The sequence below is a fragment of the Streptopelia decaocto genome (genome assembly GCF_964273445.1).
Source record: "Streptopelia decaocto genome assembly, chromosome: 1".
NCBI classification, from domain to species: Eukaryota; Metazoa; Chordata; class Aves; order Columbiformes; family Columbidae; genus Streptopelia; species Streptopelia decaocto.
The window spans coordinates 195,501,462-195,635,489 of NC_138663.1; the positions used below are offsets into that span (position 1 = coordinate 195,501,462).

General features: G+C 39.3%; 3 protein-coding genes across 11 annotated transcripts; 2 read left to right on the forward strand and 1 right to left on the reverse strand.

The window, feature by feature from the left end:
- Window positions 1-50,016: 50,016 nt before the first annotated feature.
- On the reverse strand, window positions 50,017-83,688 carry AASDHPPT (aminoadipate-semialdehyde dehydrogenase-phosphopantetheinyl transferase). Of its 2 annotated transcripts, XR_014185386.1 has the most exons (7): window positions 83,457-83,688; window positions 82,167-82,392; window positions 63,482-63,603; window positions 62,804-62,962; window positions 56,472-56,549; window positions 50,371-54,407; window positions 50,017-50,250 (listed from the first exon to the last, which is right to left on the reverse strand). XR_014185386.1 is itself a non-coding variant. In XM_082065265.1 (6 exons), the coding sequence occupies exons 1-6, from the start codon at window positions 83,619-83,621 to the stop codon at window positions 54,249-54,251; spliced, it is 909 nt and encodes a 302-aa protein (XP_081921391.1). In that variant the 5' UTR covers window positions 83,622-83,688; the 3' UTR covers window positions 50,017-54,248. The 2 variants fall into 2 exon arrangements, 1 of the variants encoding a protein (XP_081921391.1); XM_082065265.1 differs by having other exon boundaries at window positions 50,017-54,407.
- A 190-nt stretch (window positions 83,689-83,878) lies between these two features.
- Window positions 83,879-101,940, forward strand: KBTBD3 (kelch repeat and BTB domain containing 3). 7 transcript variants are annotated; one of them, XM_082056963.1, is made up of 5 exons: window positions 83,879-84,042; window positions 91,413-91,758; window positions 92,923-93,170; window positions 96,008-97,082; window positions 98,945-101,940. In XM_082056963.1, the coding sequence occupies exons 3-5, from the start codon at window positions 92,947-92,949 to the stop codon at window positions 99,020-99,022; spliced, it is 1,377 nt and encodes a 458-aa protein (XP_081913089.1). In that variant the 5' UTR covers window positions 83,879-84,042; window positions 91,413-91,758; window positions 92,923-92,946; the 3' UTR covers window positions 99,023-101,940. The 7 variants fall into 7 exon arrangements, with proteins under 7 accessions (XP_081913089.1, XP_081913083.1, XP_081913085.1 ...); XM_082056957.1 differs by having other exon boundaries at window positions 96,008-101,940; XM_082056958.1 differs by lacking the exon at window positions 83,879-84,042 and adding an exon at window positions 84,332-84,748 and having other exon boundaries at window positions 96,008-101,940.
- A 2,205-nt stretch (window positions 101,941-104,145) lies between these two features.
- On the forward strand, window positions 104,146-113,975 carry MSANTD4 (Myb/SANT DNA binding domain containing 4 with coiled-coils). Of its 2 annotated transcripts, XM_082070217.1 has the most exons (4): window positions 104,146-104,322; window positions 104,953-105,017; window positions 110,941-111,570; window positions 113,164-113,975. In XM_082070217.1, exons 3-4 carry the CDS (start codon window positions 111,109-111,111, stop codon window positions 113,737-113,739), a joined length of 1,038 nt encoding a protein of 345 aa, XP_081926343.1. In that variant the 5' UTR covers window positions 104,146-104,322; window positions 104,953-105,017; window positions 110,941-111,108; the 3' UTR covers window positions 113,740-113,975. The 2 variants fall into 2 exon arrangements, with proteins under 2 accessions (XP_081926343.1, XP_081926342.1); XM_082070216.1 differs by lacking the exon at window positions 104,953-105,017.
- The last annotated feature ends 20,053 nt before the right edge of the window (window positions 113,976-134,028 follow it).

Consider the following 134,028-nt stretch of genomic DNA (forward strand, 5'->3'; position numbering starts at 1 on the left):
CATTCAGGCAGGTAAGGAGCCTAAAACAGTCTTTACCCTCATGTAAAAGAAGTCAAAGAGCTGTCTCAAACATACACAGGAAGATTATTTGCCTATAATTCTGGAGTTCAAATAATCTAGTCAAAATATGAGAGACACAGAAATCAAATATGCCAGTCATAGATCTTCCCAATAAATTCATGACTAAATATGGTATTTGGGAGTGAAAAGATTCTGTACTCCTTCTTACCGGGTTTGGGTAGGTTTGACTTTGGATTAATAGCTATTTCTATAAATATGAACTAGTAATCTAGCTAGTAAAAAACCACTTCTGGGTGCAGGGTCAGTCTGAAGCCATCCCATCCCGAGTGCAAGCCATGTCCTGAGGATAAGAATTAGCCTTTTCTGTTTGCTGGTATAAACAGCCCCTGAGCCCAGGACATCCACGTGATGAAAATGGTTTAGTTTATCTCAGACTAGTTGCCTTCTGTTGAATGTAAATCATTGTCATCAATTACTTCAAGAATAAGGAGCTACATAAGGATTATTTGTTATTTTTGGTGGGTCTTTGAAGCCAAGTGAAAGGCTACAATTTTTTAGAGTCAACTAAGAAGGCTTATCCTCTGCTTGAAGGTAGCTGGTGAAAATGTATAAAAATCTACATTCCAAGAGAAATCCTTTGGCAAAATTATGAGATTCCTAACACAAGCTCCATTTATTTTTTTCATGGACTTCAAGTTTTATAGGCAGAGTTTTTCTGAGTGCTGAGATTTTCCATTTGGGAATAGGAGTGAAATGCAAGATGTTCACAGTCACAATTACCATTGTATATTCATAAGAAGGGCTCAGAGTAGTTACAGCATTTGCATACATAAATTCAAGGTATCTGTATTTTCCATAAGTACATAATTGCTTAGGTGTCCCTGTTCTGCATTTAAAATCTTGGCTGACCATTTCTACCACAAATTATTCCCTATACGATTTGCTATTTCTGATCAAATTTTGAAAACAAAATTATTGGCTCTGTGCTGTGTAATATCAACAGATATGAAGCAGTTCAGACGCAATCAAACATTTAAATTAAAATTAAAAGGAAAACAAGCAAAAAATCTGACACAAAATCTGCATAGTATGTCACAGAAGTGAGACATATTTAAGAGCATGGGAAGCGTAATGGTCTAAGAAGGCAGTGGATTAAAGATATTATATGTCTTTTCGGGGTAGGAATTGTTCTTTTTAACTGGTATTCCATGGTCTTTTACAACAGCCTCAGTTCTTTTCTTTCCCATCAATGAGGGATGGGATAGATAATGTATTAGCTCCCTAGATGAGATTTCTCAACAATAACTACCTGACACTGCTCCTACATGTTCTGAAGCCTAGATGACCACTGGCATTGTGAAAGGACATATAACATTGAAAAAGCAAGAACAACTCAGGTCATCTCCTGTTCACAAGTCAATATATGTCCCACAAGCCGCTACCTGCCTGGAACCTTTCTTAAACTCATCCCAGAATGATTAAATTCCTGGTGTGAGTACTGCAGTGTTGTAAAGGACCATGAAGCACCACATAAATGCCAGTACAAATCCCTTCTTGTCTTTTAAATTCATCCACCATCTACCATCCACCAGCTTCCCACAGCATGTGACTGTTCAGCCACACCATAGTGCTAGTCCTAACGCATGTCCAGAAACCTAGAGGATCATTCCCCATTGTAGAAGACAATAAAATGCAAAAAGACCATCTTTCTATCCACAAGGGACAATTAATATCCAGTATGATACTACCAATGGAGATTGCCACATTCTTCAGCCCTAACCCTCACTGTAACCAAAGCCTGGAACCAGCACAGCAAATTTCTCCTATAGTTAGGAAGGAGGATTGCATTTACTTCTTTACAAGGTTTTCCAGAGCCTTTTATGGCAGGGTTACATTGTCTTGATTCTGGAAATTTACTATAGGATGAGGTTAGGGTTAGCTATCCAGGTGGCTAGTGGATTCTGTGATATTCAATAACACCCAACAATGTTAGATGTTATTCTAAGTTTCACCTTTATTCCTTTGCAAGCTATGTGACAAGACTGTCAAGGGGTTAAAGCCAAATAAATGAATAATCAACTTAAATGAAAATCCAACAATTATTCCAATAAGACTGTCAGAATATAAAGCAGCAACATTATTGAAAGGACTCTAATATTAGTTTGCTTCATATCAAAGAATTAATGCAGTTAAAAATCAAGAATTTTTGATGATCTGATCCAAACTTCCTGTGTCAACAGTACACATACTTTATATTTTATGTCTCAGAGCTGTAAAGCTAATTTAGATGTTTCAGGCTACAGACTGATGCTATATTATGTTATGTATGTTATGTTATGTTGTTATGTATGTTATGTTATGTTATGTTATGTTATGTTATGTTATGTTATGTTATGTTATGTTATGTTATATGTTACGTTTGTAAACATTCTGCTTATGTTCAGTAAAATGCATTATTTTATAAATCTGCAAATTCATCAAGGGTGAGATCCATCCAGCAATATCTTATATATATATATATATATATATATACACCCTATCAGTTAATCTTCTTTATATCTGGCATCTACTTGTTATCAAAGTAATAAAGTAATTGATCATGAAGTTCCATTTGTTTGGGGAAACAAATATTTTTATGTAAGTCTGTCACTGAAACTGATGAAATAGTCTATTGGAATGGATACAATTTTGCAAACATAGATGAAACACTGAATTAGAAGCAATTACAATACAGATAATCTGAATAGACAGCACATCTACACAACAAATTCAGAGTAAATAACTTCTGTTCAGCTTGTGACTAATGCTTCCTTTTTCACTGTCAATCTAGAATGCTAAGGCAAACTTTCAAAAAATTAGAATTAGAGGAGATTGTTTGAATAATCCAAATTAATCCTGAAAAACAGCCAGTGGCAGTTTGGCAAGGGAAGTGTCACTACAGTCTTGGATTATTTCAAGGCTGTGTTTACACATGGCCGCATCCATACTGTTTCTAAACCTTGACATTTGGGGGTATCCAGGGTGGACACCCAGGTACCAGATGTGAGTCAGCTCTGGAGAAGATGCAGGGTTCCTTGGTTTGCTCATGACCAGGACCACACTAAACACTAACTCAAGTCTGAAAGCAAGTTAGCTGCAAGATTACACTTTCCCATATGAACTGATAAACTTAGGGCTCTATTCATTTATTACTCTCCAAACCACACTCCATTCCACACTTGCAGGCATACCCTAGGTGCAAAAATGCATACTTCCGTAGGAAACTGCTCTCTCTTGTATATCAATCTCCAAAAGTAAAATTGACATGGTATGTATCTGTTTCCAATTAGAAGCATGTCACTTACAAAGAGCTATTCTTAACAGAAAATAATTAACTCTTTTCACCCTCCTTTCCAGCTGTGAAAAGTCACTGTAGTGCAGCAAACAGCTCTCTGTACAGGCATCAAAGAAATTTATTTTATGTTCTACAAACCTGGTGAGTGACTAAGGAAAGCCATTCTATCTGCATGTGCCTCAGTTTATTCCTCCACAAATGGTAATAGAATCATAGAATGTCCTGAGTTGGAAGGGATCCACAAGGATCATCAAGTCCAACTCCTGTCCCTGCACATGACAACCCCACAGTTCACACCATGTGTCTGAGGGTGTTGTCCAGTCTCTTCTTGAACACTGTCAGGCTTGGGGCCGTGACACCTCCCTGGGGAGCCTGTTCCCATGCTCCGTCACATGCTCCACGTTCGCTGTTCCACATGCTCCACATGTCTGAAGCTCAGAAAATCAACCAGTTTCCATTTAAAGTGAAGAGATTAATAAATACATGCTTTAAGATCTATTCGCTCATGGATTTTAAGTCTTTGAGAATTGCAGTCCAATGAATTTTCTCCACAACCTTCTGGAAATTATGAAATATTAATAAATGTCAAAAAAAAAAAAGGGAGAGAGAGATATAAAGGCAGTGGAGATGCTAGAGAATAGCATCACTGTCAAAGCTAAAGCTTTATCTCTTTTATTTCATGTTAAAACACTGAGTGATGACAGAACTGTTTGAGAACATTATTAATTCTTAGTTTTCTCTAGGTCTTTCTGTGGATAATAAAGTTTTCAAACAATCCTCTACATATTTCTGGGAGTTCTTAAAATCTCCACTAATCTCATTTTGATTAGTTTATGGCCTGCTACCTTTCAAAACACCTTAGTCCAGCTACTAGATTTTTCCATATAAATAATCCTGTTTTCAGTTCTATTCTGAAGTAAATCTACTGTGTTGAGCTCTAAGTCTACTTGTCTACTAGTGAGTCTGACATGTTGACACTCTCTCTGAAAATTCCACCCACATTCAGGGCTTCATGCAATTTTCATACATGCCTCAACCTGTTAAACCTTTTCAGAATGCTGGAAGCATGAATGTATCTGAGCTGGGTAAGGAAGGAAGCCTTACTAAATTCCCTTTAATTGTCTGTCTCAACTTAGGTGATTGTCAAGAAAAGAAATCCTCCAGAATAATAAAAACATGTTGAGAAATGAGATAAAATTGTGGGTTCTCTACAAATATAAGAAAAAAATAACCTGATAGGTGGGTTAATAGGCACACATTTGTACAGACAGGCATACAGGGATGGGTAAGCCTGGCAGCCTCCCTATATTTTTGAAGAGGTCTCTCATTAGAGATTATTATCATTACCTACTTGTGCTACATAGCACTAGGAGCCTCCTGCTGACACTTTAACGCCATGATGGTAAACAGGAGCACAGGGCAAGAGTGCTGCTGGCCTCAGCACATTTCCAGCCTCAATGGTCAGAGGAGAGCAAATAATTGCATTTATCCTCATGTGGGTAGGGAGCAAAGGTACCCAAAGATGAAATAACTTGCTCTGCAATTTGGCAAGGGGGCAAGGGGTATCTGTGGTGTAGCCCAGCTTGGAGTCACTGCTCAGGAGGTGCTGATCTGCCAGGAGGACAGTCCCCCTTTCAAACTGTATCATGACCCCAAACTTCTAACTTTTTTTTTTCTTTTCTTCAGGTTATTCAATCCTGCACAGGGCTACATGTGTGTTAGCCCTCTGAGAGTTAAACCTGGGTATCGGAGGAAGGACAAATGCCGTAAGCAGAGTGTGATGCTTCAGGGAGGAGTCGTGCTAAGGCAGCTGTACAGCTACTGATAGCCAAGCCAGTCTGGGTCTTTTTTCATAATGTTGTAATTGTGCTCTGTTGTAGTTGTGCTGTGGTTATCTTGTTGGATTCTCAAAGACTTTCCAATAAGAGAGATAATTTCCATGACTTTTTAAATTCTGAGCGGAATATCAGAGGTATGTGGTGTATGCAGCAACTGTGTCTGGAACAGATATCTCAAAGTTTCAGTTCATGGAAAAATCTAATTATCTTTCTTACTGGCATTTCACATATATTTGTTTCTCCTTTTAGCCTGCTATTAGAGACTTCTGGAGAGAAGGAATGCTTCCCAAAGAAAGACAAATGAGGTAAGTTACCAAATTTGTTCATTTCAGATGCTTTTGTTCAAATGACAGCTCAAAAGGACAGCAGGCTAAATGACTCAGAAACATGAGAAGAATTTCAGTACAATTTGTTATCTTGACACCCATTATATAATCTTTTTTTTTTGGTGCTGTACTTCAGAAACTGCCTCATTAAATAAATTTCCAAACACTTCATTATTTTTTAACTTAAATCTATTTTTAGCTATTTCTTTTTTAACTTATGAAGATTCATTTTTTTAACAGACATCTGAGGCAAGTTCACAGGACTTTTATACACATCTTCATCATATGCTGCATACAGAGGAGAGGCACCTGTTTCAGAACCACTGCTTGAACAGTTTGTGTCAATTTTTGGCCCCTAAGTTTTTTAGATTAAAGCTCTGCTGACATGTTTGAATGCATTGGTTTCTCTCACATCTTTGTCTTTTAATTGGGGCTGTCTCAGGTCTGGTGACTGGCATAATTTTTAGTTTCCCTTTTCTCTCCCTGTCAAGGTCAGATTTTGGGAGCCAGACTGGCAGAGCTGAGCAGCAACATGTTATTTTCCTGTGCCTCTGCAGCTTGTAGGGGCTGCAGGCAGACAAAAAAAAAAGTCAGAGCTGCCTATGAGTGACAGACCCAGATCTGAAACTCTTGGCTTGTTTTATCTGTGCTGTTGGAACTGAACCAGGTTGGACATCAACTTTATCCACAATTAAACAAGAAGCTGAGATCAATAAGAGCACAAATGGAAACTGCAGTGATGGCCTAACATAGAAGATGTAAAGGAAGCCATTACAAGTCTTGAGAGTAGGCACAGAGATCAAAAAGCTAAATATCATAATGGTTTATTCCTTTAACCAGATAAAAGCCTATTCTGTGTTTTGTAAAAATATTTCCTTTTCAGTCTAATTTATTTCACCATTATTAAAAAGTTAATGGGAAAGAAATGTTGAGCGTATGCAATGATACGACTGGCACTGTACCATCAATCAGATAAGCATGTTTTTGCTTATCTTACATAAGAATGACTACAGTGGGTCAAACCATCTGCTTTCCAGTAGTCGTCAAAAGCCTGCAGCACTGGATGAGAGCGGGACAAACATGTATGGTATTTTTCTGATGGTTCTCAAAGATTACTTATATTTGCAGCTCGGGCACTTGCTGACCTGGTAGTAGTTTCTATAAAATTAGGAACTCTTGAGGTATTTCTCTTCCGTGAACTTTTCCAGCCTCTCCTTGATGCCATGTAAGCTTTTACATAACTCATGGTTTTGCCTCTCAACTGCAACACCATCTGCAAGAAAACTCTTCTGTTTGTTTTGAGCCTAATTGTTGGCAGTCCCCTTCAATGTACCTACTGCCATAATCAGGTGTCTTAGGGAGCTACAGTGGGAAAAACTCTGGAACGCAGCACTCTGAGACTTTGAAAGGAGTCTGTGTTTTGTAAACTCAGGTCCCAAGTGAGCAAGTGAGAGCTCTATCCATTCACAAAAATGTCTGAAGAACATTAAAGTGTTTATGTGTTAGTGAGAGGAAGGAGGTTTGCTCCTGTGATCAGAATCGATATAGTTAAATATAACTATAACACCTCTTCTGCTCTTTCTTCTGGGTTCAGTGTGCCTCTGGTGTCATAGATTGGGAAACCAGATATTGCAAGGATTGTTACATTAAATAAACATTTTAATTGCAATAATGCTACAGCTATGTTATAACCAGAAAAAAAAAAAATCAACAATGTAATAGTAAAGTTCACATTGTTGCCCCTGCAAGGAATATTACATGTGGACTTACCTAGGGAAAAGAACAGGGAAAGGGGCCAAAGACAGTAGGTCTGTACCTGTCTCACTGCTGCTCCATAGGTAACCTCTCTCTCTAAGCCCCTCTGCAGCCTCCCTCCACTGAGGAAATCAACCAGCTGAATCGCCTGGTTATCAGTCTCATAGGTTTTTTGGTCAACAGGAGATGGCAAAGCAGCACCACGGAGGACCAAGCCCAGGAGCTGCAGGGGCCAGCCCTTCCGCTCCTGCCCCACCAGGCAAGGCTCTGGGGTGCCTTATGGAGTGGTGAGTGTCACCAGGCTCCTTAAATTCCATGTATCTTTTGTATTTGTTAGCCAACAAATAATTGTTTCATACTTTTTGGTGTGCATATCCTTCTTGCACATTCTCTTTATGCAGAGGTAAAGATGTCCACGTGACTCAGATGAAGGTGATACTTGTTACGTATCAGATAGTTTCACCTCAAGCTTCTTATATTTTATCAAAACTTGAGGAATACACATCGCTTCATAACTTGTAAACATTATTAAAAGACCACTGTACTCTGATCCAATGAGAGAAATCAGAAAGTGAGATGAAGGTGTAGGTTACCCGGTTTTCCTCCTTGACCACTAAGGAGAATATTATTACAATTTTTAGTATGTTCACATTCTTCTTGCCTTTATTTTTCTCACAATGTACCTTCCACTGATAAATCTAAGCTTTCTCAGAAGTAAGAATGGATGCTGCTGCTGTGCTTAGATCTTAGATCTTTCCCTCCCATGCAAAAACTTTTTCTGTAGACCTGAGCTTCTGTTTTGACTTTCAAAATCCACAAGACAGCCTCTAATCCATTTTAGCTGTAGCTCAGAGGCTCACCACAGAACCAAAAAAAAAAAAAAGTATTTATTCTTTATTACACCTTTTGGTTTTAGTCTGGAAATCTCAAGTATTATTTTTAATGACTTTTTATCCTTATATTCTTCTGTATGCACAATTTAAAAATGAAAAAAAAAATATTGATGACCTAAAATAGGGGAAGCTTTGTCATACCCTAGTTTTTCATTACAACCATATTTTTTAATAGAACTACAGATTTTTGCAAGGGAGTTTAGCTCCTGGAAGACTGAGTAGCAGGGCAGTCTGTTCTGGGTTATATCCCACCCTCTGCATTGCAGAACCACAGTGGTGTGAACATGCCATCGTGAGGTTCAGCATGTGTAGTCTGCAATGTGCAGTGGCATCTTGCACTGCATGTAAGATGGTTGCTGTTGTTTCAACAGGCAGAATGAAAGATTTAATGCTTTGATGGACAAAAAAAAAGCCATAGAAGCATTAGGTATCAGACTTTGACAAGACATTTATATCAGCAAAATGTAACAGCAAATATCAAATTCAGTTCTCCAAACATCTACCTAAAAAAAATATCTGCTCAGACTCTTGAGTCTCTTCTTTTTTATTAATTTTATGCAGTGCCTCTGACAAACTCAGTTTTTAACAGTCATTTCAATGCATGGCAATGCATAAGGCACTGATGAAAACTCCAGGAGTCCTGCTTACTTACTGTGTCAGTAAGAAAGTGGTTTCTCTTTCTTCCTGGCTTTTAAACTTCACAGTTCCTATTGCATGGAGATTACCAACATGAATGAAAACTTAATGGTGGGCAATCAGACGTAAGGAATTCAGCTTTTAATGTACTACATCAGAGACAGAGAGCAAGCATACAGATCCCTTTGGGGCTCCTTGGTAGCCAAATCATTAGTCTAGTCCTGCAGGCTTACATGTTTTGCTATACATAATTGCAGATAACTAGATTTTTCTAAAGGTTAAGAATACTACTAGTATGCTAACAACACACTGAAACAGCTTGTTTGTTATTTGCCACAGCTAAATTGCAGTGGTGTTTCACTTCCCTTATTACTGTAGTAAGTAACACATTTGCTGGAAGAGTTCTTTAAAGGTATTGATTAAAGAGAAGAAAAGGAAAGTCAAAAGGTAAAGTGAAAATTTCTCTAGTAATTTAGTTTTGTAACCAGATAGTGGCATTGAAGGACAAAGCTCTTCCTAGTCCTGCACACTTACGGACTGTGTGGGACTTAAAAATAAATACTGATAAATTAAAATACGATTAAGAACTTCGGACAGTTAATTTTCTAAAAAAAATACTGGGATTTATATGGAGGGAGATTCAAAATCTTCCACCACAGTTTATCCTCCAGGTGGCTCCTCAGATGGTTTGTGATCGGAAACAGAAGGAAATTGTAAAGAGATCTGAAGGAGACATTACTAATAATGTCTTGTGGAGATGCTGGAAAAGAGTAGTTAAAGTTCTAGCTACTAAAAGGACAGATTGCTTAGTACGACACTCTGTAGAAGAGAGACCTGCTCTGAGTTCACTAGTGTGAAGCACAGCTTCCCAACAGATCGTTGTATCAGTGGTGGAGACTCCACCAGCACCCTCTGGGAGCTGCCCATGGTTTGGTTACCCTCTCTCTGGAACACAGTACCTTATTTATAGTCTGAATTTATACAATTCCAGTTTTCAGCCACCAGCTGTTCACATACTTCATTCACTAGATTCAGCAGCTCTTGTCACAAGCCAAGGAAAAATGGAAACGACAATCTCCTCCTTCCAAAGCTTTCTGAAGTCACTCAGTACAAGTGCTGCTCCTCCAGTCCTGACCCCTCTGGGACGGATCCTGCTGTCCTTGTCCCCATCCCAGGCATTTACAGTTCCTCCTGTCCATTACTGTGGTCCCTGCAGTAGCTGTGGTATAGGTCCTGAGCCTCTGCTCTCACAGAACTTTCTAACCAGACACCTAAGGCAAAGGACTGATATTTAGGGCAAAAGCTTTTGACACAAAATGTAAAAATTTCTGTTCTGATAATCCTCAGTTTCAGGGCTATTTCCCCTCCCCTAATGCAGGCTCGTTCCTCACTCACTGCCATCATCAGGGGTTTAAAAGGAAATTTTCATCATCCCATCTGGACTAGCCAAGGCAAACTTGGGATTGCCATTCCTCATTGTTTGGGCAAAAGCACAGTCTAGACAAGATGGGCCAACCCCCGTCCAGCTTTATCTTAAAAGTGTCCAATGTTGGGGAATCCACCACCTCCCTTGGGAAATTATTCCAGCGGCTGATTGTTTTCATAGTGAATTATTCCCCTCTTGTGTCCAATTAGAATCTCCCCAGGAGTAACTAGTACCCATTTAACTCCTCCATGGAGACAGGATCCAATTTGTCCATGGAGACACATGTACCCTTATTTGGCCTATAGAACAGTTTCTGAGTTACATTTAATGTCTACTTGATATTATGGAACTGATTATTCCCTGGGTTTCTACCATTTGACATGGACATTATCAAAGTTTTACCCATGTGTTTCAATTCCCATTCTCTTTAACTCCTTCTCCTTGGTATGAAATGAATCAGGAAAGGATGTGCTCCATCTCAGAGAAGAGTATTCCATGCAGGTTAACAGGACAATAAGAACTACCATTGCCCCAGAAGGAAGGCGTAGATGAATCAAAACTCATACTGGAGATGAGGTAGAGGACACAATAACTGGCCTGGTCAATAATGCAGACATACTGAACAGTACACTCTGGGCAAACACCAGATCCAAAGTGTAAGTTTGCACCTCTCTAGAAAAGTCCAAAAGCATTGCTATTTAAAGAGATTAAATCACACCCAGCCCGCAAAGACAATCCTGCTTTATGGCACCAGTTACCTCCCCAGGAGCATGAATAACTCCCTGATTTAGCCCTGGTGTCTGAGTTGCCCATGAAGTTAATGCATGTTTGCTTAAAAGCATAAAGACCTAAGGTGAAAAAAATCCCCCCTTATATTAATTCCATGTGACTCCCGGGGGAGGACAGAGAATTTAGACAAATTAACTTCATAGCACTGTACTGATTTCAACACAAAACATTGACATACTACCTCCCTTTTTCATAATAACCTAATGTGGAATGCCCTGGGCTCCTCCTCTACTGCTGCAAGGTGACAGCACAGCACAGAGGAGACAGCCTGGCTGTACCCATAGCAAGCTCACCCACCTAGGAAGGAGCAAACCTGAAGGATTTTATTCCCAGAATTGTGACGTTGTTGTTCCTAGTCATGCACAAACATTTCCTAGAAAACAAGGTCTCAGATCTTAGACCATCTTCATCTTGGGCAAGTACCTTCATTTGGGGATGACATGTGCCACTGACTTTGCTTTGGAGGGCTTCCCCTTGACTCTGTAGCAGCAGTGAGAAGCCTGACTCTCCCACACAGGTAACAGAGACAGGCAGCTGCTTAGTAAATTGGTCTAAATTGCCTTCTGAAGGCTTTTAGGGATGTTTGCAATGGTTATATGTGACACTTAGGCTTTCCTCAGGCTCTCACATTTAGATATTGCAATTCTTAATTCCATGGTTCTGACTTAGTCTGGATCTGACTCTTTCTGCAACACAACTGAAAAATAATAAACAAAAAAAGTTTTACTATCAAACACAAAGCCAATTCAGAAGCTAATGCCTGAACTTTCATGGGGAAAAAAAAATAATTTCTTTATTAATCTAAGTACAAACTCAGTCTGATGTCTTCTCAGGACATGCTCCACTTTGGGGTCCCACCAGTGACATTGTGCTGCTGTCTGATAAACTCAGCCTCTCTTGTCTTAGTTGTCCTGCCCTGGAGGGATCTGTGGAGAGAACCTCAGAGATGACTCAGTTCCACTCTGCAATCAGGAGCAGAGTACTGAGGCACAAGAGAATGCATTTATGAAAGTTTCATTATGAGAGTTAGTTATCTCTTGTTCTGTTGCCATTGAGTTTACTGGTCCAGAAGTGGAATTTCAGCATGCTGTTCTCTTTGTCTAGGACAGTCCTAATTCAGGATAGCATCCAGCTGTGTTTGAGCATTCGACTGAACAATTTTTAATGTAAAAGCATGACTAAGCTGACTCCTGAATTTGGACCTTTTTGACATTAAGTTAAATTGAAAATCTGCACAATGGAGCTTTAATTTTCATCAAAAATAGAAAAGTGTGTTTTCCTTTTGTACTTTTCTTCTTCAAAGTGCTTTCAAAATATTAATTAGTTAATCCCACAGTGATTCTGGCATTCATTTTTTTCCTACAATAATGGTAAAAACTTTCTGTAAATGTTAATGTACCACTGAACTTTGAAAATGTAGAGACTGTACTGGAAAATGGGGTATATTCTGTCCAAAATAAAGCTCTGTCTGAAGCATAAAGTATAAAGAACGAGAGATTATGCATAATAATGTTGTTCAAAGATACTTAAAGGTCAGACATAAATTTTAAAACTTTCCCCTTCTGAGGAGAAAAGTGTTTGTCCTTTGAAGTGTTGTTATCAAGTCCTTCTTAGGCCTTCCTACGATCCAGCCCTTCAATTTTTTTTCATTGTGTTGAATACCATCCAACTCCAATAATGAGTGTTCATTATATTGACTCAGTGTTAGTGAAAACCTCCTGTAGCAAGAAAAAAAACCAAAACAAAACAAATTAACCACTTCTTCATGTTCAGATCAAGTTTCATATAATCAAAATTCTAATATACTCAGAGTAAACTACTGGAAGTTGTCTTATTCTTTATTCTTCGAAGGGGTGTGGTCTGGAGAAGCACAGAGCCCAGCTGGAGCCATTGCAGGTACTCAGACAGACCCTGGTTTGCTCTCATGGGACTGATCTGTCAGTGACTCCAGAAGGAGCATAATACCAATGGGCATTTGTCAGTTGCTCAGCATTTAGGGCCAGAAAGGAATTTAGCACAACCCAGATGGTGATGAGCAGATGCCACCAGCTTTTGTTTTCACATGGAAGTATTGGTACTGGGCAGAACCTCACTCAGTACCATAGACACCTTCTCTTCAGCAACAAAACTCAGACACGATGACTGAAAAAAATATCAATGTGGTAACAGAAGACTTGAAACTACCAAAGCAACCAACCAAAAATAAAACCAATGTATATGTAAAACAAGGACTCTTCTCCAAACAGGCTGGGCACTCTGGGAAAACAGGAGGGATTTCAGAATTTCATTAAGGGCTTTGTTTATGGAAGATACTTAACACTCTGTACCCTGGGCCTATGTCAGTCCATGCAAACAATTATTTCAGAGCATTAATTAGTATTTAAAAAAAAAAATACAATGAAAGGCAGAGCCTTACAGTAAGCAGTAAGCAGAGCAAGATCTTGCTCTGACATCCTCTGGTGTAAATCAGGAGTACTCCCACTTAGCTCTTGAGTTCATCCTGTAATATTCCCAGTGGAATTACAAACAGAGTGATATTATAAACAGTGTAAAACCAGAGGGAGATCCTGAATCACACCTTGTCTTTGTACGATGGGTGCTGACTCCTTGATCCTTGAGCTTTTGTTCCTTCTTAAATCGCCAAACTGAATATAGGTAAAACCAGCCAAAAATCCCTGCCATGCACATCTGCAGAAACAGAAGCTGAGCACTAGACACTCCTAATGATCCCACTCCTTCAGGGAAGAATTGGACACTTGAAAACTCTCAATGTGTTCTTGCATCTCCCCCCCGACATCTGGCCAGCGTTTTCCCAGCAGCAATATGTGTCTGCACCTAATTTCTTTTGCAGGACTGTATGTGTCCTGAGGCAACATCCTTCCCCTGTGACAAGGATTATTTGGACTCACAGCTGAATGAGAACTATGAAACCAATGACTTGGCCTTGGTGTAAAGCACCTAGCATTGGTGAGCTCCTGTTTTCTCTTGCCATAAATCTTTCATAGTAAATAAAATAAATATTTTAAAACCATGATGTCTGAGATCACTCTGATTTACAGCTTTTCAGGGAGAATTTTGTAGTGAAGGGTGCTGTCTGAGGAATACTTCCCAGCTGCTGTCTTCTCCTTCCCTGGCAAACATGGCCAGCTGGCTGCATGAGAGTTTGCAGTTCTCTTCAGGACTCAGTCCTGCCTGAAAGGCTTCTCCTTACATATTCACTTTTTGTTCAGTATACTTAATGACCATTGCAATTATTTAAAACTTACATACTAAATTACAAACGACCTTATGCCACCTTGAGATCATTAGTTTTAATGAATGCAGAAACAGGTAGTAAGGTCAGAGAGTCAGTTCTATATTGAAGCTTTTAAGTTCTGCAAAGAGATTTGGGGTCTGAACTTACCTTTGCCATCCTGTATAGGAGCATCTGCTGTTCAGGAACATTTTTGTGGTCTCCAAAGATGGCTTGCTGCTTTTGAGGCTATTCAGTGTTGAGAAGAAGAGGATCAGGGGCAGCAATTGCTGATGATTCTGCCCTAGTGGGTCCACACTCCCGCAGTGGTTCAGGAGGAGTCAGAGCACAACTGAGAAATGTTAACTCTTATAAGTTAACTCTTATAAGTTGTTCCAGAAACAAAACTGTCCCCACAGTCCCAGATACAGGAAGGAAAGCCCATTTTCCCATTTGGCCTGATTAACAGAAGTCTCAATCTCATCACCTGGACAAACTGGATTGTCAGCAGGCAGGTTCACCCTATGGAAGGCTCTGAGAGTTTTACAGCCACCTTAGGAGAAGAGAATGAACAGCTGGTGTATGGTCTCAGTTCCTTAAGGGTGACTACATTGCTTTCACAAAAAAAAAGGGAAGTCAAGCAGCCTTCAGTATTAAGGTAATTTAAGAGGAAAAAATTACTTTCTCTGCCACAAGTTAAGATACATGTCCAGGGTACAGAAGTACATTTTGTACATAGATAAGAAATAAACTCCTTCTGCTGTTGGCCTAGCTTACTGAGGAAATATTTGTAGTTGGTGAGCAATGGAAGATATTTTCTTAGGGATAAAAAAGGATCTTCTCTTAGCAATCTTACACAAATTCTGCTGTGGCAAATTCCTAGAGACATGGGGACAGCTGACTCTAGAAGACAGACTGGCTGAGACTTGACAGAAGACAGCACATGAGTTAGACCCAAGAGCAGAGCAGATGGTTCAGTGGTCTCCCCTCACAGAGCTGTATGAATTATTTGTTATGATTCCTCTTGTTGAATTAAGATGTTTTTTCTCTTTGCTGAATGGCTTTCAGCAGATGGTATCATCAACTTTTTTTCAGGTTTGTTTTTTTCCTATTTATCCAATGAATGTGCCGAATTGATGGGAGCTCTGAAGTACTGCTACAAGTTTGAAATATGTGCCATGTGGTCACTCATCCAGATCATGTGGACTTGTTATTTTGCCCTAAAAAACAGTAACTCAGACAATGAAAACTCATGCTACAGGAAAAAAAAAATAAAGAAAAAAGAAGAAAAACTATATTTATATTATATTTGGAGAACTAGTAGGTAATTCCAATACAAAAAAAAAAAGTGCAGACTAGATATGAGTCCTAGAGGAGAGGAGTCATTCTACAGATGACATTCTTTACAGTATTTTTCCTTGTGAGAAAAAGGCAAGGACACAACTATGACAGCCAGAGGTGAGGAAAAGGGCCCGATTAAGGTGTATAGGACAGGAGACGGGCTGTTGAGGTTCATCCAGCCCTTGGAGTATACATAATCTGTACTGCTCCTCTAAATGGGCACCAACAATATGGCTAGGAAGAGCTGGAATGTGTCTAAAGTGACTACATGGCTCTGGAGGCAATGGTCAAGACCATAGCATCCCAGGTGGTTTCCTCCTTGGTCCTGCCAATGAGAGGGAAGGGCCTGGGGGATAGACCCTGGAGGTCCACAGCCAGTTCCACAGCTGTCATTGTCAATAGGGGTTGTTTTGTTGGGAGGGCTTTTAAAACCACAGGACACCCTTTGAGGATTTAGGATAAGTGGGGAGAGATGGGACCCACTTAACCTGATGGTTAATAAATGACTGGGTTTCTGGATGAAAGAAGAACAGTGTCTCCTGTAATATCTTTGTATCCATGTGAGGGCATTATGGCCTGGAAGCGTGGACAAGCAGATGGGTAAAAACTTGTTTTGACAGTTGAAGAGCAGTGGTTAAGGGGTTGTGCTTCAGCTGGAGCCCAAGAACAAGGGGAATAACACATAGATCTGTCCTGGCAACTGCCCTGTTTAACATGTCTATCAGTGACCTAAAGAAGGAGACAGAATGCCCCTCTCAGCACCTTGGCAAGTAGTACCAAACTTGGGGTGCAGCTGGGATCTAGTACAATGTGACAGGGAAGGCTTTCCCTACTCAGACTCTACTGATCAACTATTCCCTTGCACATTGTGGTGTGTTGCATGTTTGCATCTGTGTAGTTATAGCCCGAGGATGTTTCTGAAAGACTTTTCTTGCCTTCTTTGTTTGAATTTTCAGGAACAAAGAGACATCAAGATGATTTAAGTATTAAAACCTTTATTTGTGTTAGCTAACTTTCCTCCTTCTCCTCCTCCTAGTGGCTTTAAGGATTGCTCATAGGTAGACAAAAATGACAACTCTTTCCACAAGGTAGACAAAAATGACAACTCTTTCCACATCTGGAAACTGAAGAGAAAGATGACAAAGTGTCATTTCCAAAAAGCTTTTGCTTTTGTTCTTGATGCCCTGAAGGAAGAACTGCTCCCTCTGAAACCAGCAGAACAACTTTTGCTAGGTTTCCCATATAGCCCTTCAACTCCCTGGGATTCACTTGGGCTTTTTTTGCCCTGAGGTATTTTTTTTGTTCTTCGAGGTTGAGGGGAGTCAGTTTTGGGGTCTTTTTGCTTGCTTGCTCCCTCCTCTCTTTTTTTTTTTTGCTTTCTTTCTTCCCTTTTCATTGCCCGTTTTGATGATTTATGCATGCTGAGATGCAAGATGCTTCTGGGAATGCCTGTTGCTATTCAGATGCCTAGAGGAAAAACCTTTTGTAGGGAGTTGCTGAAGTTACTGCTAAAATAATTTTAATATTATGTTCTTCTGCTTTCCGGCTTCAGTCATCTCTGTTCCACTTGGAGGCATTACCCTATCAAGAAGGCTTTTCTGTTGTTTTGCCTCATTTCAGGTGAATATGCACTGTATTTTTTTTTTCTTTTTGGAGATTTGAGGACCAGAGAGATGTGGGAAGAGCAATTGATAGTGAAAACTGATGCAAAAAAAGTTGTTGAGAACCTCAGCCTTCTCCATGTCAGTTGTTACTAGATCCTATCTTATTTATCAGGAGGGGTACAATTTATTTTATCTGTCTTTTCTGACTAATGTACCTGAAAAAAAAGCCCTTATTATTTTTCACTACTCTTGCCAAATTTACTTCCAGCTGTGCCTTAGGTTTCTGGATCACTCCTCTTTCTTTTTTACAACCTTTGCCAAGAAAGCCACTGTGACAGCCTTTGCACATTTCTCAAAGGAATGTCCTGTTTGCACAGGGACACCAGGCAGTTCCAGAGACACAGGGGGAGGAGGAAACAAAGGAAGCTTCTCTGTGCAAAGATGGCCAAGAAGCTGTGCTGTAAATCAGCTACTTCAGGAGGGAGTTTGCAACAATGACACAGCCTGTGGGACCCACCAGGGGCTCTCTTGACCAAGGCACGCAGCTGACCATGGCAGGACAAAGCAGCCTCTGAAGCTCTGCCAGCATATTAAAGCAGACATAATCCAAATTTACCTCAGGAGGCCACATTTACAATCTGGCACCCTGTGCTGAGATTTTGCTAATGGGGATTCTGGCTTTGGTGACTGCTTGGACTTAATTAGCTGTTAAAACTGTGATTTTAGCATGTAGACTTCCAAAAAAGTAACTCAGGACTGTGGTTCTTTACATTCTTGTATAATATACAGTATAATATACAGTAATATACAATCCTGAAATGTTTGGTGTTTTTACAATTGCATGGATGTGGGACCGTGATTATCCCATGTGTCTTTGCCTGGCTTGATCCATAACCACTCTTAGGTGGGTACAAGTGCCACAGGGTTCCCTTTGCCCTTCACTGTCAAGGGACTGTGTGTATTTGTACTTCAGCCTCTTACTGTCTGGCTTGGAGCAGAGTGAGTCAGAGATGTTTGAGGTTTTCTCTGGCTGTGTCAGCTCTCCTTGTTGGGTCACCAGAGATGGAGGAAGTATTCACTCCTGTGTAATACAAGGCAGTGCACATTAACACACCCAAGAGGAGGGAAATGGGCGCAAATAAAAATTCGTTCAATTATCTGACCAAACTTCTGAAACTACCCAGAGGCTGAGTTGATTGTGCTGGGTTTTTTCCCTATAATTTGATTTTTGTGAGCATGCTTGGTGGAGTCCAAAGGTAACAGTCCCACTCATGAGAACTGACAATGTTATGTGCCATGCTGGTATTAAGCTATTGCAAGAGTAAGAAGCAAGTTTTTAATGTAAAGATTGACTCTTGTGCTACAAGTCTTCACAGGCTCTCCCTGAAGCATGATTTGTAGGGAATTACGTTTTCTGTGTAAGAAAAATCCCTGCAGCCTAGAGGGTGTTTTGTTCTCCAAAAGGAAACATATTGCTTCTTCCTGCAAAATTTAGTCATAACACTTCTGATCTTCAGTTGTTCTAAATAAGACATCATTCCATATCTTGAAAAAGCCTGATCACATTTAATTCTAAGAGCTGAAAATCAACAGTAGTTAAAACTGCACTGTCTAGGTCAGTCAAGGCAATATATGTTTAAATGATAAACAAATGCTTGAATTAAGCAGCTGTATCTATCTAATCCTCTTTGATCTCCAAATTGGTTCTCTTGCTGCTTTTCTAGTACAGTACAGAAATACATTAGTGGACTCTTTAATTTGGCAGTTAAAAGCATAACAACATAAAATGACTTGAAGTAAATAAAATTTATGCTGGATTTCAGTGAACATTTTTAATAGTGAATGTTGTACCTTTTGATCAGATTATCACTCATAAAACTATACAAAAATATTAAATTATAGAGAGAAAATGTTTCAATTTAATTTTTAAAATGTAAATTCTCTGCCAGCCTTTCCTATTCAGAATAGATCTTTTTGCTGAAAAATGTTTTAAATGTGTTAAATCACATGAGAAAACAGTAGATTGGTCACTGCTAGGAAGAAATGAGCTTATTGTTCATGTACTACTCAGCACATCTGTACAGACATGGCACTGCTACTGAGTTGCCCCTAAAATGAAGCTGCCGTTGCCAGAAGATTCCACCACATCTAGTCTTTTCTGTCATCTTCCCTGAGTGGGCCTTGGAGGAAAAAAGGGATCTACACATGTGGAACCAGAGGGTCTGTCCATGCTGTGTCCCCACCTTGGCGAGCTGGCAACAGGATCCCTCCATGCAGGTCCACAGCCACAGTGGCACAAGGCAGACCAGGAAAAACCAATAGACAACTGCACTGAGTCAAATGTGAAGAGAGGAGAAGGAGAAGGAGAGGGAGAGGGAGAGGGAGAGGGAGAGGGAGAGGGAGAGGGAGAGGGAGAGGGAGAGGGAGAGGGAGAGGGAGAGGGAGAGGAGAGGAGAGGAGAGGAGAGGAGAGGAGAGGAGAGGAGAGGAGAGGAGAGGAGAGGAGAGGAGAGGAGAGGAGAGGAGAGGAGGGGAGAGGAGGGGAGAGGGAGGGGAGGGGAGGGGAGGGGAGGGGAGGGGAGGGGAGGGGAGGGGAGGGGAGGGGAGAGAGAGGAGAGGAGAGGAGAGGAGAGGAGAGGAGAGGAGAGGAGAGGAGAGGAGAGGAGAGGAGAGGAGAGGAGAGGAGAGGAGAGGAGAGGAGAGGAGAGGAGAGGAGAGGAGAGGAGAGGAGAGGAGAGGAGAGGAGAGGAGAGGAGAGGAGAGGAGAGGAGAGGAGAGGAGAGAGAAGAGAAGAGAAGAGAAGAGAAGAGAAGAGAAGAGAAGAGAAGAGAAGAGAAGAGAAGAGAAGAGAAGAGAAGAGAAGAGAAGAGAAGAGAAGAGAAGAGAAGAGAAGAAGAGATTTCAGATGGAAGGGATATATAATTATCTAGTTCAACTACCTGACCAGTTTGGGGCTGTCCAAATACCTCTTAAACACTGACAGGTCTGGGACACCAACCACCTCTCTAGGAAGACTGTTCCAGTCTTTGACCACCCTCTCAGTAAAGAAATGCTTCCTGATGTCTGGTCTAAACCTCCACTAGCACAGCCTTGGACCATTGCCACGTGTCCTGTCACTGAATACCAGGGAGAAGAGCTCAGCACCTCCCTCTCCGCTTCCCCTCCGCAGAAAGCTGTAGAGAGCAATGAGGTTGCCCCTCAGCCTCCTTTTCTCCAAACTAGCCAAACCCAAAGTTACCTCAAATGTGTGAACTTCAAAAACTGTTCAGACTTCACGAGTTTGGAACTTTTTTGCCTTCTGTGATGACTAGAAATGTTTACCAAGAAGGATTCCTTATGAGTGGGCGTACAGTTAAGGCCTGATGTCATTTGGATTCATCCGAGGTGATGGTCACACAAGTAAAGATGCACGCAGAATTGCCCATCATTGTGTCTTCTTTAGAAGTTTTGCAAGAATGAACAGTTACAGATAAAGAATTGCAAAATTTTGTCTTCTAGGGAGTTCAGCCATATTGCAAATGCACTCCCCTTTTCAAGCCCATCAGCAGCTCCTTGTGCGCTTATTCATGCTGAGGAACTGCCATCACTCCTAGCAGTAGTTTGCTTTCTGTCTTCTTTATTCACAGCTCTTTACCCATTTCTGCAAGAGACAGTGACCACACCTGTCAAGACAGGTTGCAAGCTGATTGCTAACTGGTCAGTTTATAATCTGTCCAACTGATGCTGCTGAATGGTTTTCATATTGGACTGTAGTACAGTTGAGTCTTCTTGCTCCTGATGAGGAACATATTTCTTACCAACCTGACTCCAGGCTATCTGTGCTCAGTCTCTTACACCATAGGGATTATTTCAAAGACCATGAAACTACAAACATATCGGAAAGATTTGTATGAAATTGCAGATGAACAATAGCCTGGATCTTCCCTAGCAGTGAATGAGTTGCATTACTGTGATGAATGCACATGCTTAATGCCAGCAACTGTTAAGACAGAAATATCATCATGTGGTAAACAGAGTGAAATATAACCACACACCAATCAGCTCTCTATGACAAATGACGAGATGAACAGAGTTCTGCAGCTGAGTTACAGACTGGAGAAGTATGTGAGGATGTGCAACCCAGGCCAAGCAGTTAGTCAATACAGAAATGTATTACAAGCTTTAATTTTGGTATGTGTTCCTAAAATGTCAACATTTAAGATAACTTCACACCAAAGAAGACTGGATGCAGCTCACACTTTGCAATGACAACAAGTAGAAAATTGACAGCCATTCTGTTGGACTCATTAAAAGACACTATTTTCAGAAGTACTGAACCATCCTTGTCATATTAGAATTCAAACAGAGACAAGTCAGAGATTGACTGTGCTAGCAGACTAAGGCATCTGCTGTTTGTATTGATGATCTTCTATGATTAAAAAGGTAGTGGCTAATCAAAGTGCAGGAGATTAATGTGGTTGGCAGCATGGAGTGCACTAAGATGCCGTGGACTTTACCATCTTTTTACAGCTATTTATTGTGTCTTATCAAAATAGCTTCTTAAGAATAGACACCTCCACTGTGCTGTTTTTGTAAAATCCTAGATACTTTAACTAAAAGACCAGTGAGACAAATCAGATCTGTGAATGCTGTAAAGTTGAGATGTACAGCCTTTGCTAAATGGTATATATAATCAACAGGTTTATAGTTACCATTTCTTTACTGAAACCTAGCTAGACTTGTTATTGAAATTACCTCCCTCCATCATATCTGCTGGAGGATGACTTGCTCAAACCTGCCACCAGAGGTGTTATCAGAAAATAATTTCACTCATTGCATATGCTTGATAGTGTAGTGAGGACAGACTGGCAAGGATTTTTGAACGTTTCCAGGTCTCTGAAAGTTTGCAATCACTGTTAATTCAGGTCTTCAACTGCATTATCAAAAGGTGAGTTGCGTCAGGGCCCTGACTGCACTGGGAGGCTCTACAACTCCTTCCCTCCTCCTGTGGGTTTGGCTGCCTGAGTTCAAGTCTTGCCCTCATACAGTGTGCCTGTGCCACCTTGGATCAGACTTGCAGAAACGCTGTGAGACTCTGTGGCCTTGCCTCTTCCCTCGGGACCTGCATTAATGAATTTGCTTCTTGTCTGAGCTTCATTACATGGATGCCTGCACCCAACATTGTACCATGCTTCTCCTCACCCCACCTTGATGACTTGACTTTCTCCTCCTCGTCACTGCAGACTTGTCTGGCAATCACTGGGCTGTTGCTAACCCTGGTTATGGACATGAGACCTGCTTAGCTCTGCTCTTCTTGTTTGGGAACTATGGGACACTTGCCAGTGAGGTGACTGCCCTGCTGCCCTGGCAGTCCCCCTCATCTCCTGACTCATGCTCTTCCATAGAGCAGCCCACTTCTGCTGCTCTCTGACAAGCAGATGGTACAAACAATTTCGGAGTCTGCAGAAGATGTTTTATTTGAAGTACATAAGACATTCAGACATTATCACTTCTATTTTCCTTGCATTTTCTGTTCTAAAACTGAAAAAATAGCATTACTGCGTGTGGTGCAGGTAGCATATTTGACTTCCAAAACTGTTTATCAGTTTGATGAAAAGATTTGCATTGAATTCAGTTTTATCTGAATTGGCTTTAATAGGCAGACACACATTTTCCTCATCACTGTCCTATATAGCAGAACTGGTGAAGCTTGAAATCAATATTGTGTTATTGCACAGTTGTGACAATATGGCTGGGAGCTTGTTTCCTAGCTTGCTTACCTGTTGGCTGCACATGAAGCCTTTTTTAAGCTAACATGTCTCTGTTGGAATTTAAGCTTGTCATTTTGGGACCTGGCAATTTGAGACATACCCAAATCATACGGTCCAAAGGTTTCCTGCCACTTAAGTGGCATCATGACACCCAAGGCTGCTAGTGTGTGGGAGTGTGTTCCTCAGAAGAATGGCAATTCTGAGTAATTTTGACAAACAGGATCTAATAATTGAAATCAGCTGCTGAAGAGCACAATTCATCATCAGGAGGTCAAACTTATTTAGCATTTTCGACTTACTCTTTGTTAGACATTTCAATAGGTTTTTTTTGTGGTACTCTTCTGAATTGGAGATGGTGTAAATATCTACTGACACTTTGTGGATGTGTTTGATCCCTATTTGGGAAGTCTTGGATGGAACAGGTTAGTAGAACTCTTGATTTAAAAATTATAAACAAGCCAAATCTTTTTGTCTCATTACCAGTTTTACATGCACATAGGAAGAGGGTATCTCTAAGGCAAACACCAACTACACACTTTTTGGATCAGAGGTAGGAAATAGCTATTGGCCCAGACATAATTGTTTCTGCGTAACGTGATTTCGGAAGTACGGTTTAAATATTTAATGAGTCAAAACGAATAATAAACATTTATGTCAAAGTACAGAATGTATATCTTCATGTAAAGTTTTTTAAAAAAAATGAACTGCTAGAGCAGAAAGAATATACATTGCTTTTCCAAGCTAACAGCAAAAAGAAATTTCTAAGCAGAAAGAAATATCATATTTGACTGATGGAACATGATAAACAACAAGGTTACCTAACTGCTTGCAGCATATAAGCGTACATCTTAGAGGCTCACAGGGATCATAACAAAACCCAACACTACTGAAGATTTTTAATCCATAACCTCAAAGTAGATATCAAATATCTGCTGGAGATAATATGCAGACAGAGAATAGTGAAGCTGGATGAAATCACAAAGAAATGAAAAAATGAGGTGTGAACAACAATGGTGATTAAGAAAACATCTGGGAAGGTGGTGGTTGATGTCCTCAGCTGAAGATTACATTTACCTTCAAAAGAAGAGTTTGGTGTCTTTCAGGGAAATATGCTATAGACGAATAAATCATGCTTTACTCAAATATAAGTTACCTTGCTCAAGATGAATGTAAGGGGATAAAATTAAAGGAAACACTCTGAGATTAATAGGAAGTTAAATTTCGTCTGCACTTTAACTTTATTGAAAACTGTCAGAATGAGTTGAAAACTCAAGTTTAATATGCTAGTGATACTTCCTTTTTTTTTTTTTTTTTTTTTTTTTTTTTTCTGATACAAGTAGCTTAAAACATCAAGCCTGGCACTTTCTAACCCAGATTTTCAAGTGGCATTTAGCTGCTTCAGCCCTTCATACATTAATAGAAAATCTAGATAGAGGGGAGAAGAGGGTCTTCTAAAAGGTCAATTTCGAACCTATATTCTTCAAGGATAACTGCTTCAGATTGCCTTTTTGAATAAACTTCATAATCCACTTACTTAATTTTAATGCTCCAAGTATGTTTGTATTTGGTTATATCATGAAAATAAGTGTGCTTTTCCTGGGATTTTGATACAAACCCAACAAAAACAGACACTCAAATAATATTTTAATTGGAAAATGGATGGTTATCTGTGAGACTGCTTTGAAAAAGCCCTTTCTAAATATGCCTTACTGGTGTTGTCATATTGTGTTTGGTTTTGTGTTTTTGGTTCTGTGGTTTTTGATTTTGTTTTGTTTTGTTTTTCCTGTAAGGAAAAGAGATTGCTTGCTTATTCAGCAGAAATTACTGTACCAATGCACTCAGAACATCAATGCTGGTATAACCTAGTCAGCTGCACTGTATTGTCTAAATTTTCATTTATGCATAAACTAATTAAGTGGACTACTGGCTGTAGTTTGAGACTATCTGCTGGCCTTATGTCTACTTATTATGTTATAGAGGCTGCCCCTTTAATTTCCATATGTGTTTTTCTGAAGTTTGTAGTGTTCTGTTGAATTTGTAGGTAATATTCTAAAAGTACAGTTTGCATTAGCTGAGCAGAAGGGTCTTGCTTTGCGCCCATGCGCAGCTGACATTTTCAATGAAAAATACACTTCTGCACATCCAGGCAGCTCTTTCCCAGAGTACTCAGCCCTGTCACTGCTGATGGGTAAAGGTGTTTTACTGAAAGAGGGTTCTTATTTCAAGCACTGCAGTTAAAGCAGGAATTTACAGAAGAAAGTCCAAACCCCAGCATTCTGGAATTGGGCTCTAGATTCATTGGGCTCTAGATTATTACCATAGGTGCTTCTTAAAAGTAGTGGTAAATTTCTGAAAATTCCTGTTAAATGGTATTGATTGCGTTTCATATCTGATTTTTTTATCACACAACCCTGTGACAACAAATTAGAAGCTAGAAAACACCAAGAGAAAAAAATCCCTTTCATATTGTTAAAATAAAGCATCATTGCTAAAGTGATTTATTTGCAACTTACAAAACAAGAAGCATTTTTTCAAAGCAAAGCCAAAATTTGTTTCAGAGCTGAATTATGTCAAAATTGCCTAAACATTTGAGTCTCACTGGAGTGGCACATCCCAACAGAGAACTGTTTAACCAGAAAACCCTTGACATCCTCTGGCCCTGATGCAGATTTGGAGCCAGCAGAGCGGTGCCAGTCCCGTCTGGTCAGGACATGGGGATGCTCATGGCTGGGGTACGTCGGGGAGGGAACCCACCTTCAGTCCACACCACAGCAAGTTTGCAGAGGCTCTGTGAGCTTAGTGTGAGCTGTACCTTTAAGGAAACACTCTCTCCCTTATTTTTGTGGTCTGGTTCCACTAACTTGCTTCTCCCGCAGTCCCTTAACGTATAATTGTGCTCAGGGAACTGAGAAAACCAGCTTTTTCAGAGGCTATTTTCCATGATAAATGAAATAACAACATGTAAATACGGCTAATAAACGGCACCTACCTCAGGAGGGAAAGTATTACCTCAGTATCGTCCCACTTTCTGCTTATTCAAAGAGTGAGAATCTCAAGGTCAAAAATATCGGGGCCTCCCTTGAGGCAATGCTAATGCCAGACTGGCCGTCCATGCCAAGTGGCTGGCCCAAAGGTTACGTGTTACAGGCTGTGACTGTCAATATTCTTACATTGCTGTTTTTCCTTTCTATTTACCATTTTCCTGCACTGCATCACTTTCATATCAGGCTTTTAAAAAGCTCCTGTTACCTGAAATTTTCAAAATACTGGCTACTGTTTGTAGGTGAAGAAGCAGGCTATATATAAATACTTATATATGGTATGCACAAAAAATCTGCGTTGAAGGCACTATCTCAGGAGGCTAAAGAACTAGGAAGAGTGGGATTATATGTGTAGTTTTAACTTATCCTCCTGCCATCCTTATATAAAACTGAAGTACTGAAGTGAGTGAAGATATGGTATCTCATGCAACTTGCAATTTCTTCTCCTTTTTCTTGTTTTAAGCTCTGACTGAACCACAGCTTTGATAACCTGTCGCAGACAAATACTCCATGCTGCAGTGTTCTTCACCAACAAGGGGCATGATGATACACTGCTACAGAAACTGGTAAGCAAGAAAAATAAATGTTACTAAGAAATCAAAACAAGATGCTTATTATGACAAATTTGAAAAGCAAAGCTTCAAAAGAAACGTGGTCCTAAAAGAAATCTGTCATTCAGGCTGCTATGCAACACTGACAAACCAAATTCAGGTTGGCAGTTCCATTCCAAACTTCACTTTTAATTTTTAATCTATTACACTCAAAAGGACCTGTGAACGCATTTGCATTAGGATAGGCAAATTCAGAGGTTTTAAAGATAGGTCTGTTCACAGGAAAGAAGACTGGGGACTGAGATTTTCTTTCTCCTCCATCTCCCATCATGTAAGAGCAGCACCAGGTTTTTAAGGGCAGAGCAGGGAGATGTGTCTGCATCCTCCAGCTGCTGGCTGTGCCACAAAAGGGAGGCAGCTGGGAGAGGAGGACAAGGAGGATTCCCTTAAGTACCTCAAGATCAGCACCAGAATCCTGCTGTTATTGGAATAAGAAAGTGCAGTAATTTTGCAGTGTTCCCATAAGGCTCCCTTACAGGGCTGCGCCACTGGAGATGGGCCTGAGGGTGAACACCTTGTCTAGGGTACCCACACAATGAAGGTGAGAATTCAGGCCAAATACATGAATTGCCCCCCACACACCTTACTGCAGACCAGAATGATCTCTATCTCAGTTCAAAACAAAAATTTGCATTTCAGATAAAATGTTGGTAGGAGAAGGGACTGCATGAGCATCCTGCATTTGTGAGAGAAAACTAAAATGCTTTGCATCCCACTGTAGGACTGAAACACCACTAAACGGATAACAGTTGTTAGATTTTACTCCTGCAGCTGATACAAGCACTTTGTATGCTATGCTATAGATGGAACTGTAAGCTAGAAAATCCCTTACCCACCTACCATCTTTGAATAAATATTCACATTTCTGCAGAGTACAACTCAGTTTCAGTTATACTTTTTTATCCTCCCTCCATTCAAACAGTGTATAATCTATTTATGAGATCACATCACATTACAAATCATGACTTTCAGTCAATGCCCAGTTTACTCAGAGAATTTCAGATCCAAATTCTGAACAGATGATTTTGCTCTAATTCTGACCAAAAGTTGCATACCACAAATGTCTGTGTGTCAGAGGTGTTTACAATGCTGTACATGGAGAGAACCTGCACCAACAGGGAAGTGACAAATGCTTTCAAGGAGTAGAAAGATCTATTCTCTAGTCACCTTGAAAATCCACAGCAAAATCTGCCCAAGTTCTTCTGTTCTGAAAACTGAAAGCTAAACGTTGTGAAAGATTTAAGGAAAATGTTAAGATATATACAGAACATTAACAATATCTCATTATGATTTCCTAAAGTGAATGTTGAGATGTTTAAATTAGATTGGCTAAAGCAGATTACTTAGAATTCAGGAGTTTGCCCCTTCTGCTAATTTTGCATGAACATCATCTGTTTCTATAAACATATTTTGTAGTAGACACTTCAAATGGTGTGTAATTAATGCTCACAGCAGCCTTGAGAGTAAAGGGATGATATAATAAAACAAAAGGAATAAATAAAAAAAATAGGATATAATAAAACAATATATTTTTAAATCTTTAATACATCCTAATACATCCAATCTTCAAAAAACAGTAATTAAGACCGAGGTGATGGGACAGTACATCACATGTTGTCCAATAAAGTGGACTGAAAAGCCAATTCTGTGAATACCGATCTCCTCAGGGCTCAAGTAGACAATTAAATGCTGTCTTTCACAAAGGATATCTAGATTTGGAAGGTTTACCATGCAGCTGGATGACTGTTCCCATTGTGACCTTAGTACAAACTGGAGGCATTCCAAAGAGAAGGCACTCCATGCATGATCCACACATCTGCAAATGATTTGAAAACTTTGATCTGCAAACAGATGTGAGAAAGAATTGTTCATTTGAATACGGTTTCCGGAAGGTTTAATTCTTACTTTAGCCAAATGGATTTCCTTGAAAATGTTAGTTATAAGAGGAACCCATAAGGGGATTTATATAGAGCTGGACTACAGGCAATTCACAAAATAACAATAATAACTCATACAGATTATGGTTTGTAATCTCCACATCATGTTTGGATATTTACTATTGTTCCAAGGTATTCAATTATTTCCTCAGAACCTTAAGAAAAAATAAGGTTTAGACGATTTCCCAATGGCAGCAGTGCCAGAAAAGATCCTCTAGCTGAATGTCTCAGCCACAGCACATTTGATAAAGGGCTGTATTTTTCAGTAGAACATGGGAAAAAAACAGCAAATGTTAACCCTTGGTCCAGGCTTACAGCCTTTGGGATTTGCTGCAGATGCCACCAATTAGAAAATATATATTCTGCTGTTAAAAAAAGTAGAATCAAAAGAAAAAGGTTATGAAGGTTTTAGTTTGCTCCCTCTGTGACAAAAGCCTCCCAGGTAAATGATAACTTTATTCTCTATTTTTTCAACAATTGATCAGTTTTTCTCATTGTTGGATATCAAGAGGGATACTTTGAAATGATCAAGTCCTCTGAAAAGAAAGAATTGAGAAACCTCACCTCCGATGACGATGCTTGCCTGTGTATTAACACCATCCTACCCTCCCACTCATCTACTCACAGCTCATGAGAGAAAGGAGAATTACCTGGAGCAAATGGTGTCACGGTGCCACCTGTCCAGTGCTCACAAGGTCATGCTGCTGTTACTCACCACCTCAGTGGCAGCCTGTGTTGAGACAGTCAGTTGTAACAGAATAAGGCAAAGCTTGTCTGAACTACTGAGCATCGTTTCACCTGTTCATGGTGGAGCTTGTTCACCAGATTCCCACTGTTAGTGGAGACAAGCAGGCACTTTAAGAAAACAATTCATCTCAGTGTGTTAAATATCTTTATTAGGCTGAAAATAATCATGCCCTGGAAGAGCCTGTGTTCCTCCAGATTAAAGAGATGCAGAAAACTCAGTCTGTTGCAGACATCGGCACCTGCAGATATGCATCCCTTGTCACTTGTCCCTTCAGTCAAGAGTGAAAATCAGTCAAAAAAGGCAAAAGATGCACACACCTTCAAAAGAGGCCAAAAAGTTGATGTGAGGAACTAGAGGTCACTCATCCTTACTTGAAAACGTCCTCCCTGGGGACATTGTAGAGTGAGGTCTCTTGTAGAGAATTCGTAAGCACAAGAAGCAGCTGACTAGTAACAGTTGGCAGATTCACTGAGCATAAACCCTGTTTAACCAGCCTGATTGCCTTCTGTAATAAACTGACCAGATTTTTCAAGAGGAGAGCAGTACAGAGTAGTATAATCAAGTACCTCAGCTTTAGCAAGGCTTTTGACACCATCTTTCATAGTATTTTTCCATTCGAGATCTGGCTTGGAAAAAAACAGATGGGTAAAAGGCTGTCAGGCTGGTATGTAAGGGACCACCACAGTGGTGTCTGCTGGGATCTATCTGCTTTATATCTTTATCATAGAATCATAGCATGTCCTGAGTTAGAAGGGACCCACAAGGATCATGAAGTCCAACTCCTGTCCCTGCATATGACAACCCCACAGTTCACACCATGTGTCTGAGAGCGTTGTCCAGTCTCTTCTTGAACACTGTCAGGCTTGGGGCCGTGACACTTCCCTGGAGAGCCTGTTGCAGTGCTCCACCACCCTTCGGAGGAAGAACCTTTTCCTAATGTCCAACCTAAACCTCCCCTGGCACATCTTCCTGCCATTCCCTCAGGTTCAAGAAGGAAATTCCCTTGAGATTCAAGAAGGAAAAATGCTGAGTCCTGCCCCTAGGAGCCTCTCCAACAACTCAGGCTGGGGAATGACTGCCAGGGAGCTGCTCTGTGGCAAAGGCCCTGAGAGTCCCATTAGGCAGCAAGCACAACATGGGTCAGCAACAAGTCCTGGCTGGAAAGATGGACAACAGCAACCTGGGCTGTAGGAACAAAGGTACAGTTGAATATGCATCATTACTAGAAGAAAGGTGAAAGGAAATGTGGGCCACCTGCTGAGAATATGGAAAAGACTGAGATACTCAATGACATCTTCACTTCAGTCTTTACAGGTACAATATGCCTTCAGGAATCCTAGGCTCCTGAGAGCCATGGGAAAGTCTGAAGCAAGGACAACTTATCCTCAGTAGAGGAGAATCCAGTTAGGGAACAGTTAAATGAACTAAACATACACAAGTTTATGGAACCTGATGGGATGCAGCCATCAATGTCCTTCAAGGCCACTTTGATTATCTCAAAGGGGTTGTGGTGATTTGGAGTGGTTTCTGAGGAGTGGAGGAAAGCAAATGTCACTCTTACCTTCAAGAAGGACAAGATGGAGGATTTGAGGAACTACAGACTTCCCAACCTCCTCTTAATATCTGGGGAGGTGATGGAGTACATCCTTCTTAAAAACACCTCCAGACACATGAAGGACAAGATAAGGAGTAGTCAGCATGGATTTACAAAGGGAAAATCCTGACATCCCGATAGCCTTCTGCAATGAAAAGACAGGCTCAGTGGATGACGGGTGAGCAGTGGATGTTTATCTGGATTTCGGGAAGGCTTTCAACAATTTGTCACATAATATCCCCACTGACTATCTAGTTGTACTAGAGAAATGGACTGTGAGGTGGATTGTGAAAACTGGCTGACAGAGTTGTGTTCAGGAGCACAAAGTCCAGCTGGAGGTCTGCCACAGGGGTTGATACTGGGGCAAACACTGTTTATCGCCTTCATTAACAACTGGGTGATTGGACACTATACTCTTATCAAGTTCACAGAAAATACAAAACCAGTAAAAGTGGCTGATAGACCAGATGGGTGTGCTGCCATTAAGAGGGATGTGGACAGGCTGGAGAAGTTGGACAACAAGAACCTCATGAAGTTCAACAAAGGGAAATGTCAAGTAGAACACCGAGTTGGCCAACTTAAACTGCTTTGTACATCCCTACTTCTGGCAGGCCCTTGTACATCCATGTTTCTGGCTAGATCAGATGGCCAAACAGTATAGATCCAGGATTGCTTATGCAGGTATTCCGGATTTCACACATATCTGATTTATACACAAAAAAATTGAGTTTCACACTCATTCATGACCAGGCAGTAATGCCTATGTACTAGAGAGATTTTTTTCAAACTCTGACAAAAAGAGTATTTAACTGTTATATCATCCTGTGGGTGATTATGTGATAGCAATAAAAATATGTGCCACTATTTCACTCAGATGAGCAGAATTAATCTCCTTAATACCAAAGATCATCTTATTGTGTGCTATTAGTCCTTGTGAGCACCTCCCAAGTTGAATATGTCAGCATGTTTCAGTGAATGAGCAGACGCTTGGCTGCTGCTGTGGTAATAAACTGAGATGTCAGTTTTTGTTCTTTCAGCATTATAAACCTGAAACTGTTGGATTATTATCTTTCAATAGACTCTTTCAGATTTTATGGTAAATTGTAAATGTTTTACTAAACAGAATGCAATATAGTCATTGCATGAAACAATGTAAAATAAGATTTCTGGTATTCCTCTAAAAATATATGGATTTATATATAAGAAATATTAAAAAGGCAGCAAATGTTACTAAGTGAATGGTGTTGTATTCACTTATTTTAACAGCAGAGTCCTGCTGGCCTCCTTTTGAGATTCATTTTATTCTATCTTTCACAAATCCATTCATGTTTCACAAAAAGAGAAGTATGCAATCACGTACAATTTGCTGCCAAGTGTCAATTCACAGGACTGCTGCAAGAGCAGCTCTTTGGCATCCCAAGGAACACAGGTATCCAACATCCCATGTATCCCATGAAAGCAAAGGGAAATTTTGCTGTCGTAATGTGAAAAAGCTCGTGTGCATTCACATTGTGTTAGCAGTGCCGGGGGCTGGGAGAGCCAGCAGTTTGGCTGACAATGCTGTGAGCGGCACCACCGAGGATGCTGGAGCTCAGCATCCTGCCTGCATGGAGGGCACAGCTCACATTGTTTGCCTCTTGGTCATCTTTCCTCTGTGAACATCCTGAGAGAGCAGGCAAAGGGACAGCCAAAAAAAAAAAAAAAAGGAGGGAAAAGTCCCTGTTAAGACAGTGAATGTTTGAAGGAAACCCTCTCCCCATTCTCACCTCTCTGTAACTGCATCAGGATACTCTGGAGACAGGAAATGGTGAAAATTAGAATTGTCTCAGGATTAAAAGGCAGACAGAGTAAAATGGAGTTTAATCAAATTAAAAAAGAAAAATCACAGTCTGGGTCTGTGAGCATGGTGTTGCCATCGAAATAATCTGCTTGTGATGCTGCTTTAAAGAACTAGGAGAAGCATTTTGGTCATGCTTGACTGCAACACTATCCTGCCTAAGCAGGCAGCTCCACAGGAAAATTCCAAGCCCTTGTCCTTTGTTTCTCATACAGTGACACACAGTTTATTCAACTTCTTATACTTACTATTTCACTTCTGCAATTCTTTTCCCAGCCAGCATCTGGGGCTCCTCTCAGCAGACAAGGGATGTTCTGCTTAGGGCCACAGAGCAGGAGCCCGGGCACTATCACAGCATTTAAAGCTGTCAACACACAAAGGGTTCAACTTTCCTTATTTTTCCATTTGGTAAATTCATAGTGAGCCCATGCATTTTCTGTGCTGGCATTCCTATCAGTCACTGCTAATGCATCGGAAAAAAAACATCATGTCCATCTCTCTGCCCTTTTCCAATTTCTGTCTTTGGCATGATGCTTGGATTGTGTTTCTGCAGAGAGGTGGTATTTTTCTTCTCTATGTGTACATCATTTAATTATTTGATATTAATTAGTAAAAGCTCCTCTTCCACAAAAAAAAAAAAAAAAAAAAAAAAAAAAATTGGAAAAACCTTGTAATGTGGCTGCTGCACCTGGGTCATTAGTTCATTTCCAGAATGTTACTGAACTCAAGCAGCAGGAAGACTGCATCCTCTGGCTTGTCTTTTAGTCACCATCTCCCTGCTGACAACCATCCTTCTCCAGATGGCAAAAATTCACACCCAAGTGCACAGCTTTTGATACCAAGGGTTTATTTTGGATATGTCACTGCATTTCTTTTCTACAGTTTCAAAAAGACACACAGAGCTAACTAGCAGCCTGCCCAATTTCAGATCTGGCAGAAAGTGCTGCAGAATTTCTGTGCTGATTCAAGAGTCACAGCCCTTCATTTGTCATACTGGAAATTGGAGAATTTGTTTATAACTCAGCAAATTCAGTTCGTTTCCATCTGAGATACTATTTTTCATAATATTTCACACCTGATTTACTTTTTTTAACTTCATTTATTGTAATATATCATGCCTTTTAAAGTGATTTTTGCTTGTTCTGTAGAGGAAAAGCAAATATTTCTGAGCAACATGTAAAAATCTGGACTGTCTTGATCCTTCTTTTTGTCTTCTATTGATGGCACTCCCAAATGTTAATTTTTTTTTATCACTTGTTAGAACTTGTCAATAATGTTCAAGAAATGGAAAATTAAGACTGCATACAGTAACTGCTACATTTTTGATAGTGCAGATTGTAGCTAACAGCTTCCTAATAAGCATAGAGAAAACATCTTTTACAAGCTCTATTTTAACAGCCCTTATTAACCTCTGCAATTTCATCTAAAATGCTGAATTGTGGTGGTTTATTTAAAAATTCCTTTGACCAGAAAGAAATAACCACCCCTAACTTTGTAGTTTAACAGATACTTTTTGTTCCATTAGGTTTGGCTCCATAAGGATTGAACTGTGAAAAGCTATAAGCTTCCAGGCTCTCTCTGTAGATTTGGTCTGGGAAATTGAAGTAATTACATACGATGGTCTAAAACTGAATGGAAAGCAGTTAAGTAAGATTTTTATGAAGTAGTATTTCCATAGCAACACTTGGTCATTGGGTCTAATAGTGACTTACAGCAGTTTTAGCTATTTGGACAAGCATTTTTCCACACAATGTTAGTAATGATTAGTCTTCCTATTCCATGATCCTGACAAATGCTAGTCTAAAATAAATCAAGTTACTATTCTGCTTTGCTCCCATTTTTAGACAGACTTCTGAAATACTCTTAGCTTACAGAAATAAAGAAGAAAAATACTATAATTTCTTTGCAGAAGACGGAAGACTCCTCAGTTGCAGACACCTCAAAACAGCAGTGCAGGAGCTATTCCTGCCTCCTGCAGGGTGTCCGTGCTGGGGGACAGGCTGCAAAATGAACACCTGCACCAGTGGTGCATCCATTCTTAGCTGGACGTAATCTGGCATTGCACACTTTCAGTGTCACACTTTCCAAAGCAATTGACATTGACATCAATGGAATTACATTCTTGAAGTGATTATTTGACCTGTCACCAATGCAGCATTGTGCAAAGCAAAAGCAATATATCACCTCTTAAAATACCAATGACAATATGATAACCTTACGACCATTGCTCAAACTGTTTCTGAGGGTTTTTGATAATGCATAATACAAAGTGATAGATTTTAATGTACTGCAAGCCACTTAAATGTTTTCATTTAAAATTAATTTTGAAATAACTGCTTTCCCAATTTGTTGTTGATGTTAAGGCTTTTACATATCCAAAATGCTGTGCAAGCTCTTAATCATTAGTTGCTCAAAAGAGAAGACACTACCTTGTTTAGATAAGTCACTAATAAGGTTTATTTTTTTTACCCAAGAGGCTGGGTGAAAATTGCTGAGGTCAAAAACGTCAATGTTCACTTTTTATTCAGAGCAAACCCAAAAAGCAGCTAAGAGTCTCCAAGAAATTAGAGGAGACTCTGCCCGAAACATACATAGCATGTTAATGTGGTCAGAAACTGAGCTGCATGGAAATGAGAGAGTAACCTGGGAGGTGTTGTCAGTCCAAGGCTGGTCAACAACAGAGTGTAAAGGGACAGGGTGTGATTTTTGGGCAGTGTGGGTGGGCGGGTGGGTGATGGGGAAGCAACAATGCTCAGAGGAAGCTGCTTCATCCCTGTGGAAAGAGGACTTGGTGCATCTTTTTGGAAAACAAATGGAGCTGCATGGAAGAAGTCCTTGTGTATTCATCCAGCCCCAATTACAAATAACTCAGGCCAAATAATGAACCTTATTTCACCGTGTTTACGAGGAAAGTAAACAGCAAATGACAGCCACCGTTAACACACTGGAGACCAAAGGTTATAGCATTTAAACCCCAACACAGCACTTAAGCCCCAGTGCTGAGCACCAGTAGACTCCACTTAAAGATGTGTGGCCTCCACCCAAGACTTTCATGTAGCCAGTGCCGCTGAACATAAGGGCACATCACTGACATTATAAACATGTGGTTAAAATATTCCTCCTTTCTGGGAAAAGCCAAATCCAGTTCCAGAAAAGTACCTTGTAGTTCTGGTATATAACTAAAAACAGCGAAAGAACAGGCCTAATCCCTCAGCTTTAGCTGTAGGTGGCCATTTCTCACAAGCACAGTGCAAAACAAAGGTGTGGAGGCCCCCACCCCACTCCTGGGCTCAGCCTCCCTATGAGGGGCATCACCTGCTTTGGACTTCAGGACTGGTTTGTGCCACCCACCTGGAGAGGAGGGCACCAACCGCAGTACACATCAACTGTGTGGCTTCAACACAAACCCTGGTCTCTACGGATATTATTTCTGTAACACACAAAGATGTAAGTGATGTGGTAAGAGGCAAGGGTATCTCATCATTGCTTTGTGCTGAAATAAACACTGAGCTTTGAAAACAGGCCTTTTTGCCATATGGGAGCCCACAGAAGATAAATGAAGAAGTAGTTAGGGGTTGTGATTGAGACAGAGGAATCGAAGATCCTCAGGAGGAAGATCATCGGCCAAAGAGACATGCCTACTCCCAGAGAGCTGGGGAAGAAGCTGCTGTGCTGCAGAGAAGCTAAGTTGAGGAGGTGTGGTCTAGACAATAGAGTAGTGAGGTGGGTTGCAAACTGGCTTAAGGAGAGAAGCCAGAGAGTGGTAGTCAATGGTGTGGAGTCTAGTTGGAGGCCAGTATCTAGTGGAGTGCCTCAGGGGTCAGTACTGGGGCCAGTATTATTCAATATATTCATTAACAATTTAGACGAGGGAATAGAGTGTACTATCAGCAAGTTTGCTGATGACACTAAGCTGAGAGGAGTAGCTGACATGCCAGAAGGCTGTGCTGCCATCCAGCGAGACCTGGACAAGCTGGAGAGTTGGGCGGGGAATAACCTAATGAAATTTAACAAGGGAAAGTGTAGAGTCCTGCATCTGGGCAGGAACAACCCCAGGTTCCAGTATAGGTTGGGAAATTACATATTAGAGAGCAGTGTAGAGGAAAGAGACCTGGGTGTCCTGGTGGACAGCAGGATGACCATGAGCCAGCACTGTGCCCTTGTGGCCAGGAAGACCAATGGCATCCTGGGGTGTATTAGAAGCGGGGTGGTTAGTTGATCGAGAGAGGTCCTCCTTCCCCTCTACTCTGCCCTGGTGAGACCACATCTGGAATATTGTGTCCAGTTCTGGGCCCCTCAGTTCAAGAAGGACAGGGAACTGCTGGAGAGAGTCCAGCACAGGGCAACAAAGATGATTAAGGGAGTGGAGCACCTCCCTTATGAAGAAAGGCTGAGGGAGCTGGGTCTCTTTAGTTTGGAGAAGAGGAGACTGAGGGGTGACTTTATTAATGTTTATAAATATATAAAGGGTGAGTGCCACGAGGATGGAGCCAGGCTCTTCTCGGTGGCAAACAATGATAGGACAAGGGGTAATGGGATCAAGCTGGAACACAAGAGGTTCCACTTAAATTTGAGAAAAAATTTCTTCTCAGTGAGGGTGACAGACACTGGAACAGGCTGCCCAGGGGGGTTGCGGAGTCTCCTTCTCTGGAGACATTCAAAACCCGCCTGGACATGTTCCTGTGCGACCTCACCTAGGCGTTCCTTCTCCAGCAGGGGGATTGGACTAGATGATCTTTTGAGGTCCCTTCCAATCCCAAACATTCTGTGATACTGTGATACTGTGAAGGGGGAGCCAACTGAGATCTTGTTCCTCTGCAGACTGAGGTCACCTCAGCCTGCCCTCACCAGACATGTCCCATTCTCTGTCACACAACCTCCCTCTCCTCTGCACCAGTGCTGGCACTGGAGCCATGATGGGTAAGCCAGTTTGGGAACTAAGCTAGATAAAAAAAACAGAGTCCTCAAAAGTCCACAGTCGTCTTCCCTAGAGGACAACTGCTTAATGTAGGCTTTCTGCTTAACTTCATTCTGTGTTGTCAAGCAATATCTTCTACAGGCAGCACCTCATTGTACTTCTGTTCTTTTGAATTGTTACAAATATAAACTTTTACTTGCTGAATTACATTAGTGAAAAGAGGACAAGAGCATAAGCGTATGATTCATGAATATGCTGAAGAACGCTTTTCTTTTAAAGCAGAGAGAAGCAAACTGCATGTACATTTATTGATTCAGCCTCATTTATTATTTCACAATATATCAAAGTACCGGGCCTGTTCTAAACACATAATACAGACAACATTTACTGAAAACTTCAGTAGGTTTTTTAAACAAACAGTTTTCATTAAAAAACCCCTTATCTGTTTCTTGCACAGGTTGAAGTTTTATTTTAGAAAGCTGAAGTATTTAATCAGAAAGTTTATCAAAGTTTTTTCCCGATCAACTATGTGAAACAAAATGACAAGCATATATACAAACAGCAATGTTCTCATTTGCATTTAGATAAACACTATAAACACAGCTTAAGAAGGAGCGGTTTTCAGAATTCTTAAATAGCTTCTAGTAGTAAAAGCAACACTCCACTTAGCTTAAATAGTTATTTTCCATGCAACATTAGATTTTCTATAGACATCCTGTACTTGTATAGCCAAATCAAGGCCAACTTTGAAAACATCAAACGGGGTGTGGATTTGGGATAGGATCCTCATTTCAAGAATATTGGGCCAAAATATAAACTGGTTTTAATCTGCAAATTTCTTATCACTTGAGCAGAATTAAGTTGATTTGGGCTTGCTAACAGCCTGGCCCATAGCTTTTATTTTCTTGGAAAAGAAAAATGAACCCACATATACAATGTTTAAAAGCCTCATATAAAGCATTTAAATTGATGATTAGACAGTTTTTTTATCTGTTATTATTTAACCAAAAATATCAAGGTTTTTAAAGGAGTGAAATAAGTAGCATCGGAAAATGGCCAGCTTATAGCCACATCTCAGAAACCTACAACCACCAACTCAGAGGTTTAGCAAGCTCAAGGTAACAGTTCACCTCTGAGCATTCTTTGGGCTCATGGAAATAGGCTAGAAGATTTTGACACAATTACAACTGTACAAAAGCTTTGGCTTGAACGCAAATTCAAATAACAGAGTTAAATACAGCATACAGCAGACCTATCCAGAGCTCCCAGCAGTGAGTGGATACAGCCCCTGCTCTCCTTAGGCTTAGTCCCAGATCCTCTGGACACCAGAACCCAGGGCAGATCCCGGTCCTCCCACCAGCAGCCTCTGAGCCTGATGGACCTCAGCAGCAGAGAGAGGTTTGCCCATACAGCTGTCTTTGCTGATCTATGGTAAATCAGCTCTCATTTATACCTATCCAAATTTGCAGGCTGTCTGGCAATAGCACCATGAATTTGTTGTCTTGGAAGAATTTAAATAAGAACAACAATATATAAATAATTTAAGGGTAAATATATACTGGCATTTAGGATCATTTAGCCCAGGACAGGCTGAGCTATATAAATGGTTCTTCATATTCCTTTATCATATACTGTAGGTTTTTTCAAACTCAAGAGTAAAATATGTGATATTGAAGTACTGAAAGGTAGAGAAGATAATTTGTCTGGTCAAACTTAAAGGACATAGATAAAAATAAATTGAAAAGTAATCAGAAACTTAGTATATGGAATAAAGAAGAGACATTGGAAAAATATTTTCACCAGAAAGCATTCTCAAATGATATTTGAACTTCTCTAACATTTTTGTGATTATATCTGACATGAGGGAGTGGATAAACCTGTGTGACACCAAAAGAAAAATTTAAGCAGAAGCCTAGGCTCAGTTTTAAAATTGTTTCTCCTTTTTGCAGCTGAGACAAGCCACAGAGAGGGTGAAAAAAAGAAGCTTATGAGTAAACTCTGGTTTCTGATTCTTTTCTGGAGCCTCCCTGTGCCTGGAATCAAACAAGATTAGTTGAAGCACCTAACTCACACTACTCAATAATGACAATTCAGGAACCTGCTTCTAGGTTGTGGTTTCCCTTCACAGGCTCATGCATCCAGCTTTTGGACACAGCAACTCTGAGGGCCGTAGTTCCTGGGGTCTTTCTGAAGCTGCCCCAAGATGCTTAAGATTCACAGAAATCAGTAGTAATGCAACATGTCTAGATTGCTTCATGCCCATTGCCATGATCATACTCCTTGTCACTGTTTGTGGCTGCCATGCAGATCTTACACATCCAATGGAAGAGAAGGAGCAAACTGGTTATATGTCAAGACACTGTGGCTTTTGAAGTTAGAAATACTCTTTTAAATTCTCCTTTGATTACAGCTTTGTTCATCATCCAATGTAAGTCAGTTGCCAGGAGGTCAATATCCAGATACACAATCCCCTGCCACAGATGACATATTGAGTGATTTAGACCTAATAATTCTCTTAGATAAAGATGGAAGACTGAGCAGTGGCTCAGTTTATATTTTTTTGGAGAGAAATACTCTCATGGGAAAATAGAAGAAAACTAATTCTTTACTACAGAAAATAATAAAATCATAAGCATTTTGTTTTTTATGTCTAATTAGGCTAGTCACTGTTTTCGTTCCTGTGGTATAGAACATAAATCATTGACAAGCAATTACAATATAAAACAATCCTTCGAAAGCATTAAGCTAGCATAAAACTATCCATTTATTGCATTAAAAGAACATTTATTGAAGTTCTACAGCTTAATAGTGTGGCCTCTAGCTATCTACTACATCTTGATACTTCTGTGAAAGTATTCTATCCTGACAAGTTTCAAAATACCTTAAGAATAAAAATTACACTTCATGCACACCTTATGCAAAATGATCTCATCAAAAGCTCCAGTTACAATCAGACTGTTCACACATACCTTGGAAAGCAGCTCTCTTTTTTCACTCACCACACTGTTGGGGTGTCTATTTTTGAGGTGTTTTTGTGTGGTACCTGTTTTTTGCAGTCTTTTGGGTGGTATTAGCCACCTCAATGCGGAGTCATAACTGCCTGTGTGAGGTTTCACCATTTCCATCAAACTGATGATTTCATAATTTTTCCTTTATTTGACTCAATGCAAGACCAGCTTCAATGTTATTAGGTGACAGAGGTTACAGTTATAAAATTTTATCAAACCCAGGAACTGCCTTATTTGCTCCCAGCTGATTGTAAGTACTGGACATGGGGAGGCCTGCCAGTGGTGGAAGGTCCAAAGATGGGGCAGAGCCGTAACACACCACAGAGGGCCCACGGAGGATGTGTAGTTGGCTCCTTGGCTCTACCTGGGCTGCAATTGTAAAGAAAGTGGTCAGCTGGCATCCAAATCCATTCAGGCACATTCTATAGCTAGATGCTATTCTGCTAGCAGCAAGTATGTGTGGATGCACTCAGGAACCTTCACAGTGCATTATGCTGATCTCTGCTTGAACAATAAAGCTTCTAAAGCCTCCAAAATCCATTGATGTATTTCCAAAACCCACAGACACAACTGGAGGAATAATTTTTCAGTACTTTTCATCTCTGTAAAGGCTTAAGATGCTTTGAGACACCAAACAAGGCAAACCACTGGATTACAGAAATGTATCACCCCATTTTACAAGCAAGAAAACAAATGCATTGATGACTTGCTGAAGGTTCAATGTAAAGGGAAAACAATGCCTGTGAGACCTGTGTGGCACAAACCCAGACACTTTTCTTGTCTTGTTATAAAGTCTGGTTCTGCCTCAAAAGGATACAGTAAAGATCTTCGATGAACCCAAATAGCAACATACCCCTACCGTGCCTCTGCTGTTCAAAAGGGAGCAAGCATCACCTCTGCAAGAGCCTGGATGAGTGGACTCCTGCCTAGAAACAGCGTCATGGGGTGGCTTGAGCCAGTCCAACCAGATTCGCCTTCCTCACCTCTGTAGCTACCACATGGCAGCCTTTTCTGAGATCAATGAGGAAAAGGACAAAGGGAGATGTAATCATAGGGAAAAGGAAAAAAAATGGCCTCAGAAAGTTTGAGGAGAGATTTAAGGCTTATGTAGGAGAGAAAGAGGAGGAAGCAACCTGGGAAGTAAAATGTGGAGTTATTGTATCAGGAATAATAGAAAGGGCACTAGATTGGAGAACAGGAAAGTGTATCAGGAGTTAAAAAGGAACTGAGAAGGAGAAAAGGAAAATAAGGAAAAAAGAAAAAAATCCAGAAACTCACATTGCAGGTATTCAACTACACTTGTGGAAAATGGGAGTCCATTGCACTGAATGGCTTTCTCAATGAGGGAATGACAACCTCCACTGCAAGAGGGACTCAGGCTTAGTCCCCCATAGAGGGAAATGAAACCGAAAGGGGTAAAATAACGTGAACAGAAGGAGAGTGCTAGAAAAGTGTGCTGTGATTATATGGTATTTATGAACTGGCTGGGGATGCAATCAGCATACAAAAGAGACCTCAGCCTGCAGAAGAGAAAAACATTCTGGCCAAGAAGTTGTAGGTTAAGCAGGAAAGCATGGTAAGCAGAGGCCATATACCCTCAGCACAACTGAATTATCTTTTAGTTCATACATACGCTCACATTTAATTCAGTTATGATGTTGTCAAGCCTTTGGCATACTGCCTGCTGTATAAACATTACTGGCATAGATATTCTGTAATTCTATTAAAGACTTATTAATTCAAATGAAGGAACAGGCAGGCATGAAACCACTAGAAATTTCAACTGAAAACGACCTATAGGTTAGACCGAGAAACCCAGCACACCAAGATGGAAGAGCCTAACAGCGATGTCTCCATGCACAGGAGCCACCCAAAGTCTGTGCCCAGCTCTGCAGTGTATTAGCAGCCCAACAGCCAAGTCTGTCTTGTATCAGCACAATGACCTATGAGCATCCCCCATGTAGAACAGCATTGTCTGAGTTCGAAGGAGCTGCTGTTGGATTATTAGGTTTGTCATTGATGGGATTCGATTATTTCTGTATTATTTGTGTAAGAGTAATGCCAAGAGGCTCCAACTCAGACCAGGCCTCCATTTTACGAAGTACTGGGAGACAGTTTCTTTCTCCAAAGGGGCTTGCAGTTTCAGCTGATGATATGCAGACAGAGGGGAAACAGAGGCATCCAGAAGTGATTTTATTATGGTTGCACAGAAATATAGCCAACAGGCAGAGACTGATTCTAAATGATACTTTCAAATTAGCGGTATCCATTTAAAACACAACCATATGCTCCTTATTGATTAAAACAGAAGTAAGGCCATTTTAGACCTAAAACATGAACAAAAAGTCATATATAAAATTAGAAGAAAATGTATGTTAAGAGATACAAAAATGTTATACTTTGGAAGTCGGAGGAAGGGAAAAATATTTTACTACCAGAATCAGAAGACTTCTTAATTTTTTCTTCTTGGCTGCGCCATTTTCCTGTATCATTTCACATCAAAGCACATGTTTTGATTTCCATTAAGGAAAAGAGACATACTGGAGTCTTATTTTAGAATCCATATACCTTAGAACAATGGTTTTCACCATAAAACTTACACTATAAACCATTCTACATAGAATCAGGTTTTAGCTGTCCCTGTACTTAGCTTAAGAAATAAAGCTGCTTCTTCCAAAGTCTTGTTTGATGCCAGCTCAGGTGCCAGACTGGTTTGCACCAATTTTCCCTGGCTAATCAGTGCTCTCAGAGACATTACTGAAGCCCAGAAGGGAAGCCCTGTGTAACGGGCAAACTTCAGACTTGGTGTCCTGTGGTTGAAATCAGATTCCTTAGAGCCAAGGACTCATATCAAGCAGGCATACAAAAGCTAACAGGCATCCATCCTCAGCAGCTCAGGATGGAAAACCTCACAGGAGTTTAGATTCAGATTTTTTTAAAACTTATGCTCTTGATCATTCTTTTACTGATAATGTTCTTTTATGGACACCAAGAGTATGTTTGTGTATGTCCCACAGCACCTATACTGTTACATGGTGGAGATGAGATGGGCAGCATTTCTGGTATCGTGCCTTATACCAAGACTATGAAATCACCTCTTCAGAGTGGGACAGAGCACACAGTAGTTATTTGGCTGTGGCACGCTCATCAGTTTTTCTAATTAACGGGTGTTTTACTACCTGCCAACCCACAATGTCAAGAGTCTTTTTCAGAAGCATTTATTGTCTGAAACAGTTGCATCTGGACTCTATTTTTGAAGACCTGTTAGAAAATCAAACATATTTCAAACACGCACTCTAAAGATACCACAGATTTTCCTCTGTCATGCTGGATGCTCAACTGGAAAAGCCCTTAAGACCCATGGGCTAAAGCAAAATAAATTCAATGCAGTCTTGTTTCTTGTGTTTCTGTTGTTAACTTACCTCATATGAAGTGTCAATCATTAAACAACACATTAAAAAAAAAAAGCTATTTCACTATCTTCACTCCTTTTCACATTTTTTAATTAATGTATTTTTAATAAAAGCTTCAAATAAGTAAAAAAATTATGTCTTAATCTGCTCTTTCTCCTATTTGTTCAAGGTAGGCTTTATAATTTTCCCCACTGCTGAACCTTAAATTGTCTCTTGCATCAGCCCAATATATTTGTACTACTTTTATTGCTTGCCCTTGAAGCTCTTTTCTTGCACTTCCTGGTTACTGAGATAACAAAGATGGGATTAGTTTCTAGTTCATTTAAAGCTGATTATGTGTGTAACATATATATATTTATATTAAAAAAGTATATATATGTGTATGCGTGTGTGTGTGTATGCTACATATCCATAGCACAACACTGATACACCTGTCATTGATGGACTGACTGTGGCGAGAGAACAGATGAGTTAAAACACATTGTGTGGTTGAAACAGATATATTTGCATTATCACATTTAAATTTTAATGCAACTGCATTTTCATTTCCTTTTTAAAAGCTCTTTATACAAACTCAACAACTCTATCATCGCTGCACTCAAACTGCTGTCATGGCAAAAAAACCCACAACAAACCAAACCAAACCAAAAAATGTAATCATTCTATCGCATTGTTTCAGCAGTCCCCAAATCGACTTTTATAGATAAATCAGATCCATTTTAAAATTCCTGGCACATACATGGTTTCTTCACTGACATTACTTTCTCCCCTCACTTAACTGAAGACTCAGAAGATAAACTTGTTTTCTGGTTACATAAAGGCATTTACATGACCAACGTTACAGAGCTCTATGGTCAGCATACCTGAGGTCACCCCAGCCAAGCGAAACCAATGTGCTTTCACTGCAACCAGCAGTTTGCTATTGTCTCTTTTTATTCTGAAAGGTGACTGAGAGAGAACAATGATTTCTGCAAGTAGGAGCTGCCTGACTGCCCCAGTTTAAATGCAAATATCCTACTGCACTTTAGGGAAAACATTCTAAATTAACAAAGCCAACGATTTAAAGATCATAACAAGCAATTAGGCAGAAGCAATGATATCAGAAAGATCAGTCTCTTTGTAATGCGCTGTTTTCACTCACATGAGAATTTCAATTATGGTATAAGCAAAAACACAACCTTTACCCACATAAAATTTACTATATTTAATTAATCCAATACATTTCCCTAATGTTGTATAGGTAGCTAATTAATTGTAGATCACAAAACTGTCACAAGATTAACTGCTTTTATGTAGGTAGTAAACACTGCTTGCTGAGAATATTTCTCTGTTCATTAGACAGTGTTTGAACTTAACACAGGCAGGAAAATTCCATTTCTCCTACAAAGAGTCCAGTGACCTCATTGAATAAGCAGTTTGCTGTACCTTTCACAAATGCTCTCAATGAGGATACGGAACATGTTGTATTATACAAGCAGCTGATACATGGGCTGAGAATCCACTCACCTGACGGCAGCAGTGATAAATTAGAGAAAACTGTGTTGCTGAAGCTGAGAAAATGCAGTATATTTACAGGAGAAAGTACTTCCAAGGTAGTATTTTCAGATTTTTGCCTGTGTGCTGTTTCAAATGCAAACTCAAAGTAATTTTAATAGGTAGTCACTGAAATATATCAAACACCATGCTACGATAAAAAATAACAACTGCTTTTTTTAAACTATATATAGGTAATTGCACCTATACTAACTGCAGAGGAAAACACAGGCCTATCTTTAACTGACAAATACTCTATAGAGTATGTGTATATAGATATGTAAGTCTACATGTATAAATATATATGTAATAAATATATAACATTTTTATATAACAGATAATATATGATATTGTTAATATATTACACATATAGCACACAAAAAATCTGTAATCATATTTATAAAGATCATTTATACTTTTGTTAGGCTTTTTGCATTTCCTCAACACTGCAGTCCCTTCTACACTGGTTATTAGGGTTGTCATCTGTGATGCCTTGAAGCCAAATCCAGCAGTACATTGATATTACGGCAAAAATTGCAAACAAGGATGAGAATATCAATTAGTAACTTCATGGGGCAGAAGCATTAGCTTCAACACGAAAAGAGAAAAGAAAAGAAAAGAAAAGAAAAGAAAGAAAAGAAAAAAAGAAAAGAAAAGAAAAGAAAAGAAAAGAAAAGAAAAGAAAAGAAAAGAAAAGAAAAGAAAAGAAAAGAAAAGAAAAGAAAAGAAAAGAAAAGAAAAGAAAAGAAAAGAAAGAAAAGAAAAGAAAAGAAAAGAAAAGAAAAGAAAAGAAAAATGGGAAGGGAAGGGAAAGGGAAGGGAAAGGAAACCAACCAACCAACCAAACTAAAAACCCCAACCAAACGAAAAAAAAACCCAAACAGAAAAACCAAAAAACCTAATTATCAGTCATGCAATTCAGAGTTCAATATTCAGTGACGTCAGGTCACTTGCATGAGTTACTTCAAGAAATATTGAGGCAGCTTAGGAGCCACCCTGTTTCCCTGAAAATAAGACAGGGTCTTATATTAATTTTTGCTCCAAAACTTATTACTTTTTTACATGTATAGCTGCCTGGACAGTATTTAAATCGACTTTTAAAATGAACTGTAGCTAGGGCTTATTTTTGGAGTAAGCCTTATATTTTGAGCATCCTCAAAAATCCTGAAGAATCATGCTAGGGCTTATTTTCGGGGTAGGTCTTATTTTTGGGGAAACAGGGCATTACAAAGAGGAGCGGGTACTTTCCTCCTCTGAGCAGAGCAGGGTCACACTGAACAACCAAACAGCCACTGGCAGCGCAGGGAGCAGCAGGTCTGACCAAGTCCTGACCTCTGCCACTCTCTTGCTTCTGCTGATGTATTTGATGAGAACATCTGAGACGCACTGTCCGGCTCCAGCCTCTGACACCCCTTAGCACCACTGTACCCATGGAAGGGGCTACACACACACCCTGTACGGGCAGTTAATGGTTTCTTGTGGGGATGGAGGGTCCTAGACACGTGAGGGAGGAGAATGGGAGAATGGCTGATCCCTACACGAGTTCAGGGGCTGTCCAAGCTCCTGCTTTCTGCCACTGGTCAGAGATTTGGGGACAGGCTTTTTAGAAGGGCGTGTTATGACAAGACAAGGGGCAATGGCTTTAAACTAAAAGAGAGGAAATTCAGGTTAGGGACGAGGAAGAATTTTTTTTACAATGAGGGTGGTGAAACACTGGCCCAGGTTGCCCAGAGAGGTGGTAGATGCCCCATCCCTGGAGACTTTCAGGACCAGGCTGGATGTGGCCCTGAGCAACCTGATCTAATTGAACATGTCCCTGCTTATTGCACGGGGTTGGACTGGATGAGCTTTGAAGGTCCCTTCCACCCCAAACTGTTCTATGATTCTGTGATTCCCCTGGATAAAGTGGATGTGACTGGCTACTTGAGTGAGCCTCAGATTATTTCAAGATTAAAGGAAAGCAATTTTCTAGAACACTGAACCAAGGCTGGAAACATTAAACTAGGGTGACAAGAGAAACTTCATAGCTAGGTGGAAAATCTTAACAGGAGCTTTGAAAGTGTGTAAGATGGATACTACTATTTAACCTTGAGGGGGAAAAAAGGGAAATCCAAATAAAAGGATTGACATAATTTCAGCCGCTTTGAGACCTTGGAGCAAAGGAGAACTAAGAACTTATCTCTGTGAGTTAAAAGCTAGCATTAATATACTTTTAGCTTGTCTTTTACATTCATTTCCCCTTATTATTTACAGCACAACACTAAGGTCTTAATATACAATTCCTTTACTCATCTTTTCAATTAATTTACTAGGGAAGCATTACATCAGTTTTTGGTAATGATACCAAAACATTTTCTTGCCAGCTCATAGACAATAACCTGCCAGCACGCTGGGACCACCCCATTAAAATCTGTTGCAGCAAACAGCACCTCAGGCAGGTGTGTTGTAGGTCCTGTGGTACCGTGGGCTCCGCACAAGTCACACTGACACAAGCAGAAATGGGACAGAATTGATGCCCCAGTTTATTCAGAAAGAAAAAAAAAGGCAAGTCTGCCAACAGCAATCACACTGAGCTAAGTCCTCAGATCCTAATGCAATCAAAATCTCAGTGCCCGTGTGGAATATCTGACAAGACTCAAGTGTCTGGATAACTTAATGGGGTAATAACAAATCCAAAGTGAAAGATTTTATACGTCTACAACATAGCTACCAAAACAAAAAAAATATGAACCTGGGAAAAAAACACCCCTTTAGAGCTTTACCATTCGTAAGAACGTTACAATTTACCAAACCTCTATCAGTCCTTCCAAGTTCTGGTATTACATATAGTCCTGGCATTGCCTCTCACACTGGGAGCCTTGGCATGAGCTTCCTGCCCTCACCCTGCTCAGGACGTTCAATGAGCACCCCGAAATCCCCAGGATATATCTGACAAGCAGTCTGGCAAACTGTTTATGTACACTTAACACACAGCATTTCTAAGCTTGGAACTTAAAAAAAATAAAATCCTTGCCTTCAGTAGGATCCATTCTTGGTTTGTTTTTTTTTTGGGTGGCACATCCATAGATAGTGCACTTGCCTTGAACACATCTGCAAACCAATGACTTAAAATTCTTTATTCAGAGGATTACAACTTCGATTAAAACGTAGAAACTCCTATAGAATCCTCCTCTGCATAAGGAAAGCATATCCCCATTTCAGAAAAAAATTTCATCAGCAGGTTGTAGGCTGACACAGGCAGGGTTACTACTCAGTAAGCTTCTTAGCAGCCAAGAAAAAAGGAATGGAAGTCTGAAATTAGCACTGGAGTAAAACCTTTCCAACAGAATAAAAAGATCGGGGTTTGTACCTGGTTGCCACGACAGCTCATGTGCTTTGCAGTAGCCACTGGCTAAAACTTTATTGTTAGAAACTCCCACCTACTTCAGTTGGAAGAATCAGACTTCACTAGTGATATGTAGAACCAGTTGGATGTGACAACAACAAGATGCACCATGGCCCAAACTGTTCCTTTGCCTATTGGGCTGATAGCCACTAAAAACATAAAAAGGCAGCTTTAAAATATATCAAAATGTATTAAGTTATTCAGTCATTAGTAGTGATGCAAACTATTTCCTGACAGATTATACACATTTATTGCAGATACATTTCTATTTGCTGTATGAAGACATTTTTATACGGTGGCTACTGAGTAGCTTCTCTAATACTTCGCTATACAACAGTGCTGCTTCGCTGCTTTGTAAAGTAGAAATAAAGATGAGTGGGGATCTCCAGATGTTGGTGGATCAAAGATGCATTTCAACTGAAATACCCATTTTCTTAAAGTTAACATCACTTACAAATCCAAAACATTTTTCATGAGTTTTAAAGAAAACACTTGTGCACGCAGAAGTGCTTTTTCTCTGTGAATAAGCTCCTGCTACAACATAAAGAAGCTTTGTGCTCTACAACAGAGTTCCTAAAAAAATTCTTCAGAAATTTTACTCGTCTAAGTAATACTATGCAACATTGTAGCCTTGTTGTTGAAAATAGTTATCTTCCTACAAGCATTAACTTTCACACTATTGAAATTTAGACCTAATAACACACTCACTCTTAACGCAGAATATGCATTGTGTCATAGTTATGTCAAGAAACTAGGGTGCACATTATTAAATTAAAATTGCAGGAAGAAAATAGGGAGTGTCTTTGTCCCTGAGAAAGACTTGAACACACCTCATCTGGTCCAGACCTTTGCTTCAGGATTCATCTAAAGGATGTCACTATGAGTACACAGCTTTGTGTTCCCAAGAACTGTTTCAAAAATAACAAAGGAGTGTTAGGCAAGTGTTTCAGCAATCACATCTATGTCTGGATCTAAATAATAGTGAGATAAAAAAAATAACCAAGAAAGGCAGAACCAGACAGACAGCACAAAACACAAACACAAAATAGACCACTTTTTATTTAAATAAAGAAATTACATTCAATCTTAGCAGAAATATGAGTCATACATAGTATCTGGCAATAAAAAAACCTTTATGTACAGCACAAGAAAATAACATATTACAAAAAGTGACTTTTTGAAAAAAACTTTTATAATGTTGGCTCTCTTGAGAAGAATTTAGAATTTATTTTGATGATTACATTTTCTACACAGTGTAGAGCAATCCAAAATATCCGTATTCTGGAAGAATATGAAGCGCAAATTAGCAAGTCCAGCCACTTGCTGAATGAGGCAGCAGTTAAGGAGGGAGGTCTGAATCACTGGTTTAGACTTGGTCAATCCTGCCCAAGTACCACTTACCTTATTTGTAGATTGTAGCACTATAATCTTGTAAAGCTCCAACAAAGAGACAGTCTACGCTCACTTGTATAGCTGTCTTTTCCATCCTATCTTGATTTTCCTTGCAGATCATGGCTTTATTGGAATGTCTTGGGTAAAGATGGTTGTTTAAAGGCTAGTTGTTGCCAGGATGTTTCCAAAAACATACAAATTACAAGCATATTTACATTATTTCTGCTGCTACATCTATGATTTCTTGTCTAAGATCAGTATATTTGACTAGTATCAGTGCATTTGATCCCATTATATAGTAATAATATATTTGTTGTACAGATTTACAGTCTTTGTGAAAGGTAAAGAGCAAATTCCTATGATCCACTTTTCAAAGCTACAGCTTTTGACATCAAATGGCCCCAGTCTCTTGTCACACAGCCACAAATTATCTCCAACAGTTTTATCCCCCAAAATTCCTAATCCACTCTAACAATTTTTTTACAAGATACACAAAGGTTTAAACATGATAATATGTCCAAACTAAACCACATTTATTCACTTTTGACAATCTGTTCACCAAAGACCAAAACTTTAAAAAACTTTTTAAAGAATGTTTAGGTCAGAGACTGTTAACAGCTACTCCTCAGAAACATTGGGTTGATCCACAGCCTAGGGCAGTGGATCTGATCGAAGACCTAAATCCACACTTCGAGGAACCAGGAGACTGGTCAGTCCTGCTCAGTACGGAAAAAGACCACCCAGTCACACCCCTGCTGAAAAAGGCTCATGTGCAGCAGAGCTGATGTTTTTGCAGCTGCTTAACTTTTAGGATCCAAGTATGTGGTATAGTCATGTCTAGGGCAGTATTTAGAAAAGAAAACAGATAAAGGATTAGAGCTCTAAAGAAGGAATCTAAAGGCAACTGGGAAATTTCTTGCAGATAGAAGAGTGATGGGAGACCAGCAAAGGTCAGCTCATCTGCACCGGACTGGGACAACAACTGGAGCTCGTGAGGGAAGCTGGAGCTGTGCTGGACCAGTACTTCTGCGAGAAACTATGGATATTAATACTGTATTCTGAGGAAATGCAAAGGAAGCCAGTTCTATGGCCAACTTTTACATAAGGGAAAGTGAGGTGGTGAAATAAAAAAAAAATATTAAAACTGTGAAATTACATTGATTTATCTGTATGTTAGCAACATTTATTTCAATATATGCGCCTACAGAGCCCAGATGCCTAGAATAATATTCTGATGACTTTAAGAAGGACCATTCATATTCATAAAGAGTCAAGAGTATCTTGCTGGCCTTTTAGCAGCATGCTTTTAGCTGATAATTCCATAACTATACAGCTGCTCTTTCCCACAGTGCTAAAAGCAAGTGTAAAAATTCTGTCCATTTGCACTGACATTAAACAACCTGACTCGAGTGGCTCTTCACAAGGCATTACCATCACCTAACCTTATTGTTACCTAAGGTCGAAAAAAAGAGATTAATCTTATTTTTCAAATAGCTCAGTGTAATTCAAAGACATGAAAAAAATCATAATGTGAGGAACTGCCATCTTCTAGGTGATTCTGTCTGGACTGCTAGAAACTATGCTTTTATTTCAAGGAAAGCTAACCAAAACAAACTCCTTTGTCAATCTTTCTAATTAGATATACGCCTGAAAATTATCATATTCATGGCAAGCAAACCAAGTATAATTTTCTAATTTAACAAAATTGCTTTCTCCTCTAACTACATGCAAGCAAAATATTATAAATAATTCCATTAATACTTGTAAAACTCTTCCCAATGAGAGAAAAAAATTTGTTTTGAGACACTGTCCCCAGGCAAAAATAACTCATCTTACCATGAAATTAGTTCCTTTATCCCCAGAAATCTAGATCTGAAAATGCCCTCTTCATCTCATCCCATATTTGCAGTTCATTTCATTTTCCCAGCAAAAAAGTTGGCAATTTAAACTGGCTGGTACAGCTGCAGTTGATGGCGTCCTCAGTGACTGGGGACAACTGGCGTGTACTGGACCAGTTAACAGCCAGCCAGCCATGGAGCTCAGTACCCTCCAGACCCACATCCTCTGAAGAGGCCTCCTTATTATGCAGACTTCCCAAATCTATGGCAGAACGAGTCCTTTCTTTCAGTTTGGCAATGCTTCTAGTTATCTCAGCTTTTAAGCACCTTCATGTGTTTGCCCATCTGGCACTATAGTGCACTTCAGGTAAAACAGAATAAAATAGAGTCAACTGAGTCAGTTAAGAATATCCTACCCCTGTAAGTGACACCATTAAATATCCACTGAATAGCCTTTTCTGGCCTCCATGGAGTTCCAATTATTTATATCAAGTTATATTTCACTTAAAAACAGTCTGGAATACTTGACTTACAATCTGTATAGAAATTACTCTGTATTTCTGTTAACTTCAGATTTGAAGTTACTGAACATCTAATTTAACCCCTGTGGAATCTGGAGAGAAGAGTCACTGCTTCGCTGATTTGTAGTTTTGGAGGAAAAAAGCAAAACACCAAAAACTATGATAACTATGATTAGCATGCAAGAGGAGAGAGTCATTCAAATAGAAACAAAATATTAATCAGAACTCATTGAAGTAGGGAAGTTTAACTGTGTTATTTGAATTTGGAATTATCTACAGCAAAACTCCAAAAGCTTGTATATCCTTCTCTCTTTAAATCTTTTATTAATCTTTGTAAGACGGCATAGCTTAAATGGTTACACTACGAGTAGATTCTCCTTTAGTCAGAATACAGAGGGCAGCCAAGTTGTACACAAACCCAAATTCACTGAAGATCTATGTTTAACTGTAGGACAGAAATGAACTTTTTAGTTGTGAAAATCCTTTCATTCAGTGTGACTCATTCCGTTTAATATGTTTCTTTACATTCAGATTGACCATAATGTACTAATGACTTCTAGAAGAAAGCGAGAAGTAATGGCCCAAAATAGGATTTGTTTTGAAAAAGAATACAAAATATTCTAAAGGTACACTCAACTTCTACAGATCTCCAGAAATTTTAATTTACTGTAAGACAACAAAATATTCTGTCTTCAAATGTCTGTTACCAGACTATTTGGAAAAAAAGTAGTGTTTGTTTGTTTGTTTCCCCCACATGATTTAGTGTCTAGGGCAGTGGAGATGTAAATGCAAGTGGAGGAAAACTGAACTGCTGTTTGGCTTACATATATTGCTGAGACAAAAAAATACAAAAAGAACAGCTAAAAATCAACCCCTAAGTTACACACAGGAAGCTTCAAATAACAAAGATTGCAAGTAAAAAGGATGTGAAATACTTACACATTAATTCCCTGCCTCAAACTAGTTTTGCACAGATGTAGTTCCAAGACTACTAAGATTCAGACTTCTTCTGCCTGCTGCTACACAAAGCGTTGTACAAACGTCCCATATAGTAACAGCAGAAGGATTTGTACCAATTCTTCTGGCTTTAATTCTCCCATCTGAGAATATAACTACTATTTTTGTAAGAAAAAAAGGCAGTATCATAATTTAAACTTCAGCATAAATAAAGCATGGAACCACAATTTTATGTATTAAACAGTTGTTGACTAATTAACAATGTTATTGTAGCTCTGTTCCCTGTTCCTTGCACGGGTAATTACTGAAGTGTAAGAACCACAGACATGGAGAAGCGAAAAAGCATGTGGCCAGATTAGACTTCTCATTCAGAATTCCTTCAGTGTTGGAAACAAGCATATTCCTTAAGATATTAATAAACAATGGCAATTTTAAAAAGGTGAAAATCAGACTGTTAGTTTAAATGAGGAAAAACATGACTAATTTACACACATACACTTATTCCCACACTCTGTTTACATAGAGTAACAACATAAAGACTTTGACAATTTTCTTTTCCTTGTAAGTATTCTTATCTTAAATGTAAATTCTGTTTCATCGGACTCTCCTGCTTAGAACAAAAATTATCCCAATATGCAGAATCCTCAGGCGCAACTGGAATACCAGATGCAACTAAATCTTCGAAAGTCAATAATGTAAACTGTGGTTGGTTAGGCTCCACGGAACATACCTAAGGAGAAAAGATATTACATGAATCAATAAATCTCAGTTTTCTTCCTGCAATATTCCCTGTCCAGTTTAAACTACACATTGCTTACTGAAGAAGACAGAAAATACTGGATGATCTCCAGAGTTTTGTTCCAACCCCAACCATTCTGTGATTCCGTGAAAAGATATTTTATAGCCCACACAGGAATTATAAAAAAATTATAAACTCAGACGTCTATCGCTGAGACCCACCTCAGATAACTGCCTAAATCTAGCTAAGAGTGTAGATAAATGTTCTGTATCTTCAAGCACACAGCAATCACTAGTAGACATTTTGTTAACATTCTTGACACTAGAGAATTTAAAATATGGTACTTTAAAGTAAAGATTGTTTTTTTCCTGTGAATTGTAGGTACTTCAGGTTGGGAAGAAAGCTCACTCAAAGTACATGTTCTGGAAATAGGACATGATGAATTGCTCTTGTGATAGCTGAGAGGGAACAGAAACAAGCACTGACATCCTGAAGCAAATGCATAATGTCTACACACACAGTTTTTTTGAACTAAGATGAAGAACACCTTTTCCTCTCAACACATCTAGCAACACATAGAATACTTTTTCACAGTTCTGTTAGAAAGAGCTGAGGTCCCATTTATTCCTCCACATTTCTGTTAGAAGGACTCCTGAAGAGGCACTTTGTTTCCATATTGGGGAGTCACAGAACACTCACTGGTCCTATTTAAAATGGCCTTTTTTTAGTGAATAGAGCTAATGAAATTTAGGTCATCAAAAATTTAGTCAGTGGACAAGTATGCCTTTGAGATTTTTCTTGATTCAAATACTTTCCATCATAAGTCTCGATACCATGTCTATTCTTTCTATGATAATGTTAAGGTGTGTGGCAGTGACAGCGAAGGTCAATACTGAAAAATCCCCAATTTTTTGTAGAATACTTAGGTAACTGTCTTTAAAAATAATGGCCTCCTCCTTTTCATCTCGGACTGACAATTATCAGTATTCCTGAAAAAGGATGATATGTAGCCCCACTGCAAACTTGAGTATGTCCTGTCAAACACATTGCACATATTTTCCTAAAGAATATTTGAGTACTGATTTACCACAGTAAATCCTCAAAGGTAATCTATAACTCTTTAACTCTATAACTCTATAAATCTGTAACTCTATAACTCTATAACCCTAACCAATACTAGTTAAAGGTCTGCCTCTCTGTTATCTATGAATACTGACTCTGACTTTATCACCATGACTTCCATACTTTTATCCATTCATATACTGCTTTGTTTCTAGTTCCTGGTAGAATCTTTGTATTTAAATATTAGAAAACCCATTTTCTTGTGAGCAACTAAAACACCACAGACAAACCTGGCAATTTGTCACACTTTGCCGACTGTCTAGCTATCTCAGCTACAACTTGCCAGTCTGCCTCAAATTTCACTTTTATTGCTATTTTCAGGCCTTTGTTAAATTACACAGAAAATCCTGAAAAGCTTTTAAGTAGCTTTGTTGCTTCTCTCAATAGAGAGACCACATGGAATGAAGACTAACACTGCTGTTCTTCCCATCTGTTGGTTGCTGCTGCATGTCTCAAGGGTTATCTTGTCATAATGGTGTTTGAGAGATGGATCTGTTCTGGGACACATGCACTGACAGTCCCCCATTAAAATCAGTTTGATGAGGTGCTGTACTAGTTTAGCAGCCCAGACTGGTTCACTGCCTCCATTTCCCTCTGTGAAAACTATCCTTCCCACATGAGTACTAACAGGCTGTGACAAAAATCACTTAATCTTCCCTTGAACACACTGAACACTGTTAACACATACATTCCAGATCTGACACTGTCTTTTGCTGTCCTCTGAAACAATTTCTCCTTCCCAGATGCTTCCTGAAACAGGCACAACAAAACTAGAGGTAACAGTTCACTAGCAATCTGGTTAATGCTGTGCTTAAGATAAGTTTTCTCCTTGGCCCTACATCCGAGCTAACACATTTTTAGCTACAGCATCAGATTAAGTTTATGTTCAAGTGATCAGTTACCAAGACCTGAAAATACTTCATAATTTCTTACGTCAGAATGCTTCTGTCCAAATCTCTCCTGTTTCCCAAGAGCCACTGCAACATGATGATGGTCATCTAACCGGGTTTCCTAGTAAAGATAAAAAAAGGCAATGTAAATGCATTTTCTTTGCTCTGTTTCCAGCAAAGACTATTCAAATGTTTAGAACATGGTTTAGAACAATAGCAGAACATCATTTAAAATACTTTAAAATAATGACACTCAAAATCAATAGTCCTTTTTAGCAGTTTGGATGGAGAGTTCAATGATGAAGATACCTTTGAGGATTTACTGTGGCAGTGTTCAGTTAACAGTTGCACTCAATGATCTTACAGGTCTTTTCCAGCAAAACAAGTGCATGATTATCAAGAAAGCATCATTATGTTCTTCTGTTTGTTTGTTGTGTTATCCCCCTCACTTTTGAATTTAAGCAAAATGTCTTTTTAAACAATGCTGTCAGTCTGAATTAGGCTTCTCTACTATACTTCATCTACTATATAGTATTTTCCAAACATTTCAGTTGCAAAGATACCATTTCCGTGATCCTCGAACAGTCCTGTATATAAAAAAAAAAAGGGGGGGGGGGGGGCCAAGATGCTTTGCTCATATCTGCTCAACGCAACTCAGCCAAGACATCAGGTGCTCTAGTCATGTGTAGCAGCAGTATAAGGTTGGGGGATGTTACTAGCAAAGACATGGGTGTCTTGGCAGACAGGTGCTGGGGATTTCTTCAGCACTAAAACTACTGTCCCTATTTGACAGATTGAGCAGAGGACTTTGTCTCTCTGAACTACTTAAAACATCAAATTCCTGTTGTTTTACCTTTCTGCAAAGCACTAATAAGAAAATCACTCTTTCAATTCTGCCTGTTATAGATTAGGAGATACATTTAATACACATGAGAAACACTAACAAATTTGCAGTAAATGGTATTTCCCATGACTTCAAGATCTACACCTATATTTACTAGGAAGTATTTTACTAGGTTTTTCATTCCTTTACTAGAGTTGAAGACTGCAAACTGCTAAAAAAAATAATAACCAAAGCATTACTAGAACTGATCAAGCTACAGGCACACTGAGACTTATAATGACCTCAATTCAAAGGCTCAGCAGAATGATGCGTCTGGGATTCAAATTGTTCTGGATTCACTCAACAACAGACAGCTTATGAGGAAACTGTGCCTTCCCAGCCAGCAGAACTGACTCCTGGGTGAATGAAGTTGGATTAGACAGTCTTAGAAGTAAAAAAAAATTATTCCTTTTTATTTCTGGCAACACTACAGGATTAACTCTCTTACTGCTGGTGAAAGACTCCATTACAGTCACACACCAACACCAATCACTAAATATGTTTTGAACTGACACAGATAATCTCAGTTTAAAATTCATATTCTGGAAATAATGTGTTCACATATAGAGAAACCAAGCAAATATTTGTTGTGATACAAAGGCAAATGATTATTTGTGCATGTGCTGGGTCAGCTGGGACAGGGCTAATTGTTGCAGGAAGCTGTGAGGGGACACAGACTGGACAATTGACCCAAACTAACTGAAGGGATATTCAGTACCATGTCAGGTCATGCTCAGTATAAAACTGAGAGGCTGGCTGGGGGAAGGAACTCCCACTGCTTGGAGGAATTCACTGGGTGGGGAGTTCCCAGGGTCTGGAATGCTCTTTGTTTTCTCCAGGACTGGCAGTGCAATCATGTTTCAAGTGCAAAGTGTGGTCTGAATTTTTGCCCTTTTGGGAACCTAATGAAGTTCAACAAAGGCAAGTGCAGGGTCCTGCACTTGTGGAGGAATAACCCCAGGCACCAGTGCAGGTTAGGGGTGGACCTGCTGGAAAGCAGCACTCCAGAGAGGGACTTGGGAGTTCTGGTTGACAACAGGTTGACCATGAGCCAGCAATGTGCCCTTGTGGCCAAGAAGGCCAGTGGTACCTGGGGTGCATTAGGAAGACTGTGACCAGCAGGTGGAGGCAGGTTCTCCTCCCCCTCTACTCTGCCCTGGAGAGGCCACACCTGGAGCACTGTGTCCAGTTTTGGGCTCCCCAGTTTAAGAAGGACAAGGAATTACTGGAGGAAGTCCAGCAGAGGGCTACAAAGATGATGAGGAGTCTGGAGGATCTTTCTTATGAGGAGAGACAGAGAGCTGGGTCTGTTCAGCCTGGAGAAGAGAAGGCTGGGAGGGGATTTCATCAATGTTTATAAATATCTTAAGGGTGGGTGTCATGAGGATGGGACCAGACTCTTTTCAGTGGTGCCCAGCAATAGCATGAGGGGCAACAGGCACAGGAGGTTCCATCTGAATATGAGGATAAACTTCTTTACCTTGAGGGTGCCAGAGCCCTGGAACAGGTTGCCCAGAGAGGTTGTGGAGTCTCCTTAACTGGAGACATTCAAAGCCTGCCTGAACACATTCTTGTGTGACCTGCTCTGGTGAACCTGCTTTAGCAGGTGGGTTGGACTAGATTGCCAGAGGTCCCTTCAAACCCCAACCATTCTGTGATTCTGTGATCAGTGGCACTGGACCACTGTTCGTGACTACTGCCAGGGTGAGTGGGATTCAGGAGCAGGCTGTGCATGGGTGTTGCTGCATGGTGAGTGATTGTGTTGTCTATTCCCTCACTTTGTATGTTCTTTCATTGTTGTTGTTGTTACTGCTTATCTTCTCCCTTTTGCTGCTCTGTTAAACTGTTTTTATGCCAACCCACAAGTTTTGCCTTTAGTTTCCTGATTTCTCCTCCATGTCCCACCGGAGGCAGGGGAGGGGTGAGTAAGCAGCACATGGTTCTAGTTGCAGGTTGGGGTTAAACCATGACAACACAGCAGCAGTAATGCCAGGTCATTCTTAATCCCTGAGTGAGGTTTAGGATAAATCGGGTCCTTCCTTCATAAATTGTTATATCCAAAATTGAGGTAGGGACCAAAACAGGAGCGTCTTATGCCTCATTTAAGATTCTTCTTTCACATCAATTCCTCATTAAGTGCTATCCAGCCATTCCTTCTGATTAACTGTACAAAACTGGGACAAATAAGAGTCACGAACACACTTTACATTTTGCAAATCAGTAACAAGGATTTTTTTGTTCCACACGTTTATATCTGTAGTGGATCTAATATTATAAACTTACTTTATCTATTTGGATTATAATATTTGTCTTGTTATCAACTTCCTTCACTTTTATTAAAAACAAAAAGTACCTTTCTAAGTTTATTTTCTTCAAAGAAAGTCAATGGAGCATATAGAATTACTCATAATAATAATCATCATCATCATAATAATGACCCCATCCTACATTAACTCTCTGACACAAATAGTGTATCAGACATATCTTAAAATTAAATTTATGTTTTTAAATGAAGTTTTACTGTATTTTTTCTCCTACTCCTTCCAAAACAGTTGGAGGGAATCTGAGCAGCAATCTCTAGAGTTCTGTATGAAAACAAGCACCTAAAGCTAAACCGATCCATTAAGATCAAACAACAAAAGGCTATTTCTGAGCTACTGCCTTCTATTCAGGCTCAAAAATAAATGAGAAGTGGAAGAGGGCAAAGACGTTTCTAATGAAACCAAACCCTTGTTAAAGGGACAACAAACAGTCAACCACACAACTAGGTAGTTCATTTGATATTTAGAAAGAAATAAAAAAAAAAAAAATCTGTTATGTTCACAGAAAATTCTTTCTTCAACATGACCAGCCTTTGCTCTTGTTGTGAACAGTTACAGGGTATCTGAACAGTGTCAACTTTGATTTGATCTGATTCAACAGTATTTCTCTTGACCTTTTTGTCATGAGAAGTATAAGGTGGTACATATTTTTCTTGTCTTTGTGCTTTTAAGTAGTTTTTTTTGGTTTGTTTGGGTTTTTGTCTGTTTGTTTGGTTTTTGTTTGTTTGTTTCCCCCACATTACATGGTACTTTCTGAAGGAGATTTCAGAATTTATTCTGTAATTTAAGTGGGTAAAATCCCCTTTATTTCTCTCTTCTGTTTTTGGTAAATTAGATTATCTTTAAAACTGAGATAAGACAATCCACAATATGCACTAATTGGATTTTAAACAGTTTTGCTCTCTTCAGTCATCTCTTATCATAATGACAGAGGCAGATCTGAAAAGCAAAACTGTGAGATCATTATATTCTTTTATCTGATAGAAAAAGTCCACTCAAGCAAACCCTGCACAACAGGGAACGCAAAGAAAATACTATACCAGTAATATGCAGACATACAGGAGATTCTCAATCACATCTCTTGGGTGATTCTCCAAAATTTCTCACGATTAGTGTTTTCAGTTCACAAACTGTTTCAAGAATTTGGCTCAAGGGCAAATAATGGAACAAGAAAAGACTTTTGTAAGTAAGAAAACAGGCACAAAATGAATAGAAACTTGGGAGAAGACAAAAAGGTGATGCTTAACTTTCAGCTGCAGATTGGTTACTGAAAAACTAATTATTTTTTTCAATTTCATTTTAATAAGTGTTGATATTTAAATGATATTATATCCCAATTGAGCTTGTATTTAAATTAAACTTGATAATAATAATAAAAAATGAAATACTCCCATATGCCTTGTTATAAGGCTGTGCTCTTGGGAAGCAGGGGGGCAAGTATCAAAGAGGAGACATTCCTCAGACAAAAATTGCACTAAGCTTCTAGCAGTAATTACTAAGTAATAAGGAAAAAATCTAATAATTACAAAGCATTTCAGTAATACAGGGTTCTATCTACATCATCTTCAGGCTATTTTCATCAATTGACCACAGACATGTCAAAGACAAAAATGAGGAGTTCTAGAAGTCAACCAAAAGAGGTAGATGCTTCCTTGACAATGGTCCACTGTTAGTATTAATAAAGAAAGCATTCTATTACAAGAGGTGTTACAGTCTCTTCTAAGACTTTCTTTTGCCAGTCTATAATTCTATAACAGTGACTTTTATTACATACTCAATTCCTAGAGAGTATGGCAATATCACTAAGAGGGCTGATTTAGTATGGGTAGACTTTTAAAATAACATAAAACCAAATGTGGCTAGAAATGCTGAAAGGAACGAACTGTGAAAAGGCCAACTTATGGTTCAAGTTAAAAGTTACTGGTACATACATTCTTTTTTACTACATGCATATCATACATGCAGTTTGTATACTACACAAAACAAGCATACACCAGAAATTTGTCATTTAGACAAGCTCTACTGGAACAGCTGCCACCAACTATGTAGTTATTTTCAAAATGTAAATGTGCAATGGAAACTGAATACTCTTACTGAAAAGTGCGCTTGACTTCTTTGTGAAATTGCAATGTATATATTCTTTGAATTGCTATTCAGCTATATACCAGCTGCACAAACTTAGAGCAAATTGGAACAAAGTGCCCTTTACAGGCAATTTTTAAGTCACAATCTCATTTGCATTTCTTCCTTTGTTTTAAGTGGTTGGCAGAAAATCCCTCTGAGGTGTAGAGAAATAGTATTAAGGTTTTTTTTTAACTTGGTTTTTGAAGGTAATTAAATAATTTGAGATCATTGTCCAGAATCACAGAATCATGTAGGTTGGAAAAGACTCTTAAGGTCATCAAGTCCAACCATTAACTTAACGCTACAAAGTCCACCACTAAACTATGTCCTATCAGTTCTTTCCCTCTACACTTTTTAAATTAGATGCTATTGATCATTTTCTACCAAATCTAATAGGATACATGTTTTATTGATAAGTGTCAGTAACTTTCAAGAAGGAAAACCAAACAAAAACCCAAAACTCAGATAAAAGATTGAGCACAAACTAATGTTCCAATTAAGCAAAGACAAGTCTTTTGCATCTCTCCATTCCCACAGACAACAGCCATCAGTGCACTAACTCAAAACCCACAAAAGCACATGTTTCTATCAGCTTGTATGGACAAGAAGTAAGAAACCCAAAGGAGGTGAGGACACCTCCTCCACTTCAAACATTTAACATACGGGGTTGGTTAATCACTAGTCCCATTCTAGACCAGCTAATGAAGAATTTTAAAACGTTAGACACTGTTCGGAAGTCAGGTCTGAATATACTTCAGTGAACTTCCCCTACACCTTGGGATGAATTTCATAGACTGCCAGAAATATACTCCAGGAACAGAAACAAATAAAAAGCCATTATAATTAATATATCTCTTGTTTTGCAATCACCAAAAATACTTTAAAATGCTGTGGATTGATATCCTAAGTTTGGACTGATATAAGTACAATGTGGTTATACAGAACAAAGGTGTGAAGCTACAATTGAAAAAATCAAATTTGCAATGCAACCATATGGTTTTCAGGCTGTTTATCATTACGGAAAAAATAAATCTGAATATTTCTTACCTCAAATGTCCACTCTTCTTCATCTCCATCCAGAAGCATTTTTGTCTCCTTATATACCTTCCCTATTTCCAGTTGCAATGGGGACACATTAAATTCAATTCTTTGCAAGTTAAAGCCAATTCCAACTCCAATAGCCTTTAAGAAGCTTTCCTTTAAAGCCTAAAACACAGAATAAATGTATTTTGTTCACACTGGCTGTTTGCAAACTGTTCTATAAACATTACTTCTGAGCAGACACTGTAGGCCAAATACATTTAAGACATACTACTGTACATGTGAAAGTAGAACGATGCAATTATCAAGAGAAAAAGTTATCAGTAACATTAACACCTAGACTAACTTGCAGCATTATAATGAACATACAACCAGAATTAACTAGTGGCACATACAGATATGAACCCTTTACCTTGTTCTGGGTGTGTGTTTAAAGCCAGCCACAAATCCTTCTTGAAATGTCAGCTGTACTATGGTTCTCGAAATTATCCTGACATTACAAAAATCACTAAAATATAAAATCTATTAAAATATTATCTCCACATGAACACAAAACTATAAAAAGTATAATAGATAGTTTTAATAATATATAATTTGACCATAGTGAAAATACTAAAAAATATAACAAAAGAAAATGTGCAGGTTATAGCACTGCAGTCTTCAAATAGGAAAAAAAAGTATTACCCAATGCCGATGAAACATATCCAGCTGCATCCATTCATTACTCATAGACCTGATTACATCCCACTCTGTTTCAGTAAACTGCCGCTTCATGATGCGAAAGAAATTTGGAATTGAGCCACTACCTATAAATTAGAGATATTTACAGAAATTTTAACATAGCAGTAATAATAAGCAATTGAGTTACCTCATGTTATTGCTCTAGAAAAAAAAAAAAAAAAAGGAGAGAAAAAAAATTATGAACCAAATCTGCTATATAATCTGAATTTATATAGCCTCAAAGCAGCAATGCTGATGACTATTCAGGACACAGTATGAAAAAACTCATTCCTATAGCAGAATTACCACACTAAAAATGTGAAATGAAAGGCAAATGTATTATATATTTTCAGATAAACATATTGCATATTTTCAGCATTCCCAAAAAGTATTTAATCAGAGGTGATTTTATATTAAAAAAATTATATTCAGCTACAAAAGTAGCATATACAGTCTTTGACATCTGAGAGCTTGATCCAGTAACATTTTATAAAACAGCAGGCTGGTTGTCAGAATTCATCAGGCTATTCTGCCTCTTGCCCTCGGAGGCTGAGATATAAAACACTATTTAAGCACATGTAGAAATACAATCTCCCAAATTTATCACATGCATATTAAGTTTTTTGGATTTATTCTGCGAGAAAAACAGAAGTAGGGAGATGTCTGTAATCACAATAAGAAAGATATCAAGAAAACAAACAAACAAACACCTCAAACAATAACACACAAAACCAAAAATTAACCAAACCTTCAAATCTTTAGATTAAATTTAAGCCTTCTATAAAAATAAGCACATCTTTGTAGCATTGCAGCAGCTCTTCAGGGTCTACACCACTTTTCCCCACTAGTCCAAATTTACTTTGCAGAAGGCACTACAGACTGTGTGGTTATATCGATCAATGACATTCCTATAGTACAATGGAAGCTCTGAATCTCATTGCACACTTGGCTAATCACCCACTGCCTAGATCATTAATCAGCATACCATGCAATCTGTCCAATAGGGCTTACAGCTGGCTAAACAGACAATGGCAGAAAGCAATATATTTTCTTTAGTAGGGATAGTAAAATCCTGGATTGAGATAATTCCACATATTGAGACAAATTTTTTTGGTTATGCAATGTTCTTATTTAAAAAAAAAAAAAAAGCAAACACCAAAAACCCCTCATATTTAATCCAAATCACAGTCTTCTCTCCCAATACCACACTACTTTTAAAAAACCCATCACTAAATAATTGCTTAACAAAGATGCAGATCCTAACTGCAGCTCTGCCACTGATTCTATGAGGGACTACAGGCAAAGAACTGCCTTTCTCCACACTAGTGTTCCCTATGTTAAACCAAAGATACAAAGTGGTTTTCCTGTATAATAACAGGTATTGACAGCAGTAATAATTGATCTGAACTAAGTAATATCAGACTTAAGCACACGTTCAGGTTTTCTGACAATTTTCTGATCATATTGCAAAGCATAACCTGACATACTGTACACATCACACAAGACATGGCAGTGACATTTCAGAGATGCCCTCAACTTCATTTATAGACTCAAGTGAAGAAAATCTCTTAAGACAGAAGCTTTTTTGACAGTTGCAGTAGTCAGCTAATGGAATGATACAGAACAATCTACAGACAGAATTAGTTACTTCTGTAGAAAATTATGATACTGAAAATAATAATTAAAAAACAACAAACAACCACCACAATATCAAGTATGTTTTGATGGATTACCAAGGCAAATGAAACATACATCTACTTCCCTGTAACAATGAAAAATAACAAAAAATAAATTTGTTTGACTTGGAGAAAGGTAATTGTCTTTCATCTCTCTGAGTTTATGTGATCCATTTTATGATCAAATAACTGTGCTAACACCTGCTCCAAACAATCCACTTAATTATTTCTCTTCTTCTCCCAGATATTTAAGACAACAGTGGTAAGGTACCAGCCTCTTCAGGTGGTTCAAACTACAAAAAAAATTCAAGACTGTCCCTGTGTACCCTTTCTCCTCCATTACTTTCAGAGAGTTCTCCTTTTTTCAGTGACCCTGAGCTACTCATCCTACCAGAGAAGACTGTCCAGGACTCCCCACACTACCCACCTTCAGCACCTGGAGGTGTATAATGCCTCCCACATTGTCAGTCCTCCCATCATCCAAACCTTAGCACACATGGTGAATACACTCAATACTTGACTGTTTAGTATACCAAGTGTACATCAAACCCACATGGTAACACCTTCTGACTCCTCACTTACCCCTTTTTTTGTCCTAGGTTTCTTCAACTGTTCATCTACCCTTCTCAATGCTCCCGTTCAAATTTACACAGTGCTTTTCCCTCCACTCCAGCCATCTGTCATGTCCCTCCTCTGAAAAGCTCAGGCATTGCCTTCTTCCAAACCGCCATCCCTCTCCCATTTCTTTCTTAACACAGCACGGTTGCTTTGCTCTGAGGAATGGATCACATTAGAGGAGACAGGACTATTATTCTCCACAAATCACTAGCAGTACCAGAGCCTGCCTAGCCCATTTCTCCTTATTTGCTAGAATATCACAGAAAGATAGATTCACAGAATGAAGGAAAAATTTAGGTTGGAAAGGACTTCTGGAGACCATCTGGTCCAATCTTCTGTTGAAAACAAAGCCTTATGTTAGGTTACTCAAGGCCCTGTCAAGCAGAGTCTTTCACCCCTTCTCTGAGCAAGTTATTCCAGTGTTTTATTGTTCTTACAGTAAAGATTTTTTTTTTCTTTTAATCCAGACAGAATTTCTCCTGAAGAAACCTGAGCCTGTTGCCTTTTGCCCTGTTCCTGTGCATCCTCCTGAAGACAGCTACCTACATCTTCTCTACAGCTATCTTTCAAACAGACCTCCTCACATCCCCTCTTCAGGCTCAAACCCAACTCCATCAAGATTTCTACACAGGTCAAACTCCTGAACCCTCTAATTGCATTGGTGATCCTTCACTAAACCCCCCTTAATGGTCCCACGTCTCCCATGACCCAGGGGATGAGGAGGGGACAAAACTAGAAGCAGTAGCAAGTTTTCTTTTAGATGCTACCTTTTTTGCTTTTACTTTGAAAAAATGGGAACAAGACCCCTACAGCAATTATTCAGTTGGTTTTAAATCTGCATTTCTAAATTACCTCCTATTTGCAAGCTGTTTCAGAAATAACTTCACCTGTCAAAAATTATACAAACACCTGAACTTACTACTATGACCATTTCAATTTAACAATCCAGGTTCTAGTTTACAAAAAAATACACCAAAGAGCTTTCATGCCAAATTATTCCAGTATGCATACCTTAGGGCTAACCATTATCTTGGATACAATTTTGGCTTACACATGATATAGTCCACATATAATCATCCACAGAATCACTTAGGTCAGAAAAGACCTTTAAGATAATAGAGTCCAACCGCTAACCTAACACTGCCAAGTCCACCTCTAAACCATGTCCCTAAGTGCCACACCTACATGCCTTTTAAACACCGCCAGGGACAGTGACTCAGTCACTTCCCTGAGCAGCCTGACAACCCTTTCCTCAAACAAGTTTCTCTAATATCCAATCTCAACATTTCCTAGTGTAACCTGAGGCTGTTTCCCTTCATCCTGTCACTTGTAACTCGTGAGAAGAGACGAACACCCTCCATGCTACAACCCCCTTTTGGGTAGCTGTATAGAGTGAGAAGGTCTCCCCTCAGCCTCCTTTGCATTTTTCATCATTTGAGGCCCAAGGCAAGATAAAGTACCAGTTAATCACCTTTCAGTTGGGTCCTTCACTGAACAACTGAGCTTCCTATTCTGATGGTAATTTTCTAAGACCGTCTAGAGTATTTTCCTCTGTGTTTATTGCCTATATATTTCTCTCAGAGAAGTTTAGAAAAAGTGCTAAACATTTTTGGTAATCTCAAAGCCTTTTCTGTAAAAATTTAAGAGAACAAAGCATCTCAATAGTGTCACCATCTTCATGAAGCCACAATATTTTCTACAAGAAAAATAAAAGACCACACAACAGAATACAAAAGAAACTGGAATGCAAGTTAGAACTCTGTCAGGAAATAAAGGCAAGAGAAAGATGTCTTTATAAGGGCTATCAACTAGACATATTAAATTATTCTTAAAAGCATTTTTCAAAGATTAAGAGGATCTTCCCCAAGACTTGCAAAGTTTTCACCACAAAAATGACATAACAGTTCCAGAAGGACAGAGAACTGCTGGAGAGAGTCCAGCGCAGAGCAACAAAGATCATTAAGGGAGTGGAGCATCTCCCATATGAGGAAAGGCTGAATTTCTTTAGCTTGGAGGAGACTGAGGGGTGACCTCATTCATGTTTATAAATATGTAAAGAGTGAGTGTCAGGAGGATGGAGCCAGGCTCTTCTCGGTGAAAACTAATGATAGGACAAGGGGCAATGGGTAGAAACTGGAACACAGTAGGTTCCACTCAAATATGAGAAGAAACTTCTTCATGGTGAGGGTGACAGACACTGGAACAGGCTGCCCAGGGAGGCTGTGGAGTCTCCTCCTCTAGAGACATTCAAAGCCCTCCTGGGCACATTCCTGTGTAACCTCACCTAGGTGTTCCTGCTCTGGCAGGAGGACTGGACTAGATGATCTTTTGAGGTCCCTTCCAGTCCTTGGTTCTGTGATTCTGTGAACATGATAAACATCCTTATACTCAGGTTTTGGCTTCACAGTCAGACCTTTGTTAAATAACTAAAGATGTGAACTTAGTATCTGCACTTTACTATGCTGTGGTTTCTTCTTCTCTACGATATGAAAAATTTGGCTGCAGTGTGCATGTAGTTGGAATTCTAGTACATAAATGCTCTAAAATCCTTCATGCATGTAAACTTTAGTACTTTTCTAAGAGCAAATAGTAAGAAAATTCTCAAAAAAAGATCTATAAACTAGAGAATCACGATAAAAATGAACTGTCAGTATTAAAAAAAAATAATCAAAAAACAGATTCTCTAAAGGAACAAATGCTTTTATTGTAACACACACACATAAGGCAAACACTTCTAGGAATACATTCTATCTTTGTTTTCAATGAACAATGATAAGGCCAGACACTCACTGAAACGTATGTAATTGTACTATTGTTTCTTATTTAACTCGCAGCAGTAAAGGAAAAAGATTTAAGATATGCCTATGCAGGTTGTAGAAAACTGGACATCTGATCTCTCTGTGCGTCTAAACCCCCATACACTAAACAAGCTCCAGAGCAGACACCACACAGCTGGGTTCACACAGTCCTGAGCCCTTACTAATATAATCCAGCACCCGTTTCCCAGTGTTCAGGGTTATTCAAAGAAATACTTAAAACACTGAGCCAAAAAAAAATAGCTGGGGATACAACTATGTGGAAAAATTAAATTGAAATGCTGAAAACTGCATTTCAAATATTCCTTCTTGTAATTCATATTTACAGCTTCTGAAGAACCAGAATGTAGGTTCTGATTCCAATAAGTCCAATATACTTACAGTAATCTTGTCCATCTGAGTGGCAAAGTGAGATTCCTGTAACACACAATGTGTGCACTTCAAGAAAAATATTTATGTATGTAAATTACTTATTCAAATTGGTAAGCATCAGGAAATTGCACAATATTTATGTGATTGGTCAAGCATCTAACTAGCCAGGGGTTCAATGAAATAGAATAAATTCAATTTTGTGATTTTAGGAATACATAAGAGAGATAAGACATGTTTTCATATGAGATTTGAAAAATAAGTGGAGTTGAAAGCAGAGAAAAACAGGAAGCTTGTTTCAGAGATGGCTTATGATTAATGGGAAAAGATACATATCCCCATCAACTATTTCAACTCTTTGAAAGAACAGCCACTCACCATTTGCTGGTTTTCTCAAAGAGAAGAAAAGCTGTGATAGGCACAGATCTATGAAAAACCTAGATAAACAGTTTCAAAGAAATGAGAAAATTGCTGATTTTGATTCTGTTGGGAATTGGGAGAGTGCACTTGAGCAGACAGAAAAACTGAGCTACTGGCACAAAAGTTATTAACGTGACAATGGGGTGGGAGGGTAGGGATGAGATTTTTCAATTAACCATGAAACTAAACTTGCCTGGGTCAAGCGGATTAATGAAAATAAGCTCCCCTGTGACAGAGTTTTCTTGCTTTGAAATTGAATGTAATGATAACTGTAAGTATTCTGTCAAAAATCCAACAATATCTCTTTTCACAATTACACTCTGTTAATATCTTAACAAATAAACTTATTTAATATTTTTATTATTAGGCTTCTATACTATCAATGATAGGTTTTTTCTTTACAGAAATGCATATCTCTTCGGTCATCAATGAAATAACATCACCATAAACCTTAAAAAAATTAGCAGCTACAAATTTTGAATGTGGTAGTTCTTGGCAATGTAAACTTTAAAACTATTTCCAGTGCTTTGTATAGATAGCTCTTACTTGCCCATGCCACTTGATTTCCTAAGTTACTGTTAGTACACCATTCAGAATTTATATAGCTTCTTTTCAAGAGAAATGGGACACAAACTTCAATTCTTTTCAATATTGACCAGAATTATATTGACCCTTCTCTCTCATTTGAAAATACATTTTCATTTGTATAAGGTTTTATAGTTCACTCTTTTTCTCGTCTTCACACAAATCATTGCACATTCTTTCTTTTTGCTTTTGTTCATACTAGCTAAAATTCTGAAAACATTTTTCTAGTCTACTGTAAACTCCACACTTGAAAAAATTTTGTTACAGAGCATGACAACCTCTAAATATCAGAAGCAGTTTTAGTTTTTACACTGTATCATCTCACCAAAAAGCAAGAGAGTCAACAGAAAAATAATAAATTCAAGACAAACATATTATAGCTTATTTCCATAATATCCAATTAACCAACCACAATTTGTCCCAGTATCTGATTGCCTAACAAATACAAACCTATATGTTAATTTGCATTAGAACAAAATTGACAAGATAGTTCAGCTATTAAATATCCTAATTTTAAAAGTCCTTTTTCCCTAGAACATGTTGAACTCTGCCTCCTTCCCATAACACTCATTAACTTGCTTCTTAGGGAACAGCAGCCAACACAGAAAATACATCCAGCAAAGCTCTAACCAGTTCCTCCAATTGGTGTCTAAATTTGTTTGATATTCACAACAGAAGTCAGAGGTCTCATCCTTGCGACCAAGATATAATTTCATTGATTTTTTCTTTAATCAACAGACATTTAAGCCTTGCATCATAATGCAGATTTGAAACTAGAGTAGTTCACAGAACAAATTAAATGTAATATTAACGCAACTGTGAAAGCAATGTCCTAGAAATTTCAGGAAGATTGAGAAATAGTGAGTTATACCAGAAAAGACTACTAAACATGGAAAGTAAACATGCTATATACCAATAAACCTGCACATACATCTGTATGCATCTTGGATTTTTCTCATAAACTATTTACATTGAAATATATAATGTCATCTTTCCCACTACAATGACAACTGAGCATTTTATTAATTGTTTGTAAAGACTAGGCAAAAAATCTGCTTTGTGTTTTTACTGTAAAACAGCAAAACCTCAGAACGGATATAAAAGATTTCTTTAAAAAACATGTAGGAGTGAAGAAAAATAAAAAAACATACTATATTTCTTTTTTCCCCATTTTTCTATCTGATAGAAAAGCCAAACAAGCTCCATTTGTAGGAAGATAAAAGACAATCGGAATTAAGATCCATGTAAAATATGTTATCAATAGTGAATAGGACTAACAGAGAAATCTTCATATTGGTATTTTGTTTGCACTGTTACAAACTTCAGGTCAATCATAAGTCAGCTTTGGTAATACAATGTACACTTAAAGGCAATAACTGTCCTGTTGTACCATAAGTTATAAAAACCATGACGTGCCCTCCCAAAAACAGTGAGAAGAGTAGATGACTGACTTTCCTCACTTCAGTTTTTACAGTCTTCAAATTATTTTGGTCAGATACAAACTGACTAGTTTATATTGTGGTCTACATCCAAAACCACAGAAATTGATAAAAGATAGTACTGCCAGCTCATTTTGATCAACTAATTCCCTGGGAAAAAAAGAATTAACAAAACAAAATACCACAAACACAAAAAAACCCAACACCACCATCACACACACACCAAACACCAAAACCCAGAACGTGAACAGATTCTTAACTGCCTTGAACTGCATGAAAGGAACATGTCAGTTATCAAGAACTATTATCTAATCAATATATATCAATTTACTTTCAGGTGGCAAACAGGCAAAGTGACAATGGGAAATGTACTAACTAATGTGAAACACAGGCTCACTATAAATCCTGCAAACTAGCAACTGTATAGAATGAATACAGTTTGAGTCCTGGGCTCTTGGACTGACAATCCTTGTGGTGTAGGACACAAGCCATATTTGATCATGTTTTACCACCTCTAAAGGAAACCAAAGTAAACTGATACAGAGAAACCATTTCTTCTGCAACAGATGCCTAAGTCCTAATTGTTTATTAAGACCAACTAACCCTTGTACAGTTGTTTAGAAACTGACAACGCAAGACAAATAATTAGCTAGATAAATTACTAACTCAGAAGAACCAGACAGAAAATTAACAAAGCATGTTTTATAAATCTATTAGCTCACACTGCTTTGGTGTGAATTGGAAATTGGATTTGCATTCTGTGACCTCTCCACTTCCTGCTACCATCCTGCAGCTCACCCAGTGATATAATAATATGTTAAACACCCATTCTTGTCATGTAACTACTGGTGATATGTTTTATCTTGGCACACATCAGAGAACTTTAAATGCCTCAGCATTAACTTTAAAATGTCAGAAAATTTGAGGTTGCCTCCTTTCCATTATTCAACATTTCCCAGATTGTAAAAATGGAAAAGTCATAAAAAGACTGACATAATTTAATAAAGTTTAATATTTTCTCTGCAATTAGGATAATTCAGTCTCTGCAATATCAGAGAAACTGCTAAGGTTTCAATCATATTACTGTGATCTGGTCTAACAGCAGTGATGAATATTTTAGCAAGCTGCCCTGATAGTCAGTGTTAAACAAAAGAAAGTAAAGAATCATACTGGATTACATAGCTCTCCCTCCAAAACCTCACTGAAGAAATAGGAAGTTTGACAGTTACGGATTGGATTTAAAAAAAAAAAACAAAAAACAAAAAAAAAAAAACAAACCAAAAAAACCCCCACAAAACTGAAGTCACAACCTATTAAATGTATACATCTGATCAATTTACAGACAAGTAGTGTAAAGTCTGAGACAGATATACGCTTTTTGTCACTTTTTCTGAAAATATAAAAATAAATGCCAGATCCTCTCAAATTCTGTTCACACTCCAGTTTACTTTTATATGTTCTTTCTATGCCAAATATTCAACTGTAATATATATTTGCCATTGAAGAGCTTAATGACATAATCACATCTGGGTGCAAGTGCCTGGTTTTGGCTTGCTCCTGAGTAGAGAAAATAAAAGCATTTTAAATAACCAGGGTCTTAATGACTAAGATGATTGAGGAACCCCAAATTCTTCTAACAAAATGTACTTACTTATATGTAAACATTAACAGCAAAAAAGATGATGAGTAGTAATAAAATAAGAAACTCCTTCTTAACTGGTCTATGTCAATATTTATAACTTTTACTTGCTTAAGCTCTTTCCAAGAGGTTGTATGACCGCAGCTATCAGAGCTCCAGGTAGCCACAGTATCTCCGCGAAAAAGTAAATTACCCCACGAAAATGGCATTTTGAACAGTTTTCCCTTACAGAACATATCAAACATTTAAAGCAATCATTCCATTTCTTTTCAACACTCATGAGATTATGATGTATCACACTAAAAATAAACACAAAACCCAAAACCACAAATAAACATAAAAAGAGACTTTCTTTTATAAAGCCATTATGGTTGCAAGTTTTGAGGATGCAACTACAGATGAAAAAAAAAGGTCAAAAAAAGTCAAATAAGCTCAGATCTCTTCAAGAGTAACAGACACTTAGGAATAGAACATGTTTTAATGAAGCTAGATCTTCTTTTGTCACTCTAAAAAGATAACAAAAACCTCAGATGTTGCTACTGCAAGAGCACCCACATAAAATATACATGCCTGACCATCTATAGCCTTACACTACAGTGGTACTACCAAGCCACCAGATCTCTCAAACATTTTATGAAATAATGTACTAGAGGGCCTATATATATATATTTAACATGTGTGTGCATATCTATCTACACACACATATAAATACGTATATAAAAGTGCATAACACACATACACTGGTCTGCATGTATATACACATGCATACGTATAGATGTATATATGGTGCTGCTGTCAGACACATGGAACTTCCAAGACAAGGGGGATGACACCCAGTTCTATCTTCATATTAAATCAGATATACCACAAAACAACATTATCCACATGGTATCGCTAATGTGCGCTGCCAAACCATAAAAGTACTAAGATAGTAGTAGTAGGAGTGGAACATCTCCCTTATGAAGAAAGGCTGAGGGAGCTGGGTCTCTTTAGATTGGAGAAGAGGAGACTAAGGGGGGACCTTATTAATGTCTATAAGTATATAAAAAGTGAGTGCCATGAGGATGGAGCCAGGCTCTTCTCAATGGCAAACAATGATAGGACAAGGGCTAATGGGATCAAGTTGGAACACAAGAGGTTCCACTTAAATTTGAGAAGAAACTTCTTCTCAGTGAGGGTGACGGAGCACTGGAACAGGCAGCCCAGGAACCTCAAAAGATCGTCTAGTCCAATCCCCCTGCTGGAGCAGGAACACCTAGATGAGGTTAAACAGGAATGTGTCCAGGTGGGTTTTGAATGTCTCCAGAGAAGGAGACTCCACAACCTCCCTGGGCAGCCTGTTCCAGTGTCTGTCACCCTCACTGAGAAGAAGTTTCTTCTCATATTTAAATGGAACCTCCTGTGTTCCAGTTTGCACCCATTACCCCTTGTCCCATCATTGGTTGTAACTGAGAAGGGCCTGGCTCCATCCTCATGACACTCACCCTTTTCATATTTCTAAACATTATTAAGGTCTCCCCTCAGTCTCCTCTTCTCCAAGCTAAAGAGACCCAGCTCCCTCAGCCTTTCCTCATAAGGGAGATGCTCCACTCCCTTAATCATCTTCGTTGCATCATTCTTCCCTCCCTTTCCCTTTCAAAATGAAGTCCAAGAAACAGCACAAGATGATCAAAGTAGTATTCATGTTTAAAATTTGGAAATCAATCTCTCCTATATAATCATGAAAGTAACCACATATGAACATGCTTAAGAAAAAAACGAAACCAAAAACAAAACACACACAAAAAAAAAAAACAACACAAAAAAAACCCACCCAAACCAACCAACAACCCCAAAATACAACCAACCAACCAACAAAACCACACACAAACAAAAAAAACCCCAAACATTGCAAAGCCATTTGTTTTGCCAGCAGCTGAAAGATCAACTTCTGCAGAGCTCCAGAGCAGCCACTGCAGGGATTGTCTTTTATCCAGCCAATGGGAGAGACACAAAAAAAGATGCAAGAGGAAGATACATGTATTGCAAAACAGCAAATGCAGAGCATAGTCCACAACTGAAAAACCAATGAAATCAAATGGTCCGTTCACCTGCATCAGCTCTATCTACTCTTGCAGATACTATCTCCAAGTGTCTGCTACGTTTTTATTAAATTGTTTTTTACTATGAAACAGATCTAGATATTTAATACAAAACCCAGCAATTCTGATGAACAGATAGGAAAACTATACAGGGCAAGAAACAATTTTTTAATGCACTACACAATTGGATTTTCCATCAAAATGCAACACAGCACATAAACAGGCATGAATGCCTCGAACTTAGAGTATCAACCTGGTTTAAGAAAACAGCTACTTAAAGAAGCAGCACAAGTCTCCTACTCCTAAACTTTCCTGAAAACCTGACATGACAACTGCAATCTGTCACCTTTCATGAAGAATATAAAAATATTTGCGTTGTTAAAAATCAGAATTTCTCTTAGAAAGGAAATAAGCCAGGGAAATCCAGGTAGAGCTGGTTTTTTTAAGGTTACTGAAGGGAGGTGTTAAATATTTGAGATATGTTTCTGCCATTTCATAAGTCAGTCTAAAAATCTGCAAATCTGTCTCTAAAACATTGTCTCTCAACCTTGAAACCAGTAAGAGCTCTAAACTAATTCCTGCACAGATAACATTCAAATAAGCTTTTGACAACACAGAATAAAGACAGCTTCTATCTTCCAATTCTTGCAACAAATACATAGATCTGCAGAACTGAAGCTATTCGAAATGGGCAGTGCCAGCAAGAAACTCCTTGAAAATCAAATTCTTAATACCTACATAATAATTACTTTACCTTGGCCCTCCTGTCACATCTTTCTGCTAGACTTCCTTAACTTGGAAAGCCAAAGCTGTTATTAATGTGGACTGAGAAAAAAAAAATAATATTAGTTTTGTTTAAAAAAAAAAAAACAAAAAAAACCACAAAAATAAATTATCTTCAGCCCCTCATTTTGAATGTATAACTTAATTTCACAAAAGACTAATTAAGGAATAAATTATGATATTATAAATTCAGTGTGCAGAAGGACACTTCAGGGAAAAAAAAAAACAAAAACAACACAACAACAAAAAACTGAACCAAACCAAAACCAGAGAAGTGCTCTTATAGTTTCTCTTTGTTCCACCTCTTATATTTACTAAAAGCTCCTGGTTTAAGTTTTTTGCTTTCGTAATTGTTAATTTATCTCTCATTTTCAACACATCTATTTCCCACAAATTCATTTTTACAGTTCTGTATTTTGCTATTGGTTTCTATTTTAAACCAAATGGTTTTATGATTTCCTGTTAAAAAACAGTCACAAAGGACTAAGATAGGCTTTAGAAAGAAACAATTTCCCCTGAAAGAGGAGATTCAATCACAAAATCAAATTTTCCTTTCATATTTTATCAAGTATTTGTGCTTAATCCATTACCAGAATGTGCAAGTGTTTTTACAAACATGATGTAATTCCAGGTTAAAAGAGTGTTAGAAATGTGGCTGAATAGAGCACAAGAATGAAACTTTTATATAATATATGTATTCCTTAAGAGTATGTTTAAGATAGCTGTTTCTTCCCATTTTCTAATACAACAAAGAAAATCCTCCCTCTTTACTTCAGTAAGGGCATATGACTACTATGATTTGTTAGTTCAACAAGTATATTAGCTAACTGTTTTAACACTACATCTAAAAGTGATTCATTTTCATATTTATGAATTCTGTCCTCCTTCATCAATTAGAAGTGGCATTTAACCTGAATCCTTTATTAACGTCTTCATCCCAAATGTGCATCTACATATCTATAGCTATACCATTAGCTAATAATTTGGCAATTATCTCTTGTAGTAAAAGATTAGCTGCTTACTGTTGCTATGAGATTTACTGAAATATAACAACAAAACCAAAACCAATTAGAACTTTGCTTCAGGTAAAGTTAAGGCACCATAAAAAGGACAAAAGCACTCCAAGGAACAACCTGGTCTGGCATTTCTTTCTGGGTCAAGATATTCTTTTTGCAAAGGCTGAAAAACAGCAATTAAAAAAAGCACTACAAGTTCAAAAACTTGAACATAGCTGCTAGATAAAAGACATATCAAATATCTTAACTATTACGTAGGTGTGCCTCTCAGTTTAGGTTATGACTACCAAAAAAAAAATGGTGCAAGGTTTATAACTGGCTGGAGAGACAAAGCTTTCCTCTACTAGCTAGACTGAGGTATGGGATTTAGCTTCTTCATGTGGGACTTAGATACTCTGGTCCACGTGTGACATCTGAGTTGAAAATCTCTATCATCTTTTGTATCATCTCACCTCAATGATGAAATAATGACATTGAAAAGAGAAAAATTAGTTAAGTTCTATTTATATTTCATTGCCACAGAGAAAAAGTTTCAATCAATCAGGTGTTTGTACATAATAGCCTAGTTTCCTAAGAAAGTATTTTCTTTCTAGGGGAAGTATTTTTAGATCAAATTAATTTTCTGCAAAACTCACATGCAGAAAATTTACCCTTTTGTATCTTTTAATAAGCAAACTCAGCATAAAACCAAAATATGAGAAAAGCTAATTCTATTGCATGTCAAGTATTTAATTCTGGAATTACTTTGAGATTGGAGATGTCAGGATCAAAGTAACTGTAATTCAATAGGTATGGAAGATTGCAGACTGATTACGAAAGATCAGGAACGAACTGTTAATTTATTTACTTTTGTAATTCCATCTAAACTAAAAAATTACATTACTGAAAAGAAATTCAATTCCACAGCAGGAAAGCTCTTGAACTTCAGATCTCAACTTTTTTCAAATGCTCAAAGCAATTTTTTTAAGCTATAATTATTTCCTAAATCTCTGAGAATGTTCTGCTTTACAGGGTCTAAGTCGCTGGTAAATCAACATCCCACTCACCACTCAAACCAAGTTGATACTTGTTGCAAATCTTGTCCATAAGTTAAAAATCAAATACATTACCACAAGCTGAGTTTTTCCACAGGAGCTACTAGTACTGTGAGAATCCTTCTCATTTATTTTGTGAAAGGGTTAAAATAATTTTATACACATTGCCTCTCTTGTCAAATAATGTCCACAATCACTTTCATTAACAAATTTACAGTACAGTGTGCATTTTCCCAAATGACTCAAGAGTTCATCTTAAACTGATCTAAAGAGAAGAAAAAAATCACTATTCTCAGTAATCCTTCAAAAACAAGTAAATCAAAAGCCTGATTTAAATCTACAACAACAACCTGCCTGAAAAACAAGAAGCAAGAACACAAAATACCTAAAGACGACATTTTCCTCTCCTACCATCACTTAATTATATAGTTCAATATCTGAATAGAGGAAAAAACCATGACAAACTGCTGCATACCTGTGGAACTTCTGAAGAACTGTCTCTATTTGCACTGCTAAGAATAGCTTCTTGTGTGGCCTGCCTTCACCTTCTAAGGCTATGTCTTGCAGTTGTTTCATTTTTCAGATTTTAATGATACAGTAAAAGTAATATGGAAAGAGGCGGCTTTTTATTCCACGTAAGTAAAAAAAAAAATAAATAGCACACATTAAGAAGTGACATCAAATGTTTATGTGCACCAAGTCTCCCTGCTATATGCTAACACACAATTTAATATCCTATTTCTCAAAACTTTCAGCTGCATGATACTCTCTTGTATATTCGTATTGCATACTTTGTTCACTGGTTGAACAATAAAGGAGTATAAGACCTGGAATACTGAAGACCCTGACCAAGGTTCTGTTGGGTAACATCACAAGATTAAGTACTTTGTATTTAAACAACTATTTGAAGAAGGAAAAAGAAAAAAAAAATAAAGAAATCAGAATTACTGTAATCTACTTTGTACATAGGGAACTCTGTCATTGTAGCTATTCCAGAGAAAGAGATTTATAGTGGATTCACTCTCAGAAATATAATGTACTTTGCAACTGCAGAGCAAGAGCACCACACAGTGGAACTATCAGATAAAACAATACTAGCAAAGTCACATATTCATAGCACAGAAGTAAAACCAGTTCCATGTAATTTTACTAAGACAAAAGTCTTTCTTCGAAAAATTTTAGGTGAAAAAGCTGCTAGCTTTATTTCATATTACAGAGACTATAACTTAAAATTATGTCCTTAATATTGCTTATTTGCTGGCTCACATTCCCAAATACAATTACTAAGTTTCTATTACTATCATGTTTCTTTTTAAAAAATACAAATTATAATTCCACAAAAAGGAAGTTGTATGGCCATAAACAAAACCTCTTTAAAATCTAGAGCCTTTCTAAAATTAATTCATAGACATTTATGTAAAGTTACATAATATGGAAAACAATTGCACAACCAGGCACTGACTCGCTTATGACAATTATTTCTATGCATAATGTCAAGCATTGAAGTTCCTTTCTCTCCTTGTCAAAAGATATAAAATATGTATACAAGCTGTTGACAGCTAAATTACTTCAGGAGAGACTATGCAGAACTCCAGATATCTGAAGAACTTCAGATATCTGAAAGGAAAACCAGAAATTTTGCAACGATGCATTTTTTACTCCTCTGTATACACTATGAAGCCTGCCACCATGAATTCAGACAGCAGATACAGTGGCTTGCCCTAATAGCCCCTTTTTCTGTTAACATACACCTAGATCTCTGACAAAAGAGGGAGACAGATAAAGTAGCCATGGATAAAAGACCCATGCTCAGGAGTCCATGGTCAGGAAATTCCAGCAGGCTGCATCTGTCACTAACTTGTTTCAGATTGGTCATCTGCATACATAATTTTTCAATATCACTTTATTACAAAAGCACCAATTTAATTCCATCATTTACTCTTTGGAATCACAAGCATCTCCAGAATACCCACCGAAAACACTGAGGCATGTATCAGATCTCAAAGCATTATTTAGTCTCACCAGCTCATTCACAAATTAAATCCATGCAGCTGCTGAGTGCTGGCAGCTGCCATCAACAATTCTAGGACACCTTGCCAGAAGACTCTCCTGCTACTGAAGAAGTTAAAAACTGAATGTTGTATATAACCCCTGTTTTTACTTAACTAAAAACTGAGTTCAGCTTTTCCTACATTTCTGCTGAGATTAAACTCCCTGATACCAAATCCTACTCTGAACTTCAGATTCACTTTGTTATTTGTGTATCCTGGGACAGGCAACCAAAAAGCTACATGAGAGAAACAGAATAGCAACCAAAACGTCATTGATAGGATGAACTCAAGATATTTTTTTCCTAAATTTAACCTGCTAAAGGTGATATAACTATGAGTAAGTGACAATATATACTGACAGCCTAACTTTGATTCCACACCTCTCATGACAGCAGTGATCAGGGACACTGAATGAAGAATACACTCACACGCAAGGTGAAAGAACCTTGATTTGTTCTGACGGTGCCTGCAGAATAAGCAATAGATCAATGGACATTGAGTTATCCACTATTTCATTGATTCAACATGAGGGGAAAAAAGAAGGGAATACTGAATAAATAAGAAAAAAATGCAAGAGAAAGGAAGCAGTAGAAATGAGATTTTTTTTTAATAAAGACAGCTAATATTGAAGTTAAAAGATTCTATTAACTGAAAAAACCCTAAAATTATATTCCCTCACACAGTTTAATGAATTATATTCAAAAATGGAGATGGAATACGAATACAGGCTTCTAAAGCAACATGTAAAGTTAAGCCTCTACTCTTCACAGTTATTTCCTAATTTCAGGAGAGTTTAACACATTTCATAAGACTTGTCAGCTGGACAATGGGTCTTTAAAATGTCAGCTACATTTCCAGCTGCATAAAATGCCAGCAGAGGATGCAAGAAATCCCTGCCTCCACATATATCATGTATAAATGACTTTCAATTTCTCATTTACCATGAAAAGCTTAAAATACAAAGAATATCTGAACGTTTCGCTTTTCATTATTTACCTGCTGAAACAGGAATTATTTTTCAAATTAGTAATTAGGGAGCTGACCACCACCTTCAGAGTGAGGGTTTACAGTAGATAGAAGTGAGTCACAGAGAACTTCACTAAGGATTGCAGTAAAGTTTCGGTGTATCTCAGCTAAAACATGTCAATCCAAAAATGTACACTCATAATAATAATTAAAAAGGTATAAAGCGATCAGAGCAGAAGTTATCCAGTCAGGGTTTATTTGAATCTTTATCTTAATACACAAATTATTTTGTATCATAAAATGCTGGGCAAATTGAAGACTGCAAAGAGATTTCCTAAGAACACCGCTATTACTGTCACATCTGGTTAAACAGTTGAGAACGATTCTCAAAAACTAAAATTCCAGTAAATTGTAAATCCCAGTATATTTCTCCCTTAATCCACTCACGCATCTATGAACTTTTCTGAACCAGATGATCTTTGTAAAACTGTATTTAAAAATACACTTTGCTACAATTCTAATGGATAATTTGTGTCCTGAAGTTCACTAATAGTCAGGTTAGCGCAACATTTCATACAAACACAGAGGCCAACAACTAAAGCTTGTTAAGTTTTGTCTTTTACCAGGGGCACCTCAAATGTTCCCTCCTCATGATCCCCTTTCACTGAGGCATCCTGCACACTCACAGTGTATCTCCAATGCCAGTTTGCTACACTACTGGGCCTAGTGTTGACACACATAACATCCACATTTATGGGACAAGGGAGTAACACTCACAGTCTATAAAGTCCTCATGGGTATGGATCCCACAGTCGCTAGTTGGAAAGTTTTCCCAGCTTCTACTGGACAGCAAACCCATAATTAAAATATCTGAAAATATCGGTCCTGCCAATATCATAGCAGGATTCCTGACCACATTTTTCCATTGTTCTGCTTTTCTAAACTGGAAATATATCTATACCTAGCATAACAGAAAACCCAAAATAAACACCCAAGACTGCATTACACAATAAAAAAAAGGCAAATACACCATACATTACTTCACTCTCTTCTAATTACCCTACATTTCTAGGACACAGACTGGTTCTTTGTGAAACATTAAAATGTTCTGCACTTAAATACTACAGAATCCATTTGGGTCACCATAATGCATTACCTGGTAAACTAGTCTTCATAATATCAATGCCAACTTGAAGCTCAGGCTCAGCTGCAAGAACTGCATAATCTCCTTGATGAGAGACATTGAAGTTGTAACTCGAATGAATACTGAATACGTTATTTGCCAAGAAAGGTTTTCCTTTTGATGTCCTCTGCAAGTGTATTTCATTCCAAGGTATGCACAACTTTTCTGCAACTAATTTCCGCATCAGCAGGCGACCAGCCTATGAAATAAAATGGAAGTCATTCATACAAAATTATTATGCTATGCGCAAAGTACCCATGGTTGCTAGAAAACCACCTGTCTTAAAAAAAAATAAATAATAAAAAAGCCTTATTATTGCAAATATATTTTAGCCAAATTATTTAGATTTCTTATATAAATGCCTGTGTGAAGTAAATTGAATCAAGAGTTCAGACCCAAATACATAATACACTTGTTAACACTATTAAAACACAGACAACACAAGATCCAATGAAAAGCAGCCTCAGCCTAGAAGAATCCCTTCTCTACCTTATTCACTTAGGATACTTTATTGCACAGATGAATACTTTTTATATCACACTGAACAGTAAAACTGTCTCAACAGGTTTCCTTTCAGTACATCCATTCAGTCACTTACATGCTTAATGAAATACTGAACAGCTAAAAATGATGAGTAACTTCTTATAGACTAATTAGCAGACATCTGTATTACTACCGCATTGTTATGTGAGATTTAAAACCTGAATTAATTATGTAAACCAACTTCATTCTTGCACACATTACACTATCGTCTTCATGTACAGTCTCTTAGAGTACCTTGATGCCTCCTAACTTAACATCACGACATAAAGCTTGTGAAGTCTTTCAGAATAACTACTATCAGCAGACTGCAAACGTCCATTTTTCCTCCTAAGTGAAGGTGAAAGTAGAGCTTGCAATTAACACTTTACATGCCCTTGCAGGGCTGCATACTTTCCTACGAAAAGTGAGGAATTTGGGCAATACTCAATCTGCAGAGAGGCAGCGGCGTCCCCACGGGAAAGGGCCGGTCCCGGGGCCACGACGGCAACTGAGGGGGCTCCTCAGTGGAGCCGCCCGCGCCCTACAGGGCCCCCGGCAGCCTCTACCGCGGCCCCGCGGAGGGTCGGGCCCCCCGCCGACACCCGCACCTGCCGCAGCAGCGGGGAGGGACGAAGCGGGGGCTCCGGCCAACGCGGTGCCCTGTGTCCCGCCGCGGGCTAACACGGCCAGCCCTGAGGAGGGGAAGCCGCCCCTCGCCGTGCCCACCCCCGGCAGCTGTACCAAGGCGGCTTTGGCATCGCGGGCAAACACAAACTGGCCGATGCGGTCCTTCTCTTCGGGCTGCACCAGCCGCGCCGCCAGCAGCCACTCCTCGCGGCAGGGGCGCCAGGCAGCGCACGGGAAGGCCCAGCGGACGCTCCCCATGGCCGCGCTCCGCGGCGCCATCCGATGGCAGCGGGACACTCCCCCACCCCTCAGCCGCTCTGCCTCAGGGCCGCCATCACCGGCCGGCGCAGCCCGCGCATGCGCACCCACTCCGCCGGTGGGTGGGACGGAGAGACTCTGTGTGGAGTCACAGCGGCCAATCCAGTATCAGAGTGCCTGTGAGTGACAGGGGAATGCGCAAGCTCTCGACTTATCAGGGGAAAGGCGGTGCCTGCGGCTGAGACACACCCGTGGTGACGTCAGCGAGCCAAGAGAGGAACCCGCTCGGGAGGATGGGCAGGCTTTCATTTGGATTGACGGCCGGAAAAGCCATTCCGAGTGCAAGAAACGGGAGAATGACACCGGAAGAAGCCAATCCGCTGGCGTTGCTGCTGCGGAGGGTGGGCCAGACTGGTCGGCGAGCTGCTGGTGTTGGCTGCAGGTGGGTGCGCGCTGTTCGTGGAGAGCGCTAAGCGAGGGCTCGCTCTTCGCCGGTTGCGGAGAGGCGGCAGCGCTGGAGACCGCCACATCCCGTGGCCGGGCCCCGCGGTCGCGCTGTGAGAGCAGGGGAATCGCTTTGCACCATCCTGCCCGTCCTGTCAGAATTAGTCCTCAGAATGAACGCAGGCGTCGCAGGGCGCATGCGCGGGGGGCCTGGGCATGCTCAGTAGCGGCGCTGACGCCGCTGCCCTCCCTCCCGCGGGCGGGGCGAGGGGCGGGAGCATGGTGGGCAGCTCTGATGCCACCACTGACGGGCTGCGGGAGCGGGCTGGCACCGGTAACGACCGGGATAGCAGTGCGTTGGGAGCGTCTGATAACCCCGGCCCTGCCAAAAAGGACTTATTTCCCTGTAACTTCTGGCCGCCCCCGGCTTTATGCGAGACAGGGCCGCGTTTCCCCGCTGGGGACAGTGACCGCTCGCGGCTCCGTTACCGGCAGGTGGTTCCCGCGGTGTCTCTGGCCCCATCGATTACCTCAGTTCAAGAACAACAGGGAACTGCTGGAGAGAGTCCAGCGCAGAGCAACGAAGATGATTAAGGGAGTGGAATATCTCCCGTATGAGGAAAGGCTGAGGGAGCTGGGTCTCTTTAGCTTGGGGAAGAGGAGACTGAGGGGTGACCTCATTAATGTTTATAAATATGTAAAAGGTGAGTGTCACGAGGATGAAGCCAGGCTCTTCTCGGTGACAACCAATGACAGGACAAGGGGCAACGGGTACGTACTGGAACACAGGAGGTTCCACTTAAATATGAGAAGAAACTTCTCAATGAGGGTGACAGACACTGGAACAGGCTGCCCAGGGAGGTTGTGGAGTTTCCTCTGGAGACATTCAAAACCTGCCTGGACACCTTCCTGTGTAACCTCATCTGGCTCTTCCTGCTCTGGCGGGGGGATTGGACTGGATGATCTTTTGAGGTCCTTTCCAATCCCTGACATTCTGTGATCTGTGCTCCCAAAGGAGCGTCCTGGCCCAGGCAGAGCTGATGCAGGATGGGAGCTGTAGCAGTGGGGCTGGCCTCTGTGTCTTCCCCGGGTCTGGCTGCTGTGTGTTGACTGGAAAAGAGGAGACAATTGTTCACAAGACAGATGCAAAGTGCTGCATCACCCTAGTTGTGTTCTGGATCGTATAGATTATGTCCAAACAAAAGGCTTTTATTTCCTGTGCTCTTTGTTCTGCTAAGAACTGTAATGGTGGTCAGAACTGGATTCCTGTGTGCTCTCAGTTGCAGGCCATCTGAAAAATATAAAAAAGTAATAATTCTCTTTCCTTCTTGGTTTTGAAGTTGGGCCATGGTTAAAAATTGAATGTCTATTTGAAAATGTATGACCGTTCTTACTGTTCCTTGCCTTTAGAAATATTTATGCTTTAACCATTCTATATTCACCATTCTTCATAAGGGTGGTGAGGCACTGGAACGGGCTGCCCAGAGAAGCTATGGTTGCCCCATCCCTGGGAGTGTTCAAGGCCAGGTTGGATGGGGCTTTGGGCAACCTGGTCCTAGTGGAAGGTGTCCCTGCTATGGCAGGGAGTGTGGAACTTTAAGGTCCCTTTCAATCCAAACTATTCTATGATTCTATGTACGAATGATGCAAAAATACAGAAAGTTACATTATTTCAGGTATTTCATAGAATCTTGTTTGTTTGTTTTTGTTGTTGTTTAGCATTCCCAGCTATTTCTGCACAGGCCAGAAGTACTGCTGTCTTTCTGCCTAAAATAAATCTCAGTTATAACTGACTATAGGTTGGTCTTTGTAAATATTTCAAACACAGAAGTAACATTTGGGGGAAAGTAGTGTAATTAACATATTTTTAAGTATGATTCGCATTTTTAGTCATGACTTAGTCAAGCAAGGGATGTCATACATACTCCCTTAGGTATTATGTTTGCAAAGTTAACTGACAGCAGCAAGCCCAAAGACAGCCTGGGAAAATGCTATTCACCAATATCATATTGTAGCTGAGGCTTACATTTCAAGCATTGTGTTCTGCACATTTGAAGAAGAAATTGTGGCCATATCTATATTTATTTACTGATATGTGATAATACTAATGGAGCGCAGATCTTACCTAGGTCAAAACAAACCCTCAGGTTTGATTAGTAGGTTTGACTTGTCTATGCTTTCTACTTGTAAAGATGAATATATTAGATATCCCACATTTTTATTACAAGTAAAACATACTATGATCATAAACTATGCTTAATTATTCTATAAGTATGCTCAATATTGCATGTATGTTTAAAAAAATCCACATATTTTAATGACATACAGAAATGACAGACCACAGAACCCAGTAAAAGCAGTAATTTCATCTTCCAGTTATTATTTTTGCTGGAATAAGAAGTAAGCATGGCATTTTAATTCAATTTTTTTCAGAAAATGAAAATTACAGTTCCTGAACCGTTTTAGCTAAGGAAATAATTTCTAAGTGAACTTGGTGAATTTAAAAAAAAATAACTTTAGGATAAAAGCCAGTCAGATTGAGTTCTTCTAAGTGATTATTTTCTTATCTTAATGGATTCATGTGTTTGTGAGAGGACATGCAATTAAAGATCCCTGCTTGCAGGGAGGAAATCTTCCACTTTGGAATGCCTCCAGGAATTGGCGCAATTTCACTGCTTCTTGCTGGTACCATGCTGGGTCATTTTTTCATGCTGTTTTTTTTCAATCTCTTCTAAAGAGTCCAAACCTTTAAAGACTCTGTGTCACCTTTCATGCTTAGAATACTGTCTCAACATGTATTATTGATAAATGGCACTTTTGTGGATTAAATGTCTCAAAATGTCACATGCATCTTTTTTGATTGTCTAAAAATGATTGACTGAAGTTAGGTTATTTATGAAAAAGCTGTGAGGCTGAGTTGCATTGAAATTTCCAGACAGGAATCTGGAATTCTATTACCGTCTGTTTTCAATCTTGAACAGTCATTGACAGTCAAAACAATAAGACAATCTGAAAGTACAGAGCTTTGTACTTGGTATTTATAATTTAACACGTTTATAATTTAATTACATTTTAATCCATTGTGTTTTTAGTCAGCAATTACAAATGTCACCAAATCCTTTAGATACCTGTTCCATTCATATTCATCTTGCTGCATAATAAATTAGGTGCTGTTAAATCAGAGATGTAGTGGGGAGTGGTGTCTTTAAAAATAGTTTACGTATTAATAATTTCTCCCCATTTGAACAGATAAGGAGTGAAAATTGTAAATCATCTTAATGGGTATATTGTAGACTTAACAAAGTAATACTTGTTTTTAATATTAGATTTTAAAACGCTGACCTTGACGTTTCCAAAATTTACATTAACTGTACAGTTAAATATTATATGGAAAAAAAATCTAAAACTTCTCAAGAGAAAGGTATACAATTCCTTTATCTTTGCTGGTCTTAATTCTTTCTGCCTCAGTACATAAAATTTGCTGTAAAATACCAGCATTTAAGATTTCTCTTTTTTAAGATCCTGCTATCTAGTAGGACACGCCCTCCAAGGTGGGAGAAGGCTTAGTGACAAAGGTAATGTTCTCTGGAAGAACAATTTATTTCTCATAAGATAGCTGCTAAGAACTATTAAGAATCCATGTTGTTTTTTTTATTGCTGAGAGAGTGCTGTACAGAGAGCGCTGTAGCACAGCTATATTGTACTTTGGAATAAAACAGAGAGATTGTTTTATGATTGTTTGTAAATAGTAAAGTACCAAATAAAGGTTGAGTTTGGACTGTCTTTGGCAGTTGCATTGGTAGAGGAGAGACCATCTACACACAGAATGTTATCTGTACTGAGTGCACACGTGCCTGCTGTAAGATTGGTGTCCCTTGTGCTGCGAACCCTCTGGGGCTTCAATCCGATTACAAAGGTTCAATCATGTTTATTGGCAGGCAGGCGTGACCCTAACATGCCTTTTCTGACCAAGTAGTAGCTTATGTACACATGATACTTATGTATGCTCAATACTTTCTCAAAGCAACATCCCCCAGGCTATTACAAAGTCATATATATTTGTATATATTTTTTTATCTTTCTATTATAAAGTGATCAAAACAGTTTGGTGTAAGTCCTCTCTCATGCCAGTCTGTACCCTGTGTCCTCATCTGGATGTTCATGCTCCGTTCTTATTACACAGGCCCTTGCCCTCCCTTGTTTAATACATTTTCCTCTGTTATGCATTTAGAATTAATTGCACATCTTCTACTGTTCTCAACTTTATTAGCATATTTAAACTTCTGTAACCATTTAATCTGTGAGTCACAGTATTTAAGGCTATTTTGGCTATCAGCAAAAGTGTTTATGAATACCTGTACTTTATATGAGCATGTTCTGATTGATGCTCTGATCAGAACTACAGTAGACCCTGCACAAAAAAGAGTTCATATTTGCTTAAAGTTCAGTCCGCAGTTTTGTTTGCTTTGCTGTTTCAGATCTGGTGGAATGGCTGTGAACACCGTTTCCAGGAGGCATATTGCAGTGGTTATGATTTTAGTCTATATCTATTGAGATATTCTGGAAATGGATGTCCTGGATGTTTTTGGACTCTTATGCAAGTTAAATAGTAGGCTGTGTTTACAGTCTCTTAGTGAAATATGTAGGGTTAAAAAAATTTCCATGAAATTGATACTCAAAAGGGCAGCTGGACTTCCCGAAGGATAAGTATAAACAAATAAATTGCACATTTCAACTTCACCCTCATACAGAATTATACGTACATCTATGAAAGATTGTTGATGGCACCAACTAAAATATCCTTACAATTATGTTGTGGTTTACAACTATATTTGGAAAGGGAACAGTAGCATTGGTGAAGTAAAAAACTTCCTCTAGAAATTCAGTAAATGTTTTTGTCAGCTGTTTGCTTGGTATACAAGTATTAAAGTCAGTTGAACATTTTCTTGTAGCTTTTTCAGATACTGTTAATAGGAATGTGTGTATATCTCATATTTTGCCTATGGACTTAACAGACTCCTCAGTGTGGTTACTTGACATGTGGGTCAACAAGCTCATTATGTTCCAGGCTGCTCCATCCTTTATCATCTTGGGAAAAGGACAGTGTTAAAACAGAGGGGCCTTGTGAACAGCAAACTAATGAGGTCTGGGTCCTTACTAGTGGACTTTGTGATAAACCGTAAGAATGCTCTTACCCTCAGAGTTCCCAGGTGGTCCCTTAGCTCATCCACCGTAATGACCAAAATTTACCATCCCCAACCTCCTTCTGTTCAGCTGCTAGTGCTTTGTGGCCATACACAAGCTGTCCCTTTCTTGCCACTTAATTGTCAGGTGTGCAGAATGCCTTACCCCTCAACTGGAGATCTGTACAGATAGCTTTGGGAGGTACCTATATCTCCCCAAGCATGCATTATGTGGGCTTGACCTTAATAACTTGGAAATCTATATAGAATTTCACTGTAATGCCCAACAAGCCACTTGTTTGATGTGACTTTGAAGCAGAAAACCAAGGCAAATGTATTCACTTTACAGTGGTTTGGTTTTGGAGGGTTTTGTTTTAGAAAACCAGGCTAATAGCTAGCCAAGCATTTGTCAGTGTAAGATGTGCAAACACTCAGTATGTGAGCAGAGAAGGTTTGTCAGGTGGTAAAGTAGCTTGAATTTGTTCACATCAGAGAACACATTTGATCTCACCGCTCACCGCAGGCAATACCCAGTGGCGTACACCAGTGCCCCAGGTCTGATGCGTCACTTACAGGAGATGCTGGGAGGCTGGTTGTGTGACAAGTGCCTGGTGGGTCAGATAATGGAAGAGGGCTTATTTTATATATATAGCCTTTGCCTGCCATGGTAAGAAGCTGTACAGTATGCAGCCGGATGTTAAGAAACAAAAGCAGGAGATCACAGCTCTAATGAACCACCACTGAACTTTGGTTCTCGGTAATCCCCATAAAGACAGACTTTGTAACTGGAATCCTGTGGGAGTAAGTGGAGCAAATATAAGGAGGGTTGTTGCCCAGCTTTCCTGAACTCCAGACATATACAGCATATGTCTGCACCCCCTATGTTTTCTACCCTTTTGTCAATAGCTTGATCAAATATTTAGAAATACAACTATTGGCTAATTCATATGGCTTTGTAGAAGAATGGATGAAATAATTACAAACGCTACTTGGCCTTATTCAACATACAAAATTTTAGTTGAAATGTTAAGATATTTTGGAGGGCTCTCAAATCATCAACAGATACAGTAAAGTGGTAAATTAGTACCAAAATTATCAAATTTTTTTAATATTTATTTTTTAATGGAGTGGAGGGGAGGGTGAATTAGGCTAAGCTGTAGCACAGTATTCATTAGTATCTTCCTTAATGATGCACAAAACATTACAGGTACACTGCTGAAATTTGCTTTTAATTAAAAATAAGGAGACACTGCTATTAAGATCAGGATTAGGATGCACTGGATGACTTACAATTGGACCAGTGAGACACCAAGATCTTAACTATAATGCTGTACAACAAGTCTGATGTCATGGAAAGTAATATGAGATCAAACTGGAGTGGATGAAGATAAAACTGCAAGAAATAATACGGAAAACAAAAATTCAGTCTTATAAATGGACCTTGGAAAATTCGACAATTATTCATTCTAAAAAAAGTTGTGAGAGGGTATCAATGCTTGACAATTGCGAGTGAATAAATATGCAAGGTAAAATCAAGTCAAATGACAGTCTTGACAGAAGAACAAATATATGTAAGCATTAATAAATTGATTGTGTAATTGAAAGAAGGTTTTCGGTCTTGGCACCAGTGTACTGGGATTGTCTTTCTGTGGAAACAGTGGCAGTAAAAGAAAACTTTCTGAAGCATAGATTGCTTTTATGACAGTGATTATATGATGTCTTTGCCTAAAATAGCCAAGATGGACTTGATTACATTAGATGTTTCTGTGTTCATTATACAAAGATGAGTATTACTGAAATTGGTAATCTTACTTACAGAAAGCAAGTAGTAGGTCAGAGCTTGCTATTGAAATGGCAGGCAAAAGGAGAAATACGTCTACTATCTATTATCAGTTACAGAATTTTGTGAAAAGGTTTAAATTTCCTTTAGAAGTGTTACTTTACATGATGACAAATGAACCTTGAAATTCACTTACCTTTTTTTAAGTTTCATTCAAATGTGGGAAACTAATTTTACTGAAACAACTCTGCATTTGAAGATTCAGTCTTTTGAGGAACAGGCTTTTAAGTTCATAGGAAAAGGGTATTCTAGAGAATAAAAGCTTTATGATTTATGGAAGTTGCGGGTAATGAGGCCATACATTTTCAGAATAAATAGTGGTCTTGTTCTTCTGTATTTTCCTAGTTCCTCAGGCTTAGAATGGAAAGAGTGAATACGTGAGATTGTCTGGCCATGGGAAGGAGAAGATGCCTGCTCCAAGGGTGCCAGTGCTGGCAGCAAGATCACTGGATCTCTTCTATTCCAGGAGACATGGAGGTCTATTTGTGGTTGGAGCTACCTGACTAGCTAAAGTATAGATCAGTCTGCTATGAAAGTACCTCCCATGAAGAAGACTGCCTGATCGCTTAGTTTGCTCTGAATGTATCACGTTATCAGATAAGCCTTTTCGTGAAATTAAAAACCAAAACCAATATTTTTCTGTTTTCTGGGTTTGGCTTGGAACTTTTTATCCCCTTCTTTGTCAATTCAGGTGGGCAATTAATCTGTTGCTAATTTTATTTGGAATTGTGGAAGCAGAATCCTGCAATAGAAAAACCTTGGAATGTTTCCTTAAGCTTTAAAATAGGGAAGCTTGAGTCAAAATTTGCAGTAAGGGCAGTTTATGCATCTGTAGCACTATAAATAGCACTTCAAGTAGATTTAAATAAAATATACTCATGTTTAGAGTTTCTTTATCTTGCCAAAGTGGAGTAAAATATTTTTAATGTAAAAAATAGTGAAGCCAAACTTACCAAACAAACGATACACTTCAGTATAGGGATTTTCAACAGAAAAACTTGGCTTCTGAAAAGGAGATCGCACTCTCTTAAATCAGTTCTGAAGGCAGTTAATTTATGCCACTGTAAATGAAGTTCACAGTGTGCAGCATAAGATGTAGGAAAACACACAGCTTTGTAGCAAGACTAGAGGTACCAGATAAAATCAGTACCAATTGACTAAACACTCAAAGTTGCACTGTCACCAAACTGTCTCTAAATGACCCCACTTGGTAAGCCCCAGCAGTCCTGTGATTAGGCCAGGGTGCCGGTGGGTGTTTGTTTTCTGTTATTTTAGTCAGGAATGCCTAATGGGAATCCATTTATAGAAAGTGGTGTAGCAGCCTGTATCTCCCTTCTGCTGTTGGCCATAGAAAGACCATTGGTGTGCTTTGAGTTTGGGGCTTTGTAGTATACAGATGAGCCTGTTGGAATCTAAAAATATGGAACAAAGTTTTCCTTTTCCATCTTCATTTTACATCAAACTGTTAGAGTTTGGGCTTTTATGAGGGTAAGCCTAGGACTAGTCATTCTCTCAAATGACGATTCAAAATTTTAACACAGTCCTCGGTGTGCTTCCTGTGGACTTTTGAAAAAATTCCTCCAGGTGGGTACTATTTGTAGAGTTGTTCTCTGACACATGCCAGGTATTTTACTTTTCAAATTATGCTATGTGTATATATTTTGCAAAGTAGAAGTATTATTATCAAATTAAATTCAATGTAAAAGTCACTTATAACACAGATTTAGAACTATGCATGGGATTTACAAACCAAATTCAATGCTGGAAATTTTTGTTTGTTTTATGGGACATTGATATTTTATTTTATTTTTAAATAGTAAGACTGTAGTATCAATTACTTTTTTTTCCATTTCAGTTTCAGGAATAGACTGAAGAAACCATGGCAAATCAACGGGATTATATTAGCAGACCTATTTGCAATGGAATTTCTGTTCCTGAAAATAAGATCAATTCCTTAGTGGCTGAAGGTCATGGACAACAAATTCTAAAAGTACTACAGAAGTTCAGAGAACAAAATATATTTTTTGACTTTAAAATTCTTGTGAAAGATGAGATAATCCCTTGTCACCGTTGTGTACTGGCAGCATGCAGTGATTTTTTCAGGTAAATCTAATTTTGGGATGAGTTTGCAAGAAATGAATTGTAAGTTCTCTGGGAGGGAAGGAGGCAATATAATTACAAAAATTAAAAAATAACTCATCACAACTTACATATGCCTGCAGAGTTTTGAGGAAAGTGTTCAAACATCATGTTAAGGATAGAAAACAAACAAACGAACAAATAACCCCAAACAAATATAGTGTTAGATGCCTAACCATACCTCAAATAGGTCTTTGTATTTTCAGAGTGACATGAGGAGTCTATGAATTTGAGATTCAGACAGCAGTCTGAAATACAAATGTCAAACCATAAGTTCACGGTTCTGCTGTTAGGCAGAATTGACACACATTGTGTATGTTTAAGACTCATCTGTTGCTTGTATCTGTACCTAAAGGTCTGCAAGGGTATTGTTTGACATTGTATGGGACAGTCTCTGTACTTCGACACATTTATATTGTGAAACATAGAAGGTGATTTCAAATACATCTTGCATGGAGCAATTGTGAATAAATTGTACATGGTTTTGGAATGGGGCTTCATTTTGTTTCTCTCAGATTAGTGGTCAGTATAGTAGAGTTTGTCTTCAGAGGTGTTTAAACATATATTTCTTCTACACTACAGTTTTCTGCCTTTTAACATGAAATGGATCTGTGAACTTCCTCCTGGCGCTTAAAGCTATGCTTTCTTAAGCGACAGACAGATCATTTGCATACAGGATATGAACTTATGACAAACCTTGCTAACTTTTTTATTAGTAAGAGTCAAACTTGCAATGCCACACTGAAAGTCTGTTTCCAAAATACACTCTTAAATATAACACAAAGTTAAGATGCTCTAACAATGAAAAAATTGACTCCAAGAAATACCTTAATGAGCTTGACTCAGTTGTCTATACATTGATAGCAAGTATTATTTCCAATGTCCTGGAGCATCCTGTGGTCTGTAGGAGTCTGCCATATATATCAGAGGACATAAGCTAGACATGTTTTTAGGACTACCAAAAAAAGAAATCCAGGTGAAATAAGCTATTTCTCCACTGTAGCTGTATATTTGTTTTTTTCATTGACACACAGAACTAGTTGTGTTTCAAGTGTTTACTGCTTGGCAGCACAGAGATGCTCTGGCAGAAAGGAATATTAGAATGAAATAATAGCTTCCAGTGGTAATTTTTAGATCTGAAGTTAAGCACATGGTAATATTTGTGGCCTTTCCACTACCTACAGGCTCTACAGGTTAAAATTTTCCAGGAGAGACCTCTTCCTGTGTGTAATAGTTGATAACAGCAGCCATCAAATCACAAGTTGTCCTGCAATGCAAGGCCCATTTATTACCTTCAGGGAATAAAAAGTTCCTGAGTCCACTAGGTAAATTTTAAAATGAAACACGTTTTGTCTTCCTTGGCCTTTGGACTTCCCTTAGTTTGGGTTTCATTGTGTAAAGCCGATTCAGCAACACTTTGCTCCCTACTTGTTAGCTTTCAAAATCAAAGCCTTTGCCTAGGTTGCTCTCCTTCAACTAGTATTGTTCAGTTGCTATTTTACTCTCTAATTTAGAGATTTGTATCATAGGTCTTGGGTTAATGAGGAAAGGGTTCTAAGGATCATTATTTAGTATGCAAAAAGGTCTTTGAGACATAAGTGTCTTATTGTAATTTTATGTTCTTGTTCAGGAGGTCAGACAAGTTCCTGCTTTACGTGATGTTCACTTCCCAAAGAATATGCTATACACACTGATTTTTTTTTTCTCTTTGTCTTCATAAAAGTATGAGATTTTAAAAATCACATACTGTACAGATACTAATTGTATAACTGACCTATAGTACATTTTTAACAGGAACTATCTATAACATATTAATAATCCAGATTAAATACTTTGTATTTGATGATTTATCTACATCTTTTTCCACTATAATCTTTTGTCAAATATAGAAGCCATTGCTATCACAGCCTTCTGCTTAGGCTCTGGGAGGGTAGGGCAAGCGATGTTGCAGCACTATTCTGTTGCCAGCACTTGACTGGCTTGGAAAACCTTAGTTATTTTTTCTTGCCATATTAGACTGTGTGAAATACTTAAATGATATTGCATGTGTTAATAAAGTAGTTAAAATTTGAATAAAATTTGCACAAATGTACTGTTAAATGATGTTGGTTCCACTATTTCAACCATTGTCTTTTTATTCAGTCACAATCCACTTTCTGCTCATTTCTGCACATTTCATTGTATTATCCAATCCTATATCAAAACCTGTTTTTTTTTCTGACATCTGTCTGTAGCCATGCATCTGTCAGTCAATTCTAAAGAATTAAGTTTCCTTATATTTTTTCTCCACATTCTCTCCTCACCCACTTTTATTACTGAGGAGTGCACCCATCATCCATCCAGCCATTTGCTCAGCCTGCAATTTGAAGGCCTTTTTTTTGCTTAATTTTCAGTATTTACAGTGCATGACCTAAATCATCAGGCTTTTCTGCTATTTCTTAAATCAGCCTTTCTTTCTCAGGCTGTTGAAACTGTTGCTGCTCCAAACAATTTCACATTTTCTTGCACATTGAGAGCTGTAGACTTCATCTCTTTCTGTGAAACTCCATACAAAACACAGGTGCTGCTATCATTTTTATGAGCATTTTTATCACTTTGAATGTTTTTATCACCACTCCTTGTTTCTTCACCCTTGTCAAGCAAATGCATTGTTCTGACTTTTGAGAACCTCCACATTTTAATCTATATAGCCTGCCCATGTTATCATATGTCCCTGATTGTCTTCTTCCTCTCACATCAGTGGTCTCTGTTGTTTGCTACATCTTTAATTTGTGTGTATATCTTCTATATTTTGTTCACAGAGCCATGTTTGAAGTTAATATGAAAGAACGAGATGATGGCAATGTTACTATTAGTAATCTGTCACCCAAGGCAGTGAAAGCTTTTCTTGATTACGCTTACACAGGAAAAACAGAGATAACAAACGATAATGTGGAAATGCTCTTCCAACTGTCATCCTTTCTTCAAGTTTCACTCCTTTCCAAAGCTTGCAGTGACTTTCTAATAAAAAGTATTGATCTTGTGAATTGCTTACAGTTGCTTTCTCTGTCAGAAAGTTATGGCTCTGTCCGCTTATTTGACCATGCACTAGACTTTGTACAGCACCACTTTTCCTTGCTACTCAGATCAAGTGATTTTTTGGAGATGAATTTTGAGATATTACAAAAATGCCTTGAGGCCGATGAACTAAATGTCCCTGAGGAAGAATCAGTATTGAAAGCTGTCCTTCAATGGACCAAACATAACTTAGAAACACGGCAGAAATACCTGCCTAATTTGATTAAAAAAGTGAGACTACACCAGTTACCTGAAAAGACTTTGCAGGACTTTCTACATTCTGAAGAACACTTACTTAAGACCGCTAATTGCTCAGTAATAATCAATGATGCAGTTAAAAATGTGCAAGACTTTAGTGGACTGTTTCCAGATGCACGTCCTTCAACAACAGAAAAATACATATTTGTTCACAAAACTGACGAAGATGGAGAAAACAGACATACGTTCTGCTACAACATCAAAACAGATAAATGGAAAGAACTACCACATACGCACATGATTGATCTTCCAGGGTCAAGTTTATCTAGCTATGGAGAAAAAATATTTATAACTGGAGGATGCAAAGGGAATTGTTATAGGACTGTCAGGCTTCATATTGCTGAGCCATTTCATGATGCCACTGACCAAACCTGGTGCTACTGTCCAGTCAGCAATGAATTCTCCATAGTCTCAGCTATGAAAAAACCCAGGACAATGCACACATCTGTTGTAACGTTAAATCAGCTGTTTGTAATAGGTGGAAAGACCAGAGGAGCTCAAGAAACCCGAAGTCTTTTGGATGTGGAATCCTATAATCCTCTTTCCAAAGACTGGAAATCGGTAAGCCAATTACCAAGAGGTATCTACTATCCAGAAGCAAGTGCATGTCAGAATATAATTTATGTTCTGGGCTCAGAAGTAGAGATTACTGATGCCTTTAATCCGTCTCTTGACTGTTTCTTTAAGTATAATGCTATGACTGATCAGTGGTCTGAGCTTGTAGCAGAATTTGGGCAATTTTTCCATGCAACTCTAATCAAAGCTGTTCCAGTGAACTGTACATTGTACATATGTGATCTCTCCACCTACAAGGTCTACAGTTTTTGCCCAGAAACCTGTGTTTGGAAAGGGGAAGGATCTTTCGAATGCGCTGGCTTTAATGCAGGGGCAGTTGGGACAGAAGACAAAATTTATATATTAGGTGGTGATTATGCTCCAGAAGAAATCACAGATGAAGTTCAAGTCTACCATAGTAGCAGGTCTGAGTGGGAAGAAGTTTCACCAATGCCAAGAGCCTTAACTGAGTTTTACTGTCAGGTCATTCAGTTTAATAAATATAGGGACCCCTGGTCATCTGTACTGACAATTTGCTCTGGAGAATTTTGAAACTCCTGAGTAAAAAAATCTATTTAAATGCACAAGTTTTAGAACGGATTTTTAGGTATTAATTTACAGACAGAAAAATATACAGTATTTTGTTTAAATCTTCCATTTACATTTTATGCTATAAAATTGCTTTTGGAAGAGTCCATTAAATTGTCATTCATGCTAGTCATTATATAGAATTATTACTTAATTTTTTATGCAAGTCTTCTCTGTAATTATCTGAATAATTTGCAAAATGATATTACTTTTCAAAAAAGCGTAGTTATGAGGCATTCATTGTGTAATATGTGCCATTATTTCTGTAATATTCACAGTTGTCCCAGTAGACAAATTGCTGTGTGAGAAAACTGACTGTGATACTGTTTTCCCTATGTAACTGAAGTTTAAAAGAAATCGACTTTACTGTTGTTTTATTTAGTTGTTTTGGTTTTGTTTGTTTGTTTTTTTAATATTCGTAAACCTGTAAGAGGAATTAATTGTCAGCTTTATCTTATCAGAATGATCTTAGCAAGGGCAAAAGCCAAAGTGACCTTCACAGCATTAAAACCAGGTATCTAACTTGAAGAGTCTGGTAATTCCTGTCATCTTACTTCAGCTCTTCAGTTTTACCACTTTTTCTCCATCCCTGTGCCTTAGTAGTAGCTGTAATTTCTGTTTTCATCTCATTAAGTGTGGTAAGATGAACTCTGATAACAGTGCAGGGTAGAGAAGATTTCTACAGGGTGGATGATTTGTGTGGTATCTTCGCTTCAGTCATGCTGTTAACTAAAGGTAAAGCACTTCAGGATGTTTTCTAACAGAAGTCTTCCATCTCCGAAGTCTCCAGTGCTATCTGCTGAGCAGCTACTAGGCAGCTTAGAGCAGCAAGCTCTAAAATAAATGTTAGTGGTTGCTTCGGTTAACTATGGGAAAAGTTCGTATCTTGTCATACATGAAATATAAAGTTACAAAAATAAATCCCAATATTTAAAGTAGAAGTAAATAGTATTTCTGAAGTGAAAGGAATCCTTTTTTAAAACTTATATAGTGGTTTGAATGAATTAAAACACTTTCATCTTGTACTTCATGGTAATTTTAAGTGTTAAAATATTACACGGTAAACACTACACAATATATTGCTTGATAAACTTTCAGTAGTTATCTATGATAATGTTAAAATTGTAATGGACTTTTAGTATTAATATTAGTCTAGGCATACGTTATGAAGGAAATTTGATCTCATGCATACAAAGTATCTGACAGAAGGACACAAATTAGCTCGGTATTATACATTCATGTGTAATCTTCCACAGCCTGAGACTTTTTTTTCTTTCCAGCTATTTGAAGAAGATATTGGGAGCCCTTGTGTTCCATATAATTTAAGCTGTAAGGTTGTCTTAGGCCAGACAGAATAGTTCTAAATATCTAAGCACATCTTTTCCAAGCAGTTTAAAAATTAACAAAATTTAGTGAGGAATCTAAAACATCTTTCATATGGCTTGAGATGACCGCAGTAAGTTCACTATCACGTCACTACTGAATTTATTTTTTGCAAAACTCAAGCTCAATATTAATGCTTAAAGCTTAATACTGCCTAGCAACGTACTTCTGTTTTAAACAGTGAACAATGGAAAGCTCGAAGTCTGTGATTGACTCTATAATATGTGGTCAGATACTTTTATAAATTTAGATAACATTCATAATAAATATTTTCATAAAGATGTAAATGAAAATTATGTACATTTGGAGAACACATTAATAGAGTGGAACCTTCCCACTCAATAGTTTATTTGTATTAAGATGTGTGCAAGTTCTGTAAAAGTAAATAGCTTTTTATTACAGTATTTCAGGCAACTTTCACATTTATTTTGCTCTTTTCATAGTGAGTCTCCAAATCATGTAACTACACTTAGCCAGGTAACCTTTACAATCACCATACTGAAATGTAAGCATTTTTATATTGGAACACAACTACCTTTTGTTAGTGCAAAGCAAATGTATTGAATAGTTTACAAGAGATGGAGAATACTATTCCTGCCTACTGAGGCAGTAGGAGAAAAATAAATAGACATATGGAAGAGTAGTTGTAGCATTAATAAGGCTACTTACAGTAGCATAGAGTCTTCATTAATCATTAATTGCAGCTTGTCACTTCCTCAGAAATACAAGGCCCAATTCCCCTCTGCTCGTATTTTTGTGTTTTATACCCAAGTAATAAGAGTATGCAATTTATGCAATGAGAAAAGTAACATATGCCCATAGTGCATGGGTGTAAATAGCTATGCAAACTGGAATAAACTAGAGAATTGCGAGTTTTTTTTAATTGCCACTGTCATGAGGAGGTTGCTGGCTTATGTAAACAGCAAATGAATCGGTAATTCAGGTGATGCTCTTTCCCCTAAGTTTTTCCTTACAGCAAGTTTTTGGCAGTCTTCCATCCAGCTACTTGCTATATGTATAAGCCTCTGGCATATGACATCAGATAGAGCAATGACATAGGTGGTAAATTACTCACTATATATAGTGAACACTGAAGCTTAATTTGGAAAATAGACATACTTCTTTAATATTGTATGCTACATTTGCACAGGAACTAGTCTCAGTTCCCAGTTTGACAAATCATTCATGGATTGCAATTGGACTTGAGCTATCTTACTTAGTGATCAGGAAATAATGTAGGAGTGTCAGTTACTTTGTACCATTACTTAAAGATACTGTGAAACAGTATGAATTTTCTTCAGTTATATAGGTAAGGCTGTATTACAACTCTCTCGGAGGGAAAAAAAGGTCATTTCCCACAATTCCACCGAGAGTTAAATCTGATAGCAGAATTGAGTGCAAAAGAAGCTGTGTTAGAAAGTCATGGCTAAAAACAAGGCTTTATGATAAAATTAGGGGCCTATGTTCCAAATCCTGTAGTTAATTGCTAATCATGTAAGAAATCTCAGTGAAGTCAAGTATACTACTCAGAAGAATATGGATTACTTGCATGAGTAACTGCTGTAGGTCTGGATCAAATGTTCAGTCTACTTTACACAGCTGTTGCGCAATTTTTAAAAACTCACAAAATTAGTGCAAAGGGAATTTTTCTACATCTTTTCTGACTTTTCAAGGCTCACAGTACTATATGAAAAAGTACCTTCCTCTAAAAATAGTCGATGACTAGATTAAAGATTACCTGTGTTCTCACTGAAATATAGTAAGATGTTTAAAACATAAGAATTGCATGTAAAATTATAATCTACTATTTGCACTTAAACAATGTAACCAAAACATTTCTAATAGTATTCTATTATATGTCACAGAACACTTTACAAGCATGACCAGTATAATATACACAAATATATATTGTATGTGGGATTTTAATATCCAGTAATGATTATATTGGATAATCTTAATTTTTGAAGAATGCTATCAAAACATTATGGCACTTTGATAATGTTATCACAATGGTTTAGTTGTTACAATAAATATCAATTATTCAGGTGTTGATTATGTTTGCACAGACATTATAATTATTATTTATGTACTAATGAATTTATTTCCTATATTCTAAATACATTTGTTGTAAGTCATTTTACTGCTGTTAAAAATTCATTATATTCACAAAACAGAGTAGATTTATTGGGTCAGATTTATTTCTGGTATCACTCCATGAAGAAAGCTGTGTACCTTCTCTGATTAATAGTAAGTAGTAGGTAAGGTATAGGCTATAGAATGTGCTTTCTGCAGCTGGTAATGTGGAGTCCAATTTTAGATGTTTCTGTTTGTAGGTGACCAACAGGAGGCAGCATAAACTCTATTTTAATTAAAACAGACAGAAACCAGGGATATATTTGACAGTATTTATAGGTGAACACTATGCTTAATTTACTTTTTTCCCTTCTAACATCCAATAAAGCATAGAGATCAGTAACATTTTGCTGCTGCCTGGGCTCTGCTGATATGTGGAAAGTATGATACTACATGTTTGCCAACATGTTCATTCTTCTGTGAAATAAAAGCACTGAGCAACGGAACCCTTCTCAGGTCTGTTTGGGTTTTCTTGTTTGTTTGTTTTCTACAATGTTTCTAATGAGGTTAACTACTTTTTTTTTTTTTTTTTCAACTGGAGAACATTTGGAATGTTGGATTATAACAGCCAAAATGCAGTCAGCATACACGAAAACTGCAGTGAGAGGTTTTCTGATTATCCTTGGACCCTGTATTTGTATATCCTTTGTACATCAATTTGCTGCTCCCACACTAAGTTTGATTAGTTTGCTGGAAAGTTTAAAGTTTACCATTGTAAAGCACTCATTTAAATGGCTATCTTTTTATGGGATCCATCCAGTTCATATTGATACATAGGGGTTTTTATAACAGTTTATTACAAGTAAGTAGGTATTTATTTTGATCAGAATGGGCTTCCATGCTACTTAGAAGTGGCTTTAAATAAAAGGAGATACAAGCTACTTAGTCTAAAATTTGTGTGCAAAGGATATAGAAATTGCATTAATACAAAGTGCGGGAGCCCTGTGTTGTCTTGTATTCATCCAGAATTTAAAATTCTGTGACCTTCAAAGCTCTGTATAAATAGAGTTACAGTGATAAATATTAACCTTCCAACACTCCAAGGCCTTTTGCTGTTTGCAGACACATAGGAAGCATTCAAATTGTTCACAGTGTTAAAAGCTTACACCGAGCAATGAAGGGATTCACAGACCAAATCTCAGAGATGTAGTTGTGTTACCCTGTGCTGGATCAGACGAAAGTTTCATCCGTATATGCTACAGCTCCAGGGAATTCACCAGGGACTTGCACAGTTTGTATCTGAAGTAGAGTATGGGGTGGGGCTTTTCTCATAGTGATCAAAAGCAAGGAAGCAGAGTCTGGATTTAGTGAATAAATTACACATAATTGTTACACATAAATTACATGTAAATTCAGTATAGTTCACATGAACAAAGGAGGTTCAAGGATTTTTGTTGGAGGAAACTGGTATATACCAAGATTTTCACCTGTGATTAATAGTATCTGTAATAGTGGAATAACAATAGGGGAAGAAAGTAGAGCTATTTAGATTTATGTGCACATCTACCCTAGAAAATCATATGCTTCCTAGTTCAAATTATTCTAATGGACACTAATCATATTTAATGTTTTTGTGCTTCATAATAGAAGGATACTCAATGAGGTATAATTAGCACTAATTTTTGCAGACTGGCAGACATTCAGACTATTAATGTCTTTCCTTCTCGTATAATTTTTGTACCTACTTGCACCCAAATCTAGTTTGAACTGACTTGCAAGACCTTTAGGCCACACTTGTATCTTATTTTTAGGCGCTGTCAAAATACTGGTAATAACATATATTGAAGCCTAGTTCATACCTAGGCCTTAGTAAGAAATATCCCCGTGTCATAGATTGCCAGGAACATGGCACAGTCTTGTTGCCCTACTCCTTACTATTTTCCTTTTCAAATTTTTACTATATTTAGTATGCAGTGGGCAAGTACAGCAACACCACTATCATTACCTGTAAGTAAGCTGATAAATTCATAGCCTTTCCACGTTTAGTTTCTATAAATATTTCAGGAAGTTCACTGCCAAAATTATTAACTGAAACTGGAATATACAATTTCAAAGGAGATTTTTAGTTGCATCACCACAATTATGATCACTAGAAGCCATATTAATCAAATAACCTATCCATCCAGTGAAAACACTTAAGTCCAAATACTGAATACAGCCCAGAATTTGGATTTGAAAGGATTAAGTAATTAATAAGCATGCAAAATAACACATACATGCATCGGGTTGGACAGAACAGAGGCTGCAAACTTCAGAAAAAGAATCTGAATTATCTACCTGCAAGTAGCGCCTTAAGCCTGTACAAAGGTTACGTTACCATGGCAACAGGGTGTCATACAAAGAGCAAGTGCCAGACGCTTCATGTGTGGCTGAGGAGACAAAGAGCCCAAGAACAGAAAGCTCCACAAGAGTGTTTTGCATGTACACCACTTATATTACTGACATGGTGGCTTACATAAGCAGCACTAACAAAAAGATAATTATTCTTTTATTACAGTATCTCCACGAATGTTATTTCACTGTTAGTCAAATGTTATTTCACTATAAAGGTCACCGCATGACGGCGGCCCGTCAGGCCCCACAGCCAGGTCAGCTCTCAGGGGCAAAGCCGGGCCCTCGGCCTGGGGCTCCGGCCGCAGGGCGCACCGCGGGAGGAGCCCCAAGAGGCCAACCTTCCCCCACACCTTACAGACCGCCCGCCGTCACCCACCACCTTCGGGCGGCCCATCGCACCGCCCCCCAGACAAAGCGGGCGGGCCGAGCGGGCGGCGCCGGGACCACCCTGTCTGACTCCTCCGTAACCCGGCGATATCCCCGCCACCGGAAGCTCATTGAGGGGAGAGGCGGGCCCTGAAAGGCACTAGCCAATTATCGACAGATATCGGAAAGACAAGCAGCGGGTGTAGCCAATCCTGTCTGGGGCTGCGTACAACCGGTGGTGGCCCCGCTGGGAGGGAGGGTGCAGCGCTCAAAGCTTATGTGGGGGACTCCGGCCCGCCTGGCGCGTCAGGGCGGGACGGAGAAGTGGCGGACGTAGGCTACCAATAGGCTTGCGGGAAGAACTGACAGGCATGCAGCTCGCCCAATGGGAGGGCGTTGGCTGTTAAAGGGCCGGCGACCCAGAGGGGAGAGTTGGGCGCAGGTGAGTAGTTCGCGCGGCTCCCCGGGGATCCGAGCGGGCGGGGAGCGGGACCGGCCCTGTCCGCGGTGGGGCTGACGCAGCCGCCTCCCCTGTGGGGTTGCCCCACGCGCGGGGTGCGGGCAGCCCCCGGCCCCTTTGTGGGGGAAGCGCGGTGGGGCTTCGCCGCCCTCGGCCCCTGCGGGCAGTGAGGCGGTTGTCCGCCGTCCTCCTCGGGAGCCCCGCAGGTCCGCCCTGCTCCTCCTCATCCTCCTCGGAGGAGAGGCGCAGGGTCCCGCTGCCCGGTCACTTCTCGGGGTGGCCTTGGCCTACGGCGTGGGCGGGGGTCGCGGGCCCACCCGCTCCGCGGGGTCAGGGCGGGGGGACCCCCGCAGCCACGCTCTGGGCGCTGCCGCCCTGGCGGAGCAGGCCCGGCGGGGCTCGGGGTCGCCAGCCGGGGCAGCCGCCCGTGCCCCGGCCTTCCTTTGTTGCCTTCCCCGCAGGGCGTCGTGCGGCTCCTGGCGGGACCCGGCCGGCCCCGCCTCCCCGCTGCCCGGCGGCGCGGAGCGGGGCGCTGTGCCCCCTCCAGCCCTGCAGGGTGCGCGCCTGCTCGGGGGGCAGGTTTGCTCCCGTTCACGGCCATTGCTGTTGCAGGGGAACTTTCTACTGATGAATCTGTGGATTCAACAGCCTGAATCTGCCGCTGCTTTCCATCCTCGGTACTGCCTCTCTGTTTCCTTGAATTATCCTTTTAGGTGTCATTAGTTCCCTTTAGTGCTTGCCTTTTCAAACCACGAGCTTCTTGTAGAACGTCTGACAGTTTGGTGACGTCTTCAAGTAGCACCCAGATCCTCCTGTACTAAATCCTCTCTTGATACTAAAGCATGAGTTGTTCCAAGCCAAGGTAGCCATCCGTTCCAAATCGCATATGAAGTTTTCCAGAGACCTCTAGGCTCTAGTACCATGCAAAGATCAGACTCTCAAATTTTCTTTAAAAAGGGTAGCAGGTCCTCCCAATTTAAAGTGTTTTGTGGTTTTTGTTTGTTTGTTTTTTTCGTTAAATTGTAAGCTCTGAAAGTTAAAAAAAAAAAAAAAAAAAAGGAAAAGGCAAGTCATAAAGACATCATGGTCTAAAAAGTCATAATTTTTCTAGAGGATAGTTCATGTTTCATGCTAGCAACAGTCCTTGAGTCCTGGGGAATGCGTGTTTGTGGGTTATTTTGCTTACTGATTTAGTGTTTTTGTTGTGTGTGTTCATTTGGGGTTTTTTTGTTTGTTTGTTTTTTGTTGGTCCAGCAGAGATACAGTAAGGTGTGAGCAAAAGAGACACAAAGATACAGAGGCAGAACGGCGGATGCCTCCTGCTAATTACATCAAAGTTATTCAGTGTATGTGTGTTCAGCTTTGTTTTGTAATACTTGTTTCATTTCAATCTTAACAAATAGTTTGTGTTTCTTTAGTCCAATGACGAGGACCTTCTTGACTGTAAGTTGCTTCTGGCCTGACAGGGCTGCATCAGACCCGTAGCTCTGTGTTGTCCTCTTTCCTGGAAGACCCTTGAAATCTTTCTGTTATCGTGTGATCAGAATTGCTTGTTTTTTTCTAGCCAGCACTTTGTGTTTCTGCCCAAACTGCGAAAATGTGCGTTTTGCGTTTGTAGCTAGCACCATGCTGTGAGATGGGTGCGTGGCTGGTCACATAATGGGCTGTTTACATCCTGTGTTATTTCCCAGGGATTTTTCTGTCACTTGACAAGACTGTAGCTATTCCTTGCTAGGTAACTGATGTCTTTGGTCATGTTACGGAAATGCTTTTGGTCATATAGTTGAGAAGAAATTTTTAAAATTCATTTTCTTGCAGTTGCTTCTCTTACTTTCATAGTGGTGGAAGTGGTTTGACCTGACCAAAAAAATTTTTTTCACCTCTGCTCTTATCTCCATGTACTTCTTATGAGTGAATTGCCCATCTTCCCAATCGGAGAACTCAGAAAATATTATTTACTTTGGAATTGTCTGCTAAAGACACTAAAATGTAGAGCAGTTACAGTTCTGATTTTGGCAAAAATGCAATGTCTGTCTCATTATTTCCCCGCCCCCCCCCAAATATATGCATTTCATATTTTAGACTTATTATCAAAGCAAAACTTAAACATAATCTATGTCCTCTTTTTGTAAATCATGCTTTTCAAAATGATGATTTTTTTTTTTTCTGCAACTGTTTAAAATGTGTACAAATCCTAGCATATTACTATTCCTGTCCCTTATATGTTTTGAGCATGTAACAGTTCATTTTTCTGCATTAAAGAGTAATGTCCTGGAGACCATCTAGCAATGTCAGAAAACAGAATATTCCAAACGTCAGCTTTAGTTAGATAATAATGCTTTTTAGTTAATATATTAGAAAGGTAAACACTGCCACAATAGACTTGATCTGACTCTGGGAGTCAATATAACCTTAAGTCAGTTCGTCAACACTGATTTATATTAATAAGAAAGGAATCATATTTAATGAGGCAATATGCTTTCCAAGAGGAAAGAGTTATAAAAGGTAAGATGTCCTTACCAGTTGGAAGTTAGTAGTCATGGGGTTTAAAATAGGTAGGCTTTGCTGCTGTTTTACTGGGAAATTCAGGGGCTTGTATCAGACATGTTCTAGAAGAAAAAAAAAAATAAGTCTAAAAGAAAACTTTAATAAAGGAATTGGATACCAGTAGTTTCCAAGTTAGTATTATAGTTCTTAAAGATTATGCGATTGGTTTATGGCATAAAATCTGAAACCAAGATCAGGCACTTCACAAAGAGTGGCTGGAGCGATCAGATGGGTGATGCACAACACCTGCACAAGGAGCAGTGAGACTGACCACAGGATAACCTGAGAGTTGTGTGTTTTAACTCTTTGCCTTCTCTGGAGCCAAGGTGGAAGCTTGGCTGGCTGTGTCTTCCTCATTTGTGTAGAATTATATTTAGAAAATAACATTGTTGAAAATTTGATTTGAAAGCTCTGTGTGTGTGTTTTCCTGTGATTGTGCCCACTTTATCCTGCTGTGCTAGCAGTGAGAGATCTAGGGAGGGCCAGGGTAAATAAAGATACCATGTGGGTCTCTAAAATCCTGTGGTTCCCTGTTATTGGGGAATGACCAGAACCTTGTTCATCCCAGCTGGGGCTGAGTCAAGGACTTAGCCAGTGTATATCTTGAGATGAAAATGACTGTGACTCAGCAGAAGTCTGATGTTTAGGTACCTTAAGAGACAATTTAGTATATACTAGTATTTTCAAGAGTTTGATGTATCCAACTGGCAAGTACTTTGGAAAGTCTGACCCACTTTTCCAGTTAAAGTACTTGAATGTTCACTTAAGTACATGCTTAAAATCAAACGTGAATTTTCACTAGTTTCAGTAGAAAGAAGTGTGGCCTTATAAACGGAGGTTCAGTGTCTTGGTAGTGACAAGTAAGAATTACTATAATTCTTGTGAAACTGATATTGCATGTAAGAACTCTATGTAGTTCTTTTTACCTGGAAGACCAGCTCAAAATGGATACCTCTGAATCTTTCACACACACACTTCACACCCTGAAAACAGGTAAGTGCAAACACGTTTCTAAAGCCAGCATAAAGATATGAACGTTTGGTCATTCCGCAATAAACAGGAATCCTGGCTTTATCTGTGTATCTGTCAGTCCAGAATAACTGCCTTATTAGCAGTGAATTTTCTAAAAGCGCTCTTAATTTGTTCTGTGTCCGGGTAACTTTTCTGAAGAGCTTACCTGCCCGGTGACTTTTTAAAGGTTAGAAAAAAACAAAACACGCACATGCAAAAAACACCAAAAAAAAAACCCATATGAAAACACCACTTGTACAAGGTAAACTTAGAATTTGATAATTTGATACATAGGTCAAGAGATTTAGTTGCCATAATAATAGAAAAGCAATAATGCTGTAATTCACATTTGAAAAGCACAGCAAATACCAAATCAATTGATTTACTGCCAGGCAAGTAAACACAATGCTGCATCCTTGAAAGCACAAGTATCTCTTTGTCATAAACTTATAACAATGAAGATTAAGGGAGATGCTTAAAGATCAGACAAAAGGTCTCAGAAAAAGTTTATGTAATTCTAGCAGTTATAACTGCAGCATTTTTTTGAGTACTGGTCATGTCAGGGTGTCCATTAAAACAGTATGTTATATATATATATATATATAATTTTTTTTTTTATGATCCCCTTTTCTTAACCAATTAGTATTTTATTTTCAGAAGGGCAGGAAGTTTCATGCATCTTAAACAGGAATGTGCAGCTTCTAGCTGGAGTCCGGAGAGTCAGAAGTGCTGGATAACCAAATGGGAGGACACTAGAATGGTCCATGCTAATGCAAGCTCGTGCTTTATGCAGTTGATTTCTTCTTGTGACATGGTTTTGCATATTTGCTAACTAGTAACCATCAGAAATAAATGGATTCAAAGTGAGGGTGATATTTTAATGAGAAGTAATAAACCTAAGTAGTTTCCTAAATGCAATATTTAAAAAAAATATTTGATTCCAGCATGCTTATGTTTTGATTATGAAAGAATGTTGTGTGATATCAAAAATGGCTAATCTATTACGTGCATTGTCCCCCAAACTGAGAGTTTTTGTGTAATGTTCTGATGTGTATGTTTTAACCAAGTTCAGGAGAAAAAAATACTTAATAATTTAAGAATCCTGTATAGCTGGGGAGTGTTACTTAAGGATTAAGTCCATTATGCAATAGCAACCAAATATATAATCTGCAAGCTATTTGCTTCAGGTGGACAGGAAGTCTATACTAGATTAATAGTGAATAAATGTAACAGCTTGAAACTGTAAGTACTGTGTAGTGAATCACTGGCTTCCTTGGTTTAAAGCCTTTTAAACCTACCCATCCCAGTTTTGGCTGGGATAGAGTTTTTTTTTCCTAGCAGCTGGTACAGTGCAGCATTTTGCATTTAAAATGAGAATAATGTTGATAATACGCTGACGTTTTAGTTTTTGCTGAGCAGTGCTTACTCTAAGCTTCTCATACTACCCTGCCAGTGAGGAGGCTGGGGGTGCACAAGAAGCTGGGAGGGGACACAACTGGGAGAGCTGACACAAACTGGCCAAAGGGATATTTCAGACCATAGGATGTCATGCTGAACAAAAACCTGGGGGCAGCAGCTGCTGCTCGGGCACCGTCTGGGCGTAAGTCAGTGGGTGGTGAGCGATTGCATTGTGCAGCACTTGTTTTGGTATATTCTTTTATCATTATTATTATTGTTTTCCCTTTTCTGTATTATTAAACTATCTTTACCTCAACCCACAAGATTTACCTTTTTCCTGATTCTCCCATCCTGCTGTGAGGGGAGTGAGAGAACGACTGTGTGGTGTTTAGCTGCCTGCCGGGTTAAGCCATAACTCTACCTGAAGTGGTAGGTAGTGTGGAACAGAAGAAAGTCCAAAAAAAGTCCTAAGTTGAAGCAAACAGTCTGACCAAGAACCATTTTTCATTTTCAGTCTCTGCCTTCAGTTTTGGCTTTGTGTGTTCGTTTGTGTGTTCATGTGTTCGTTTGTGTGTTCGTTTTGAGGATGCTTGAAATATAAGCCCTTCTCCAAAAATAAGCCCTAGTTACAGTTCATAAAAAACAGCAATTTAAATAGTGTCCAGGCAGCTATAAATGTAGAAAAGTAAGCATCTTTTGGACTAAAAATTAACAAAAGACCCTGTCATATTTTTGGGAAAGCAGGTTATGATCTATGATATATTCATCACTGCATTAATAGTCCCCTGTTTCTCCCACTCAGACTTTCCACTTCCTGCACAGAGCTGCGCACAATCTGTCAGGTGTGTTATGGGGTTTAGCATTCTCTTCAGCATTGGGCACAGGACCAGCTATTGCTGAAGGTAGAAGACTGAATGAACTTTCAACCTGCTGTCACATCTGACACAAGGTGTTTTGCAGTGTGAGAAGGATAGAGGAGGGCTTTACCATGGGCATGTAGTGACTTACTCGTAAATCTAGCTGCTGTTAAAACATCTCTAATGCATGACATTTGTTCGAAATAGTTATGTTCTGACATTCAGCAGAATTGCTCCAGTTCTTTTTTTGTGATAAAGCTAAGTAAGAACAGCCTCTAAAACTTCAGCTTTTCATATTAATCTACGTTTTGTTTTTTTTTTTTTTTTTAATAGAAATGGTGTCTCGTTGAAAATATGTCTCAGAAATTTCAGTCCCCTAAACGTTTCTTGTGTTTGAAGTAATGATGTACAATTCTAGCTTTTTTTTGGAAATAATTCAGCATTCAAACTGGAATTTGTATGTCATATTTCAGCCTTAAGCAAATCCCAACTGGCAAAACTCTAATAAGAGTTGAAAGCAAATACCTGTATTTTTATAATGGAAATATCAACTCAACCTTAACGGTTTGTGACATGGGTATATTAATGGAATTATAATTCATATGAGATTAGAGAAGGTGTCTATAGCTACTTTATATTCAGAGTTTAACAAAATGGTTTTCTTCTATCGAATGAACAATCAGTTCAAAATATGCGTTTCTTAAATTATGACTTAGGGTTCAAGTTCGTTAAATGAAATTACACTGTATGCATTGGAGATTTATGTTGTTTGCTCTTTTTCTCTTAGGAAGCCTGACAAATAGGAAAATACTACAAAGTGAAGAGAAAATTCACTTCACAAGAACTGAGCTCTGCTTTCATAGGCTTTTAAATTTTATTTGTATTAATAACTGATAAGTGTCAGATCATCTCTGTAGTCTCCTGTGGTGAAATTATTAGGTTAAAGCTGGAAAAAATGAAACAATTAAAAAGAAAAAGAAAAAGCAATTTTAGCGTTCAGGAAACTCAAACTCTCCTTAAGGAAATCAGAAAAAGGAGAGAAGTACTCTTTTCAAAGCAACTTAATACAACAATTAATGAGATGAAACGGAAAGCTTGGGAGGAAATAGCAGAGTGTGTAAATGCTGTAGGTGAAGGAGAGCAAAGAACAGGGACAGAAGTGAAAAGGCGATACCTTGACTGGAGAGCACTCATGAAGAGAAAACGTCTGAATGCAAACATCAAAGTAGTAGGTGCTGGGTTTCACCTTCCTTCATCCAATTTAGATGACTCTCTCAATGAAGACATGGATGAGAAAATGGGATTTGCAATTGAATCTAGTTTTGAATGGCAAAATATCACTGACTTCAGAGAAGCTGGTGGATCCTTAACAGAAATCAAAGTAGAAGAGGAAGAGGAGGATCCGCAGAATTTTGAAGTGAGTGACTGATGTACATTAGCTGTGTGCAATATGGCCTTCATTTCATTTCAGCGTAAGGCTTTTTGCTGTGTTTCTTCATAACATCTGTTTCTGTTTTTTCTGAATGTGTGAATTAAAGAAACTGTAGAAAAAAATGTGTTTCAGAGATATGTTATTCAAATCTAGAAACTTGAAATTATGTGTATGGTCTAGGATGTTGATTATTAAATTGATGTCCTTCAACTTTGAGAATGTATTTGCATATATATTTTTCCATTTGTATGTGCCATATGTAGAATGAAAATACACTGTTGAAGGAAACTAGTTATTTTAATACTTGGGCTGTCTGGATAGATGAACAGAGAAAAGAAATGCACAAATGAAAGTATATGTTACCTGCAGGTACAGAAAGAAATAGGATACTGTTTGCATTTCTTAAAATGAATCTACAGGAGATAAAAATATTTCATGAATAAGTCAATCAGCCATTTGTCTCTGTCAGAAATTTAGTGTGATTTTGTCAAGCAGTTGTGGATCCGGTAGACAGGTTGTTACTCTGTGTAGTACCGTGACTGTCCTGGGGTAGGCAGCCCGCTGGAGAGAAGTAGAATGTTTGAATAGTTTTGTTGTGCCTGTACAAATACATATATTTTCAAAAAAGGGCACACTAAAATTTTTGGTTTGGGTGGGGTTTTTTTGAGGTGGCAGGGGAGACTACTCCTGTCTTAGCTCAGTTGAGATGTGTGCTGGGAAAAAAATGGAATAAGCTGTTAAATGGTAGCGAGACGACTGTCTGACAACTGCTGAAGAACAAAGAGTGTCTGCCTTGCTCTAGTGCTAGAAGACTGGCAGTAGCTCTCATTGTGTTAAGATTTTTCTGAATCCATATGTTCCTCATTTTGCCTTTCTTTTGCAGCATACTTAGTGGGAGACAGTTGTTCCTTGTGTACTATGAATTTGTAGCACGTAAGGGTTATAATTCTGCATGAGGTGTTACAGTCTGCCAAGAGCAATGGCCCTAACCACCTACTCATCTGCATCATAAATAATTTTACAGCAAATGTGATAATACAAAATTGGTTAAACAGGTCCTGTTTGTTGACCCACTTAATACAGTTTGAAAGGTTAGGATAATGTGAAAAATGTCTGTGTTTTTGAGAAATGGAATCCTCAAGTTAGTGAAGGCTGGGTTAGCTTACATACCACATAGCCTATAGATCCAGCTGGTCTGATAAACAGTCACAACAAATTCCTAGTGGCTTACATAAATGTCACTAAGCTATATGAAGAGTCAGAACAACATATGCCTTTGTAGATCCTGCTGCACCTACTGTGCAATATTTTCTTGCATGTCTGCTGATAAGCTGATTTTTCTGTTTTTCATTACCAGATATTAACTTGCAGATAAGGTATGTTTCTCTGTATGTGTAAGGCTAGAAAACAGTCTTTTTATCTAACATGGTTGTTTCACAGCATGTGAGTTAAACAGTTCTGTGTAGCTTTTAAGATGAAAAAAACCAATATGTTATTTTCAGTCAAGTTGTGTGTGAGAAATTTATTCTGGCATGAAGTCTGGAATGTAATTCTTGTCTATCACATTCTTCTCTGCAGTTTCCTATAGAGGAAGAAGAAGAAATATTGTCATCGGTTTTGCCAGAGTCGAAAAAAGAAAATGACCTGCCAGACTTCCCACACATTGAAGAGTTTGGAAATCTAAGCTCTGCTCAAGCTAGGCTAGCCTATGAAGATTCTCACTTGCTTGTAAATCTGGAGAAGCAGAAGGTGGAACTGGAGAAGCAGCGACTAGACATTGAAGCTGAAAGGTTGCAAGTGGAGAAGGAGCGCCTGCAAATTGAAAAAGAGCGTTTGCGGCATGTTGACTTGGAGCGTGAGAGACTTCAGATTGAGAAGGAGCGACTTCAGATTGAATGGGAGAAGCTCAGGCTAGAGACTCTGCATGCTGAAAAACCTGCCCTGGAAAATGATCTCACCCAAACAGAAAAACCCATCATGCAGCCTCTGGATCTAGAAACTGAAAAGTTAAAACTCGAAAAAGAACGTTTGCAGTTAGAGAAAGAGCGGCTGCAGTTCCTGAAGTTTGAGTCAGAGAAGCTGCAGATTGAGAAGGAACGCTTGCAAGTGGAGAAGGAGCGACTTCGAATTCAGAGAGAGGGTCACTTGCAGTGAACTTCTCAAGTGTCAACATTAGTATTTTGATGTTTGTAAAATAGAGGTAGTTCTTTTCTTGATACTGAAACTGTCCTAGAGGTTTAACGTTCATCTGTTTGGAGTTGAATGTTGATGTTAAACTAAAAAAGAAAAAAAAATGGTGCTGAATATGTCAGTGTGCCTACATACATGAGCTTATGTGTGAAATTGCTTTTCAGTGTATCAGAAAGAAGTGTTATGTTCTCTTGTCCTCAGTATTGTGTTGTATTAGTTTGGTGTCCTCTCATAGTCATATTGAGAAGAATCAAGGCTGAACCTTGTGTAATTTTTTCACTGTACTAACAGTAAGGAAGGATCACAATAAATTAATGTATGTTGTGAGGGCATGGTGCTGACAGTAGCCCACACAGTAAATAAGTTAGAACACAATAATGCAGAGACATGATGCAATTGATTCGTTTAACTTAATCTCCTTGTTTTGTTTTTTTCCACCTCACCAATTGGAAAAAGAGTTCAAGAATTATCTAAAAGTTAAAGTACGAGTTAAGTTTACCGCTGTTACGTTTACTGTTGTTCCACAGCCTGAGCTGAATGGGAGTGCAGAAAAATAGTATTCCGTCTTTTGCATGAAGTATTCATGCTACATAAAGTTACACATCAATCATACCTACTATAAGCTGGACTGCTGGTTGCACCAGGCCATTAATAATGCTGTATGGAATATAGCACTTGTCATAGTATAGCATAGGGACTTACTGATTGATCAGGTGTGCTGTTTGATGTATCTCTGACCTCTTGAAGTAATTTGCTAGTGCTGGTTTGTTCCTTGAAAGACAGTAGCTGGCGATGAGAGTCTTGGTCGTAGAGATGTAGAGGGTAAGCAGCGACTAAGGAACACTGGGCTGAGCACTAACACTCGTGATGTTGGTTCTGCGTGGCCAGCACTGAGGTCGTGTCCAAGAGGCAGCCAGAAGATACTTCAGTGGCTGACACCATGTAGTGTGTTTTAATTAGACAAACAGAAATGGTCAGTTCTGAGGGCTGTCAGTATATTTCATAAGCAATGTATTTATTTAAAATAATTATACTTAAAAAACCCAAGCTATTATTTCATATGTTTCAATCCCAACTGAGCCAGACTTCACATTTCTCATCTTTCTGCACGTAACTATCTTTTGTTGCCTCCATTTGAAATTTACAACTACAAAAATACTAAATCTGAATATATGTTGAGTGACTTACATGGATTCTTGTGCAAGTAAATATATTTATACCACTACAGGATTACTTCTATTCTGCAAAGAAAATGTTATTTTTTTATTACTGAAACAAGTGTGCTTCTACAGTGGAAATAAATTTGACTAGTACAATCCAAAAATACCCTTGAGACTGTGTTTCTTCACAGAGAAACAGGGCTACACATGAAGAGGAAGCTGGATACTCAACACTGTAGCACCCCAAAGTTTCTTGTATCTGTATTTTCAGTATAGTAAATCAGAGAGGTGAGTCACTCAGAACAGGACTTAAACCAACCAGCACTTACTTGAGAAAAAGGAAGGAGACACAAACCAGCTGGATAGAAATGTCCAAGGGGTAAGTGTATCTGAGATTCTATTTCCTGGATGTGATGGGTTGACCCTGGCTGGACACCAAGTACCCACCAAGCTGCTCTGTCACTCCCTTCCTCAGCTGAACACGGGAGAAAAATACAATGAAAGTCTTGGGGGTCGAGATAAGGACAGGGAGAGATCACTCGCAATTACTGTCCCGGGCAAAACAGACTCAGGGAAATTTAATTTATTACCAGTCAGAGCAAGATAATGAAAAATAAAACCAAGTCTTAGAACACCTTCCCCCCACCCTTCTCTTCTTCCTGGGCTGACCTTCACTCCTGATTTCTCTGCCTCTTCCCCCTGAGTGGCATGAGAATGGGGAATGGGGTTTGTGTTCTGCTCATCACACGTTTCTGCTGCTGCTTCCTCCTCAGGGGGACGACGACTCACACTCCTCCCCTGCTCCAGCGTGGGGTCCGTCCCATGGGAGACAGTCCTCCATGAACTTCTCTTCCAGCTGTTGCTGTGCAGCAGCTTTTTTTCCACTTCTCAAGTATGTTATCCCAGAGGTGCTACCATCATTGCTAATGGGCTCGGCCTTGGCTAGCGGTTGGTCTGCCTTGGAGCCGGCTGGCATTGGCGCCGTCACACACAGGGGAAGGTTCTAGCAGCTTCTCAGAGAAGCCATCCGTGTAGCTCCCTACTACCAAACCTAGTGTTGGGTTAGCAGTTGGACTTGATGATCTTAAAGATCTTTTCCAACCTAAACGATTCTATGATTCCAGTGAGATAACTTGGATTTCGTGATCACTCCTGAGATGACCAACTTTATAGATAAGTATTCTGACTGCCAAACAGGGTGAGCAGGACAAAGGGCAACACAGCCAGCCATGCAAGAGGTAGTGACCAGAAGGGCCAATCCAGGATGGGTCTTGTCCATAAGAAGTGCTTGGTTGGGAAGGAGAAGGTGTGGTGTCTGGCTTCTGTTTCAACAGGCAGTTATACTGCTGCTTGAGACCAGTGCCCATATCTTCATATTTTACTCCAGCTGAATGACTTAACCATCAAGAAAAAGGTTTGTATTTTACATTGGACATCTTGGGAATTATGGGCCAAGAGCATTCAAGGTTTTGGGGAAAAAATAAATAGATAAATCTGAACCATTTCTGAATTCAGAATAATTTCAGAAATGTGAACACTTCTCCAAATGTGAATAGATCAGTATGCGAGCAATTATTTCTTCTAACAACTATTCAGCCTCCTAGGGAAATGATGTATCTTTTGGTTATACAAAACCTTTTGGAAAATACTGAAAGATGAAATTAAATATCGTCATAAATCATTGAAAATACAGCTTCAACATAAAATTTAGAGAAAATTACAGTGTTTAATACATCAAATTTATAGCTTGCTTATTTCATACCAAAATTGCAGTCATTTTGTGCTAATTTGAATTTAAATGTCATATTTTTAAATACTAATCTGCAATCTCTTAATTCCTAATTGCTTGATTTACCAACCTGGGATCCTGACCACAAAGCCAAAGGGCAAGATTTAGACCATATAAATGTCTCTGAAGTCAGGACATACACATGAACTCAGCTCCTCTGTCAGAGAAGGAGACATTTTGCACTCCTGCTTAAAAGAAGGTACTGTGATTGTAAGTAATGAGCAGCATTTCCAGACTGGGAAGAGCTTTAAGACAAGAGAGAAACCACATGAATACAGAGGAAGAGGCAAGTATTTGGGGAAGAAAAAAGAGAGCTGAAGATCAAACATTTAAGAAGAGTGAAGGTGGGTGAAGCCGGTGATAGATTAAACAGAGTACTGGAAATAGCCCCAGTGGACATTGCAAACTGCTTTATTGACATTATATCTGATTTGCTGATGTCAGATCTCATGGACCCCCATGGAAATGTATGACGGGGGAGGCGTGGGGTGAAGCGCAGGCTGAGGGGCAGCAGGCAGCTTCACGGACGCCGTGCAAGGGACAGGCTCACACGCTCTGTGCATGCTGTGTGGTTACCTGTGCTGAACAGGGAACGTGCACCAGGACCTTCATAAATGCCATTAAGCCCACTAGTCCATTAATGTGTTTCTAGCCAGTAATTTTAGGGTCAGAAGGCCAAATAATGAAGGTAAAATAAAGGTGACTTCAGAGAGTTTCTTGCTGTCTGTTACTAGTGATGGCTCCCACCAACTTAGGCCTGGCTATACTAATGAAGAGAAGCAGAGTGCATCCAGGTGTTCTGATTAACACAGTTTCGAGACAGACTGGCTAATGCTTAACAGTGTCCTAACAACAGCCAGAGAAGGTTGTAGGGTAAGGTGTTAAATGTGTTCCCCAAGAGCAGCCCAGGATGAACAGCAGCCATGATCCCAACAGGACACACCTGAGTAAGCATGATGGGATTCAAAGGCAACTTCGTTTCCTTGAGTAAAGGATCCTGCTTTGTTTCTGGGCCATTTTGAGCAACTTTCACTGTGCTTAAAGAGACGCTGCAAACAATGTATAGACAGGGTATAAAAATATTTATTTATTAAGACAAACAAGAGATGGTTAGGATTTAATAAAGCTCTCAGACTAAGCATTAGTATCCTCATTACCACAAAGCATCTGTGCTAGCCAGGCAGGCATCAGCCATGAGAAGAGAGGCTCTCCAGCATAGCTCTTTGATGGTGCTGAGTTGCCATCTTCTGAGGGTTGTTTATTTTTCTTTTTTTTTTACTCTGAGGTTTCTTAGTCTTTCCATGTTGGTAGATTTTTTCCCCTTAAATCCCCTTAAATCTCCAAGTGCTACTGACAGCTGTCTCAGCAATCCCACTTCCATCTGTAGAGACCTTATCTTGCTTATATCTTCTCTATGAACTTTCTGAGCTTTTTCTCACAACTTCACAATTTTCCCATCAGCGTGAACCAAGGTTAGGCAGCTGGGCTGTGCCCTGGATTAAAGATGTGGCTGGGAGGCAACACATTTACCTGGCAAACTGAACGCACTCAATGATGGTCCAGGAGGTCTTACATAGTGGTGGGACTAGTCAGACCAACCTGCACTGAGTGAAGAAGTCCTCCAGCACCCACCTGTGGAGTTAGGAGCTGTGTGACTGGGTGGTGCTGTCCTGGATGTTACGTCTGTTGCTCTCTTCAGGATATAGCAAGACTGAGCAGAAAAAGAGGCAAAGCCATTATCACTCTCCTCATGTTGCTTCAGGTGTTGGAAAAAGCTTCTCTGTTACTGGCAGCTCTGAAATAGCATGACAGGCACAAGAAGGAGAGAAAAGTAAGTCTTGGGTTTCTGTGAACTTTCCCATGTAGAGCACAGAGCTCTGGATGACATCAGGCTCTTTGCCAGCTGCCCGATGGTAAAAGTTGCCCAAAATACTGCTGCTACACCAGGTATTTGGATAATCCAGGGCTGGATGTTGTGTGTATGCATCATCTTAAAATAGACAATAATCTGTCAGGTGCCCTTTCAAAACATGGCTGAATAATGTTCATATTTTTCCCCTCCCCAAAAAAAAGAAGTTTCTAAATCTGTCAGATAATATCTTCCTTGCAAGTGGGAACAGAAGCTGATAACTCACATTTCTTTGCCTTTTCATAGAACTTGGAGGCAGTTACCACAAAAGAGCATCAGTGACATCACCTGCCTCTCCAGCTCACACGCCCCCAGATGCCCCCTCAGAAAGGCACGGAGTGCTCCAAGGAGATGGAGTCAGATCCGGGGCTGACATTTTACAGACACGAAAATATCCTCAAAAGTCCTACTCCATGTCAATCAGGAGCCTTGGTAGAAGCGATAGGTGGGAGAAGAGGGAGGAGGAAAGACTGTTTTTTCTCTGTTGTTGCTGAAATCAGTTAGTGAATTTAAGACAGAGGGTGTCAGGAAACACCACCAAATGCAGTAGTGTTCACTTTTACTTTCTTTTTTATTTTTTTTTTATCCTCCTCCTTCTTCTCCTTCTTATTCTTCTTCTGGAGGAGACAGTGTGGCAGTTTGGCCCAGGGCTTGGGCGTTTTGCACCGGAAGCCCTGATCCTGCTTGGCATTGTACATGTGGCACAGGGAGTCCTGCCGAGGTGTCAGTTCAGTTGCACCCCAGGCAGCTTCTGGCCTCTGAAAAGATCCAGTAGCTCTTTCACAGCTCAGCATTTCCCTCCTAGGTTTGTACCATCTCCTGTGTTTGCAAACCCCATGAACTTCCAGAGTGGAAAGTCTGTCACTCCAAGGCCATGAGCAGTCACATGGCCTGGAACAGGCAAAAAGATGATCAGTTCTGGGACAGGTTGTCAATAACACAGTGTGCTGTAAATTTTTGCCTATGATTTTCAAAGACCATCTCATGCTACAGGCTGTGATCTTGCACTCCACATTCCACACAGCTTTTCCATCACTTGTGTTAGTACACAGTCTAAATGTTGGGCTATTTATGGCACTATTCCTTCCCAGAGGCTAAAAATGATGCACGAGCAGGCCTTCCTGTGACATGTCTATGCCAGGGGGGTTTTCCAGCACCGTGGCCACGTTGCCTGTTGAGCGGGGAGCTGTACAAGCTGCTGCCCCGGCTGTGACCACGCACCCACAGAGCTCCTGCTGGCAGCAGTTGTCAGAAGGGGCTTGGTGGACACTGGGCTCTGACACAGGAAAGGCTGGAGCTGCTCGCTGTAGATGTGTATTTGTTTTCATGCATGTCTGAGCTGGCATCAGGCTGTCAGCTTGTGAAGAGCTATATTATACCATAACCATGTTATCCAGAAACCAGAGCAAGAGCTGGTGGCCTTTGAAGTAGTCCAAAGTGCTAAGGAGGCAAGTAGCTACATATGAACAAATAAACTTGATTTTAAAAGGTAGCAGAGTGAGCAGCAGCATCTATGGCCTCTGACAAATCTGGATTTTACCAGAAGTCTAAATCCCTGCATCATTCAGGCACTGCTGAAGTTTGCAGCTAACAGAAAGATAAAGTATAAGCGGGACAGATTCGTATATATGTTAGAGGGTTTATTTTGCATCAATGACTCAGGATGTTTGTAGCTGGTGAGCTGGTGTCAGGACTACAGAAATATTTTAATCCAGACTAAAAAAAAAAAATAAAAGACAAGATTACATTTTAAAGTAAATGCTCAACTTTTTTTGTTTCTGCACATAATCCTTTTAAACCTGACCTACTTTAGAGGACACTTCCATCCTCTTCTTTTACAGTTTATTAAGAATACCATTGTTATTTTCCTTTACAGTTTTACTGTTTTTAATTTCACTGCTTCACACTATCAGTAGTTTTATTCTACACATTAGCAGACTGTGGAATACCTTGCCTTGTTACTTCTATATTTTCTAATTGCAACACTCCATCATTAGTCAACTGGTTCGTGATGTAGAAGGCAAAGTTTCTACTTCATTTCATGCTATATAATACAATGCTTCTGGTTCAGTAATTACATTGTGCCAGACTTGTGATCAATCCTGAGATAGCCCACTCTTGATGGATAGCCCCATCATGGAGTGTATAAGAATTGAAGCAAGAAGCAAATTTTTAATTTTGCTCCTCTGTCAATTTAGCTACTTGAACACTGCTTTTCAGACCAATATTTATCTCACTGAGATAAGAAGAGATTACAGAAATGAGAACTTAAAAGAGAGAACTGAAGTTTGAGAAGCATTTTGTAAAGTTTTGGGTTGCAAAGCAGGAAAGATATAAATTAGCCGTTCTTCCACAGAGAGCTATTGTATATTACTCTGTTAATGGAGTGCAAATCTTTTAGTTACCTCTTTAATGTACTGTAGAAAACCATTGCCTGCTTCTCATAACTATTCCAAGGATTATGTGAAATGAGATGATGACCTTACCACTACTGCTTGGTAGTAGGCCTGTGGAAAAAAAAAAAATTCCAAACATTTTCTTCTCAATCATAGGAGTGCTAATGAGTCAGACAATTTTCTGGAGTGGCAGCCAATTTTCCAATATATAGGATATGGGAATTGCAAGTATGGGGTCCAAGAGTGCAATGTCGGTCCCAAGGACAGTCAGAACAGCCACGTTAAGTGAGTAGAGTGGAGAGAGAGATAACCTTTATGGATGAATGACATTCTGGTGCCCTGAGGTTACAGCAGAAGACAGTCTGATCTGGATGGAGTGGGTTTACATTTCCCTCAGAAGCACTTGCTGGGAGCCAATTTCAGGGACAGAATTTCTGGCCAGACAGACTATTGCTCAGGTTCAATAAAGCAACATTTATGTTCTTGCATATCTTTATGGAATTGCATGATTTAATGGCAAAAACTATAGGTGAAATATTCCAATTTCTATAATAAAATTATCTTGTTTCCATTGTTCTTTGACACAGAGCTACACCTCAGGCTTTTCCATCTTACTTCCTATCTGTCATCCTTTTAGTATCTCATCCTTTCTCCAAGGACTAGCATTGAGAACCCACCGGTCAGAAACAACGGACTTAAAAAATGCTTCAGAAACTATGAGCTCTGGTAGCCTGGAGGGAGTTGGATCTTTTCACCAAAACGAGGTGAGGCAGCTGTGTCCACAAAATGCGTCAAGGTCATTTTGTATCCAAAACATTGGAAAAGGTCTGAAGTTCAGTATTCAATCATAGAGCTGAGTAGAAGTTCAAGGGAGTGGGCAACAGGAGGACTAGACTAGTAAGGCGGGTAGTCCAGACTCTGCTGTGAACAATGGGTAGAAAAAAGAGCAGAAAGCAGTTAACTAAGACACTTAGACAAGTAGAGAGAAAGGAAAATGGGCAAACGGAGCTGCAGACGAGAGCATCGCAGGTGGGCAGAGGCTGGCTGCCTGGCCCCACTGCCTCCTCCTCCTCCTCAAGAAGCAACAATACAGCATCGCTTCAGGTTTTCCACTAAAGCAGCACCTCTCAGCATCCCCAACATGGTGGATGAGTAAGATCAACATGTGAGGCCAGCTGTAACGATGAAAGACCAACAACAGAAAAGCAACAGATCAGGAATCGGAGAACACTGGTGGAGGCAGTAAGTGAATACCAGGGATACAGATGAAGGACAAAAATAACAGTGGTTACAGAATTTGTAGCATCTTGCCTCTCTTCTTGACTCTCCAGGACCAACATGCTTTTCTATCTATTCAGGTATTGAACTGACCTTTAAATTGACAACACTACTGTGTTAGATGCATGTTATTAGCACAGAGGTATATTAGTTAAAAGACTCCAGGGTGTTTACAAGCACAGCAAACTGCCTCACCCAAGAGGATTCAGGAGAAATGCTGTGAAGACAGATCAGTTGATCTGTCACTCCATTTCTGTTATGTATCTTTTTACACTATTGCATCAAAATAGCAATCAAGAAAGTAAGAGCACAGCAGAAAAAGTGGAATAATGAATATACAAAAGTGAATTGTTAATTTTCCCAGGCCTGGGTTCAGATAAGCTGAATGAGAACAACATTTTAGCCCATTGACACCTTGAGCACTTGCAGAGCTGAGGGCCGTTTGGTGATCCCTCCCTGGGGAATATGGCAAGGATTTCTGGGGAGGACCTGAGAGCCCAGGAGATGAAGGTGGGTTGGTGGCCATGGCAGCACAGAGACCTGGGGAGGCTGAGGGTCCTTAACACTGGGATCCCAGGGGCCAGTCTGTGTCAACCTGAGCAGCGTTGGGAGGAGAGAGCGGATCAGCCTCCTCCTGAGCTGTGACTGTCCACTTACAACTGTCCAAATCTTTACAGAATTGCACAAAAGACAGGACAGAAGAAATACAGAGGTAGAAGGTATTATTCTTTCACATTGGTTTTAGCAGAGAAAAAAAAACATCATCACTAAGGCCAGGAGACAAAAATGGACCAATTGAATAAGAGCATTAAAAAAAAAATCTCTGGTTTTGTTATTTGATTGTATGGGAGTTTCTGCTGCTTTTCAAGTCCTGCACAAGGAGTGGGCAGGAGTACAGTTGCTTTTGGACGTGTGAAGATCTCCCTGCATATATCTCCTGGAGCACTAGCACAGTGTCTGCTCTAGGGCTGGTGGCTGGTGCACTAATGACTTTCTAAATCACTCAGGGAAAACTATAGCTAAAAGAACTAGAAATGTTTCTTTTACATGTTGGGGCTGGAGAGATCTTTTTGTCTCAGAAATATAGAGGAGAAATTGTGGGCTAACCCAAAATGGTGTCAACGGAAGATCTTACTCTTAACGAACAAGCTAAGGGTGTCGCTGACCTCTGAGCTGTCTCAGACTGGAAAAACAGCACTTCTGTTGAGTCAAATATGCATTGTCACATGCTTTTCTAGAAACTGATTTGTATTTGACCTTCAATATAAGATCTAGATACAATAGATTTTTATCCATAGATCATCTTGATGACAAAACATTTTCTGGAAGCAGTTCTTTCAGAGGGAGAAGTGAACACATACTTGCCTCACTCAATTTTTATCACAAAAGGACCCTTGCTGTGAACCAAAGTGCACATGCTGGCTTCTCCTCCTTCCTGCAGCCTGCCAGCTCCCCTTCTTTCAAATTGTTTCCCCATTGCAGTATTTATAATAATTGCAATGTTTCTGCAAGAAGGAAACAAGGCTGTTTATTTAGGAGGCTGTACTCAGAAGCTTGTCAGTTTAGATGGACTAGAAAAGAAAATTCAACCTATTAGAAGATGCCAGCTTTTATTCAGGATGAACAAACTCATTCAGAAAATAAGTCCCTCGTGCCCTCTTCACACTGTCCCTTTGATATATGAGCTTTGTTAAGCCTCGGCAATTCATTTTTTATGCTTTTTGTAGGAAAGGGTTATTTCCTGTAGAACAAAAGTCTGTCAGAAAGACAGAAGTCAAGTTCTGTGAGCTTCAGTTCACAGCTTTTCATCCAAGAGTTCAGAAGGAGGTTAGGGGAAACACAAAAACAGTGCAAGTGGAGCAGGCTTTGGAAAAACCTCCTCCTGAACTCCCTCTGCCACTGCCCAAGGGAAGGGAGCAACCTCCAGGCAGACTTGATCTGCCACCATCCCTTGGGGTCAACAGGACCCTCTACATAGCACACATGGTGGCAGGGCCACTGGACCTTCTCCTGACCAGCACTGTGCTAACATCCTCCCCATTGCCTGCACCAAAGGAAGCTCAGAGTTCTCAGCAGTGTCTTTACTGCTCTTCAGTTGCTGGAGATTGAACAGGAAGGTCTGTGTGTGTGTGTGTGCATATCACCTAAAAGAGGTTTAGGAGAACACAGGCTCTGATGGACCCCAGGATAAGAGCTGCCCTGAAGCCTGCAGATATTGCAGATGAACATATCTCCAGTGTGCTGAAGTTCTCTTATCCAGGAACAGACTACAAATCTGACACACGATGGTTTTGGTTGGATCAGATTCATATGTGGGAGGGAACGAGGTGGTTGTTCTCCTTAATTATTCTTGTCCAGTGCAGCACAAGTGATCTGGGTCCTGTGGCAGGGCGTTTCCCGTCTGTTACTAGAGCTAGAGACGAAGAAAAGGTTGGAGGTCAAGGACAGTTGGAGAATTTAGAGATACTCTCAAGAGACCAAATTAACAATACTAGCAACACCTAAGGAAATTTAAAGCACTTATCCCTATCTAGTGACCAAGAGGACATCATGGCACTGTTTAAAAGTCTCTTGGGAGAAAAAAGAAAAAGGAAAAAAAACCAAACATGTTTGAGACTGTAAAAAAAGAAAGGAAGAAGCAAGATCCTTTGCTGAGAAGTGTTGGTACTGGTTATTCAAGCTGATTGGATGAGACCAAACTAAATAGATTTTAGACTGAAATTGCTCCTCGAAAAATAATGGTGAACATTAATGGTGAGACTCTCAGAAAATAAAGGGTACAGCCAAGGAAAAGGAAATTGTACAACTGGAAGGGTGAGATGCAGCTGCTTAGGTTAGTTGTAGAGCACATTTCCCTGCCAGACTATTTCTTGTCAAAGATCTGGGATATGGGTCTGACCTGGGATGAATATCTGAGAAAAGTGAGTAGCTCCAGAATTGTAGCAGATACAGTTTATGTGGCACAACTTCTAACATCATTGTTTGGAGTTAATTTTAATTTGATAGCTGAAAATGGGTACCAAAAAGCAAATTTCAGTACAACAGATACAAATGGGGAGCTTTGAGACTGTATTTTCAGGTGAACCAATATTTTCTCATCAAGCTTGTTTTCTGACAGTGTCTTTGTTTTTTCATAATGTAAATTCCACAATGATATTTTTAATCTTGCATTTTCATTGGAAATATTTGTTCTAGCCTTATCTCTGCTCCTTTGTCATTGTTATAAAAATTCAATCAACTTGGAGTTCAAACTGAAGCTTTAAATTCTTTTTTAAATTGATGTAGTGAGACAGGGAGTAGAACTGATTTGTTCAGATTTCCCAAACCTCAGGTACAATGGCTGCCTGGATGATTTCTGCCCAATATACAGTTTTTTGTATACTGGAGGAGGGGGTGAAATGACAGGGACTGAGCAAAAGGAGATTTTTTTTTTTTTTAATAAGTATTCAAAGAAAGCATAACAAGAGATTTCTGAGAACTAAAATAAAAAAACTCCGAAGTCTGGAGGTGGTGGGAATCTTCAGGGACAAATAGGTTTGCCAGAGCTGGGCATAGTTATGTCAGCAGCCTACAGAACAGCTCATAGCAATTCTCAGTGCATTCCCTTTCCATGGCTTCTTATACATCTGCACCCAAGCTTGACAACATTGCCAAGGTGACTCAAGAGCGTTACAAATGGACACACAATCTCATCACAAAAATACCAGGCAGTTCATCTCTGGAAACACAGAGAGACTGCAAAGACTGAAGGAGAATGATAACTGAGATGTGGTTTTCTCTGTAAATAATGGCTGATGCCACAACTTACTGGTGTGATCTGGGGGCAGCCAGCACTGCTCTTGCCTTTGCAATATTTTTCCAGTATTACCCAAGAAAATTCAGTTTCAAAGGGAGTCTGGTAAGTATTCGCAGCTCTCATGTATTCTGAAAAAAAACCCCAAACGACACAACACTAACCCCTATGTACCATGCTAGTGATGTATACAAAGCATAGCAGCCAAAAAACTTTTTATCCTTTTTTTGTGTGTATGTATGTGTGGGTATGTAGGAAATCATCCAAAAGAAATCAAATTAAGAAATGCATCACCAGTTATCAAATATACAAAAATTAATCTTTTCTGCTTGAAATACCAATTCAGAGGACATCTTCACCTACTCATCACATTTCCCACCAAAAATTAACAGAATAAGGTCACAGGCCTGCAAAGAGTAGGCAGGGAAAAAGCCACCACATGTTCTGTGCAGCATGTGATAATAACTCACTGCCAACCGTGGTTGGGCTCTCATCCCACCTTGTCCTCCCTCCAACAGTCTGTGGCTGCCCTGGATTTGAGTGGTTGTGCCGCTACAGGATCAGATCTGGGGAGAAAACCTGTCCCGGGGGTCCCCAGGGGTGGGGATTTGATTTCATCCTTCTCTTTCCTGAGTGTCTGTCCTGAGTGTCTGCCCAAGGCTGGTGGCTGTGTCAGGGCCCCTGGGGTGCCCTCACTAACTAGTTGCTGAGGGAAAGGTAGTGGCAAATGGGAGCATCCCTGCGGTTGAGTTACAGCTGGGACAGCAAACCTGCAATGTCCCACAAGAAAGGAAAAGACAGACCTACAGCTGGGTAAATGCAGGGCAGAGGCGTGTTTCTGTCTTTGCCTGCACACATCTGAATGGATCTCGCAGAGCTGCGGTGAGGTTTCCCTGCTTTGTGCAAAAGTGGTCTTGGCTTGAAAAACCTTTCAGGACTATGTAATACGACTGACTAAAACATCATGCTGACACAGCCCAAGGATATATGGATCAAGAGTGGCTCCAGCTTGGAAAAAACTGCTGTACAAGAAGATGTCTAAATAATAAATCAATGTGATTTATCTGAGAGAACACATCATGATGTAGCTTGATTAAGATTTAGAATGTCTTCATGGGAGATTTCTGAGGGTAGAGTGTTATAGCAGATAAAGGCAAAACAACACAATCAAATTCCTGGATGCAGAAAGGAGCTGGACTTAACATTGAAAAACGACACCTTTTACCCCTGACGTCTTGCAATAAAGCACCTAGGGATCTAGATTTTCTTCCACTAAACCTATTTAAGTCAGTTCTGAGGGGTGTTTGAAAGCCCAGCACCAGTGCTGCAGGCTGTGGCATGTGTGCCCTCTGATGACAGGCCTGTAATTTCCCCTTCTGACTGCAGATCTGTGAACCCCTGAAAAGAGTAAGGGATTGTCCAAACAGTCTGTGCTAACTGATCATAACCTGAGTTCCTCAGGAAGATATACACCCCAGGTGGTAGGTAGGTATTGTGACATGGGAATCAGCACATACCACACAAAGATTAGCTTGTGAAACCAAATAACCGTCCCACACACCAGTGTGGGTGTACCCATTACTGTCAGTGTTTTCTCTGTCATCTTGATATGAAATAAATGATAGCTTATGCTGACAAATGGTCCTTGTATCTTTGTAATCCTGCCATTATATTGTCTTCTTCCAAAATAAACACCAGAAAACAGCAACCTCTTGGGCTTCATGGTTTAGTGGTGGACTTGGCAGTGTTAGGTTTACAGTTTGACTCCATGATGTTAAAGGTCACTTCCAACCTAAATGCTTCCATGATTCGTTTGCAACAGTTAGCATTTATTCTACTACAAATATTAACTCCTACCATAGCACTGCCTGTATCCACATCCCCTTTTCTCTGCCAGGACTTTGGTATAGCTGTTCTCACCATTATTTTGACTCTATCTTTACCCTAAAATCTTTTTTTTTAGAGATTGAAATATTCATCTTTCCTGTATATTGTGTGCTATAGACAGCAGAAGTTCAGGCAATTACATGTGGTTCTTGCAAAATGGAGAGTCTCCTTGTGGAGGGGATTTGGGAAATGAAATTCAACAATTTGGGAAATTAAGTTTAAAAAGGGCAAGTTTAGGGTCTGCACCTGGTAAGGAATAACCCCAGACACCAGTGCAGGTTAGGGGTGGACCTGCTGGAAAGCAGCACTGCAGAGAAGGACCTGGGAGTTCTGGTTGACAACAGGTTGACCATGAGTCAGCAATGTGCCCTTGTGGCCAAGAAGGCAAATGGTACCTGGGGTACATTAAGAAGAGTGTGAGGAGCAAGTTGAGGGAGCTTCTTCTCCCCCTCTGCTCTACTCTGATGAGGTTGCATCTGGAGTACTTCCTCCAATTCTGGGCTCCCCAGTTTAAGAAGGACAAGGAATTACTGAAGGGAGTCCAGCAGCGGGCTACAAAGATGATTAGGGGTCTGGAGCATCTTTCTGATGAGGAAAGACTGAGAGAGCTGGGTTTTTTTCAGGCTGGAGAAGACTGAAAGGGGAACTCATCAATGTTTATAAATATCTCAAGGGTGGATGTCAAGAGGATGGGACCAGAATCTTTTGATTGGTGCCCAACAATAGGATGAGGGGCAATGGGCACAGATTGAAGCACAGGAGGTTCCATCTGAATATGAGGAGAAACTTCTTTACCTTCGGGGTACCAGAGCACTGGAACAGGCTGTCCAGAGAGGTTGTGGAGTCTCCTTCTCTGGAGACATTCAAAACCCACCTGGACACATCTGTTCAATCTGCTCTGGTGAATCTGCTTTAGCAGGTGGGTTGCACTAGGTGATCTCCAGAGGCCCCTTCCAACCCTAGCCATTCAGTGTGCACCTGGTCATGAAAGGAGAAGATGGGAGCAAGGAGGCTATGAGGAAGCAGGGCCTTAGAAGAAGTAGAGATTTAATCACAGAATCACAGAATCTTAGAGATTAGAAGGGACTTCGAAAGATCATCTAGTCCAATTCCCCTGCTGGAGCAAGAACACCTAGATGAGGTTACACAGGAAGGCGTATAGGTGGGTTTTGAATGTCTCCAGAGTAGGAGACTCCACAACCTCCCTGGGCAGCCTGTTCCAGTGTTCTGGACCCTCACTGTGAAGAATTTTCTTCTCATATTTAAGTGGAATGTCCTCTGTTCCAGTTTGCACCCATTGCCCCTTGTCCTATCTTTGGTTGTTACCAAGTAGAACCTGGCTCCATCCTCCTGACACTCACCCTTTACTTATTTATAAACATGTCACCCCTCAGTCTCCTCCAGGCTAAAGAGACCCAGATCCCTTGGCCTTTCCCTGTCTTTTTAAGACTACTCATTTACCAGACATGAATAATCCTTGGTGAGGATGCAAGTTCCCCATTGGGCTGGGTGAGTCAGAATCTGTGGGTGTGCAGGTGACTGTAAAATTTTGTGCATGATCAGTGCTTTAACTGGCACCTTTCATATCATCTCCCAGCAGACACTGATGCACCATGTGCTTAGCATGAACCTCTTGCCCAGTGATCTATTCCTTCTGTCCCAGGAACCTTGTTTCTTCCCTCATCTTTCTGACTTACCATTACACATCAGTTGCAAAGGGTTTAAAGTCAGAAAATTGCACTCATTGAATGTACTTTTAGAGTGGCTCCAAAGTCTCACATCAGACAGTCATGATGCCTTTCTCTCTTTAGTTCACTACATAGGAGCTTCTCAGCTTCCAAACAACAGTTTCTGTCTCTCTCACTAGGTTGTCCAGTCTTGGAGCAATACTGTCTCATGTTACAGAGCCAGTGTCAGGAAAGAAAATTAATAACATTTACTGAATTCTGTTTAAATTGCAAGAAGCTCAAGGACATTGACAGTTTATGCACCAAACCCCAATCAAAGCTGGGACATCCCACTTCATTGCTAGGACAAGTTGCTGAGGACTGTGTCCAGCAGCTTTTAAATATCTCCAGTAATGGAGGCTCCACAGCATCTCTGAGCAGCCTGTCTCCACATTTGACCAGCCTATCTGAAAATTTTGTTTACAAATATCTAAATTGAATTTCTGCGGCTGCAACTTGTGTCCAGCGCGCCTTGTCCTTTCACTGCCTGAATGTCCCCTTCAGGCCTTTGTACATAACCCCTGACTTGGTATTTCCGGAGATGCTCTCTTTTTCCTGGGAATGGCCTTCCATTGAAATAATTCTAACAAGATGTTTAGATTTCCACTTGACCACTAGTGACAGCTCAATACAAAAGATTTGGCCTTCCTACCTGTCATTCCAAGGCTTTTCTCCAAGTACTGTCCACTTTTGTGAATACTGCTGTAGTTCTTTCTTTATTTTTGTTTCTTTTGTGCATCTTTCTGTTAGACATTAATGGTAGCTGGAACTGTGGATTTTGGCATTTTTTCATAGTTTTTATTGTGGGCTGACACCAGTCTTCACAGTGACTGAAATGTTGCTCAGTGGCAGTTCTTCATGTGCTGATGTCTTTTATAAATTTTCAATACCACAGTTGGAAAATGTACAAATCTTTTTCTTTCCTCTCTTTCTTCTGACGAAGAACATAAGAAAGGATGTTCCAGAAAGGGACATCTTTTGTCTCATCATCATTTTACTCTGTATTTTTTTTTTTTTTTCAAGTTTTTAGCATTTATCCAAGAAAGATGATTCAAAAGCAGAAGAGAAACTTTTCTGACTGGTGACTTCATACCTCACCAGAAAAAAAAAAAAAAACAAAACATGTTCTCCTGCCTGGAAATTACTTCTTCTGCTTTTCACCTATTGGGAAACCCTTCGATTATATCACCTTTAATGAACTGTGCTGTTTATCCCATGTTATAAACTTTGTGTATAAGTATAGATCTTATTTTTTTAATGGATATTAAAGTAAATGGGCCGAAGGAAGTACTGTTGAAATATTTATCTTTTTTCAGCTGTAGATTTAGTCGGAAGAAAGTTAGGATATTTGGCATTTTACACACAAAGAAGCTTTAAATTTACAAATCTTTATCTGTCTTTTTTCTTCAAAGACAAGCTCATAAATGAAACAACTGTTCCCAAACTGTCATGGTATTGTCATTTGCTTCCATGAAGTCATCACATCACTTTTGTTGCTATAACAACGTAACATTGTTACTAAAGTCACAAAAACATTGCATTACCATAATTTTGAAAAAACCTCTGAAGCGATGACTTTAAATGCAGGCTTTCTGCAATACATTTTGCAAGAAATAACCACTTTAACAAGAAAATTTTGAAAATTAATCAGCTGTATTAAATATTAATCACACCTGACCTTGTAATTAGTTATAAGGAAATAGTATTTCTCATTATTAAAACACACCCTTTCCTTCCTTTTCCCTCTGTTCTTTTGTATATATTAATAGTATGAACTGCTGAAATGTTTTGTATGAAGATAACACATTGGATAGATAGTACAGGAAAAAACTGAATGCAATTTAGGATGGACAAAAGTAAAACTGTATACTTAAGTGGGAGTAATCTACTACAGAAATGCAGGACAAAGGATGAGTAGCTCTGCAGCTTTTACTGCAAAAAATCAGGAAGAAAATGCACCAGCATCCTCATACTCCTGCAGATAAAATAAATATCAAATTTAGGAATACTGTCTGCCATGCACATAAAGGAAGTCTTGTGCTTTATTTTCGGCCACTGCTCAGGCCTGAGATGGAGACAGGTTTCAATATAGGACTTCATGATGGGTGTAGTTATGTTGGGAAGAGTCCTAGGGACAACAGAGTAACCAGTCTGGGGTTTAGAAGTTAGTCTGAGGTTAGCTGTCATGGGGGACTGGACTATATTGCCTTGAAAGACTGGGCTGGCTGGTGACAGGATCACAGCCTTCATCAAGGATGAATCAAAGCACCTTGGCATAAAGAAGAGCTGCAACAGTGGAAGAAACCCCAGTGGGTGGGAGAAAGCCTTGAAATTTGGTGTAGGTGAGCAAACGTGGAAAAACTCAGAGCAGCGAAGCAAATTCATGACCAAGCAGCAACAGTGAACAATCAGTAGAGCAGGTCCACAACCTGGTCATTCAAATTTCCATTTTCATCAGTCCCTTTCCTCTCATTGATGCCTAGTCCAGAATCTCACAGACAGGGAGAAGGGTCAAGGTGGACCAAGAGCAAGAGAGCAGGAGAAGGGATCAGGACAGAAGCAGGAGCCAGAGAAAAACACCTGAGGAAAAGCTTTTCTGCTCCTCTGGTTTGCTGATCCACAAGTGGCCAGATGAACACCACACAAAGTGACGTGTGTGTGGATTGTGACCTTTACTGAGACTCGTAAGAAGATGAGATAATATGACTCTGGTTTTGGTGGCCTTCACTTTCACTATGCTGACGGAAAGTCACAAGCCTCTGTTGCCTTGGGGGATTGTTAAATCTCCAGAGACCTTTTTTCAGGTTGACCACAAGTTGCTCATGCTGTTCTACCACACAAAGTCCCAAAGAGCTTCAGTGGACTTCAGAAAATGACATGGTGATGACAATGCTGAGTGAAAGTGTCAGCCTATTTTCTCTTTGGGTAAGGACTCCTATGATTTGTTTGTGGAAGCATTGACACAGAATTTGACAAAAGTAGAAGGAAAAGGTAAATGCTCGTATATTTGTTTTCCTAGCTTAATTTAATGTCACAGTGACTCTTAGTTTTCAAGTCCTAAGAGGGCATGTGATAATCAGGTAGGTCTGAATGGAGGGGGAAGTAGTTAAGTATGGTGGACCAGATCCTATCAGCTCTGCATGCTAATGTCTCAGATGTCTTACAGCTTTCTTTCAAGCTTTGCATGTCCTCTGTGACCAAATAAAATGGGAGGAGAGGGAAGCAGCAGCATTTCCACATCAGCTCCTGTCTTTTGAGCACTGAGAAACCTGTCTGAAAGCAGTGACCTGAACTGCACCCTCTCTCCTCAGCCTGATTCTCTTTGATGCAGAGTAAGAGGAGACAGGCTAGAAGTTGTGCCCACATGTTTAAGAAAGAAACATCCCCTTCTGCTTAGGAACTCTGCATGAATTTCAGACTCAATTGCATCATGCTTGCCACTTCAAAGCCTTCAGCGACTGATCATACGCTTAGAAAATATCAAACCTAACTTAATCTGACACGGTTATCAGTGCAACTCAACCTGTCTGACAGCCTCCTTTCTGAGGGCTGCTATAGCTCCCTTGTACTCAGAAATGTCTCTAGAGAAACAGCAGGCATTCCTTCTTAATATTATTCAGAGTGATAAGTGCCTATTTAAAAATGAAGCTTTTTGTACAGTTACTTTGAGAATGATGGAATTCAATGTTTCGTACAGTGACTTGATTTTGTTGCTTTGCATTACGGTTAGTTTAAAATATTCCCTATATTAAGAAACAAGTGAACTCTTTTACTTAGTCTCCATATAAATGATCTAATTTTCATGTATTTTAAATTTACTTGCTACAGTCTTGGGTCTGATCTGCAGAATAGTTCCAGTGATGAGGACTGAAACTGGCCTGCCCCTGTCTGGGGTTTCTTCTGTAGACATTCCACCTGCTGTGAAGAATTAAGTATGAATAGCGTAACAAGAATGTGAAAATTTCTGTGTTGCCAATAGTTAGTTAACTCACTTGAGCCCTAGGAGATATGGGTTCAAGTTCCTGCTGTAACAAAAATGTACCTGGTTAAAAGCACAGAGAGAGTTGCCTTGTACCTCCAGAGGCTCTCAAGGTGGCTGTGCTTACATGCCTTCAGCCCTCTTGATTCAGAGTGTGATGCCTGAGGCATTCTGGAGATACCTTTACGATTGGGTCCCAGAATGGAGATGTGTTCCTACCTCCTCTCACCTCTGCTTTGAAATTCAGATTTTGGGGCATCCAGCTGCTGATGTAACAGGGGTTCCCACGAGCTCACCAATGTCTTATGCTAGTTAAAAGGTAATTTTAATTAAAT

Bases quoted from the DNA above. Each gene is read 5' to 3' on its own strand.
- MSANTD4 (XM_082070217.1), top strand. From the start codon at position 111,109: ATGAAACAATTAAAAAGAAAAAGAAAAAGCAATTTTAGCGTTCAGGAA. The intron at 111,571-113,163 runs GTGAGTGACTGA...TCTTCTCTGCAG, and splicing joins AGGATCCGCAGAATTTTGAA to TTTCCTATAGAGGAAGAAGA.
- KBTBD3 (XM_082056957.1), top strand. From the start codon at position 92,947: ATGGCAAATCAACGGGATTATATTAGCAGACCTATTTGCAATGGAATT. The intron at 93,171-96,007 runs GTAAATCTAATT...TTTTGTTCACAG, and splicing joins GCATGCAGTGATTTTTTCAG to AGCCATGTTTGAAGTTAATA.
- AASDHPPT (XM_082065265.1), bottom strand. From the start codon at position 83,621: ATGGCGCCGCGGAGCGCGGCCATGGGGAGCGTCCGCTGGGCCTTCCCG. The intron at 82,393-83,456 runs GTACAGCTGCCG...TTTATTTCATAG, and splicing joins GCGATGCCAAAGCCGCCTTG to GCTGGTCGCCTGCTGATGCG. The intron at 56,550-62,803 runs GTAAGAAATATT...TATCTTTACTAG, and splicing joins AAGAAGAGTGGACATTTGAG to GAAACCCGGTTAGATGACCA.